The sequence below is a fragment of the Podarcis erhardii genome, assembly GCF_964252035.2.
Source record: "Podarcis erhardii genome assembly, chromosome: 3".
Classification (NCBI taxonomy): Eukaryota; Metazoa; Chordata; class Lepidosauria; order Squamata; family Lacertidae; genus Podarcis; species Podarcis erhardii.
The window spans coordinates 116,830,853-116,975,031 of NC_138507.1; the positions used below are offsets into that span (position 1 = coordinate 116,830,853).

General features: G+C 43.1%; 6 long non-coding RNA genes across 8 annotated transcripts; 4 read left to right on the top strand and 2 right to left on the bottom strand.

Annotated features, from left to right (window-relative positions):
* The first annotated feature begins 27,798 nt into the window (after positions 1 to 27,798).
* On the top strand, positions 27,799 to 35,512 carry LOC309338132. The gene is made up of 4 exons (XR_014154746.1): positions 27,799 to 27,874; positions 28,913 to 28,993; positions 33,237 to 33,366; positions 35,328 to 35,512. It is a non-coding gene; the product is annotated as an uncharacterized lncRNA (long non-coding RNA).
* A 4,674-nt stretch (positions 35,513 to 40,186) lies between these two features.
* On the top strand, positions 40,187 to 53,366 carry LOC309338127. Of its 3 annotated transcripts, none has more exons than XR_014154737.1 (5): positions 40,187 to 40,325; positions 41,929 to 42,027; positions 44,245 to 44,368; positions 52,746 to 52,818; positions 53,240 to 53,366. It is a non-coding gene; the product is annotated as an uncharacterized lncRNA (long non-coding RNA). The 3 variants fall into 3 exon arrangements; XR_014154739.1 differs by lacking the exon at positions 40,187 to 40,325 and adding an exon at positions 40,714 to 40,813; XR_014154738.1 differs by lacking the exons at positions 52,746 to 52,818; positions 53,240 to 53,366 and adding an exon at positions 45,982 to 46,041.
* A 3,902-nt stretch (positions 53,367 to 57,268) lies between these two features.
* On the bottom strand, positions 57,269 to 67,919 carry LOC309337546. The gene is made up of 4 exons (XR_014154406.1): positions 67,845 to 67,919; positions 67,359 to 67,440; positions 59,770 to 59,896; positions 57,269 to 57,433 (listed from the first exon to the last, which is right to left on the bottom strand). It is a non-coding gene; the product is annotated as an uncharacterized lncRNA (long non-coding RNA).
* Positions 67,920 to 75,261: 7,342 nt separating this feature from the next.
* Positions 75,262 to 88,617, top strand: LOC309338064. Its single transcript, XR_014154658.1, has 4 exons — positions 75,262 to 75,354; positions 80,326 to 80,476; positions 86,032 to 86,142; positions 88,511 to 88,617. It is a non-coding gene; the product is annotated as an uncharacterized lncRNA (long non-coding RNA).
* A 31,719-nt stretch (positions 88,618 to 120,336) lies between these two features.
* Positions 120,337 to 122,707, bottom strand: LOC309338843. The gene is made up of 2 exons (XR_014155079.1): positions 122,653 to 122,707; positions 120,337 to 121,536 (listed from the first exon to the last, which is right to left on the bottom strand). It is a non-coding gene; the product is annotated as an uncharacterized lncRNA (long non-coding RNA).
* A 6,112-nt stretch (positions 122,708 to 128,819) lies between these two features.
* On the top strand, positions 128,820 to 130,917 carry LOC309337634. The gene is made up of 2 exons (XR_014154458.1): positions 128,820 to 128,914; positions 130,136 to 130,917. It is a non-coding gene; the product is annotated as an uncharacterized lncRNA (long non-coding RNA).
* Positions 130,918 to 144,179: the final 13,262 nt, after the last annotated feature.

Here is a 144,179-nt window from a genome sequence, read left to right on the forward strand (position 1 = left end):
GCAGCTGGCTCACGCAACGTAAAAGCCACTTCTGGGTGTGGCTTTTCCATTGTGTGGATGATGTGATGTCGATTAGCCAAATGGCGGAAATGTGTGATATGTGGAATGAAGGAGTTGGCAAAATGGCAAGGGTTCTTTAAAAGCCCATTCATGGATGGGATAATTGGCCCAGGCACCAGTCACTCATATTTGACTTTGTTTCAGCGGTGCCTGTTCTTGCATCGCTCCTCCCAGCTCTTTCCAGGGCTTGAAAGGGCAGAAGCTTTGAATACAACCCACACTGTCAGTGATGTGGTGAGTCCTTTCTATTCCAACCTTCTGGCCATGCCCTCCAGCTCCCATCAGATCCAGCCAGTATGATCAATAATCAGGAATGATGGGAGTTCCAGCCCAACAACATCTGGAGGCATGATGTTGGCTAATCTTGGGTTAGAGGGACACAGAGTTCTATTGCCGGGGTGCAATCCAGACTCTGTGGACCACTCTTTGAGGTTCAGTTCCCATGAGGGTAAACCGCAAGGCTCTAAACTGTGCTACAGACAATGAAACAACCTTGCCCCCTCCTTCAAAAACAGAAGGAATCACGGTTAACCAGTTGCTCAGTGACAATGCTTTTATTGAAGAGAACAGCTTTAAAGCAAACAAAGTCAAGATGTTTCTGTGGGGTTCATGAAAAACTCACAAGAAGGAGGAAGAAGAAGAAGAAGAAGAAGAAGAAGAAGAAGAAGAAGAAGAAGAAGAGTTTGGATTTGATATCCCTCCTTTCACTCCCTTTAAGGAGTCTCAAAGCGGCTAACATTCTCCTTTCCCTTCCTCCCCCACAACAAACACTCTGTGAGGTGAGTGGGGCTGAGAGACTTCAAAGAAGTGTGACTGGCCCAAGGTCACCCAGCAGCTGCATGTGGAGGAGCGGAGACGCGAACCCGGTTCCCCAGATTATGAGACTACCGCTCTTAACCACTACACCACACTGTCTTCCAGGCTGCCATGGTAGCTGGAGGTGATGGTTTTCCAAGCAAAGCTGCGTGGGACATCTTCCTTCAGTCGTTGACTCTTAAAAGCAAGAAAATGTGGGACTGCTGATTAATCACCAGAAAGGAAATCGTTACAGATCCAGTCCTGATTTCAAACCTCTAATCTCCACTGGTGGCGCTGTGGGTTGAACCACAGAGCCTAGGACTTGCCAATCGGAAGGTCGGCGGTTCAAATCCCCGCAACGGGGTGAGCTCCCGTTGCTCGGTCCCTGCTCCTGCCAACCTAGCAGTTCGAAAGCACATCAAAGTGCAAGTAGATAAATAGCTACCGCTCCGGCAGGAAGGTAAACAGCGTTTCCGTGCGCTGCTCTGGTTCGCCAGAAGCGGCTTAGTTATGCTGGCCACATGACCCGGAAGTTGTACGCTGGCTCCCTCGCCCAATAAAGCAAGATGAGCGCCGCAACCCCAGAGTCGGCCACGACTGGACCTAACAGTCAGGAGTCCCCTTACCTTTTACCTTAATCTGCATAGCCCCGATTAAACATACATAGAATAATAGAATGGCAGAGTTGAAAGGGACCCCACTCCAACCCCCTGCAATGCAACATCTCAACCCTTTCCGCTCTTTTCTAAAAATACTAATTGAGACATTTATATAATGACTTAAACATCCACATTTCTAATCACTGTTTTTATACACATTACCTCTCTTCTGATGCATAAAGTCTAGCTCTCATCTCTACTGCTCTTTCATACTAAAACAACTTCTCCATCTCCATTTGTCCAGTTGCTTACCTGTCCTAACTGAATATGAGGATTTAGTCCTACACGTTGCCTGCATGTAGAGCATTCACATATTTAATTTAAATCAGGATCACCCTTTATGTTTTATGCCCCCTATCCCAATTTACATCATGCCCCCTGTCTCCAATGGCTGCATGTCACTGGAGAAATGACACTGGAGAAATTCCTGCAGAGGGATCCTAACACTCAAGTAGTTTAATCTCCCTGAGGCTAACTCCTTCAGCCAAGCCTTCTCACAATCACCCAAAGGGCCTTCTCATACACAGAAATCGTTTGACTGCTTTACCCCCTCTGATGGTCACAGCTCAGACTACAGCCACATTCACCTCTATGACGAAGCCATATGATACACTTCAAACAGTCACGACTTTCCCCAAAGAATTCTGGGCACTGTAGATTATTAAGGGTGCTGAGAGTTGTTAGGAGACCCCTATTCCCCTTCCAGAGCTGTAACCCTAGGTACCACTGTACTGTCTTAACAATAATTGTAAAAGACCACTAAGATTGGCCAGTACTGAATTTATTGTTGGAGAGAGGGTGGTGGCGGAGAAAACCTGTCTCCATCATGTGCTGAATGAATTGTAACTCCTTACAAACTCATTGGGAAATGTGATAAGAACACCCTTTGCTGCAAAAAGAAAGTTACTTATATGGCAAGTATACATTTCCTTCTTAATAATAATAATAATAATAATAATAATAATAATAATATATTAAAATACAGTAATCCATTAAACATTAAAAGCTTCCCTAAACAAGGCTGCCTTCAGATGTCTTCTAAAAGTCTCCCACTTCGGTGGGAGATGATGGCTGGCAACTATCAACAGATAAAAGCTTGCCTCCATCATGGACTGTGTGTGAGATCCCTCTGCTAAACCCCAGTCCTGTGCCTCAGAGGACTAAAGTGGGCTCTGCTGACAAGGAGGAACATAAGGAGAGCCTGCTGAGTCAGGCCAATGGCCCATCTAGACTAGCATCCTGTTCTCATAGTTGCCAGCCTGTGGGAAACCTGAAAGCAGGACCTCATTGCAACAGCACTCTCTCTTCCCATGGTTTCCTGCAATGCCAAGCAGAGCATAGGGACCGTGGCTAGTAGCCACTGATAACTTTCTCTGAGAATTTGTGCAATCCTCTTCTAAAGTCATCTAGGTTGATTGCTATCATTGCCTCCATAGTTTGACTATGTGCTGTGTGAAGAAATGTTGAAGGCATGCTGTCCATTGGGACACCATGTTTTCTCTGTATTGTTATCAATCTTGATTGTGATTTTTCTTCAAGGAACCACTTTGAGGTTTTTTTTTAAAAAAACTGATGTTAAGAGAAGATTTTTTCAAGTTCCAGTTACAGATAGGTAGCCGTGTTGGTCTGCCATAGTCAAAACAAAACAAATTCCTTCCAGTAGCACCTTAAAGACCAACTAAGTCAGTTCTTGGTATGAGCTTTCGTGTGCATGTATCTGAAGAAGTGTGCATGCACACGAAAGCTCATACCAAGAACTGACTTAGTTGGTCTTTAAGGTGCTACTGGAAGGAATTTTTTCAAGTGTAATTGTTATCTGATAAGGGGTGGTGGTGGATCTTTGTGGACACTGCAGCTAGGGAAGATAGGGTTAATACCCCTCCACAGCTGCAAAAATCCTCTCCCAGTAAGATCTTTCTCTCTCTCACACACAAATGAAATCTGATGAAATCCCTGTGCATACCGACTGATATATCACAAAATGGAGCAAATCCAGTTGCTCCACAGATGCCTTTCCACTGCATGCCTCGGGTAAGTTCTCTGAAAAGTGGTTTGTTGAAAAGTCTTGCTCCAATAATGACCGCTCCCCGCCTAAAACGGGGGGGGGGTGCCCTTTGCGTGGATGCGTGCAGCCCCTAGATCTGGAGCGGCTCCAACAGCATAGGCTTGGCTTTGCCTTCCCTCAGGTGGGATACCTGGAGGTCTCCGCCTACCTCAGTCAGTTGTCCAATCCCACCTGGGGGAAGTGTTGCCAAGGAGACCAGGCCAGGTAGGGGAGGGATTACCTGCCCACACAATAGAGGGAGGATCTTACCTGGGAATCCTCACTTGGCTCCAGAGCTTCTCCCACCCTACCCACCCTCAGTTAATGTCTTATTTTGCAGGTTAACTTTTCTTCACAGGTTTTGCAGGTTAACTTTTCTTCACAGGTATGCGGGCGCTGCTACGTTAAGGTCACTGTTAAAGGGCCAGAAAGGAATTTCCCTGCATTGGCAGGTTTCGCCTTTCCCGTAGCAAAATGTCACAACTTTGGCGGTATCAGGCCTTGGGAGGAATCCTTTTGTCCATCTTCCTCTTTGCGGCGGCGATACCAGGGTTCCCCGTTAAAGGGGTTTCTGAATGGAGGCTTTGACCGTACGCCGAAAGGTTGTCATTGCTCTCCCCTGCGGCGGCGGCATAACGGGGGAGGCTATCTCTGCTTGAACATATGTTCTCCAGAGCCGGCCCATCCCCCCCCCACTGGATAACCCAGTTGCTCCCTAGGTCCCTGGCTGGGGACTGGGGAGGGAGAACGCCCAATGCCTGAGCCAAGGTCTACCCACATTTGAAATTTAATAAAGTTGTGGCCAATTTAATCCCATAGCACATTGTCTTGAGTCGTTATTCTACATGATGGGGGCGGGGACCACTTGGGATCTGGGGACTCCGCCTGTCCACGCAAAATGAATTTTCTGGGACATTCCCACATCTCATGGACAGCTGTTGGTTGTCATGCAACTTACCTGGTGTAATGAGGAGAACCAAAAGGGAAAACACGAAGAGAGTGGAAGAGGTCTTCATGGTTTTAAGTCGTCTCGTGTCTTAAAATCATGTAGAGATAATAAAACAGCATAGCCTGAGAACAAGTCCGGTATTTATAGGTGCTTGTGAGATTGTGGAATGGTAGATTGTGCAATAGCATACATGGAGGGCGTATATGTGTTGGTCAGAGATTTGACAAAGCTGCACCAGATTAGCTGAGTGAAGCTATTTTTGCAGGGCGTTGTGTGATTTCATGAAAATGTTAACCCACAGACCTGTTTTTCCTTTTCATAAATAGTTAACATATTCCATATCATTCTAAAGATAATTTCCATAGTTTCATTATCTGGCCGCAGTTTTTCAAAATGACATCTATGTGTGTGTAAATCAATCAGAACTGTGACATTCAAGATGACTCAGAATTCCTCTCTCTTTCCCCCCTCTAAAGTTCAGTTAAAGACCTCTCCAAGAAAACAGACAACAGGTTCACAGCCCATTATTGTACTGATAGTTTTGCTTTTTCATTTGGTAAAATGACAAACAATTTAATGTTAGGAGCAAAACCAGAGTATTTAGGACAATAAAACTTTGGCTGGTTGAACATGTTGCAATAGTTACAAAAAATAAATAAATCACCCCTCAACAGATGAAAATAAATATTTTAATATATATTAACGTTATTCTTGTCTTTGAAGTTCTGAGGTTCTTTGGATTGGTTGGCATCCATCTGTCTCTTGGGAGACAATGGAGAAGTGCGCCTTTGTGTGTGAAGTCAGCTCTGCCTCCAGTTCCTCCCAAAGTCCTCACAATGATAGCCCTCCAAAAAAAAATTCCCATTGCATAGTTGCAATGTGTTGCCTCCTGCAGCTTTGCTTTTCAGATGGGCCATAGATTTGGTTTCATGGCCAGATATTTGCCCAATAGATGCAAGTTCTTGTGCGACTTGGGGTTTTTTGTTTTTAGGTTTAAAATATTTAAGTTATAGATGTGTGTGTGTGTGTGTGTGTGTGTGTGTGTGTGTGTGTGATATCAGAAGGTTGGGAGTTTGAATCTGCACAACGGGTTGAGCTCCTGTTGCTCTGCCCCAGCCCCTGCCTACCTAGCAGTTTGAAAGCACGCCAGTGCAAGTAGATAAATAGGTACCGCTGTGGCGGGAAGGTAAACGGAATTTCTGTGCACTCTGGTTTCCATCACAGTGTCCTGTTGCACCAGAAGTGGTTTAGTCCTGCTGGCCACACGACCCGGAAAGCTGTCTGTGGACCAACGCCAGCTCCCTTGGCCTGAGAGTAAGATGAGTGCCGCAACCCCACAGTTGCCTTTGACTGGACTTAACTGTCCAGGAGTCTTTTACCTTTTACCTTATAGGTTTAAAAGTCTAAACCAATACTTTGAATTGACCCTGGAAACAGCTTGGTAACCACTGGAGTTCTGCAGTGACTGATGGGATACAATCAGTTGTAAAAACTGATCTACCTGGTAACAACATTCTATGCTAATTGAAGTTTCCAAACACCTTTTCGAGGCTGGCCCATCTATAGCATTTTGGAGCGGCCTAATCTGGCCCGAGATCAAGAATTCAGAAGCCATGATGGTTATTCTCTGCCTCCATGGTTGAAGGAAGTAATGCTTCTGCTACCACAGAAGGGGAGAGTGATCTTGTTCATGAATCCTATTTGTGGGTTTCCCTTTGAAGCATTTGCCACTGAGAGAACAGGGTGCTGGAGTATATGGGCCTTTGGCCTTTGGCCAGACCCAGCAGAAACAATCATAATCATCTCTAACCAGCTTTTTGGGGAGAATGAAGGGGAAACTGCATTTAGACTTGTAGTTCCCTTCCATCTCCTCAAACAGATGGTGGTGTATTTATTGAGAGCTTAAATGTTCACAGCCAGGTTTCAGGATGCTCTTGTAGAATATGCTGAATTAGGTAGTCTTTCAGAAAAGATTAAAGACAAGCCAAAACATGAGTTCATTGATAACTGGGAACCTCTAAAGAGCTATTTAAAAAATAAGTGTTGCAATTTGAATTCGGTTGTAGCATTTGAGTAATCTCTGTAAATAATTAAGGATATAAGGATAAAAATAGACACATAGACACAGATGTATATTATTAGTTTATTATTAATACGTTAATATCTTAAGGTAATAGGTTTACTAGAGTGAAAAGATGTTGAAAAGTATGGCAAGTCAAAACTACGTTCTAAATTTATGATCTGAAGACTTACAGTTTTCTGTTTGAATTTTATTTTGATAACTTTGATATATAGATAGTGATATGTCTTGGATGTATGGATGCAATTATGGATAATAAAGTGTTGGGGGGAAGAGATTTTTAACCTTTTACAGCTTAAAAAAATTAAATGAATGAAACTCCCCCCCCCTCTTTACGATGCCTATCTGTTTCCAGCAGTAAAAGAATTAGAACTGTTTATTGCATTCCTTATTTGTGCAAGCAAAGAACTGGCCGATAACAGCAAGGGACCACCCAGGCATCATATTTGAAATTCATGGCCTCCTGCTTATCTGCTTTGCAGATGGACCAGAGATTTGGGCCATGAGTGACCTGCTCATCTTTTTGCCTAATAAAAGAAAGTTGTCTTGCAACTTTGTTTCTGAAAGTATGATAATATGGAGGCGATGGTTCATAACAAGTTGGCCACAATGCAAAAATCCCACATTCTATTATTCATTTATTTATTGCATTTATTTCCCATCTCTTTTTCCAAGTCCTCAAAGTGATGTACATCATTCTTCCCCTCCTCAATTAATCCCCACAACAACCCTGTGATGTAGGTTAGACTGAGAGGCAGGGGCAGGCCCAAGGTCACCCATTGAGCTCCATGGCTGCATGGTGATTGGAAGGTTGGGTTGCCTGGATAAATTGACATTGTCAAAGAGAAAGTTAGGCACTAAAATAAATGATATGTCTAGGTTGTGTCAACAGACCTACAATGTCTAGATCAGGGGCCAGCAAGCTTTTTCAGCAGGGGCCGGTCCACTGTCCCTCATATCTTGTAGGGGGCCAGACTATATTTTGGGAAAGAAAAAATAGAGAATGAATTCCTATGTCCCACAAATAAGTTCCATGCAATTCTGGTGTTCATAAGTCTTTGCTCTTTTCTACACCTGTCTCAGTACTCATCTGGCCAAGCTCATGGAGTTCATCTCTGGATATGGCTGAACCCTCTCAGACCAGATCAAGGGTTCTCTTTGATCCAGCTGTGTCACTGGGGATATAAATTACATCAGGTGGTTGGTGACAATCTTTCAGCCATGGTCTTGTATGGATCACTGGCCATGATCATTCACACTCTCTTAGTCTCCAAATGGACTAAAGTCGTATGTTTCTCAGAGTTGCCTTTGAAAACTATTTTGCTAAGACAGCTAATCCAAAATGCAGTTGGGAGCCTCTTGAACACAGCAATAGTCACCTGGATTTTGAGAAAGTTCAAACCTGAACAGGAAACATCAGGAACATTCTATAATGTAATTGGGATGGAGTCGTATCTTGCAACACAAATTTTAAAAATAACTTTCACACCTGCATTTTTTTTACATGTTTTTATTGAGTGGAATACACTGCTTTATCTGTGTTGAGCTGAAAGAAGCTTTCTTGGCTTCCCCGACCGAAGATCCATTTCTTCTTTTCAGGTAGTCAAGGTTAAGAAACATGTACTGGCCGGGAGCTGCACATCATTTTTACGTGCAGCACACTTGACCACCGGGACAGTCGCTTTTGATGATGTGTTTTTCTTTGGGGCAATTTCCATTCTTAGAAATGCAACTGCCTCCATAGCGTTCACAAAACCTTCCATTAATTCCTGTAAGAGGGGGAAATGGAACGAAATTTAGACAAATAAATAAGGAGAATGCGATTCAGACTTGCAAGGCAGTCTGATCAAAGAAAGAGAGAATGGGTGACTGAAAGACAGAATATGAACAGAGTGAGATAGCATAGAGAGATTTATTGCTGTAATTGTTTTCCTTATTTTCCACATTTATTTTAAATTGGCTGTCACCAAATTGGACCCTGCTGCCTGGTGCATTGGTGTCGCCTATTCTTAGTTGACTAAAGTATTTTCCTTATTTTTCCATATTTACTTTAATTAGGATTGTCACCCAATTGAAGAAATATAATTCACTGAATTGAAGAATTGATTGAATTTCAATAAATTTGCTTGTAAGCAAATTCAGAGTCAGCATGCATCCACTAACTGTATATGATGTACTTATGTATATCGTCTTAGAGGAAACATCCTCAAGGGTGAAAACGTGGTTCTTCCCATCCACAGTTTTTAATGAAACATTATACCAAATTAAAAAATGCTGCCTGTTTAATTATTCTTATATGATTAAAAATAGTTAACTGATTCAATTAGGTTAGGAATGGTCAGTGCTGCTTTTCCAGGAAAAGAGTTGCTAGAACTCACCACAAATGCCTCCCTTGTTCTCTTATAAGTTATAACAGCAATGGTGCCCACCTGAGAGGTTCTGGACCTGAGTTCTGGTGGGTTCAAGCTGAAAAAGGCTCTGGAGATGGGAAAATATGGGGCCTAGCTCCAGATGTTGTTGCCACCCACAGTCAGCAAAGCCCATGAAGGGAAACATCTCAAGGTCCACAGGTTTCCCATCCCCTGATCTATGCACATTACAGACAGGTTTCCCATCCCCTGATCTATGCACATTACAGACCATATTTTATATTTTGCATTTATGATTAAATATCCAGGGAGAGCAATTAAGAATTGATTGACAAGATAGAAAGGTTAATTATCAAGTACTTAGGAATCAACAAAATATTACTGAACTGTCAAAAAAATATACATACATTTTATAGATAAAAAAAAAGCTAATGGAAAAGAGCTGGAAGGAGAAATAAAATTCCTCAATGTAGTAAAGTATAATGTTAGGCCCAACATTTGTAAGGTTCAGAAAAACAATTTATCAACTTTCTTAAGAACTGAGATCAGGCAAAAGGGCAAAAAGAAGAACGACCCATTGCTGTTGGATCTCGTGATCCACACTGTTTACATTCCATACTTCTGGAAGAAAGAGAATGGAAGCTTAGACACTGAACTTCCTGTTAGGAAATTCCGTTCCACCTTAAAAACAGTTGTGTGGATTGTTGTATGTCACATGTCTGTTTACACTCCAGCACAGCTTGCTGGGAACTTCCGTTTTGTGTATAGCAATTGCTTATGCCGCTTGCTTGGACATGAAGGGGAGAAGACATGTTTTTTCTTTTGCCTTGATGTATGCTGGGACGCAGGTGGCGCTGTGGGTTAAACCACAGAGCCTAGGACTTGCCGATCAGAAGGTCGGTGGTTTGAATCCCCGCGACGGGGTGAGCTCCCATTGCTCGGTCCCAGCTCCTGCCAACCTAGCAGTTCGAAAGCACGTCAAAGTGCAAGTAGATAAATAGGTACCGCTCCGGCGGGAAGGTAAACGGCGTTTCCGTGCGCTGCTCTGTTCGCCAGAAGCGGCTTAGTCATGCTGGCCACATGATCCGGAAGCTGTACGCCGGCTCCCTCAGCCAGTAAAGCGAGATGAGCGCTGCAACCCCAGAGTCGGTCACGACTGGACCTAATGGGCAGGGGTCCCTTTACTTTATGCTGAATAAATTGCTTGTAAATATGCTCATCACAGCCTCTCCCTGCCACTTCTGTTGCGTAGAGTTTACTCTGCTGATTAGAGCGTGTTCCAGCTTCTAAAGCTGGGGTCACTGACACTGAACCAAGGACTGGAGATTGCCTGGCACATCGGCTGGTGGGCTGGCGCCAGCTGGGGGCTTGCAAATTGTCCCCGTTTCCTTGGCTGCATCCCAACACTTCCATACTATGTGCTTTTGTTTTTGGGCTCTTTGTTCTGTCTCCTGGACAGACAGGATGTTTGTGTGAGCTTCTGCTCACAATGTTGTTATTTTCTTTACTATGATGTGCATTAATTTGGTTTGATTTGATGTACAGCAATAAAATTAGTGATACTACATACTTCCACAGCCAAGCTTTCATTTACTCTGCTCTTTGCGTGCGCATATGAGCAGATATGAGTCGTTGAGAGAAGGACTGTTGCCGAACTCTTCTGTTACCGGAGGGAGAGGCTCCAATAGAGCCCCTCAGTTTACCACACATAATAAGGAAGGGCCATAGCTCAGTGCCAGAGCATTGGGGTGTGGATTTCTAATGAACAAACTTCTCTCTTTAAGGTTCAACGTCCCAGGTTCAATATAACCATTGCATAATGGCAGCCCAAGATATTCGGAATAATTTTTATACTGATGTTACAGGTATTTATAATACAGTGGTACCTCGGGTTAAGTACTTAATTTATTCTGGAGGTCCGTTCTTAACCTGAAGCACCACTTTAGCTAATGGGGTCTCCCACTGCCACTGCGTGACTTCTGTTCTCATCCTGAAGCAAAGTTCTTAACCCACAGTACTATTTCAGGGCTAGCGGAGTCTGTAACTTGAATCGTCTGTAACCTGAAGTGTATTTAACCTGAGGTACCACTGTCTATGTCTATGTACAGGGGCGGCCCATACTGTTTCACCACCTGAGGCAAAAAGGGAAGATGGCTTCCCGTGCTGTCCGTCCCCACCAAAGCCTAGGTAACCTGGGTTGTGCAGTTGTGGCTTCCATAAGCCAGTGAGATCTCAAGGGGCTCCCATGAGATCTCTATGGAAACCAGAAGCCTCCTCAGCCATTTGTGCTCGCTTCTCCATTGGCACAGGAGGCAACTGTGGAGGTGCCCACAGAGGGGCCCCTTGAATTAGGCCACCTGAGGCACCTACCTCAGCCTGCCTCATGGAGGGGACCAGGAGTAGTACATGCTTCCAGCCCTATTTTTTTCCTTTTGTTATTTATGTCCAAATGCTTTTAATTTCAATAAATGTTTTACCTGCGGAAAATGTGATCATCCCAGAGAACAGAAGGGCAACCATGAAGAGCCAGCGCAATTGCATTGTTGAAGCTTGACTTGGATCTCAAGTTGAGCAGCAAGAGCAGAATCTTGAAGCAGAATGTTCTGGTGAGAGTTCTGTGTCTTCTGAATGCCCAGCTATTCATAGGGGTTCGTGATATACTGACACGGAAGCCCTCTGCATGGATGAACTGGCATGAAACATGTGATGACAAAATCTATTCAGCAAGAAGAACCCAAAAAAGTTAATTACCATATATGTTGCACATTATTCTTCAGAATGCCATAACATTCAAAGATCAGAAAGTAAAATTCATGTCGTTGAGCATGATGTGCACTCATAGCTTAGTGGTCCTCTGTCGTCCCCTTCTCCTTGTGCCCTCTATCTTCCCCAAAATCAGGGTTTTTTCCAGGGAGTCTTCTCTTCTCATGAGGTGGCCAAAGTATTGGAGTCTCAGCTTCAGGATCTGTCCTTCCAGTGAGCACTCAGGGCTGATTTCACAGAACCAAATGCCTTGAATGCAAAAGTGCTCAGTTTGCATAGGAGACTGTAGGAAAGATGTTGTTTTGGTGCTCTGAGAGCATCCACAATATGGTTGAATGCAACTGGGGGAGATTTCATAACAAGAAGAAACTACATTGCATTTAGTCAAATCATTATTTCCTTGCTTTGGTACACTGTGTCTCCTTGAGGGGTACAAGGCATGGACTGCAATGCCTGAAGCAGAAAATAACATATAGGCAGAAACTTTTTAAACAATAGATGCTATTGAACCCCAGAACCCTGAATAAATATAATGGATAATGCAATGGACTTTACTGTCTGCTCCTTGAACATTATGGCTTCCCAATGAATAAAATACAGAATATATGGTGATTAACTCTTTTTGGTCTCCTTGATTAAGTTTATGTCATCACGAGCAGTACATTTGAATCATCCATTCATAGGGCTTAGATGTCAGTGCGTTAGAAAACCCCGCCAATAGATCAGCATTCAGCCTTCCAGAAGACGCAGAACATTAATCAAAGTATTCTGCCTCAATAGTGAACTTCTGCACCCAGGGCATGTGGGCCTGTATATGACAGCAGCCTCCCTAATTATTCCACTCAGTTGCCAAGCAAAGGCTCTGAAATGGAATTTACAGCCCACAGAATGCTGAATGTTAATGCACTGATCAGCAGTTCCCTGATTTGGTACTGTATACTGTGTCTCTTTGAGCAGTAGTAGACATGGACCACATCACTTATATAATCCGAAATTGAGCAGCAAGAGCAGATTAGTGAAACAGAATGCTCTGGTGAGAGTTCTGTGTCTTCTGAATGCCCAACTATTTATAGGGATTCGTGATATACTGACACATAAGCCCTCTGCATGGATGAACTGGCATGAAAGACATGATGGCAAAATCTATTCACCAAGAGGAACCCAAAAAAGTTAAAACAAAACAAATTCCTTCCAGTAGCACCTTAAAGACCAACTAAGTCAGTTCTTGGTATGAGCTTTCGTGTGCATGCACACTTCTTCAGTTAAAGTCTTTTAACTGAATGACTGAAGTGTGCATGCACACTTCTTCAATTAAAAAAGTTAATTACCATATATGTTGCACATTATTCTTCAGAAAGCCATAATATTCAAAGATCAGAAAGTAAAATTCATGTCATTGAGCATGATGTGCACTCATAGCTCAGTGGTTTTATAGCACTTATTGTTTTGAAAGTTTCTGTCTATATATTATTTCCTGCTTTGGGTATTGTGGTCCATGACTGCAACCACTCACGAAGACACATTGTACCAAAGCAAGGAAATACCGAACAGTGCATTAACCTCATGAAATCTTCGGGGTTCAGTGGGCTGTCTGGAGGAGGTCAACGGCTTTGGAGGAGCCAGCCACTGAAGTGGAGCCATGCGGTATGTTCATTAAGGTTTGAACTTGAGAAAAGACTTCATTCGGTGCAAAAGACGGTGTGGGGGGAGGGGAGCCTATGGTTTCTTTATAGAAAGTTTTCTTCTCTACATTTATGATTTGCCAACCCTCCCTTTGAATATTACTTCAAAATTATGTTTCTACAGGTGAGGAGGGAAGAATTTGGATTACTGATATGGAATATGACATTAAACAGAACTATGTGTGTAAAAAACAGAAAAATTGAGGGAAGCTCTATATTGACAGAGGTTTACGGTGGAAACTTAGAGCTGACTCTTCCCCATCCTTTATATTATTCATGGAGTGAACTGAATAATGTTGAAAGGACTTTGAATTTCATTTAATTGGAAGTATAATACAGTGGTACCTCGGGACGCGAACGGGATCCGTTCCGGAGCCCTGTTCGCATCCTGAACATAACATAAGATGTGACAGAGCATCTGCCCGTGCTTGGGTTGCATTTCACTGCTTCTGCGCATGCACATTTTGCCACTTCCGCACGTGCGCGAGTGACGTCATTTTGACCATCTGCTCATGCACGAGCACGAAACCCGGAAGTTTGGGACGCTTTATTCACTTTTGTATGGTTTAAGGTATCCAAATGTTTCTTGTACCTATGTAGAAAATATAATCCACTCAACAGAAGGCGCAGCCACACCTAGTAAAGCCCCTCCCCCCCCGCGGTGCGGTTAAGTCCAGTGAGAGGCGACTATGGGGTTTTGGCGCTCAGCTTGCTTTCAGGCTAAGGGAGCCTTTGTTTGTCCACAGGGAGCTTTCTGGGTCATGTGGCCAGCATGACTAAACTGCTTCTGGTGCAACAGGGCACCGTGAAGCGTGCCAGAGTGCACAGAAATGCCATTTACCTTCCCGCCGCAGTGGCACCTATTTATCTATTTGCATTGGTGTGCTTTTAAACTGCAGAAGCTGGGACAGAGCAATGGGAGCGCACCCCGTTGCATGGATTCAAACTGCCGACCTTCCGATTGGCAAGTCCAAGAAACTCAGTGGTTTAGACCACAGCGCTACCCGCTCCATTCCTGAATGGGGGCCTAAATAGCTGGATTAGATACAAAGTCCCCCTGCGATTAATCCAGTCTTCATTCTCAGGCATGAATGTGGATATGCATAGCTGTATTGTGCCTTTGAAATGGGGGCACCTGCCATTATAAAGTTTGGTTATAAATTGTGTCATGAAGAATAATGCATTCTCCTCCCACCTCCTTTTAACCCAAAGAGAAACGTGATCTATTGTTTAGATGACTGCAATGCTTTTATTGAGCAAAGAGCACTAAAGCAAACAAAGTCCAATTATCTTATCATTCTTTTACTGACAAGAAGTTCAGCAGGTCAGGAGACATTTCTTTTAGCAGAACTGAGGCATCAATTAGATCCGCTCCAATCAGTTATTTCCTGGTGAGAGAAGGAATATGATAATCTGGGTTAGTGTCCACAAACACAATTTGACAATTCAATTGTCCTGCCATTGTTCCAAAGCTCTGTACACTTGGTGATAGACATATCATCCCAGTTCATCTCCACACATCTATTAACAAAATCATTTACTGCAAACTTCAGGTCTCTGCTATTCCATTGAGTTAAAACCACCTGGCCATCAGTATTCACCAAGCTGCTCAGTTGCCCACATTCAATTCCATCCATGAGTTCATGGACATGTTGAACCTGCACAATCATGTCTGATGTGGTTACATCCAAGGCTACCTAATTTGGCCTTCACATGTCACCCCGCAGGTCCAAACTTTAGAGAAGCAATGCAAAATCTAAAAAGGAAGCATTGTGCTCCAGTGAAGTAAACATGGTATCATACAGCCTTGGGGTGGGGGCTTATTTGAGTTACACAGTTCGGAACATAATGCTCCTTCTGTATGGGCACTTGGGACAGAAGCTTTGCAGACATAATGGTAATACAGTAGACATTCATTTACATGAGCATCACATACTTATGGGTGATCAAACAGGTTTTGCGGGGGGCTTCTGGAGCACCACAAAAGCCTGTTGCACCTAAGAGGAGCTCTACTGGACGAGGCCGATGGCCCATCAAGTCCAGCATCCTGTTCTCACAGTTGCCAACCAGATGCCTGGGGGAAGGTCACACGCAAGATTTGAGCACAAGAACAATCTCCCCTCCTGTGGTTTTCAGCAACTGCTATTCAGAAGCATTGCTGCCTCAAAGTGTCATGGTGTCACGTTGTGGCGTGTGCATACTGCTTACTCTCCCTCTACCATCACCACTCTTTGGCACCACAGAGGACTTGGACCCATCCAAGGCTCAACTTCAAGGCTTCCACCAAGGCCCAGTGCAGATACAGGTGTACCCCGGAAGCACGTCTGTGGCCAGAGTGTGCTCCAACATAGGCCCCTTGGCAGAGGCCCAGTCACCACTGTGGTGCTGGAGAGCAAGAAGGAAAGCAGTGGCTGGCAGCAGCGGCCGGCAGCTGGGAACCTACAGGGAAAATTTGGTGGGTGCTCGGGCCTCCAAGGGCCCCTGGAAATGGCTCCAGTGTTCCAACTTATACATTGATTTCTGGGTTCTGTGCTCTCCCCCTTGCTTTTTAACATCTACATGCAGTCGCTGGGAGAGATTATCAGGGGGGTTGGGCTGGGTGTCCATCAATATGCGGATGATACCCAGCTCTACTTCTCTTTCAGATCAGAACAAGTGAAGGCGGTGAAGGTCTTGTGTGAGTGTCTGGAGGTGGTTGGAGGATGGATGGTGGCTAACGGATTGAATCCTGACAAGACAGAAGTATTCTTTTTGAGGGACAGGATGTGGGTGGGTGTGGAGGACTCACTGGTCCTGAATGGGGAAACTGTGCTCCTGAAGAACCAGGTGCGCAGCCTGGGACTCACAGATCAATTCTGTGTCCAGGGCAGCTGCTTACCAGCTCCATCTGGTATGCAGGCTGAGACCCTATCTGCGTGCGGACTGTCTCACCAGACTGGTACATGCTCTAGTTATCCCTTGCTTGGATTACTACAATGCGCTCTACGTGGGGCTACCTTTGAAGGTGACCTGGAAACTACAACTAATCCAGAATGTGGCAGCTAGACTGGTGACTGGGAGCAGCCGCCGAGACCACATAACACAGGGTCTTGAAAGATTTACATTGGCTCCCAGTACGTTTCTGAGCACAATTCCAAGTGTTGGTGCTGACCTTTAAAGCCCTAGACGGCCTTGGTCCAGTATACCTGAAGGAGCGTCTCCACCCTCCTTGTTCTGCCTGGACACTGAAGTCCAGTGCCGAGGGCCTTCCCTCACTGCGAGAAGACAAGTTACAGGGAACCAGGCAGAGGGCCTTCTTGGTAGTGGCACCCGCCCTGTGGAACGCCCTCTCACCAGATGTAAAAGAGAAGAACAACTACCAGCTTTTTAGAAGCCATCTGAAGGCAGCCCTCTTTAGGGAAGCTTTTAATGTTTAACAGACCACTGTATTTCAAAACTTTGTTGGAGGCCGCCCAGAGTGGCTGGGGAAACCCAGCCAGATGGGCGGGGTATAAATAATAAATTATTATTATTATTATTATTATTATTATTATTATTATTATTATTATTATTATTATTATTTAGAAGGAAATGTATACTTGCCATTTAAGTAGTTCACTTTTTGCAACAATGGGTGTTCTTATCACATTTCCCAATGGGTTTGTAAGGTGATAGACATTGTTTAAAACGCATGCAGCTCCCCTTTTTTTTTGAACACTGCCAACCGTTTTCTATTTTTTGAGAGGATGCTGCATACAGACAAAACAAAAGGAAGAAGAACTGGTCAGGTAACAGCGTTGTCAACATTGCCATTAACCAACATATCTAATTCCTTTAGAGTTAGCTAAGTGTAATGTACTTCTTAAAATTTATATTCCATATGATTGTAAAAACAAACAAACCCTCAAAGCTGTTTACAAAACGGCCCCAGTAAAACTAAGAAAAAAATATGACCGTACTTTAAGACATACGTACGTTAAAGCGCTAACAGAAATTAAAATTACTTCAACTTTCTAAGCATTTGTGCAGGCTAGTCAAAACAAGAATGTTTTTAGCAGGCACTGAAAGAGGGACTGCTTGGTTTCAATAGGAAGTGAGTTTCAAAATGCAGGTTCTTCCCCACTAAACAATTGATTTGATTGATTGCAAGGCAATCTCGCAAGTAAGTGGCCCCAAGCTGTTAAGAGCTTTATATGCTAAGCAGAGCAATATTGTCCCTCATACCAGGCCTTTGACTCACCTGGAGAAATGAAGAGTAGAAGGAGAGAAAGCAGGAAGAGGCTGCAGAAGGCCTTCATGGTTTCCACAAACTGTCTTGTGTGCCTTAAGATCTTCCCAAAGGAGATGACAGGAGGTGAGACTGGAGAAATCTGCAGTCACTCTGTATTTATTGGAGAGTTTGTCAATAGTAGACGATGTGACGTTTGAGATGCTTGAGAAACCTGTCAGTAAAATATTTCATGAAGCTGATTGCAGCAAGGGACTGCTAGGGGTTTTTCCAAATAAAAAAATCTTCATACTTTGCATAGTGTGAGCTATATTCACCAAGGCTTTAAGATAGACCAAGTTCTCATTTTATTTTACAAGAAGAGAACTGAGGGTTGGAGAAAAGCAATGTGCTGAAAGAAACCCCCACCAACAATGGAATATTTATTAAAACTAGTATTATTTAGGCTATTTACCTCACTTGAGTCTCCTAGGTATTCAAAGGAGCTCAGCACGGGTCAATCTTTTTCACTCCTCACCATCAATCTAATCTTCCTTGGGGGGTATTATGAGGTGAATGATGTGAAAAATCATAAAGAAATGGGAGCCCTGAAAGTACTGTAAAAATAGTGACAAGTCACATTTCTTAGGCACACAAAATTCAGATACACTGGTACCCCTAGTTGCAGACACAATCCGTTCCAGGGTGTCATTAGCACCCCAAAAAGTCCACAACTAGAGTGGCACTTCTGCGCAAGCGTGGAGTGTGATAGAGCGCTTCTGCGCACGTGTGAAGCGTGCAGAACTCCTGCACATGTGAATGTGGCGAACCCCAGAAGTAAACACTTCAGGGTTTGCAGCGTTCGCAAGCCGAAAAGACGCAACATGAACCTAACACAACACGAGGTATGACTGTACAGGTTTTCATTCTCCGCCTCCCAAGGTAGTGGGCTTTTCTGTAGCTAGATTGACAACTCTAAAGATGCTTTGTGGTGCGGTCTTAAATGGAACCATTGTCCAGAATGACCTGGCAGTTACAATGAACCTCTCCCCCTGCCCTCTGTGGTGTAATTTCTTATACACTAAGGTTAGCCATAGTACTTTCATTTTTAGCAAATGCTTGTCTATAGCAGAGTATTGATGTCTGGGTAGCCAAGGCTACCCGGAACACTTCAAAGACTCATGCTGCCTGGTACAAATCCCACTTCACCTCCTGACAAACCCCAAATCCCCCTCAGGCACCTCACTTGAGCTTGGGATTCAAGATCCATCCAGCGCTGATGAACATTCTCAAGTGGGGAATGCACAACATTATCTATCTAAATGGAGAAATTGTGTGAATATGTGGAACGAAGAACAAGACTGCTGTATTAAGTGCATTCTATTTATGCTACACATACTTATACTGAGCAAAACGTGATCATTGTTGTCTGTGAGTAATGCTTTGAATTGTACCATTCACCTTCCCTATCCCAGGAATGGCACCCTTGACTTCCCAATTCTTTGTGCCCTTTGTTAATACTTCTTGCTTGAGGTAAATTGATGTCCAGTCATGTTGGGGGGGGGAATGGAACCATTGTCAAACGCTACTGCACTCTATTTGTTGTTGTTTAGTCATTTAGTCGTGTCCGACTCTTCGTGACGCCATGGACCAGAGCACTTCTGTCTTCACCTTCATGGATCACTGCCCCTTCATGGATCATTGCCTTGCCGTGGTGAAGGGGCTTGAATAACTCAGAGAAGCTATGAGCTATGCCGTGCAGGGCCACCCAAGATGGACAGGTCATAGTGGAGAGTTTTGACCAAACGTGATCCACCTGGAGCAGGAACCGGCAAGCCACTCCAGTATCCCTGCCAAGAAAACTCCACGGACAAAGACAACAGGCACTCTACTTAATTCCCCCCAATATAATTTGCCAAAATTAAGTACAGTGGTACCTCGGGTTACATATGCTTCAGGTTACAGACTCCGCTAACCCAGAAATATTACCTCGGGTTAAGAACTTTGCTTCAGGATGAGAACAGAAATCGTGCTCCGGCGGCGCAGCAGCAGCAGGAGGCCCCATAGGCTAAAGTGGTGCTTCAGGTTAAGAACAGTTTCAGGTTAAGAACGGACCTCCGGAACGAATTAAGTACTTAACCCAAGGTACCACTGTAATGATCACTGATGAATGCAGCAAGCCATAGAATGGACTCCCTCGGGAGGTTGTGGACTCTCCTTCCTTGGAGGTTTTTAAGCAGTCATGGATGCTTTAGCTGAGATTCCTGCTTTGCAGAGGGTTGGACTAGATGACCCTTGGGTTCCTTCCAACTCTACAATTTTATGATGGAAATTGAAGACCATGGTATCATGATGTATGGTGTGAATGTAGCCCAGGCCTGCTGCTACCTGCCTTGAGGTTGCTATGAGTTTGTTGAATAGTATTAATCATGTTGATGAATGATTTCTGACACTTTCTGATCCTTTGAATGACTATGATTTTATTGAATCGCATTAATCATTTTGCTGAATTTATTATTTGCCTCATTTATGTGCCGTTGTGTTTGATCGTGTTGTGATTGCAATGTTTGTTGTTTTTTTAATGCTTCTGTGAATGTTGTGAGCTGCTTTGAGCTTGGCATTTGTCGCTGGAAAAGCAGGACACAAATATTAAATCAAATCAAATATCCCGAGGCCCAAAATTTGAATTAAAATGAAGAAATGCACCCTTCTTCCACTGTGAAGTTGGGGAAGTGTTATTTCAAATACACATGGACTCAGTGAGGCTCAGTAGACTTTGCCCACACAAAACGAGTGTTTGGCCCAGAAATACGAAGCTAGACAAGGCCTGCTTTCTCAAAACATAGTGCTGCGCCTCTCAACAAAAACAAATATCGCAGTGCATTTTTCAGTGAAAGAAATAAATTGACCCATGACTCTCATCCACCTAAGCAGCATATTTGAAATTCATTGCCCCCTGCTTCTTTGCTTTTCAGATTTGGGTTGTAAATTTAAAGTCACCAGGTCAGCTTTGAGGTCTATAAAACCAATTTCTCGTGCAGCTTTGGTTTTGAAATATAGGTGTGCACAGGGCAATGAGAAGATTCTGGTTCTACAGGTTCATCTGTATTTTAGATAAATATTAGTTCTCAGTTGGATGTGGGATGCAGAGTGCATCGTGTATATAGGACATTTTTTAAAAAAAGGTTTAGCTTTTTTATAATTTTATAATAGGCAAAAATAAAGATGGATAAATCTTAATCTCAGGGTTGTGGGTTTGAGCCCCATGTTGGGCAAAAGATTCCTGCATTGTGGGGGGGGTGGACTAGATGACCCTTGCGGTCCTTTTAAACTCTATGATTCTATGATTATTTGGGCTTATTTCTAACTTTACAATTCTGATTATTTGGGTTTCCTTTCTGCACACGAATTATTCGGCCAGCAAATGTCAACATAAAACATGTTCAAACTATTGCAATTGTCTGTGCTGCTTATCAATCTGGCATAAGTGTTGAATTTGCTGAAAGATAAATATTATTGGGGCCGTCCAATGCAGGATTCAGAACAGACAAAAGAAAAGCATCTCAGCACATACATAAAAAATGGGAATCGCTCCTATAAGATGTGGAGACGGCTGCCAACTTGAAATGGTTTCAAAGAGTATAAAGAATATAAAGGGTTTCAAAGAGTGTAAATCCTAGTCTCCAAAAACAGATTTAGAGGCAAAGTGCTGCTAAGATATCTACAAGAACAGAATGAATCTACAGAACACTTTGAATTGTGCTCAGAAATGTAATGGGAGCCAATGTAGGTCTTTCAGGACCAGTGTTATATGGTCTTGGTGGCCACTCCCAATCACCAGTCTAGCTGCTGCATTCTGGATTAGTTGCAGTTTCCAGGTCACCTTCAAAGGTAGCCCCACGTAGAGTGTGTTGCAGTAGTCCAAGTTGGAGATAACCAGAGCATGCACCTCTCTGGCGAGACAGTCCGCGGGCAGGTAGGGTCTCAGCCTGCGTACCAGATGGAGCTGGTAGACAGGTGCCCTGGACATCAAATTGACCTGTGCCTCCATGGACAGCTGTGAGTCCAAAATGACTCCCAGGCTGCGCACCTGGTCCTTCAGGGGCACAGTGACCCCATTCAGGACCAGGGAGTCCTCCACACCCACCCTGCCCCATTCCCCCCAAAACAGTAAACAGTACTTCTGTCTTATCAGGATTCAACCTCAAACTGTTAGCCACCATCCATCCTCCAACCGCCTCCAGGCACTCACACAGAACCTTCACCACCTTCACTGGTTCCGATTTTAAAGACAGATAGAGCTGGGTATCATCCGCATACTGATGAACACCCAGCCCAAATCTGCTGATGATCTCTCCCAGTGGCTTCATATAGATGTTAAAAATCATGGGGGAGAGGATGGAACCCTGAGGTACCCCACAAGTGAGAGCACTCCACTGTTGGAGACAATATGGCTCTGAATGCTTGTCCGAAATCGCAAATGGAGAGAGTGCTGTCACACTTGTGAACTTCCCTTAGGTTGACCATTGCAAGAACAGGGTGCTGCAGTAGATGAGCATTGTCCAACATGACTTTTCTTATGTTCAAATCCCCCCCCCCCTTATTTTCATGTTCCAAAGACTCTGCATTTTATCTGAGTACTTTATTTACACCTGCCAATGTAGCATTTCAATTAACCCGCCATTTACATTGTGGTTTTTATTTCTGCATTGTTACCAGCTGGTTATGAACAATAGCCGCAATTTGTTTCAGAAATGAAGTTGCTTTCCTTTCGGGGGGGGGGGGGCAAAAAGATGAGTTCACTCACAGAGCAAATCTCTGATCCATCTGCAAAGTAAATGAGCAGGAGGAAATGAATGTAAAACATTCTGCTCACGTGGGGTTTTCCTTGGTGAGTTAATTTTTTCCATATATAAGGAATGCAATGAAATCTTTATCTTCGGCTGAAGATGATAACAGACCATCGTAAAGGGAGAAAATACTTCTCTTAACATTTTAAAACTTGCAAAACACTGGTTAAAATGTAAGTGTAATAAATCAGGCCAGTTCAGCTGGAAGAGCAAACTGGATATGTGTGTTTAGGCCTCATCAGAAGATGCGCCACCTTAGAGCAGGAAGAAAAAGGAAATTATCTATCTATCCAGGCTCCTCTGAACTCTCCCAAAATGACATTGTGACATTGACAGTTTTTTATTTTCCATTCCTTCCAAATGATATCTAGCATGGAATTTTCCTTTTTCACAGCTGCTGAACACCGGGTTGAAATCCCCAAGTTCTCGTTCCTGAGCAATCACTGCCAGTTCAAACTCCATGAGTGTATATGCGAAATTAATATTATTTTAAAAAGCCAGCATAACTTGTCCTCCTCGAGTTGCATGTGCCATTTTACTCCCCATTCGCTCAGTATGCAGAGCTCCTTTTGCAGCTCTTCACAATCTCTTTTTGCGTTATACGTAGAGCTGCCTCTGAAGACGGTTCGGAAACTTCAGCTGGTGCAGAATTCAGCGGCCAGGTTGCTCACTGGAACAAGACGGTCTGAGCATATTACACCTATCCTGGTCTGACTGCACTGGCTACCAATGAGTTTCCGGGCCCAATTCAAAGTGCTTGTTTTAGACCTATAAACCTTAATCGGCTCAGGATCACAATACCTCAAGGCCCGCCTCTTTCCATATGAACCAACCCAGACCCTGAGATCACCTTCTGCGGCCCTCCTTCGTGTGCCTCCTCCTTGAGAGGTCCAAATGGTGGCAACACGAGAACAGGGCCTTCTCTGCAGTGGCTCCCCATCTGTGGCATGTTCTCCCCAGGGAAGTTCATCTGGCACATTCATCACGCACCTTTAGGCACCAGGCAAAAACGTTCCTTTTTAACCAGGCCTTTGGTTGATGTGTTTGACATCCTGTACCCTTTTAAAATATGGTTGTTTTCTGGAGGGGTGTTATTGGGTTGTTGTTTATATTCTAATTATATATGTTGTGATCTTTTCTGTGAACTGCCCTGAAACTCTGGGTATAGGGTGGTAAATAAACTCAGTAAACAACAACAACAACAACTTATTACCAAAACTCAGTAAATAACAACAAGAAGAATTTATTACCAGCAATCTTGACCACTTTACTGTTTACTCAAGATCATTTATGAACAAGTTTAAAAGCACAGGCCCCAATACTGATCCTTGAAGGACTCCATTTTCTACACCTGTCTATTGATAGAATTATCTGTTTGTTTCTAGTCTCTGCTTCCTGCTGCCGATCCAGTTTATGATGCACAAAAGGCCCTCTCCTCTTACTCCATGACTGCTAACCTTACTCAGAGTCTGTGATGAGATACCTTGCTGAAAGTTTTTTGGAAGCCCAAGTACACTATGCCAACCAGATCATCTCACAATATATATACTTGTCAATCTATATTTTCAGGTAGGGCTGGGAATGTTCCCTGCCTGAAACCCAGGAGAGCTGCTGCCAGCCAGTGTGGACAATACTGAACCAGATGGGCCAATGGTCTCTCACCTTATGAAGCAGTTTCCTGTCCTTCTGAAAGTCATATTCCCACAGTGATTCAGCATGGTCCATTGGTCTAATCTTGCAATCCATGAAATAATGTTTATTTGATTTTACAAATATAGAATTATAACAATACAAAATACCTATCCATATTTAGAGGTTTCTCTGAATCACTTCCCACCTTCCCCTCTGTGGATCCTATTGTCAACCTTTTCAACTGCATATTATTTCATAATCCATATTTTATGTCTCTCCAATTTGGTCCATAATACTTGCTATATTACAAGTGTTATTGCAATCCTGCTAATGTTCTCATCTGTTTACGGTGGTCTCCCAGATAAATTGTAATTTTTTCCTATTCTTTATTGAAGTTTTGGTCTTCTGGGTTCCTGAGCTTTCTAGTCAATTTTGCCATTTTGGCATAATCCAACAGCTTAGTGTCTTCTTTCCATCTCTGGGCTAGTAACATCTGTGTGACTGATGTCGCCTACATAAAAAGTATTTCCTGCTCCTTTTGAATATTGGTGCCTACAATTCCTGGATGCGGGTGGCGCTGTGGGTAAAACCACAGTGCCCAGGACTTGCTGATCGTAAGGTCGGCGGTTCGAATCCCCGTGACGGGGTGAGCTCCCGTTGCTCAGTCCCTGCTCCTGCCAACCTAGCAGTTCGAAAGCACCCCAAAGTGCAAGTAGATAAATAGGGACCGCTCTCCAGCAGGAAGGTAAACGGCGTTTCCGTGTGCTGCGCTGGTTCACCAGAAGCGGCTTAGTCACGCTGGCCACGTGACCCGGAAGCTGTCTGCGGACAAGCACCAGCTCCCGGCCTCTTGAGCGAGATGAGCGCGCAACCCTAGAGTCAGTCACAACTGGACCTGTTGGTCAGGGGTACCTTTACCTTTACCTTTACCTACAATTCCTAGTAAAAAATCTTCTGGTTTTGTTTTGTTTTATGTTATTTTAAACATCCCCCCCCCAATTCATTATATATCATTTTCCAGAACGCTTTTATCACCTTACACATCCACCATATATAGTAGAAGGTGCCTTCTTTTTCTTTACATTTCCAGCAGATATCTGTACTTGCTTTATACATTTTTGCTAACTTAATAGGAGTCAAATACCAACGGAACATCATTTTCATATAATTTTCTTTCAGCATACAACATGCTGAGAATTTCAAATCAGTTTTCCATAACCCTTCCCAATCTGAAAGTTGTATATTGTGTATATTATATTAATCAGTTTGGGCTCAAGTGCTGGTCTGATATAGATTACAATTCCTTTCTTTTTTGTATCATTGGATGAGATAAATTCTAAACTTAATTTCTTATTTTTAGGAACTCTTTGGTGTTTTTTTGCTATATGGGTTTCTTGAAGACAAATTATATCTAAATTCTGTTTTTCAATCACATGCTGTACTCTGTTCCTCTTGGTGTTTTAGTTTAATCCGTTCACATTCCAGCTCAAGATCTTTAAATTAGCCATTAGTGTCATCTAGTAGGATAGGTGAGCCCACTGAAGCTTTTTCAAATTCCTCCTTTAGTTTCTCCATTACCAACTTTTGCTGCCCCAGTGGGCTATTCCCATACCTATCTGATTGACCTCTCTGTAAGTCTTTGCCTTCTTTCTCTAAGAATTTGTATGCTTGGGCGTCTGTCACAATTTTGAATCTTCTCGCCAAAAACATGAAGAAGAGGCCTTCAGGGTACTCCCATTTGCTTTTATCAGTGTTGTTATTAGAGCTCTATATCTCTGTCTCTGAATTCTAATTTTATATGGAATCTCCCTGAAGACCTTGTCCCTACCACCAAGCCATCATTAAACCATCTCTGTACAACAATATCTTTTACTCTTTTGGTAAGAAAGGTCTCCTGGGCAAGACTTCTCCCTTCCTTTTTTGTTCTTCACACGGAAACAACTCTATATTACTTAATTTACCCATCTAATCATCATCATCAAACCTTTATTGGCATCACTTACAAACATTCAGAATAAATAAGCCAGTGTGATCTCATCGCCATTTCAACAGTACAGTCATTTGCCAAAGGGAAGAAGAGGCGAGCAATCTATTTCATCTCTGTGGGTCTCCAGCAAGGGCAAGATCCTGTAGCGTACTTCGGCAACAAAAAATCACACAGAGGAACTTAGCTACTATCTAATCCAGAATGTGGCAGCTAGACTGGTGACTGGGAGCGGCCGCCGAGACCACATAACACCGGTCTTGAAAGATCTGCATTGGCTCCCAGTACGTTTCCGAGCACAATTCAAAGTGTTGGTGCTGACCTTTAAAGCCCTAAATGGCCTCGGTCCAGTATACCTGAAGGAGTGTCTCCACACCCATCGTTCTGCCCAGACACTGAGGTCCAGCGCCGAGGGCCTTCTGGCAGTTCCCTCACTGTGAGAAGCCAAGTTATAGGGAACCAGGCAGAGGGCCTTCTCAGGCACCTGCCCTGTGGAATGCTCTCCCACCAGATGTCAAAGAGAAGAACAACTACCAGACTTTTAGAAGACTTCTGAAGGCAGCCCTGTTTAGGGAAGCTTTTCATGTTTAACAGACCACTGTACTTTAATATTTTGTTGGAAGCCACCCAGAGTGGCTGGGGAAACCCAGCCAGATGGGCGGGGTATAAATAATAAATTATTATTATTATTATCTTTCATCTTCCCCTAAGCTTTCTGCCAATATTTTTGATAAGTATTTTTCAAGGTTAATATTTTGCTCCTGCTCCTGCTCCGGTATGTTCCTAAATCTCACCGTCCTCTCTGATTTTTTTTAGTTGCATCATCAAAACAGCATCACTCAAACTGTTCACTGTATCCAAAACCCATCCCACTGCTCCCTTAGATTCCTCATGCTCCTGTTTCAACTTTGTCACCTCCTCGGATAGCTTTTCAAAAGAATTTGTTTTTGATTCTAGCTCTCTTATTTTGGTGTCCAAGTTGGTGATTTGCCAAGACAGGGTATCTTTACTGTCTGAGATTTTATGAAACTGATTCTTATATATTTCTTCATCTGATAACCCAGTTCTTTTCGCTGTTGAGCAAATTGTATAATCAAAAATTCAGTTATATCAGGCTTCCCTCCCTCCCTCTGGGCCTTCTACTTTCTCCAAATCATCTTGTTTCGAACCCTTTCTTGCTTCTGTCTTCCCTATTTTTTTTCCTTTGCGCCTGTATCAGTCATTCTCAAAACAAAGTTTTACAAAGTTTCACACTCAAGGTTACGGTACAATATGCAGCTGTTACTAGAGTTTTTCTCTTTTCCCTCTCCCCCTCCCTCTTTCCCAAAGATATTCTAAATAATGTAACAAAAAGAAAAGACAATTTAATTGGTACGTGGGAAGAGAGTAGAAGATAGGAAAAAATGTCTAAGATATAGATTCAAGATATTACAAGATTTGGTGGGTCTTTATGTTGCAATGTAATCCAATATGTCCCAGGTCTTTCCAAACTAGATTTAAATTCAAATATAGAGGCAAATATTGTATCCAAATTGTAATCCAAAACTTCCAATAAATCCAATTGTTGTATTCTGTAAATACGGAACTAAATTTCAACTCTGTCTCTTTTCACATCAGATGCTATGATGGGACTATGCTGAGAATCCTGGCTCCAATCACAGAAGGGCTTAGACATTTTGTTCGAAGGAGGAGTCAGTGTTTTGTTCTAATTGCCCATGGGCTGAACGTACTGAAACAGATTTGTCTTCTTGTTTGTCCAGTCCAAATGCAACTCGGACCGAGAACAAAGGCAGTCAATAGAAACAGCTTTCCACAAAGGTAAAAATGTTCCTCATAGTTTCAACTTGTCTGGTATTGGAATATCTTACAAGCAGAGGCGACAGCAAAACTTAACTTTACCAGGAGAGGCTCATAAATAATCAGGTTATGGCGATTGCAACATGCCCTGGTCATCGCAGGAATGTTCTGGGATACATTGATTTCCTAACAGCCATTGCAATTCGTTATTCTAGTGAAGGGAATTGAAATATACTCTGAGTCGAGAGTGGATTTCATGCTCTTTATTCAGCTCATAGTGGTGAGGAGGAATGGAAGTTCCCCCAGAATGTCTGCTTTATATACATTATTTACACAGTGGGCTCCACATGATTGGCTAATTCCGGGATTCTCCTGTAGGCCAATCAGGTTGTGGATTCACTTCCACCTGGAGCTGGATTGGGTGGCTCCTGCGGACCAATCATACTGCTGCATTCTGGGTTCTATTGTTCTAGGATCAATCAGACTGCTGCATTTTGGATCCTATTCAACTCAGTACATAACAGCAATAATGGTTATTGAAACAACCCTGTAAGATGGGCCACTTTATTCGCTTTTTTAAATGAATGGAGCTTAAAGATGAGGTTGCAGTCATGGGCCATCGGGGTGGCCACTTTAGTGCTGCTAACACAGTGGTGGTTGGAATTAACCCCCAGAGGCACACTCCATTGTCTTTCAAGACAGATGGATGTCAGCCACAATGTCACTGCACGATTTAATTTGTATGCCCGTCCTTTTTAAATAACTGCTAAGGCTGTGTGCCGCCCCATTACAGGGCCTGATCCACGCCCCCATAGCATGCCATTCTGCCACAGACCACCCAAAGGACCACCAGAATGGGACAGAAGGACCCACAAATGTAGGGTTGTTTTTTGGGGAGCTACATTTGGAAGTGGGAGTTAATACACGCAGGGCCATCTAAAGTGGGAAGGTGCATTAAAGCCATTAAGCTCAGAGAAAGTTTGTTTTATTGCACAAGAGTGTAAAAAAGGAGACTTTGTTCCACTTGTTCTCTTTTGTCTCCCCCATTTCTCTTCTAAGGGTGTTGAGAAACAATATAAGTTTCAGCTATGAGGCCTTTCTTCTGCACCCTCATTTTTTTGGTACTCCTGACTATTACAGGTATGCTGGTCCCGTTCCCACCCCACCCCCCAGTTTTTATCTTTGCAGAAATGTGCTGTTACTTCTCTTTGTGGGAGGCAGTCCAACCCGTGGATTGTTAAGTCACTCTCAGAATTTCCCGGTAGGACTAGGAAAGGCCTCTGTCTGAAACACTGGGTTCGTTAATAGAGATGGAGGAGAAATTCAGTTTGGTCCACATTGCAATGTGGAGCTCCCTAACTCTCACTTTCCGAATCAATGCTTGAACCAAAACACATCTCTCTTTTGAAATTTGAAGATTTCCAAGCAAATAATATGCATAGAAATGAATATATTAGCAAAAATATCTTAAGATATTGTAATGCTAATGCAAAACTGCATAACAGCAAGGGAAATAACTTGCAAAATATGTATATTATATACTACTAGTAGTACTAATACATTTAGGGACGTGGGTGGCGCTGTGGTCTAAACCACTGAACCTCTTTGGGCTTGCTGATCGGAAGGTTGGCGCTTCGAATCCCCACCACGGAGTGAGCTCCTGTTGCTCTGTCCCAACTCCTGCCAACCTGGAGTTCAAAAGCATATCAGCACAAGTAGATAAATAGGTACCGCTGCAGCGTGAAGGTAAACGGCATTTCCGTGTGCTCTTGCTTCTGTCATGGTGTTTCATTGTGCCACAAGCAGTTTAGCCATGCTGGTCACATGGCCCGGAAAGCTGTCTGCAGACAAATGCCAGTTCCCTTGGCCTGAAAGTGAGATGAGTGTCGTAACCCCATAGTTGCCTTTGACTGGACTTAACCGTCCAGGGGTCATAGAATCATAGAATCATAGAATCATAGAGTTGGAAGAGACCACAAGGGCCATCGAGTCCAACCCCCTGCCAAGCAGGAAACACCATCAGAGCACTCCTGACATATGGTTGTCAAGCCTCTGCTTAAAGACCTCCAAAGAAGGAGACTCCACCACACTCCTTGGCAGCAAATTCTACTGTCGAACAGCTCTTACTGTCAGGAAGTTCTTCCTAATGTTTAGGTGGAATCTTCTTTCTTGTAGTTTGGATCCATTGCTCCGTGTCCGCTTCTCTGGAGCAGCAGAAAACAACCTTTCTCCCTCCTCTATGGGACATCCTTTTATATATTTGAACATGGCTATCATATCACCCCTTAACCTCCTCTTCTCCAGGCTAAACATGCCCAGCTCCCTTAGCCGTTCTTCATAAGGCATCGTTTCCAGGCCTTTGACCATTTTGGTTGCCCTCCTCTGGACACGTTCCAGTTTGTCAGTGTCCTTCTTGAACTGTGGTGCCCAGAACTGGACACAGTACTCCAGGTGAGGTCTGACCAGAGCAGAATACAGTGGCACTATTACTTCCCTTGATCTAGATGCTATACTCCTATTGATGCAGCCCAGAATTGCATTGGCTTTTTTAGCTGCCATGTCACACTGTTGGCTCATGTCAAGTTTGTGGTCAACCAAGACTCCTAGATCCTTTTAACATGTACTGCTCTCAAGCCAGGTGTCACCCATCTTGTATTTGTGCCTCTCATTTTTTTTGCCCAAGTGCAATACTTTACATTTCTCCCTATTAAAATTCATCTTGTTTGTTTTGGCCCAGTTCTCTAATCTGTCAAGGTCATTTTGAAGTGTGATCCTGTCCTCTGGGGTGTTAGCCACCCCTCCCAGTTTGGTGTCATCTGCAAATTTGATCAGGATGCCCTTGAGTCCATCATCCAAGTCATTGATAAAGATGTTGAATAAGACGGGGCCCAAGACAGAACCCTGTGGCACCCCACTAGTCACTCTTCTCCAGGATGAAGAGGAACCATTGATGAGCACCCTTTGGGTTCGGTCAGCCAGCCAGTTACAAATCCACTGAGTGGTAGCATAGTCAAGTCCGCATTTTACCAGCTTCTTTACAAGAATATCATGGGGCACCTTGTCAAATGCCTTGCTGAAATCAAGGTAGGCTACATCCACTGCGTTCCCTTCATCTACCAGGCTTGTAATTCTGTCAAAAAACGAGATCAGGTTAGTCTGACATGACTTATTTTTCAGAAATCCATGCTGACTATTGGTGATCACAGCAATCCTTTCTAGGTGCTCACAGACTGTTTGCTTAATGATCTGCTCCAGAATCTTCCCTGGTATTGATGTCAGACTGACTGGGAGGTAATTATTTGGGTCCTCTCTTTCTGACTTTGTGTCTACACGTGCTGGCTATTTGTTTGAATTCCTCTTTGGTGGTTTCCCCCCTTTTCCTTTTTTTTTGTACACATCCTTTTTTAATCTTAACTCAGTTAAAAGTTCTTTAGATAGCCACCCTGGCTTCTTTAGGCACCTTCCATGTTTCCGTCTCATTGGTATTGCCTGAAGTTGTGCTTTTACTATGAAGTCGGCCTTCTTAAAGTCAAGAAATTGAGTCCTAGTATGCTTGGCTGCTCCTTTCCGCTGTATCGTAAACTTCAGAAGAGCATGATCACTCGCGCCTAATTCCACTTCTACCCCACTAACCAGGTCATCAACATTGGTTAGGACCAGATCTAAAATGGCTGTTCCTCTTGTTGCTTCTCCCACTTTCTGGACAACGAAGTTGTCTGCAAGACCAGTGAGGAATCAGTTTGACCTTATGCTCTTGGCTGAGTTTGACATCCAGCAAATATCCGGGTAATTGAAGTCCCCCATTACTACTATCTCCCTTCCTTTTGCATGCTTGGCCATCTGTTCCAGGAAGGCATCTATGTCCTCCGTTTGGCTTGGGGATCTATAGTAAACTCCCACAATGAGGTCCCTGTTATTCATCTCTCCCTTAATTTTGACCCAAATGCTCTCACTTTGGCTTTGAGGTTCTAAATCTTGGATCTCTTCACAGGTATACACATCCCTGACATATAACGCCACTCCTCCTCCTTTCTTGTCTGGTCTGTTTCTCTGAAATAGATTGTATCCCTCCATTATTACATTCCAGTCGTGGGACTTATCCCACCAGGTTTCAGTGATGCCTATTATGTCATATTTAGTTTGCTGTACCAAGAGCTCAAGCTCATCTTGTTTATTACCCATGCTTTGCGCATTAGTGTACAGACATTGAAGTCCATTAATCATTCCCCCGTGTCTCTTATTTAAGGATTTTTTCCTCCCACCACTAGGTCTGCATGCTGTTTGCTCCATTTGGTCTATGACATTTGGATGATCATCTTCATCAATTGATAGACTCCTACCTTCAGGAGCACTGTCTCCCTCCCCCACATTAGTCAGTTTAAAGCCCTCCTGATGAGGTTTCTGAGATTTTTGGCAAAAACATTCCTCCCAACCGTTGTGAGGTGCAGCCCATCGCTTGCCAGAAGTCCATCTTCAAGAAACTGCAGTCCGTGATCTAAGAATCCAAACCGTTCCTGTTTACACCATTTGCGAAGCCAGCTGTTCACTTCCACTATTTTTCCCTCTCTCCCTGGGCCACGTCGTTCAACTGGGAGGACAGATGAGATGACAATTTGTGCATTTAATTGCTTCAATTTCCTGCCCAGAGCCTCATAGTCTCTTTTGATCTTCTGGAGGCTATTGCTTGAAGTGTCATTGGTTCCCACATGAACCAAGAGGAAGGGGTATTTGTTAGTGGGTTTTATGATTCCTTGCAGTCGTTCAGTTACATCTTGGATCTTAGCCCCGGGGAGACAGCACACTTCCTGAGACATCTTGTCAGGCCCACAGATCACTGCTTCTGTTCCCCTCAGTAGGGAATCCCCTATCACCACTACACGCCTCCTCTTAGGTTTGGTCGGGGTTCTTCCGTGATCTGTCCGTTCCAAGGTCGCCTGCACATTCCCTGAGGACTGACTTTGCTGCTCGTCTTCATATACCTGATCGACTGTAACGAGGGAGAGATCCTCAAATGGAGTCTGCTCTTCGTCTTCCATTCTAGGGGAGAGGACCTCAAAGCGATTGTGTATTTCTAAACAATCAGAGCGAACCCTGGGCTTCCTACTTCTTTGAGTCACGTTTCTCCATATATCTGGCTCTTTACCTTTTTCACCTTACTAATACATTTATTTATACCCCTCCTTTCTCCCAGACAGGGACTCAAGGCTGCTCATAGATAAAATAAGAACAGTTAAAAGCATAATGGAAAAACCAAATCATTACAAAAACAATTAAACATTAATATAATTAATCCTGGGCTGAGAAAGGTCCCCCAAACCTGACAGAAGACTTTATAGCTGGGCTGAAAACCCTCTGACATTCTTTTTCTTCTTTGCTTGCACAGGATTGTGTACTGACATTCGGAAGGCGAAGGATTGCAAAAAGGCTCACGGTAAATGCAGGCATGCCATGTGTTTGCATGACCCCTGGCAGCGGATTGGGAAGTGCGACTTCAAACGTTTTTGCTGTGTCAAGTAAGCTCGAAAGCCCAAGAGACAACAGGAGCATATTGGCAGTCAATGCATTTTAAAATGCGGGATTGGGGTGGGGGAGGGGTGTGTGCTTATTTGTGATCTGAACTGACCCTTCCCTGCAAAATTTAGAGGTTTTGCATTTTGTGCAAGCTGCATTCCTGCGCAACCGCAGGAAGGGAGAGTGCAATTGTATTTGAATCCCGCTTGCGGGTTTCCCACAGGCATCTGGTTGGCTGCTGTAAGAGTCTAGGTGGGTCACTGGCCTGATTCAGCAGGATCTTCTTATGATCTTAGTCCCCCACCCCCCAAAATCTGGCGATTTCTGTGTGACTGAGGATGATCTTGGCTGCCACCTATGAAACATTTATGATGGAGTGCTTAAAACCAACTGAAAGTATTGGGAAGAAGAAGAGGAGGAGGAGGAGGAGGAGGAGGAGGAGGAGGAGTTTGGATTTGATATCCCGCTTTATCACTACCCGAAGGAGTCTCAAAGCGGCTAACATTCTCCTTTCCCTTCCTCCCCCACAACAAACACTCTGTGAGGTGAGTGGGGCTGAGAGACTTCAAAGAAGTGTGACTGGCCCAAGGTCACCCAGCAGCTGCATGTGGAGGAGCGGAGACGCGAACCCGGTTCCCCAGATTACGAGTCTACCGCTCTTAACCACTACACCACACTGGCTCACATTGGAAGACCACCTCTTCATTTCTGATCTGAGCAATATTTCGCAGTAGGGGCGGCCGAATCCTTTTTGGTCCCCTTAATATTTTTGGGGTAGCGGCTGCCCCCCAATGTCCCATGAGTGTGGAGGTGAAGCTCAAAGCCCAGTGTGGTGTGGCCCCATGGCCGGCTCCTTCTCTCCACCTCGTCCTGCCATGGAGGGGCAGGAGGGTCGAAGCAGCCTCCTTATGATGGCAGCACCAGGAGGACGTGGAGGAGGAGCCACGGGTCATTGAAGCTGCACTGCTGCTGGATATATCTCTGCCCCTTGCTCCTCCCAACATCCTGACATCATGCCCTGGACATCAGGATGTCATTTGATGTCATGTGTGTGACGTTGTTCCTCCCAATCGCCCTCGCAAGCTGGCGCCCCTGGTTTGCAGATACTGGTGGGAGACAGGGAGCGAAGGAAATTGACTAGTCAGGAGAAATGACACTAAGGATTTTAAATTAAGTACTACCAGCTTCATTGAGTAGGTGGTTGAGATCTTCCTGGCAGCAGTGGACATGTTCCCCCTGCCTGTTGGCTTTTCAGAAATGCTGAGCAGAACAACACACTGTTTGGATGCCAAATAAGAGGTCCAATAATGGAGCAGCAGTTCTGACTGACTGCTGGATCCATGTATTGATGGGAGTGACCACATCTGGAAGGCCACTATGATTTTATAGGGTTGAAGCCAATGTTACCCAATGCTCAGATTGGACCCCTTGAAAATAGAAGACGTTCCTCTTTTCTTTTGGCTGTTCTGAACCTTCCAACATTCAATTTCATTGGATGGACCTGAGTTCCAGTATTAGGAGGAAGTAGATGTTTCTCCATCTACTTTTATTCCAAACCCCTTAGTTGTATTTTCTCTAAACTAAAAAGCCCCTAATGTTGGAACCTTTCCTTATAGCGGAGGTGCACTATTGTCTTGAAAATTTGGGTTGCCTTTTTCATGCTGCATGCATGAACACTTTTATAAGGGGGTAGGAATAAACAAATGATGAAGATACGTTACGCTGTAGTAATCTCTCTCTGTTTAATCCTGGAGGAATCGTGTACTTGTCGTAACCTGGACAAGTAATTTCAGTGGAAAGACAGTACTTATAAACATTTGATTATCTCCTGGAATCCATGCTCTTAATATCCTCTCAGTCACCTTCCATGTGGGGATGCCTCAGCACAGTAAGCCTTGGGTTGATGGTAACAGAATTGTTTTCCCAAAACAGTGAACTCTCACAGTCTCTCTTGTCTTTGTAGGAAAACAACCAAGTAGCCTCCTGAATCATAACTTGCCGTGGATCATATCTCTTGCTTGAAATGTTTAAGATCTGCTTAAGCACTCTGGCCTCTGAGCAAATGTTGGCGGTGAGAGAAGATGGAGAAATCAATGCTCAAGGAATGCATTCTCTAAATATCCTCTATAATAAAGCTGCTGTGCAATTTGTGTGTGTCTAAATGTCTGGGTGAAGGAAGCTTGTCTTAGTCCCTCTTGCATCTTTATTGGAATCGTTTTATTTTTACTTGGGTTGTAAATTGCTTCTGGACTTAGGAAGCTACCTTAGACTCTCATTCTTCCTGGTCACAGGGGAGCTGTCATGCAGTGAAAATTGCAGTGGGTTAAGAGCAGTTACTTTTTACCCAATATCTCCAATATATGTTGTCTGCAGAGCACTGAAGAGGTCTGGGTTTTGTTCCACGTGATTTTTTTTTAAAAAAACAACAGTTTACTTTAAGTTTTTAGAAAAATTCTACAAGGCACTGCTTTAGCATAATGAACTCAGGGCTCCTCAGAGCTCCTTGGATAGCAGTTTAGACAGCCTCATGTCATTTAGCCTATTAGAAGTCTACCTCAGAGGACACAAATAAACACATGTTGTGGGAATACACAAGTTAACTATTGTTCTAAATTTTACTGTGAACTTGACATGTACTAATATATTTTCACCAAAGACTGGCTGCAAAAGGGGGAAAAAGTTTATGTCTAATGTGATATATTGCTGTACAGTGGTACCTCAGGTTACATACACTTCAGGTTACATACACTTCAGGTTACAGACTCTGCTAACCCAGAAATAGTATCTCGGGTTAAGAACTTTGCTTCAGGATGAGAACAGAAATCATGTTCTGGTGGCGCGGCGGCAGCAGGAGGCCCCATTAGCTAAAGTGGTGTTTCAGGTTAAGAACAGTTTCAGGTTAAGAATGGACCTCCAGAACGAATTACCGTATTTTTTGCTCTATAAGACACACTTTCCCCCTCCTATAAAGTAAGGGGAAATGTGTGTGCATCTTATGGAGCAAATGCAGGCTGTGCAGCAGAAAAGCAAGAGGCTATCCCAGAAGCCAGATCCCTCTTGCTATTCTGGCTTCTGGGATTCAGAATATTTTTTTTTCTTGTTTTCCTCCTCCAAAAACTAGGCGCATCTTATCGTCTGGTGCGTCTTAAAGAGCAAAAAATATGGTAAGTACTTAACCCAAGGTACCACTGTAATTCTTTTAGTAAAATCGCTCACTAGCTTTTGTTGACCCATCCAGTTGGGATGTACTTAAGGTAGGGCAAGCAGAAATTCTAACAAGGGTCAAACCAAGGTTTGCAACTGGTCACCTTTACATTTTGGCAATAAATACTCTTGAAAAGTGTCTGGTCTAAAGTATAAATAATGGAAGAATAGAAGTTTTCAGTTTTGTTAATTGTTGTTTTTGTGTGTGTGTGCTGGCAGCTCTGATTTCACCCCCCCCCCAAAAAAAAGATTAAGAACTTCTCAGGTGATCACCCCCAAATAACTCAACAACTTTTTACCTCTTGAAATATGGCAACCCTAATGATGATGATGGGAGATCCAATTTGTGAAACCCTGCCCTAGAGAATGCACTGCTTGCAGTTATGCTTCACCTTGTCCCAAATGGTTTCCTGGGAATTAACTTTCTTATGTGGACACTAGGGTACTAGGGATTTGTGTGCAAGTCATTGCCTTGTGCACTTTTTGGTACATTGTATTTGTGTTTTTACTTGGATATAGGATAAATCTTGCTCTGGAGGGCTGGGGAGATCACTAAAAATTGTTTCCTTTTTTGGTGCCAGGAGCCTTTTCAGCAGATGAATATTGCTATGGTAATAGTGGTGGGTGAATCTGTTGCTTCTGGTTAGTCTCAGTTTCTCATTTTTCCAATCTTAAGTTTGGTTCTCCATATTTCCACATCATTCTGAATTTTTTTTTATTTAATAATTATTCATGTTCCCCCCCCCCTAATGTACACATTTTCCCAGGCAATTTGCACTGTCCTGCTCAAAGTGAACCCCACTAATATAATGCATTTTTTAGTTATTTTAACAACAACAACAACAACAATATTTATACATGGCCCATCTGGCTGGGTTTCCCCAGCCACTCTGGGTGGTTTCCAACAAAATATTAAAAATACATTAAAACATCAGTCATTAAAAACCTCCCTAACAGGGCTGCCTTCAGATTTCTTCTAAAAGTTAGATAGTTGTTTATTTCCTTGACATCTGATGGGAGGGTGTTCCACAGGGTGGGTGCCACTACTGAGAAGCCCCTCTGCCTTGTTCTCTGTGTACATTTTTATGCACACTTTACCCAAACACATGCAATTTTTTTGCACACATAACTTAGTTGGAAAACTGCATTTCAAAATTCAGAGGAGTTAAAATGCTAGCTGTGTTTTGGTTGGCCCAAATAGTGTTTCAGAATCTTCAGATTAGATAGGTTCACCATTAAATGCAAATGGAATCAAATTTCTCCCTCATCCCTTGAATAGAATCAAGGGATTAAGAAATGTTCCAGGGCATTCAAGCCAATAATTACTTTAGTAATGAGACTGAGTTTTCATTTTGTACACTGTGAACTCAGTAGGTCTTTGAATGATAGCAAGTGTACTCTGTGTGATCAGGGATAAAATATACAGTAATCATTCTTCTTATCTTCTTCCATCATAAAAAGCTACCCCTGCCCGTACGGGCCAGTCGTGTCCGACTCTAGGGTTGTGCGCCCATCTCACTTAAGAGGCCGAGGGCCAGCGCTGTCTGGAGACACTTCCGAGTCACGTGGCCAGCGTGACAAAGCTGCTCTGGTGAGCCAGCACCAGCACAGCACACGGAAACGCCGTTTACCTTCCCGCTATAAAGCGGTACCTATTTATCTACTTGCACTTAGGGGTGCTTTCGAACTGCTAGGTGGGCAGGAGTTGGGACCAAAAGCTCACCCAGCCGTGAGGATTCGAACTGCTGACCATGCGATTGGCAAGCCCTAGGCGCTGAGGTTTTACACACAGCGCCACCTGCATCCCTTTTTCTTCAATCATACCTTTCATCTAAGAAGCTGAAGGCGGTACATGCACTTTTTCCCCTCCCTATTTTTGCTCACAAGAACCCTGCGAGGTATGTTTTGCTGAGAGATGGCAACTGACCCAAGATAACCCTGTTGCATAACATAGGCACTCCTTTTCACATTTCCTGCAGGGACAGAGGCTACACAGCAGTATTGGTGGTGGAGTCAGAAGCACATTGCCTGTGACCTCTGTGAAGGTATCTTCAGAGATGGTTCAAGACCTTGATTACACTTTCTCTACTTCTGAATTTTATAAGGATCAAGTCAAAATATAAACATCATCATTTTTGCAAAATCTGCCCCCATGTTTGTTGTTGTTTAGTCGTTTAGTCGTGTCCGACTCTTTGTGACCCCATGGACCAAAGCACGCCAGGCACTTCTGTCTTCCCCTGCCTCCTGCAGTTTAGCCAAACTCATGCTGGTAGCTTTGAGAACACTGTCCAACCATCTCGTCCTCTGTCGTCCCCTTCTCCTTGTGCCCTCCATCTTTCCCAACATCAGGGTCTTTTCCAAGGAGTCTTCTCTTCTCATGAGGTGGCCAAAGTATTGGAGCCTCAGCTTCAGAATCTGTCCTTCCAGTGAGCACTCCAGGCTGATTTCCTTAACAATGGAGAGGTTTGATCTTCTTGCAGTCCACGGGACTCTCAAGAGTCTCCTCCAGCACCATAATTCAAAAGCATCAATTCTCCAGCGATCAGCCTTCTTTATGGTCCCCATGTTTAGGTAGGCCTAACCAAGCTGGTGCATTTAGAAATAGGGTCAACACTGGGTAACGACTTAGCTAGTGTTTCCCGCCTTTCTAAAACAGGGAAAGTTGCAAAAGCCTTCCCTTAGGAATGCCCCATGACCATTCATAAAAGGTCTTGGAGGGCCCCGTTCTTATTTTGTTCTGATCCCTCCCCTCCTCTTGTTGGGAGGGATATAACCAGGGCTTTTTTCTAGCCCAAACTCGCTGGAACTCAAGCACCTCTCACGTGGGCGCCATTGCCATTATAAGAGTACAAGGGAGGCATTCATGGTGAGTTCCAGCACCTCTTTTTCTAGAAAAATAGCACTCAGTCAAAAAAAACATCTGCTTTGTATGCATGTAGGACACCACAACTTCTGTTGATGGCATCTCTAGGTAGGAGAAACCCTGGAGAGTTGCTTCCAGCTGGTTACACAATACTGAGCTAGATGGATGAACGGTATGATAAGGCAGCTTCCTACATCACTAACACTCTTCTCTAATGATTGTATTATTCCTTTTCTTTCATTGGTTTCTTTGGGGGAAAGGTTGGCTGGGAATTGAGTAGTACTTTGGAAAGCAAAACAACGAAACCTCAACTGAGATGCATGGAAACAATAAATGGTTTTTGGTGTGAGCTGGTGGAAGCTCATTAACCACAACCAGAAAGACAGGTAAGAAGTAAAGACAGTCACATGTCGAAGAAAAGACAGAGACACAGCTTTCTGGGGTTTTAGGAAAGAGCCATTCCCAGTCACACCTGGAAACACCTGGGATTGAACCTGGTCTGATGCTCTGTAATGGCAGAGCAGTTTCCATAACAGCCTTCCCAGTTTGGGGGAAACAAGGCTTCACCAGTCATAGTTTATGAAAGGGAAGGAGACTGGCTGAGCCTTGCTCATGCATTTCCATTTGCAGAGCAACTCACAACAGTATTTTCCAAGCACAATGTGTGTGTGAGGGGGGTGGGGGAAGTGTTCTCCCACAGGAAGGAATGTTAAGCACTCTCATAGTCGGTAATATTTAAATCAGCTGATCTACCTGCTTCATTAGAACTGGAAGTGCACATTGGCATTCATATCTTATAATCTCTCTTTCTCTTTTTCTCTCAGCATTGAGGTGCCATGAGGAACTCTTACCTTGCTCCGATACTTCTTTTTGGGGATCTCTTTCTTGCTGCAGGTAAGTCATACACAGACATACAGTGGTACCTTGGGTTAAGAACTTAATTTGTTCTGGAGGTCGATTCTGAACCTGAAACTGTTCTTAACCTGAGGTACCACTTTAGCTAATGCTGCCACCGCGCTGCCAGAGCATGATTTCTGTTCTCATCCTGAAGCAAAGTTCTTAACCCGAGGTAGTATTTCTGGGTTAGCGGAGTCTGTAACCTGAAGCGTCTGTAACCTGAGGTACCACTATACAAGCTTCATAAACAATAAGTATGATAGGGATAAAGAACTGGAGACTAGTGGTGCTGGCGAGGCTAATCTCATGTTTCAAGGCTTCCCTTCTCAATCCCATCATAGAACCGAACCCTTCTCCCCTGCTAAGCACCTCTTATTTTGTTCTCCTGTGCTTTATGAAAGCAAAGACACAGTCCCCGGTTCAAAACTCATTGCCTGTTGGGAGGGCTATATGAAAGTATGGCTGCTCACCCTATGGAAAAGAAGGTAAGAGAAATCTTTTTGCCTGGGACTTGGTTCAGGAGTGAGCCTGTGGGTGCGGTAAGTTGTATTCCTTCTTCATGGGGACAAAATTCTGCTTAGAATTAGCTGCAGACCAGGAGTTTGGGACGCTGTGGAGAAATTCTCCGGCACAACATCACCCAGGAGAGCAATTGCATCACCCATGTCAGCAATTGCTTGTAGGATGCCGGTGATGTTCAATGTCATTTATTTTGCACTGGGGGTGGTGGTATTGTTTAATCATAAGGCGTGGGCTTTAGGTACGGACACATATTTAAAACAGGAGATTCTGTGAACTGAATTAGCAGCTTTTTACTCATGCAAGCCATAGACAATTTTTACCATTGAAATTATCTGAAGAACATGAAGGTGTGATTCACCTTGTTTGTTCTGCATTGTCCTTTTTGCACACACTAATACCATCATTCCCATTGTCTGCCAAAGATTGTGTGCATGTGTGAACCAGCCCCAAGTGGAATATTTGAGTCGGCACTACTGAACTTATTTACAAGTGAAAATCAGGACTTTACTGACAAACCTTTAACTGGATTTCTTCTCGTGGTAGCATATATGATCATCAAGATCTTCTGGAAAGTTCTTAAAAGGGCTACTTTATTATTATTATTTTTTGTATTGATGAGTATGGCATACAGCCCTCACGGAAAAGCTCACACACATTATGATTGGCAAGATGAATAAAATACAAGGACACTTTTGCTGAAGGTTAGTGAAAGTCTACTGTCTTTATAAATATGCCACCAAGTGGAAGACATGCGGATTTCATGATAACCAAATAACAGTAGTAGTTTTATATTTCCTATTTATAGAAATCTTTGCCATTATTCTGCGGGAACTATTATTATCGCAAGGGTGAAGTTATCTCCAGAGTATGGAGTTGTAGTTTTTTTGTTTGTTGATAACAAGTTGGATTATGTAGCACAACTGCGGAATGACAATAAAAGGTTAGCCCCCCCCCCCAAAAAAAAGGAGAGTGAAATTTTTGGGTTCTACTTATTAACGTATGCTTGAAGTAGCCCTGATTAGTTACGCAAAAAGGCTTAATTTTAACTTGTTTTCTCTTTTCTTTTGCTGTTCCGCAGGACTCACAATTGATAGGAACCTCATAAAGAAGGAATGCATTTGGACAAGGCATTATGTTGGAAGCAGTCTAAGTGGTTTATATTGCTGCTATGAAACAGGTGAATATTACTGAACTTGCTTTTTTGTTACATTGCAAGTGTGGTTAAAATCCTGCTAATGTTTTCATCTGTTTATAATGGTCTCCTAAAATTATTATAAATTTTCCTCATTCTTTTCTGAAGTTCTTGTCCTTTTTGTTTCTGAGCTTCCCATTTAATTTTGCCATTTCAGCCTAGTCCATCAACTTTGTTTGCCATTCTTCCTTGGTTGGAATTGTTTCTCCTTTCTATCTCTGAGCTAGCAACATCTGTGCGGCTGTTGTCACGTACATAAAAATTATTTGCTGGTCCCTTGGAATCTTGGTACCTGTTGTTGTTCAGTCGTTTAGTCATGCCCGACTCTTCGTGACCCCCTGGACCAGAGCACGCCAGGCACTCCTGTCTTCCACTGACTCCCGCAGTTTGGTCAAACTCATGTTAGTAGCTTCGAGAACACTGTCCAACCATCTTGTCCTCTGTCGTCCCCTTCTCCTTGTGCCCCCCATCTTTCCCAACATCAGGGTCTTTTCCAGGGAGTCTTCTCTTCTCATGAGGTGACCAAAGTATTGGAGCCTCAGCTTCAGGATTTGTCCTTCCAGTGAGCACTCAGGGCTGATTTCCTTCAGAATGGATAGGTTTGAGCTTCTTGCAGTCCATGGGACTCTCAAGACTCTCCTCCAGCACCGTAATTCAAAAGTATCAATTCTTTGGTGATCAGCCTTCCTTATGGTCCAGCTCTCACTTCCATACATCACTACTGGGAAAACCATAGGTTTAACTATACGGACCTTTGTTGGCAAGGTGATGTATCTGCTTTTTAAGATGCTGTCTAGGTTTGTCATCACTTTTCTCCCAAGAAGCAGGCGTCTTTTAATTTTGTGACTGCTGCCAGCATCTGCAGTGATCATGGAGCCCAAGAAAGTAAAATCTCTCACTGCCTCCATTTCTTCCCCTTTTATTTGCCAGGAGGTGATGGGACTAGTGGCCATTATCTTAGTTTTTTTGCTAAGCTTCAGATCATATTTTGCGCTCTCCTCTTTCACCCTCATTAAAAGTTTCTGTAATTCCTCCTCACTTTCAGCCATTAAAGTTGTGTCATCTGCATATCTGAGGCTGTTGATATTTGGTACCTATAATTCATAATAAAAAAGCTTCTGGTTTTTAAAGAAAGGTTATTTTAAACATCTTTTTCATTTCATTATATATCAGTTTCCAAAAGGTTTTGATTACCTTACACTCCCACCACATTACCAAACTTACTTATAAACCAAAATCAGGACCTTTAATTGAATTTCTTCTGGTAGCAGCATATACGGTTGTCAAGAACTTCTGGAAAGTTCTTAAAAGGGCTACTTTAAAATCTTGGTATAGATTAGTATGGTATACAGGCCTCACTGAAAAGCTAACACACATGTTGCAACTGGCCGGTAGAATAAAGCACATGAAGGGCAGTGGGGCTTTATTGTCCTTACAAATATGCCAGAAAGTTGAAGACATGGATTTCATAGTATCATAGTATCTTAGAATTGGGAGGGACCCAAGGGTCATCTAGTCCAATCCCCTGCAATGCAGGAATCTTAGCTAAAGACAAATGGCCACTCTACCTTTGCTTAAAAACCTCCAAGGAAGGAGAGTCCACAAGCTCCCGAGGGAGTTCGTTCCACTGCTGAACACTTACTTTCAGAAAGATTTTCCTGCTGTGTATTCGAAACTCCTTTCTTGTAACTTGAAGCCTTTGGTTCAATTCCTACCATCCAGAGCAGGAGAAAACAAGCTTTCCCCCTCTACCATGTGACGGCCCTTGAATCATTTGAAGATGGTTAACATATCTCCTCTAGGTCTTCTCTTCTCCAAGCTAAACATACCCAGCTCCCTTGATCATCTTGGTTGCCCTACCCCACACGTTTCAGATGATACTCAAATAATATTAATAATTTTGTATTTCCTCTTTATAGAAATGTTCACCATTTTTGTGTGGGAAGTGTTATTATCACAAGGGTGAAGTTATCTCCAGAGTGGAGAGTTGTAATTTTTTTGCTTGTTGAATATGATTTTGCTTATGTAACACAACTGCAAAATGGGTATAAAAACTTAGGGGGAGAGAGAGAGAGAGAGAGAGAGAGAGAGAGAGAGAGAGAAAAGAGATTTGGGTTTTACTTATAATGTATGCTTTAAGTAGACCTAATCAGGTATACAAAATGGCCTTAAAATAAATAAATTCATTTTGCTGTTCCACAGGACCCAAAACTCAGACCAACTCTGTATGCAATAATTATGGTTGCAGCTCCATAAAGATGATGTGTTTTTGGACAAGGGAGTTTGTCCGAAGCAATTTGAACGGTGTATATTGCTGCAGAAAAGTGTAAGTCCAAATATTGTGGAAAACTCCATAAGATCAGAAACCTAACAATGCAGTCAATGATGATGATGATGATGCTTCTACCTGTATTCTACTGACCATAATTTGAAGCTCTGTTCAGGACTCCAAACTAAATGCATGCAAGCTTTCTATGCAGACAGTGATCTAGGTTGCAGGAATTGAATGTGTGACCTCACTATTCTTTTCACACATTTGCTTCAAAGGCCTGAAGAAGACTAAATAATTTTGGAGAGGCTATCATTTCCTCTTTTTGGTTGATATAATTATTAGCAAATCTTTGGGGTTAGAACCAATAGTTTCTTTCTTTTCTTTTCTTTCTTTCTTTCTTTCTTTCTTTCTTTCTTTCTTTCTTTCTCTTTCTTTCGTTCTTTCTTTCTTTCTTTCCATCCATCATCTATATCATCTCTCTCTCTCTCTCTCTCTCTCTCTCTCTCTCTCTCTCTCTCTCATCTATCTATCTATCATCTATCTATCTATATCTATCATCTATCTATCTAATAATAATCCAGAGTTATATGTTACACCTAAGGTCTGTTTCTCAGGTGTCAAAGGTCAGGATAAAGAGGTGCATCTTTAGCTTGGGTCACATGTTTATTTTCCATTTCAGAATGGAAATAGTATAACCTCCTCATCCAGTGTCTCCTTGGTCAATATGTCCTCAGCTAGAACCTCCTCGGCCAAAACTTCCCCAGCCAATACCTCCTCCCATAGTAGACTTTCATCCTGTGAAAACAATTACAGAGTTACCATGGCCATATTACAAGTTTTTGTTAACTCCGCTTTCATGTTTTAAAACATTAAAACAACTTGCATGTTTTCATGTGGGAGTGGGTGAATGTTCAAGGATGCAGAAGCAAACCCATTCACCAGGGTCCCAATTCCACATGCACTAAGCTGACTTTGCAACATTAAACAAAAAGTTCATAAAGGGGCTTCTAAGCATGTTCAGAAGAGTGCACTTAGAAACTTCCACATCATCCGGAACCCTGATAATGCTGGGTTCCTGCCTACATGGAGGTTTCTATCTGTATATAATCTGAAGCGCCATTCAAGCTTTTACACTATGAAAGTCTGTTTTGTGGGCTGGGATACCATGGTCGGGCTTTTATGTGCAAACCCTCTGCTCTCTTCACACATTCTCTCTGAAAGCCAAAAACTCTTAACATTCAGACAGACAATTTTGCAATTGCGTGGTCTTCTGTTGTTCCGCATGATATTTTACAGGAAATATCTTGGGTTCCACCTTTAATAGCTCTACAGATATCAGTGGTGCCTCTTGCAATGTTCTGGTATTATTATTTTACTTACTTAGAATTTCAAAAGAAATTTAAAGTTCACTCCACATTGTTACTCACAGGCCCTCCAAGTGTCCTTATTTTCCTGGGATGTCCCTGATTTAGAGAAGCTACACCGGTTTCTTTTTTATTATATATATATATATATATATAATTTTTATTTATTTTCCATTTAATATTATGCATTCACATCACCATTATCCACTTTACTGCCCTTGACTTCCTTCCCTCCTGCCTCATGACTTTTGAAATTAAACATTATATCATTGCAATTTATACGTTTTCCAATTCTAATTACAGAATGGCTCAAAATTTAAATAAACAGAAGCAGCCGCAGCCGCAGAAGAAGAAGAAGATGCACAATCCTAAGACTATATAATAAAACTGTAATTAGAAACAGAAATGGCTATGAAATTATGGACATGGAATGTTAATGGACTAAATAATAAAGTTAAAAGAAATAAAAATTGAACGAATTTTATTGAAGAGAAAATTGAACATTATTTGTTTACAAGAAACATGTGGCAAGGAAGCACAGAAAAAAAATTAACAAAAAAATAGGAAATGAATTTATATCTTGAGATAAAAGTAAAAAAAGAGGTGTGGTTTTGTGTATTAGAGATAGATATGAAGCATGGCAGATCTTCAAGGATGAGGAGGGATGGCAAAAAATTAATAATAGTTGGAATTTATGCACCAAATGGCTCAAAGCCTGAATTTAATAAATCATTGAACAAGAAACTTTTAGATTATATGGATTAAAAAAAATCATAATGGGGGACTTAAATGGGGTGGTTTCATTGGAAATGGACAGATCAAAAAGAAAAGCAGAATCTAAAGAGGAGAAACTACCTAAGACTTTCTTCTCTTTGGTAGAAAGCTGCAATCTAATAGACATTTGGAGATTAAGACACCCATTGGACAAGCAATTCCCGTTCTTCTCAGAGCCTAATCAATCAGCTGGAAGGACAAACTACTTTTGGATATCCAGCGAATTAGCAATAAGGATTACAAAAGTAGAAATTCAACCAAAAACTTTATTGGAGCATAATTCATTTTTTTTATTATTAAGAGGAATAGATAAATCAACTTTTCGATGGAGATTGAATGGTAGATTGAATGGTAGATCAGGAAATAAATGAAAAGGCACAAAAAACCTTAAAAGACTATTTCAAAATTAATCTGAATGAAGAGACAAAAAATTAGTACAAAGGTGTAATGAGAGGTTTTTCCATACAGCAAAATAGTTTTTTGTATTCTTGTTCAATTAGTTATTTCAGCAAATCCTTTCCATTTTTGCTTTTATCTTAATAATTTATCTTAATATATTATAACTTTACATTATCACCTGTTAACAATCCATCTTTAAGTACTCCTTTATAACATTACTGCTAAAACCACATAACTTCATTCCAACATCCTTCTAACATTCCTTAATTTTACAATATTTCTGTAGATAGTCTTTAAATTTCTTCCAATCTTCTTCTACTGACTCTTCTCCCAGGTCTCGGATTCTGCCAGTTATTTCCGCCAGCTCCATGTACTCCATTCATTCAGCTCCATGTACTCCATCACCTTCATTCAGCCAAGAGCATAAGGTCAAACAGATTCCTCACTGGCCTTGCAGACAACTTCATTGTCCAGAAAGTGGGAGAAGCAACAAGAGGAACAGCCATTTTAGATCTGGTCCTAACCAATGTTGATGACCTGGTTAGTGGGGTAGAAGTGGAATTAGGCGCGAGTGATCATGCTCTTCTGAAGTTTACTATACAGCGGAAAGGAGCAGCCAAGCATACTAGGACTCAATTTCTTGACTTTAAGAAAGCCGACTTCATAAAACTTAGGGAAGTGCTGGGTGAGATCCCATGGACAGTAATACTAAAAGGAAAGGGAGTTCATGATGGCTGGGAGTTTGTTAAGAGGGAGATAGTAAAAGCACAACTTCAGGCAATACCAATGAGATGGAAGGTGCCTAAAGAAGCCAGGGTGGCTATCTAAAGAACTTTTAACTGAGTTAAGATTAAAAAAGGATGTGTACAAAAAATGGAATATGGGGGGAACCACCAAAGAGGAATTCAAACAAATAGCCAGCACCTGTAGACACAAAGTCAGTAAAGCTAAAGCACAGAATGAACTCAGGCTTGCTAGAGAGGTTAAAAGCAACAAAAAAGGCTTTTATGGGTATGTTCGTAGCAAAAGGAAGAACAAAGAAACAGTGGGGTCACTCAGAGGAGAAGATGGTGAAATGCAAACAGGGGACACAGAATGGGCTGAACTCCTCAATGCCTTCTTTGCCTCAGTCTTCTCCGATAAAGAAAACAATGCCCAACCTGAAGAATTTGGAGCAAATGATTAAGCAGAGGAAACACAGCCCAGAATAACTAAGGAGATAGTACAAGAATACTTGGCTAGTTTAGATGTATTCAAGTCTCCAGGGCCAGATGAACTGCATCCAAGAGTATTAAAAGAACTGGCAGATGTGATCTCAGAACCACTGGCAGTCATCTTCGAGAATTCCTGGAGAACAGGTGAAGTCCCGGCAGACTGGAGGAGGGCAAATGTTGTCCCTATTTTCAAAAAGGGGAAAAGAGAGGACCCAAATAATTACCGCCCAGTCAGTCTGACATCAATACCAGGGAAGATTCTGGAGCAGATCATTAAGCAAACAGTCCGTGAGCACCTAGAAAGGAATGCTGTGATCACCAATAGTCAGCATGGATTTCTGAAAAATAAGTCATGTCAGACTAACCTGATCTCATTTTTTGACAGAATTACAAGCCTGGTAGATGAAGGGAACGCAGTGGATGTAGCCTACCTTGATTTCAGCAAGGCATTTGACAAGGTGCCCCATGATATTCTTGTAAAGAAGCTGGTAAAATGCGGTCTTGACTATGCTACCACTCAGTGGATTTGTAACTGGCTGACTGACCAAACCTAAAGGGTGCTCATCAATGGTTCCTCTTCATCCTGGAGAAGAGTGACTAGTGGTGTGCCACAGGGTTCTGTCTTGGGCCCGGTCTTATTCAACATCTTTATCAACGACGTGGATGATGGACTCAAGGGCATCCTGATCAAATTTGCAGATGACACCAAACTGGAAGGGGTGGCTAACACCCCAAAGGACAGGATCACACTTCAAAATGACCTTGACAGATTAGAGAACTGGGCCAAAACAAACAAGATGAATTTTAACAGGGAGAAATGTAAAGTATTGCACTTGGGCAAAAAAAATGAGAGGCACAAATACAAGATGGGTGACACCTGGCTTGAGAGCAGTACGTGTGAAAAGGATCTAGGAGTCTTGGTTGACCACAAACTTGACATAAGCCAACAGTGTGACGCGGCAGCTAAAAAAGCCAATGCAATTCTGGGCTGCATCGATAGGAGTATAGCATCTAGATCAAGGGAAGTAATAGTGCCACTGTATTCTGCTCTGGTCAGACCTCACCTGGAGTACTGTGTCCAGTTCTGGGCACCACAGTTCAAGAAGGACACTGACAAACTGGAACGTGTCCAGAGGAGGGCAACCAAAATGGTCAAAGGCCTGGAAACGATGCCTTATGAGGAACGGCTAAGGGAGCTGGGCATGTTTAGCCTGGAGAAGAGGAGGTTAAGGGGTGATATGATAGCCATGTTCAAATATATAAAAGGATGTCACATAGAGGAGGGAGAAAGGTTGTTTTCTGCTGCTCCAGAGAAGTGAACACGGAGCAATGGATCCAAACTACAAGAAAGAAGATTCCACCTAAACATTAGGAAGAACTTCCTGACAGTAAGAGCTGTTCGACAGTGGAATTTGCTGCCAAGGAGTGTGGTGGAGTCTCCTTCTTTGGAGGTCTTTAAGCAGAGGCTTGACAACCATATGTCAGGAGTGCTCTGATGGTGTTTCCTGCTTGGCAGGGGGTTGGACTCGATGGCCCTTGTGGTCTCTTCCAACTCTATGATTCTATGATTCTATGATCTGCCATTCTTCCCGGGTGGGTAGATCTTGTGTCTTCCAATACTTTGCGATGAGTATTCTTGCTGCTGTTGTGGCATACATAAAAAAAATTCTATCCTTCTTTGACACCAATTGGCCGACCATGCCCAGGAGAAAGGCCTCTGGTTTCTTCAGGAAGGTATATTTAAATACCTTTTTCATTTCATTATAGATATCTCCCAGAAAGCCTTAATCCTTGGGCACGTCCACCAAAGGTGAAAGAATGTACCTTCAGTCTCTTTACATTTCCAACATTTATTATCGGGCAAATGATATATTTTTGCAAGCTTGACTGGTGTCATGTACCACCTGTATATCATTTTCATAATATTCTCTCTTAAGGCATTACATGCTGTAAACTTCATACCTGTGGTCCATAACTGTTCCCAGTCAGCCAGCATAATGTTGTGTCCCACATCTTGTGCCCATTTTATCATAGCAGATTTCACCATTTCATCCTGAGTGTTCCAATTCAACAGCAAGTTATACATTCTTGACAGAGTCTTAGTTTTGGGATCTAACAGTTCTGTTTCCAATTTTGATTTTTCCACCTGGAAGCCAATTTTCTTGTCCAATTTGTATGCCTCCATTATTTGATAATAGTGAAGCCAATCTCGCACTTTGTCTTTTAGTTTTTCAAAGCTCTGCAATTTCAATTTATCTCCCTCTTGTTCCAAACAGAGCCTGTATTTCCCAGCTCAATCACTGAGAGCACTGGCTTCAAATAAAAGTATTTAGTGTCACCAGTCCTGTTCTGTGGAACACTTCCGAGGGTAGATTTCGCAGGCATCCTTGCTATTGACTTTCAGGCATCTCCTGAGAAGCTTTTTATGTCAACAAGCCTCTGCAACTCTTTAAATTTTCTTAATTGGCCATAGTCACCTTCAATGATCATGTCACATTGTTATTAATTGTCTTTTGTTTCATTGTGCACATATTTTATGAGATGGTGGCATATAAATACTTCTAAAAATAAATGCATTTCCAAGAAACTCCACAAAATTCTGCAATAAACTGTCAGAACATTTCAATCACCCTGCAAGTACATACAACAATTAATCGTTTGATCTAAATTGCTGAGACCATAAAGTCCAAACACAAGAGGAGGGGAGAGACCTAAATGTAATTGAGCTTCTCCTTGATTTAAAATGTCTGAGACCATAAAATCCTAAAATGAAAAATGAGACAGAAATGTAATTTCAGATCATTTCTAATTTAAGTGTTGCCTGTAGCTACTAACCCAATCCAGGCAGACCCTGTTACTCTCCAGTTCAGTTCCCCTTCTTATATCCTTCCATCATAATAAAGCTGTATGACCTTTTTCTGTGACATGGTTTATGATAATGTGACAAACTTACTGGCTTTTCTGTACGGTTCCTGGATGTGCTTCTCTAACGCAGCAGCCAATAACACCCACATCCAATTTGAGGCCATTGCATCCCTGTGGGAGTTGTTATCATTCATGGTTCTGAAACAATCCTCCAACTCAGTTACTCTACGCTTTCCTTGATGAGATAAAAGAAACTTTTCCTACCCCCTTAAAAAGAGGAGTTAAATAAAGTAGATCTATTTATATATTTATATATATTTATATACAAGCTCTATTCATAATAATACAAGCTCTATTCATATAATCCAATGGAATAAAATGGCCACATAACCCACACGTTAAACCAAGGGTGGTGAAACTTTTTCAGTCCAAGGACTACATTTCCTCGGAAACCAACTTTCTGTTGGAAACCAACTTTTCAGGGGACACCTGCTAGTAGTGTTTGAGAACAGAAGCAAAAATGGGTGTAGCAGGGGATGTTGATTTAGTATCATATTATTTATTCCCCATCTAGATAAGCTAAAAGCATTATCATAATTCTAGAACACGTTTTAGCCAAGCAAAAGCACTACGGTAAAGGTAAAGGACCCCTGGATGGTAAAGTCCAGTCAAAGGCGACTACAGGATTGTGGCGCTCATCTCGCTTTCATGCTGAGGGATCCAGAATTTGTCCACAGAAAGCTTTCTGGGTCATGTGGCCAGCATGACTAAACCACTTCTGGCACAATGGGATACTGTGATGGAAACCAGAGCACACGGAAGCACCGTTTACCTTCCCGTCGCAGCGGTACCTATTTATCTACTTGCACTGGTGTGCTTTTGAACTGCTAGGTGTCTAAACAACTCATTTATCATTCACAAGGCTGTGGTTATGGAAGAAACCTCCATCAGGTTATATATGTGTGTAAATAAACCATATATCATAAAGACACCAGTCTCTGCTATGCCTCATTTCCCAGAACGAAACATGGGTAATGCGCCTGGAACTCCCTGGAAAACTGAACTGCTCTGAGATTAGAGGTGGTGTGTAAAATTATCCTGGATATAAGTTGTCCAGGGCTTTGTATAGCAACACACAAGCTTTGAAGCTAGCCTAGTAGCATATAGGCAGGCAGTGCAGGTTGTCACATGCTGTTGGCTGTCTGCCCCCACCAGCAGTCCAGCTGCTACATTCTGTAATTAAGCATCTCACGATGCTGTTCTATTGAGTTCTGTAGGACTCAGCCTGCAATGTTTTGGTAGCTTGCTTGTGAATCAGTCCCACTTAATGCAAAGGTATTTGCTTCGGAATATATGCATAGGGCTGTGTTATTAGGCAGCAATTCTAGAAACACTTACTTAGGAGAAGGTTACAGATAGGTAGCCATGTTGGTCTGCCATAGTCAGAACAAAATAAAAAAATTCCTTCCAGTAGCACCTTAAAGACCAACTAAGTTAGTTCTTGGTATGAGCTTTCGTGTGCATGCAGATATCTGAAGAAGTGTGCATGCACACGAAAGCTCATACCAAGAACTAATTTAGTTGGTCTTTAAGGTGCTACTGGAAGGAATTTTTTTTATTTTGGGAGAAGGTATTCGGGAGTTCCACATACCCCTACATGATCTCCATGCATGTTTATTATTCATTCATTTAGCAAGCTATATAAACTGCTCAAAGAGCTTTAAGTGGTGTCCATAATGGAATTATTATTGACTGAAGGTGAAAAATAAGAGTGTGTGTCTCACTTTGGCTTCTTGTTCCCTCTTCCCTTTTAAGATACAACATCCTGCCATGAAGATCTTGTCTATTCTTTCTGTTGTTTTCATCCTGTCATTTCTGGTTGCTCCAGGTAAGTTGTATTTAAACTTGCAAAGGGATTCTTTTGTGGCAAGGCAGATGACTCCACAATGAACTGAAGAGATTTGAGATTCCTACTGTTCTTCTTCCTACCTGGAAACTATTTTAAAACTGACCTCTAACATCTCTGAAAAATCAGGAAAATTCTGCATGGATCCATGACCTTTTGCACCTTGCCCTGGTGAATATTCCAAATATTATGTAGATTAAATTGCTTGTGAGATGACAGCATAGTTAAATTTAGCAGTTAACAAATGGAGTATTTTCCTCTCTCTCTGTCTGTTTTTTTAAGTAGTCAGAGTGAGAGTGAGAATGAGAGTGAGAGAAGGAGAGACCAGTAGTCCAGAACTCCAAGATCTGGGGTGAAATTTGCATGTATCTCTAATTCTGACCAACTCTTTCTTTCTATACAGGATTCACACACATAGGAATTACCAGTCGCGAACAATGTGAATATTTTTAAGGCAAATGCCTTCTATTCCAGTGTGAAGAAAACTGGAGAAAAGTTGGGAAATGTGCTGCAGATGTGTATTGTTGCGTTCAAGAATAAGTGCAAAAAATCAAGATTCCCCGTTATTAATGCAGCTTTGTTTACTCCACTAGCAACTTGGGGGGCCATAGACTCCCATTTCTGGCTCACACTAAAAGATGTTTGATCTTGAGATATAAATAGATGCTGCATGTGCTCAGTGACTGACTCTGCCAGGAATAGAGAGAATGGTGTTTGCCTTGTCTTAAGCAGCTTTTCCATAGACCAGAGGGAACTTCACCTCCCAGCATTACTGACCTCACTCATTTTGGTCCCCATGTTCTTCTTCCCACAGCCCTAGTATTCCAGAAATGAAAGAAGAAAGCCTGATTTGCATTTTAAATAATATTTATTAAAGTTTCCAAGAAAAAGGAGAAAAAAGAAGAAAAAAATTACATAGTCCAAAAAATAGAGAAAAAAGTACAAAATACAGAAAAAAGAGAAAAGGAAAAATAAGAACAAGTTAAAAACAAATCCCTCTTTCTCTGTCTTATAATTCATTTACTTATTTCCATGACTTCCCCACACTTCCCTCCTTTGTATTCCAATTCAAATAATTCATTCAGCAAATTTTTCCCTCTTGTTTTATCTTAGTTCTTTATCTTAAACATATTATATGATTCTATTTTTCATCTAATTATCAAGCCATTTTTTGCACATTCCTTTTTAACCTTATTGTTAGAAATCACTTCGTTTCATTCCTACTTCATTTTGACATCCATTGATTTTACACTGTTTCTGAAATAGTCCTTAAATTTCTTCCCATAAAGTTTCAAAATTTAAACCATATTTATACCTAACTTCTTCAAACCTTTCTACTAATGCCAATTATTTCCTTTCCAACAAATTCCCTGTTATTTCATTAATATCAAACTAATTCCAAAAACAAATAAAAGTTCTCCTCAAATTTTTATCCAACGTCCCTTCTTCCTGGTTTCAGGTTATGTCAGTCCTTTCAAGTCTCACGTCCAGTCCATCAATCTGGTGTTCTGATATCCGAGGCTCTTAAGTCTCTTCCATGCCCCGAAGAAAGCCTGATTTGCCAGCAAGATCCGCCAGTGAATGAATGCACTGTTGATGCCCTTGCGGCTGCTAAGCCCATCACTTCCACCAAATATGACCCAAACACTTCAGCAGTTCAGCTTTCCTTCTTTTCTTCTTCATGTGTTGTGTGAATTTTAGTAATAAAAATGGATGCAACAGCTTCTTGGATTTTATATTTTCAAACACAAGGGACTTGTCATTCTGTGTTTCCCAGCATTGCTCTCACACACCTGAAAGAAAGAGTTGGGACACAAGTACTTGGATAATTAACACTATAATTCAGTGCTCCCCCCCCCCAAAAAAAGTTTAGGGGTGTTGGGCTGGCTGATAGCAGCACCTCCTCCGACCCTCAGAAGACCCCTCCGGTAATGGGAACACCAAACACAGCATTCTTGAGGAGCGGGTCCTGGTGCTATGGACTCACGGCTGCTCATGTGAGCACCCAAACTCAGCAGAGTAAAACAGAAGTGGAGCTGTGGAGGTTTTGCAGCCTACCTAATTTATTTCTACTAATTAGCCAAATTAAAGAGCATAACAAACATGTACGAGAGGAGCAGCTCTCATACAGACATCCTGTCTCTTCGCAAGACAGAACAAAGAGTACAAAACACACACACACAGTAATGGAAGTCTCACAGACTGGCTTCCGTCTCTTCCTTTCCCACAGAACAGAAAGTAAACAATAGGATCATGTGATCCTTGCAATGGGAAGAATGAAAATACTGACAAGGGGTACTCTCATTTTCCTACTCCTATTGAAATACTGCCCCTCAATGAGGCCAAACTTTGACTCACAAAATGTTTAGGGGTATGCATACCCCAGGGAGAAAAAGAAGCACTGCTATAACTGTAATCCTCTTTTAAAGCAATCCAAGTTGGTCTCCATGACTACCTCTTACGGCAACTAATGTCGTAGTTTAATTATGAGTTGTGCAGGGGTGCCAACTTGAATAAAATATTCTGGGGGCCCCACATAATCAATCACATGATTCAGTGCACACATACCATTTGAATGGGAATGACCATCAACTTTGGGGGGCCCAGCCCCCTCAAATATTTTACTGTGGGGGCCGAAGCCCTCACAGCCCCTAGAAGTTGACTCCTATGGAGCTGTGTGAGGAAGTACTTTGTTGTGTATGTCCTGAATCTTCCAATGTTCAGCTTCAATGGACATCCTTGACTTTTGGTATTATGAGGGAGAAAAACTCTTTTCCACAACTTGAACTATTTTATAAACCTCTGTCATCAAGACCTCTCTAATTCCTCTTTTCTCTAAACAAAAAAGCCTCAGATGTTGCAACATTTCCTCATGAGGGACTTGATCCTATTGCATATATTAATATTGTGCAGCTTGAAGCAGCTGGATGCATAAAAACTGACTGCTTTTGGAATAAAACATTGTCCAGACCCATAAGTTTAATTCAAAGCTTTAGTTGCAGAAGTTTTTTTCAGAACAGAACAAAAAACACTAATTGATACATCCAAACAGTTCTGTAAGACCTAGTGCATGTCCAGCACTGGCTCAACATTGTATAAGGAATTACTGTTCTTGTTCCAGAAATCAAAACTCTTTCTTTCTCCTATTCCAGCCTGCAATAGCCCACATCCTGCTGAGGGCTATGCAGTTCCCTGGAAAGCTTCATTATCACATCTTACTGGCTGGGAACTAAAGAACCAAATGATGATTTGCAAATGAATACCAGAATCACCTGATCTAAGATTAAACCCCACATGTTAGCTAGCAGAGAACAATAACAGTTAATTTATCAACACATCTAGATGCTCAGAAAGCTCTTCTTGATCTTCTTTAGCTTCAAGGGAATCTTCCAGTTAAACCCTTTCAGCAATACATGCCAGCATTCTCTATGGCGCTGTGGGTTAAACCACAGAGCCTAGGACTTGCTGATCAGAAGGTCGGTGGTTTGAATCCCCGCGACGGGGTGAACTCCTGTTGCTCGGTCCCTGCTCCTGCCAACCTAGCAGTTCAAAAGGACGTCAAAGTACAAGGAGATAAATAGCTACCGCTCCAGCAGGAAGGTAAACGGCGTTTCCGTGCGCTGCTCTGGTTCGCCAGAAGTGGCTTAGTCATGTTGGCCACATGATCCAGAAGCTGTACACCAGCTCCCTCGGCCCATAGAGCGAGATGAGCGCTGCAACCCCAGAGTCAGTCATGACTGGACCTAATGGTCAGGGGTACCTTTACCTTTAATACTAAATTATATGTAACAGCTCCACCCCTTGATCATTCTGGTTGCCATTTTCCGAACATTTCCCATCTCTACAATATCCTTTTTGAGGTGAAGAACTGTACACTGTATTCCAATTGTGGTCTCACTATAGATTTGTATGCCAGCATTATGATATTGGCGGCTTTCTTTTCAGACCCTTTCCTAATGATCCCTGGCATGGAAATCTCTCTCTGCCCAGCTTCCATACATCTTCACTGAGCTACAAACTGGGTAACCAACTTCCCACTTCCTCCCACAATTTCCATTAAATGGGAAGCCTACCTTTCAAGTATTAAATCCCAGCTTTGCACCTGCAACTGCCCCCCCCCCATATATACATTGGGAGAAGTAAAGTATCCCCATGTGGGAGTATCCCTGCACCTATTGTTGGCAGGTTTCGTCCCCTCAGAAACCATTTTTGGCACAAAATTAGAGACTTTGCCTTCTCCTCCTTGGTTAATCTCCACAAATACCCTGTGAGGTCAGTTAGGATGAGAGACAGTGACAGGCCCAAGATCACCCAGTGAGTGTGATGGCCAAGAGAGGCCATCAATCCTTGTCACCCAGGTCCCAGTCCAATTCTCGAACCACTACATGAAACCAGCTCATATTTATTTATTTATTTATTTATTTACATCTTTAGTAACAGGGATGGTGGAAAATGCTGCAGCAATGGAGGAAACTAACAGTGATCACAAGGGAGAGGAGGAGTCTGTAAGGGCTTAGTGATGAGTCTCATTCTTATTCTTGTCTCAGAAGAAAGTGTCCAGAGCTTCAGGAAATCACAGTGGTCCTTTTATCTGTAACTGACAGATGGAAACAGACATTAGCGAGCTCAACAAAACCCAGGGAACTATGGTAGGAATGGCCTGGAGGTGGAGATGACTGTATTCCTTTAACATTTCCTTCCTTGTTAGAGTCCAAGGTAATGACTACTGTGAAAGGAGTTCAGCTCTCTCTTTGTACCTGAAGCAATGACTGTGGTGAGAATACACCTGTCAGGAGGCTGTCTGTGGCTTCTGGCTGGTTGCCCAGGAAATTATAAAGACAAGGAAAAGTTTCTTACCGTCCTTTTTTATTTCAGTCTTTACAGAGAGGCTATAGAACCCTGCCTCTTGCATAATGCCATTGTCCCAAGTGAATCTCCACCCCATCTCTCCCACTTCCTCATTCATCACTCTCATCATCTCTCCTATGGGTGCTGCTACATGCCCTCTGCCTTTGAGCTTTTTGCTCTCCTACTTTTAAGGCTTGCCAGGTTCTGGGAAATGGAGGGTCTGGAATGCTTTCTAGTGACAACGTGTCAGCCAGGTGTTGCTCTGGCGGTCCCATGATTTCCCAACTTTCCCCCTCACCTTCCTCTGAGTGGCGACCTCCCTCAAACCCCTGTTGTAAATCTATACTATCTTCCTCTTCCTCCTCCCTGGAAGGGTCAGGCTGGGGAGGCAGCCTCCACCATTCCTCCTCTGCCCAGTCCCTGACAATACTATAGGGTAGTAGAAGAAGAAGAGTTTGGATTTGATATCCCTCTTTATCACTACCCTAAGGAGTCTCAAAGCAGCTAACATTCTCCTTTCCCTTCCTCCCCCACAACAAACACTCTGTGAGGTGAGCGAGACTGAGAGACTTCAGAGAAGTGTGACTAGCCCAAGGTCACTCCACTGCATGTGGAGCAGCAGGGACGCGAACCCGGTTCACCAGATTACGAGTTCACTGTTCTTAACCACTACACCACACTGGCTCCTGTGTGAACATATTTGACCACCACTTACAGATAGGTAGCCGTGTTGGTCTGTCATGGTCAAAACAAAATAAAAAAATTCCTTCCAGTAGCACCTTAAAGACCAACTGAGTTAGTTCTAGGTATGAGCTTTCGTGTGCATGCACACTTCTTCAGATACACAGAAGGCTCATACCTAGAACTAACTCAGTTGGTCTTTAAGGTGCTACTGGAAGGAATTTTTTTATTTTGTTTTGACCACCACTGTTGGCTTATAAAGATTCGGATCGCTAATGTTTTTGTGTGGCTGCAGCATGTCCTCAAAGTGTCTTGGTTGTTGGGATGGGGAACAGAAATGGGGTGGTGTGATCGTGTGTAGGTAGTGAGAGAAAGTAAAAAATGCATTCACTGTTCTGCCCACTTTTGCCTTTGGCATCACCCAATACTGGTTTGTCTCCCTAGGATGGTTGCCCAGAAGGAAAGGTTGGTTTTGGACTGAGGAAGCTTCCCCAGCCCTGACCTTATGGTCAGGCCAGCTCTAGATGATCATCACCCCCTCCCCCCCCCCACAGATATATCATTTTGGAGAAATGAGGGAGCGAAAGATCACTTCCCTGCAAAAAAAGAAAGGGCTAACATTTGCATGGTGCTCTCCGCCTCCGGAGATTGAAGGTAGCTAGAGGGAAATATCTTTATGGGTAGTGAAGGGTAGTGAAATATCTTTATGGGTAGTGATAGGTAGTGAAGGGTAGTGAAATATCTTTATGGGTAGTGATAGGTAGTGAAGGGTCTGGGGATTATTCTAATCACCCAGTATTTTTTTCCCCAAGGGCAATGTTTTCACTCTATACATGGTAAACAGAAAGGGGATGGTAAAGGTAAAGGGACCCCTGACCATTAGGTCCAGTCATGGCCGACTCTGGGGTTGCGGCGCTCATCTCACTTTATTCGCAGAGGGAGCTTCTGGGTCATATGGCCAGCATAACTAAGCCGCTTCTGGTGAACCAGAGCAGCGCATGGAAATGCCATTTACCTTCCCACCAGAGTGGTACCTATTTATCTACTTGCACTTTGACGTGCTTTTGAACTGCTAGGTTGGCAGGAGCAGGGACCGAACAATGGGAGCTCACCCCATCGCGGGGATTTGAACCACTGACCTTCTGATTGGCAAGCCCTAGGCTCTGTGGTCTAACCCACAGCACCACCCACGTCCCTGAAAAGGGATGAAGCAGGGGCAAATAATAGGGTAGGTGGGTGTGCATTTGATCCCAAGAATTCCCTACCCTTGTTTCAAGTGAAAAACATCATTGCTGAATCTAGTTTAAGTGTTTCAGAGCCATCTTCTTTCTGCTTCACCAGTTTGCAAGCAGCCTTAGCAAAGCATTCAAGTCAAGGGACAAACTTCCTTATTTCATTACATACTCTTTGCAGCAGTAAGTGTCCAGTAAACAGTGGCCGATCTTTTTGCCATAGGGCTGACAAGGCAAATGTCTGCATATCCCCCGAGCGACCATACACTCTGTGTCACCATGAAGATACCTGGTGAATCCTGCACAACCAGAAGAGGACAATAACTGATCAGTCTGAAAAAGAAAGAGGCACTTCAAACAGGAACTAGTTATAGAATCATAGAATTGTAGAGTTGGAAAGGATCCCAAGGGTCATCTAGTCCAACCCCCTACAATGCACGAATCTCAGCTGAAGCATCCCTGACAGATAGCCATCCAAACTCTGCTTAGAAACCTCCAAGGAAGGAGAGTTCACATCCTCCCGAGGGGGTCTGTTGAACTGTCAAACAGTTCTTCACAATGTTTAGTGGGAAGCTCCAGAGCAAGAAAAAAGCTTGTTTCCTCTTCCATCATTTCCCTAGTCCATCATTTCTCTAGCAAACTTGCAAGGATTTCATTCTCTTCTCCCCTAGCCTGCCTGGGGAATAAAGGGTGGAAAAGTAAATGTTGTCCTCCACTGGGCCTCTCTGTTCAAGTTCTTTATGTTTCTGGCTACCTGTATTGGATTTAATTTATAGTCCAATATGACTCCCCTCAGCTCCAGAAAGCACAATCAATGGTGAGGGGTGATGAGAGCCACAGCTCAGCAACCTTTGGTTCCCCACACCTGCTGTAGAGCACAGTGTGATGGACACCAATATTAAACAAAACAAATATTTTATTGACTCTACTCCCTATCACATGGGGTTATTGTCTGTTCCTTTGCACACCATGGAGAATGCTCAGAAATATCCAGCAGCCTGTAAATCTTATCAACAGCACAGGATCTATGACATCTTTAAAGGTAAAGGTAAAGGGATCCCTGACCATTAGGTCCAGTCGTGACCGACTCTGGGGTTGCGGCGCTCATCTCGCTTTACTGGCCGAGGGAGCTGGCGTACAGCTCCCGGGTCATGTGGCCAGCATGAATAAGTTGCTTCTGATGAACCAGAGCAGTACACGGAAACGCCATTTACCTTCCCGCTGGAGCGGCACCTATTTATCTACTTGCACTTGGACGTGCTTTTGAACTGCTAGGTTGGCAGGAGCGAGCAACGGGAGCTCACCCCGCCGCAGGGATTCGAACCACCGACCTTCTGATCGGCAAGTCCTAGGCTCTGTTGTTTAACCCATGTCCCATGACATCTTTACTCTCCCACAAACATTATTCTAATTTGTTTCCATTAAGTTTCCACATGGCCTACCTGGAGCAACCCAGAAAGCAATGTATAAGTTGGAACACTGGAGCCATTTCCAGGGGCCCTTGGGGGCCCAAGCACCCACCAAATTTTCCCTGTGGGTTCCCAGCTGCTGGCCGCTGCTGCCAGCCACTGCCTTCCTTCTGGCTCTCCAGCACCACAGTGGTGACTGGGCCTCTGCCACGGGGCCTATGTTGGAGCACACTCTGGCCACAGACGTGCTTCCGGGGTACGCCTGTGTCCACGCTGGGCCTTGATGGAAGCCTCGAAGCTGAGCCTTAGACGGGTCCAAGGCCTCTGTCACAACATGACACCATGACAGTTTGAGGCAGCAATGCTTCTGAACAGCAGTTGCTGAAAACCACAGGAGGGGAGATTGTTCTTGTGCTCAAATCTTGCATGTGTGAACTTCCCCCAGGCATCTGGTTGGCCACTGTGAGAACAGGATGCTGGACTTGATGGGCCATCGGCCTCATCCAGTAGAGCTCCTCTTAGGTGCAACAGGCTTTTGTGGTGCTCCAGAAGCCCCCCGCAAAACCTGTTTGATCACCCATAAGTATGTGATGCTCATGTAAATGAATGTCTACTGTATTGCCATTATCTCTGCAGAGCTTCTGTCCCAAGTGCCCATACAGAAGGAGCATTATGTTCCGAACTGTGTAACTCAAATAAGCCCCCACCCCAAGGCTGTATGATACCATGTTTACATCACTGGAGTACAATGCTTCCTTTTTAGATTTTGCATTGCTTCTCTAAAGTTTGGACCTGGGGGGTGACATGTGAAGGCCAAATTAGGTAGCCTTGGATGTAACCACATCAGACATGATTGTGCAGGTTCAACATGTCCATGAACTCATGGATGGAATTGAATGTGGGCAACTGAGCAACTTGGTGAATACTGATGGCCAGGTGGTTTTAACTCAATGGAATAGCAGAGACCTGAAGTTTGCAAGAAAAGGGTTTTGTTAATAGATGTGTGGAGATGAACTGGGATGATATGTCTATCACCAAGTGTACAGAGCTTTGGAACAATGGCAGGACAATTGAATTGTCAAATTGTGTTTGTGGAAACTAACCCAGATTATCATATTCCTTCTCTCACCAGGAAATAACTGATTGCAGCGGATCTAATCGATGCCTCAGTTCTGCTAAAAGAATCACCTACTGACCTGCTGAATTTCTTGCCAGCAAAATAATAAGATAATTGGACTTTGTTTGCTTTAGTGCTCTTTGCTCAATAAAAGCATTGCAGTCATCTAAACAATTGATCACGTTTCTCTTTGGGTTAAAAGGAGGTGGGAGGAGAATGCATTATTCTTCATGACACAATTTATAACCAAACTTTATAATGGCAGGTGCCCCCATTTCAAAGGCACAATACAGCTATGCATATCCACATTCATGCATGAGAATGAAGATTGGATTAATCGCAGGGGGACTTTGCATCTAATCCAGCTATTTAGGCCCCCATTCAGCAAGGGAGCGGGTAGCGCTGTGGTCTAAACCACTGAGTTTCTTGGACTTGCCAATCAGAAGGTCTGCAGTTTGAATCCGTGCAATGGGGTGAGCTCCCATTGCTCTGTCCCAGCTTCTGCAGTTTAAAAGCACACCAGTGCAAATAGATAAATAGGTGCCACTGCGGCAGGAAGGTAAATGGCGTTTCTGTGCACTCTGGCACGCTTCACGGTGCCCTGTTGCACCAGAAGCAGTTTAGTCATGCTGGCCACATGACCCAGAAAGCTCCCTGTGGACAAACAAAGGCTCCCTTAGCCTGAAAGCAAGCTGAGCGCCAAAACCCCATAGTCGCCTCTCACTGGACTTAACCGCACCGCAGGGGGGGGAGGGGCTTTACTAGGTGTGGCTGCGCCTTCTGTTGAGTGGATTATATTTTCTACATAGGTACAAGAAACATTTGGATACCTTAAACCATACAAAAGTGAATAAAGCGTCCCAAACTTCCGGGTTTTGTGCTCGTGCATGAGCAGATGGTCAAAATGACATCACTCGCGCACGTGCGGAAGTGGCAAAATGTGCATGCGCAGAAGCAGTGAAATGCAACCCGAGCACGGGCAGATGCTCTGTCACATCTTATGTTATGTTCAGGATGTGAACAGGGCTCCGGAACGGATCCCGTTCGCGTCCCGAGGTACCACTGTATTATACTTCCAATTAAATGAAATTCAAAGTCCTTTCAGCATTATTCAGTTCACTCCATGAATAATATAAAGGATGGGGAAGAGTCAGCTCTAAGTTTCTACCGTAAACCTTTGGCAATATAGAGCTTCCCTCAATTTTTCTGTTTTTTACACACACAGTTCTGTTTAATGTCATATTCCATATCAGTAATCCAAATTCTTCCCTCCCCACCTGTAGAAATATAATTCTGAAGTAATATTCAAAGGGAGGGTTGGCAAATCATAAATGTAGAGAAGAAAACTTTCTATAAAGAGACCATAGGCTCCCCTCCCCCCACACCGTCCTTTGCACTGAATGAAGTCTTTTCTCAAGTTCAAACCTTAATGAACATACCGCATGGCTCCACTTCAGTGGCTGGCTCCTCCAAAGCCGTTGACCTCCTCCAGACAGCCCACTGAATCCCGAAGATTTCATGAGGTTAATGCACTGTTCGGTATTTCCTTGCTTTGGTACAATCACGAATCCCTATAAATAGTTGGGCATTCAGAAGACACAGAACTCTCACCAGAGCATTCTGTTTCACTAATCTGCTCTTGCTGCTCAACTTTGGATTATATAAGTGATGTGGTCCATGTCTACTACTGCTCAAGGAGACACAGTATACAGTACCAAATCAGGGAACTGCTGATCAGTGCATTAACATTCAGCATTCTGTGGGCTGTAAATTCCATTTCAGAGCCTTTGCTTGGCAACTGAGTGGAATAATTAGGGAGGCTGCTGTCATATACAGGCCCACATGCCCTGGGTGCAGAAGTTCACTACTGAGGCAGAATACTTTGATTAATGTTCTGTGTCTTCTGGAAGGCTGAATGCTGATCTATTGGCGGGGTTTTCTAACGTACTGACATCTAAGCCCTATGAATGGATGATTCAAATGTACTGCTCGTGATGACATAAACTTAATCAAGGAGACCAAAAAAGAGTTAATCGCCATATATTCTGTATTTTATTAATTCGAAGCCATAATGTTCAAGGAGCAGACAGTAAAGTCCATGGCATTATTCATTATATTTATTCAGGGTTCTGGGGTTCAATAGCATCTATTGTTTAAAAGGTTTTTGCCTATATGTTATTTTCTGCTTCAGGCATTGCAGTCCATGCCGAGTACCCCTCAAGGAGACACAGTGTACCAAAGCAAGGAAATAATGATTTGACTAAATGCAATGTAGTTTCTTCTTGTTATGAAATCTCCCCCAGTTGCATTCAACCATATTGTGGATGCTCTCAGAGCACCAAAACAAGATCTTTCCTACAGTCTCCTATGCAAACTGAGCACTTTTGCATTCAAGGCATTTGGTTCTGTGAAATCAGCCCTGAGTGCTCACTGGAAGGACAGATCCTGAAGCTGAGACTCCAATACTTTGCCCACCTCATGAGAAGAGAAGACTCCCTGGAAAAGACCCTGATGTTGGGAAAGATTGAGGGCACAAGGAGAAGGGGACGACAGAGGACGATATGGTTTGACGGTGTTCTCGAAGCTACAAACATGAGTCTGACTAAACTGCAGGAGGCAGTGGAAGACAGGAGTGCCTGGTGTGCTCTGGTCCATGGGGTCATGAAGAGTCGGACACGACTAAGCAACTAAACAACAACAACAATCACAACAGTTTTCTCAGAAAATAATAATAATAATAATAATAATAATAATAATAATAATAATAATGTTATCATATATATGTTGCTCTTTTGGCTCTAGTTCCCCGGCCACTCTGGGTGGCCGCCAGCAGAATAGCAATAGTGCTCTTAGTGTTCCACTCAGCTGTCATCTAAAGGGTTATAAAATCAAATTTACAATGCACCGACTCCAGAAAACTTCCTTAAGTTTATGCACACTGTTCAGTATTTCCTTGCTTTGGTACTCCATGTTTCCTTGAGGAGCAACAACCATGGACAACAATAATGAAAGCAGGAAACAGCAACTGTTAAAACAATAGATGCCATTGAATCCTTGAACTCTTAAAATATTTCATGGTTAATGTCATGAATTTCACTTTATGTTCCTCTTTTGTATCCTTGATGAATAGTTCCTGTCATCATGTGCATCACATCCGGATTACCAATGCACAGAGCTTACGTGTCAGTATATCACAAAACCCTACAAATAGGTGGCTATTAAGCGGTCCAGGAGGCACAGAACGATCACCAGAGTATTCTGCCTCAGTAGTCTGCTCTTGCTGCTCAACTTGAGATCTGAGTAAAGCTTCAGCAATGCATTTGAGCTGGCTTTTCGTGGTTGCCCTTCTGTTTTCTGAGATGCTTCTGTTTTCTGCAGGTAAGACATTTATTGAAATTAAAAGCATTTGGACATAAATGACAAAAGAAAAAAATGGGGCTGGAAGCATGTACTACTCCTGGTCCACTCCAGTGTGGTGTAGTGGTTAAGAGTGGTAGTCTCGTAATCTGGGGAACCGGGTTCGCGTCTCCGCTCCTCCCCCTGCAGCTGCTGGGTGACCTTGGGCTAGTCACACTTCTCTGAAGTCTCTCAGCCCCACTCACCTCACAGAGAGTTTTTTTTTGTGGGGGAGGAAGGGAAAGGAGAATGTTAGCCGCTTTGAGACTCCTTAAAGGGAGTAAAAGGCGGGATATCAAATCCAAACTCTTCTTCTTCTCTTCTGATGTAGGTGGCCTAATTCAAGGGGCCCCTCTGTGGGCACCTCCACAGTTGCCTCCTGTGCCAATGGAGAAGTGAGCACAAATGGCTGAGGAGGCTTCTGGTTTCCATAGAGATCTCATGGGAGCCCCTTGAGATCTCACTGGTTTATGGAAGCCACAACTGCACAACCCAGGTTACCTAGGCTTTGGTGGGGACGGACAGCACGGGAAGCCATCTTCCCTTTTCGCCTCAGGTGGTGAAACAGTATGGGCCGCCCCTGTACATAGACATAGACAGTGGTACCTCAGGTTAAATACCCTTCAGGTTACAGATGATTCAGGTTACAGACTCCGCTAGCCCAGAAATAGTACTGTGGGTTAAGAACTTTACTTCAGGATGAGAACAGAAATCGCACAGTGGCAGCCGGAGGCTCCATTAGCTAAAGTGGTGCTTCAGGTTAAGAAGAGTTTCAGGTTAAGAACGGACCTCCAGAATGAATTGAATATTTAACCCGAGGTACCCCTGTATTATAAATTCCTGTAACATCAGTTTAAAAGTTATTCTGAATATCTTGCGCTGCCATTATGCAATGGTTATATTGAACCTGGGACGTTGAACCTTAAAGAGAGAAGTTTGTTCATTAGAAATCCACACCCTAATGCTCTGGCACTGAGCTATGGCCCTTCCTTATTATGTGTGGTAAACTGAGGGGCTCTATTGGAGCCTCTCCCTCCAGTAACAGAAGAGTTCGGCAACAGTCCTTCTCTCAACGACTCATATCTGCTCATATGCGCACGCAAACAGCAGAGTAAACGAAAGCTTGGCTGTGGAAGTATGTAGTATCACTAATTTTATTGCTGTACATCAAATCAAACCAAATTAATGCACATCATAGTAAAGAAAATAACAACATTGTGAGCAGAAGCTCACACAAACATCCTGTCTGTCCAGGAGACAGAACAAAGAGCCCAAAAACAAAAGCATAGTATGGAAGTGTTAGGATGCAGCCAAGGAAACGGGGGCAATTTGCAAGCCCCCAGCTGGCGCCAGCCCACTCTACGCAACAGAAGTGGCAGGGAGAGGCTGTGATGAGCATATTTACAAGCAGTTTATTCCGCATAAAGTAAAGGGACCCCTGACCATTAGGTCCAGTCGTGACCGACTCTGGGGTTGCAGCGCTCATCTCGCTTTATTGGCTGAGGGAGCCGGCGTACAGCTTCCGGGTCATGTGGCCAGCATGACTAAGCCGCTTCTGGAAAACCAGAGCAGCGCACGGAAACTCCGTTTACCTTCCTGCCGGAGCGGCACCTATTTATCTACTTGCACTTTGATGTGCTTTTGAACTGCTAGGTTGGCAGGAGCAGGGACCGAACAATGGGAGCTCACCCCGTTGCGGGGATTCGAACTGCCGACCTTCTGATCGGCAAGTCCTAGGCTCTGTGGTTTAACCCACAGTGCCACCCGCGTCCCATGACATCTTTACTCTCCCACAAACATTATTTTAATTTGTTTCCATTAAGTTTCCACATGGCCTACCTGGAGCAACCATGAGTGCTATAAACAGCATCAAGGAGAAGGCAGAAAAAATCTTCATGGCAAAGTGCTGACTCTGGTATCACTATGAGAAAAGAGACAGCAATGGCATGAAGGGGTTAATACAACCTGGTTGATTGTAAGCATGCTGGGCTTTGAGCTAAGTTATAGACCAGGATAGAAAGCCTGTGGCTGGATTGCAACTCCTATCAGCCCTGACCATTGTAGTGGATATAGATAAGTCTTTTCCAGGAATACCTGCAGTTGCTTCACAACCTTAAATCAATAAATCCATACATAAATGTATCTTAATCCCTGGCAGATGTTCATATATAGTTAACTTCCATCAGAATTCTAGAATTACACCATTAAAGGACTCTTATCCCTACAACATTGATGGAGTTGTTAAGAACATCTATCAGTTCCAAACTAACAAGGACATGGAGAAAAAGATGGTTAAAGATAAAATATGATTCTACAGGTACTTACCAAGATGTTTGAACACTATGTCACCTTCCAGCCCAGATGGCTCGCTTATATTCTTTGTCTTCACTTATATTCACATGTCCAATTAGACACATCCTACCCTTTCAGGACAGATTGATCAACTTAGGTTAATAAATTGGGGATTTAACTTTGTGGAGGGATGGAGAGGTAATGTTTATCCATGTTCCTGGACCAGCTTGTACCCATGTCCTTCCTGCTCTTCTGCTCGATGTGTCCTGTGTACACAAGGTACCAAGAGTGAGAGGGGAAATGAAACAATTGCTACCACTTGCATGCCAAGCCCCCATGCCCTGTTGATTAAAAGCACACAGACATGAGTATTTAGGATTATGGGCTAAAACAGGCCACAACTTTATTGGTTACAGATGGGAGTAGTTTGGTTTAGGCATTGGAACCAGGCTATATATTGACTCCCACCCGTCTGCAGGGAGTTGAACTAAGGGTAAAATACCAGAAGGGGAAGCCCTGTGACTTACATCAAATAGGGGCACCCTGAGAGGTCCCCATTGGGGTCATGGCATGGCCCTAGCTTAGAAACAGTACAACCCAATGGCACAGGGAAATAAAAAGGGAAGAAGCAACAGGCATCAAAGAGCAGAGTAACTGATTATATAGGACAAAGAAAACCCAGACCAGGCAGCCGCAAGCAGCAAGCAAGGATCAGTGGATCACCCAAGCCAGATCACTGTGAGGGCATGGATGCCCAGCTACGACACTGCCCACTGCGAAAGGTGAATGGTCTTGTCTCCACCTACACACGTCAGGCACTATAAAGCTTCTACAGAAGGTTTATATGTGTCCTTAATACTTGTTTCCTGCCTTATTGTGAATCCCCCTTACTAGAAACATCCTGTTTTCACAGTGGACAACCAGATGCCCATGGGAAGCCCACAACTCAGACTTTAGCACAGCAGCACTATCCCCCTTGTGGTTTCCAGGTGTATACTGACTCTGATCATGGAGGCAGAATATAGCCATCGTGATTAGTAGCTACTGACATCCATATACCTTCATGAGATTGTCTAATTCAATATGAGCTGAAGAAATTAACAGATTGAAGAATGGGGCTCCAGCTAACAGAATGATTTACAATAGGGAGGTTCTCCACTTAGGCAGGAAGAACCATTGTACACTGAAACCATAGTGTCATTCTTGTGGCTCTTACGATCATACAGCTGCAACCCCTCTCTTATACAGTGGTACCTCGGGTTCCATACGCTTCAGGTTACAGACTCCACTAACCCAGTTATAGTACCTAGGGTTAAGAACTTTGCTCCAGGATGAGAACAGAAATCGTGCTCCAGCGGCACAGCAGCAGCAGGAGGCCTCATTAGCTAAAGTGGTACCTCAGGTTAAGAACACTTTCACGTTAAGAGCAGACCTCCGGAACGAATTAAGTTCTTAACCCGAGGTACCACTGTATATTTAAACAATTTTTATAGCACTTAACTACAATCTTCTTAGCTGTTTAGACTGTCCCACTCAACAGCCTTTTTGCACCAGCAGCGCTTTGCACCACATGGAGATCTGTGATAGATAGCATGCTTGGCATGGATTTTCAGTTGGCAGTTTAATGTACTGTACAGAATTTCCTCTCTTTTGCCCACTGTGTCTTATCAAGCAGCAACACACAAACAGTTCTGGTTGTCATGCTAACTGCACCAGGACTGTTAGAACGCAGGGCTTACGTGTCCTTGTATCACCAAGCAGGGAAAGAGCAGTGCAGTCTTTCATAACACAGAGTACCTTCACAGTGCTCTGCCTCAGTTTTGTCCAGCTTGATCTCCTGGTCAGGCTTCAGCCATGAAGAAGGCCTGCCTTTTAGCTGTTGTTATTTCACGGGTGCTTTTGTGTTCTGCGGATAAGGCATGCATCGAAAACTGAAAAAATCATTTTAAAATGATATAACTATAGCATGCTAAGAAGAAGCTGGAGGCCATTTAGAAGAGAGATGTCAATGTGTCATCTATGTACAGGATGCATCCTCTAAATTGATGTCACCTAGCTTTTTGCAGTGTTGCAAAATATAACAACAACAACAACAACAAGTGATAAAACATTAAACATTAAAAGCTTCCCTAAACGGGGCTGCATTCAGGTATCTTCTAAAAGTCAGATAGTTGTTTATTTCCTTGACATCTGATGGAGGGGTGTTCCATAGGGCGGGCGCCACTACCAAGAAGGCTCTCTGCCTGGTTCCCTGTAGCATCACTTCTCGCAGTGAAGGAACCGCCAGAAGGCTGGGGAAACCCAGCCAGATCACTCCTGGCTGAGTAAATTTGTCTTCCATAAACACAGTTTTAACAATGAGTCCATAAATGACTGTGGGGGCCAATTCTGGATCCACACGTCCTTCCACAGTAGGGACATTGGTTTGGTTTCCGAGTGGGAGTTGATCATGGTGTGGATCTGCCAAGCGTGCCTTCCTCTTAGCATATTTTTCCCTTGTGTCCTGAGTTCGAGTGTCTTCAAAGCCCATGACACCTTTGGTAAAGGCTGTTCTCCAGTTGGAGCACTCACAGGCCAGTGTTTCCCAATTGTTGGTGTTTATTCTACATTTTTAAAGATTTGCCTTGAGAGTCTTTGATCCTCTTTTGTTGACCACCAGCATTACACTTTCCATTTTTAAGTTTGGAATAGAGTAGTTGGCTTGGAAGACAATAACCAGGCATTCAAACAACATGACCAGTCCAATGAAGCTGACGTTGAAGAATAATTGCTTCAACACTGGTGATCTTTGCTACTTCTAGTACCCTGGTATTAGTTCGCCTGTCTTCCCAAGTGATGTGTAAAAATTTTCGGAGACACCGTTGATGGAATCTTTCGAGGAGTCGGAGATGGCTTTTATATATATATATATATATATATATTTAAAGAATATTTATTAGGGTTTCCAAAATTAATACAAAAACAAGAAGAAAAAAAAGACAAAAAATAACAAAAATACAAAAATACAAAATTAAAAAAACGATTAAAACAAATACAATTTCCATTACTTATTTCCATTAACTTATTTCTCAGACCTCCTCTCACCTCCCCTTCTTGTATTCCAATTTAAATAATTAATTCAGCAAATCCTTATTATCCAAATTTAAACATCAAATACATAAACATCATTGCTCATTCTTCAACATTTTTCCTAAAGTCGACCAAAATTTCCCTTCCACGGCTTTCCCCAGTTCCAAACAAATAACAGAACAGAATAAAAATAAAACAAGTTATAGTTATATACCCTTTGGATTCCCAGACTCCACCCACCCCTTTCCCGGTTTCAGTCCCCAACAAGTGTTCATCAATTCAATATCTTGTCTAGCCTGGAGATCTCACGCCCGAGGCTTTTAAATCTCTTTCAGTTCCTCTCTGCCGGCCTTTTTGATAGTCCTTAATGTTAAACCCCAGATTTCGGAAAGGCTTCGGCCCAACAGGATCCATATTTTTTCCAGCCAGCCCTCCATACTTGAAAAAAGCGCCTATAGGGTACCCCGACATACTCCTTTCAAGTCGAAATGTCCCCAAAGCTCTGATTTCCACCTTGATCAAATTTGTAATCCTTCGGTCTTCAGATCTCCACAAAAGGGGATCTCTCAGTTTTAGGCTCACCAATTCAGGCCAGGCTTTCCACATCAGATTGTTATTCTCCTCCCGGACACTCCCGGGTCCGGGGGGGGGGGGGTGTGAAACTTTGTCTGGCAGGGCAAAAAGCCCAGAATTAAGTTTAAGATATTAACAGATGCGAAGGAAAGAGGGGGCTTTGCCCTGCCAGACTTAAAGTTGTACTATGAAGCCGCAGCTTTCTGCTGGCTAAAAGACTGGCTACTTCTCGAAGACACTGACGTACTGGACCTGGAAGGTTTTAACAATGCTTTTGGTTGGCATGCATACTTATGGTATGACAAAGTTAAGATCAATAAGGCCTTTAAGAACCATATTGTCAGGAAAGCAGTGTTTAATGTCTGGATAAAATATAAAGACTTATTGGAAAATAAAACTCCAAGGTGGCTTTCACCTCTGGAGGCTAAGGCCCGAAAAAGACCCAATATGGAGGCCAAATGGCCAAAATATTGGGAAGTATTAGAAAAAGATGGAGACAATTGGAAATTGCAGAGTTTGGAGAAAATGAAGGATAAGGTGCGAGACTGGTTACATTATGCTCAGATTAAAGAAGTTTTTAAAAATGACAAAAAGTTAGGGTTCCAGGTGGAGAAATCGAAGTTAGAAACAGAATTGTTAGAACCAAAGACCAAGGTACTATCTAGAATGTATAACTTGCTGCTAAAATGGAATACACAAGATGAAACGGTTAAATCGGCTATGATAAAATGGGCACAGGACATTGGGCATAACATTATGTTTGAGGACTGGGAAAGGTTGTGGACCACTGGGCTGAACTTCACCGCATGTAATGCTCTGAAGGAAAATGTAATGAAAATGATATATAGATGGTACATGACCCCAGTTAAACTTGCCAAAATATACCATTCGTCTGATAATAAATGTTGGAAATGTAAAGAAAATGAAGGAACATTCTTTCACCTCTGGTGGACATGCCCTAATGTGAAGGTCTTCTGGGAAATGATATATAATGAGCTGAAAAAGGTATTTAAGTATACCTTCACAAAGAAACCAGAGGCCTTCCTTCTGGGTATTGTTGGCCAGAAGGTGTTAAAGAAGGATCGAACATTTTTTATGTATGCAACAACGGCAGCAAGGATTCTCATCGCAAAAAACTGGAAAACTCAAGATCTACCCACACTGGAAGAGTGGCAGATGCAGCTGATGGACTATATGCAACTGGCCGAGATGACTGGCAGAATCCGTGATCTGGGAGAAGAGAAGATGGAGGAAGACTGGGAGAAATTCAAGATGTATCTACAAAAACATTGTAATTTGGTTGAATGTTAAGAAGGATGCTAGATTATAAAAAACTGGCCACCACTAAACTAGATTTTAATTTTGATGATAAGTGAGACTAAAGAAAATATAAATTTTTTTGGAAGAAGTGCTAGATTATATTTGAATGAGTGGACATGAGATTGTAAACAAGTTGATAATTTGTTTGGAAAAAAATTTTAACGATGTAAATGGGAGCGGGAGACGTGAGGGAGTCCAAAGAAGTGATGAAATTGTTGTGATAGAAGTAAGATCGTTTATTATTTGTGCATTTATATTTAAAAACTTTAATAAATATTTATTAAAAAAAAAAAAGAAAGAAACTTCAGCTCCCACAATTAATCTTTTATCTTCTGGTAAAATTTCTTATAGTATCAAACCATGAGGGTTAAAGTCTTTTAATAAAAGAAAAAAAGGTCCTCTCGACCTTAGATGGCAAGTTCTTTGCTTTAAATTATCTACAAAGGGGGGGGGGCGGACTTCCTTTTTAACTCTTCCCCGCTCGTTCCTAATTCAGGAAAAAAAATTCTTTAAATTCTGAATTCCATATTACTCACGGGTTTATACTTTAAAGTCCAATTGTTCCAAGGAAAAAGTCAGCGCTCTCCGTCAATGGCTTGCGGCTTCACTCCGCAGAAGGAGCAATGTACTCACAGCACCGCGCCGCACCCCGTCCCCGTTCCGAAGCCTTTAAAAAGGCTCCTTCGTGGTTTGGGGGGCGCAGATGGTGCCTGCCGAGTCACCAGGTTCACAGGCATCCGTGCCTGTGATTTTTAAGGGTCCCCGCGTCGCCGCCGCGGACAAGACCCGATCCTGCGGAGCCGATTCCCTCCGAAGCTTGGAGGGAATCCGCCATTAAATGATGGCGCTAACCCGGAAGTCCCCCGGAGATGGCTTTTATAAGTGGTCCATGTTTCACATGCATACCGTAAGGTTAGTATTATGATAGCTCTGTAAACAAGCATTTTGGTTTCCCTGCGAATATTGACCCATTGATCCCAGCCTTTCATAGGATGAATCAATCATTAATTTACAGAGCTATATTAAGGCTCTCCAGAAGTCAGAGGTAGAACCGAGTGTTCCAGGAAATATTGCAAATTGGTACAATCATATCTGTGTTCGAAGGAGCATAACTAAATGGGGGGGGGGGAGCCAACATAAGAAGTTATTCCAGATTCGAAGGTGAGCTTTCACTGATTCTTTGTAAGGAGGTAAGTTAAATCAAGTCTCTTCAGGCTTTGTCAGCAGCTTGGACTTTTGATGGTATATTCGGAACTTGTATTGTAAAGAATTACAGATCAGAATACAAATGATCTGTATGAGGACCTGTACGTAAATGCATTGTAACAGGCACAGTTGTGTGGGTGGTATTCAATGCTAGTCCTACTCAGGAGTAGACCCATTGTAGTCAATGGACATGACTAACTTAGGTTTGTTAACATAAACAAGTCTACTTTGAGTAGGATTTAGCTGAATACAACCCTCAATATTTTATGACAAAAATATGTGTAGATTTATCTCAATGCACACATTTCTAAACAGATGTTATCATAAAATATGCATTTTGCTTCATTTATTGAGCAAAATACAAATCATGTATGTATGTATGTAACCAACATAGTTTGTACATCACTTAATCATAAAACCCCCTCTAAGTAGTTAAAATTATTGAAACTAGAGTTAAAACAAGCTAAGCTTTCTCTCTATGTAAAATAAGCAGTTAAATAAATGTACATATTGAAATAAATGTCAATGTGATACATATTAGGCTGGAGTATATTAATTTGGACAGTTCATTTAAAAATATGGATCAAAACAAATTAATGTCCCTTTCCAAGAAACAATGAGCAACTGCTATTGCTGTTTTTCCTTTTGTTCCCCCTGTGTACAATGCCATGGCCTTTGGCTAGTGCAATAAAGTTTATGAATGAATGAACAAAAATATATATAATAGAGTTTAGAAAATTGTTTGAGATTGCAATCCTCTTCCGATTTATTTGGGTGTAAGGCTCACTGCACACACTGGAAATTTTATCCAGTGTAGATAATGAGAGAATTGCTCTAAGTCAACACTGGTCTGCTTACATTGGCAAACTTCTAAAAAGAAATTTCCATTGTTTTGATGGAAAGGTTGTGCCTCTACAGATCTAACTTTAATATACTAAACACACACACACCCAAACATCATATCCATGCATACAAACATGCAATTTCCATGGAGTTCAACGGAACTTGCTCTCAAGTGTTTGGCATGAGAGGTGTGAATTGTTTGGATCTGTACTAGTTTGTGATTTACATGTCTTGGAGCCATATTCAATTAACTCAACACGTTAGCAGAAGCCAAATTCCTGCTAGAGCTATGGGTCTTCCCCACCACTCCTCACCCCTTCTTGGGAGGGTTGGGAGAACCTCCAGAACAGCACATGGAGCTAGAAGAAGGGAGATTATTCGGCTGGGCAAGCAGAAAAGCTATGTGTTGAATACAACTCTTGGTACCCTTTCTCTCTTTCAGTGACTTCAAGATATCAGACAACTTTTGCCATGGAAAAAGCTCACGGCCACCTTTTTGTTCTTCTCTGCTTGGGAACCCTGAGAGAGTCAAGTAAGATCTGTTTAAAGATGTCAGCAGAATGATGTGGGAGAAAACTCCCTTGGGAAGTTTAGTATGGAGGCTTAAACTAATTCCCAGTTAGACTGTTAATTCAGTAATGCATTCAAAGACAGATTCCAAGAGAGTCTATGAGATGAAAGGACACATTATGAGACACTCTGGACCATTCCATCATATAGCCAAACACTTCTGCTACTTTCTGTCATCCTAGCAGCTCACTGTCTCTTCCTCCAAGCAAAGACCTTAGAAACAGTTATTCAACCTATGGTTTTTTGTTTTTTTTTTTGCTGTGTGTAGAGGCCTCCTTGCATCTTATATGGAGCTATTCTTCTTTCCAGCACACAGTGTTGGGCTCCTCCTAAAACTTGTTCTTACTAGTTGTGGTGGAGTCTCCTTCTTTGGAGGTCTTTAAGCAGAGGCTTGACAACCATATGTCAGGAGTGCTCTGATGGTGTTTCCTGCTTGGCAGGGGGTTGGACTCGATGGCCCTTGTGGTCTCTTCCAACTCTATGATTCTATGATTCTATGATTCTAGTTTTGTTGTCCGGTGCTGGCCTTAGGATTTTGAGACTATCTACCTCAATGTAAAGTTCTGCACCTTAGCTGTTCGTTTTGCCTTCATGCTCCACCTGTTGCCTTAATAATACAGTGGTACCTCGGGTTACAGACGCTTCAGGTTACAGATGCTTCAGGTTACAGACTCCGCTAATGCAGAAGTAGTACCTCGGGTTAAGAACTTTACTTCAGGATGAGAACAGAAATTGTGTACTGGCGTTGCGGCAGCAGCAGGAGGCCCCATTAGCTAAAGTGGCACCTCAGGTTAAGAACAGTGGACCTCCGGAATGAATTAAGTTCATAACCAGAGGTACCACTGCAATAATAATAAATTTTTATTTGTATCCCGCCCTCGCCAGCTGAGGCTGGGCTCAGAGGGGCTAACATCATAAAAACAACACAATATACATAAAAACAGACATCAGTTAACTAAAATACATCTTAAAATTAATTCAGACAAATTAAAATCTGGGCAGGTGGCAATTATCAGGTTGGAATTGAGAGCGGTTAATACTTGCCAGGACCAATTGTTTCCACTGATCATACAAGGACCTGTGAGTGGGTTGGGGGTCTCCTTCAGGCTTGTTTTATACAATGGAAAGTAAGTCAAACTGCATTCTGCCCAAAGGCCTGGCGGAACAGCTCTGTCTTGCAGGCCCTGCAGAAAGATGTCAAATCCCACAGGGTCCTGGTCTCTTGTGGGAGAGTGTTCCACCAGGCTGGGGCCAGGGCCCAAAAGGCCCTGGCTCTAGTCGAGGCCAGTCTAATTTCCCTGGGGCCTGGGATCTTCAAAGTGTTGTTGCTAGCAGACCATAAGGTCTTCTGTGGGGCTTACCAGAAGAGGTGTTCCCACAGGTACGAGGGTCCTAGGCCATATAGGGCTTTAAAGGTTAAAACCAGCACCTTAAACCTGATTCTGTATTGCACTGGGAGCCAGTGCAGCTGGTATAGCACTGGGTGAATGTGATCCTGTGGTGGGGATCCCGTAAGGAGTCTCGCTGCAGCATTCTGCACCTGCTGGAGTTTCTGGGTCAGTTTCAAGGGCAGCCCCACGTAGAGTGAACCTTGCAACAATCAACTATCTGCCACTGCTGAAAACAGAATGCTGAACCAGACTTTGTCTGATCTATGCTCTCATGAACTACCATTCACATATTTAAAGAGGCTGCCACATGACACCTGCCTCCCCTGAAGAAAAAAATCATGCAAGTTAGGTCTCATTCACAGCATATATTAAAAGAAACACGATACTACTTTAAGGTCATGACTTCCCCCAAAGCATTCTGGGAGCTGCATTACGTCAAATGAGTGAAGAGTTGCTAGGAGATCCCCTATTCCCCTCACAGAGCTACCATTGTAGTACAGCCTCAGAGAAGCCCCAAGAAACCATAACTGATGAAAAGGTTATATTTATTCAAATATGACAACACGGAGGATTTGCAAACAACCAATATCGACATAATTAGCAAAATCAAAATATATCTGATGCAGAGAAGTTCTTTAAGGTGAGATTGGGTCCCTCCCTACTTCTTTGCATGTTTACAGGTTCCACTTGTGGTCCTGCAAGAAAAGATCCAAACAAGTTCTTCCTCATTGGTATTGGAACTTCGAGTATGTGAAACTGATAAGCACACTGTGGCCACACTAGGTTGGCATTCACCCCAGTGTGCTTGCCAAGTCTATAGCAGCACATAGGAGTACAAAAAAGGGGAAAAAAGAAAAAAGAAATTGATTTCAGGATTCATTTTTTCTTGGGAGGTGTCATCTTCTGTATATCATGCTGGATACCCTTCACCTTGAAACGATCCCACAAAATCCACTTAGGACCTAAAAGCCAGACAGTGTTGGATGACAGAGTTCCCTAAATCCAGTTATGCCACAGGTATATATACTAGAAGGGATGTGGGTGGCACTGTGGTCTAAACCTTGGCCTAGGGCTTGCCGATCAGAAGGTCGGCGGTTCAAATCCCCACGATGGGGTGATCTCCAATTGCTCAGTCCCAGCTCCTGCCCACCTAGCAGTTTGAAAGCACTTCAAAGTGCAAGTAAATAGGTACCGCTCCGGCCGGAAGGTAAATGGTGTTTCCGTGTGCCGCTCTGGTTTTTCCAGAAGCGGCTTAGTCATGCTGGCCACATGACCTGGAAAAACTGTCAGCGGCTCCCTCAGCCAGTAATGCGAGATGAGCGTGCAACCCCAGAGTCGTCCACTACTGGACCTAATGGTGAGGGGTACCTTTACCTTTATATATACTAGAGAGGTTCATAAAAAACTTTTTTTTGGAAAATGTCTGCTCCAAAGGTCTTCTCTTACCACACTAGGGATTATATAGCTATAACTGAAATTTCATGTATATCAGTTAATATCTTGACCCTCCTCCATGAAAATAGCTGTCTACTTGACCGTTTTCCTATGTTTTGAAGGCTGAAATTTCAATTCAGTGGAGCAGGGTCAAGATATTAACTGATATGCATAAAATTTCAGATATAGCTACATAATCCCTAGTTTAGTAAGATAAGACCTTTGGAGCAGGCATTTTCAAAACGTTTTTTATGAACTGCCCTAATATACACCCCACTTGACTTTCCTGCCAATACTGAAAGCCAAACAAGCAAATTAAAAACACCACTTCAAAAATGGGACTCCCAGCAGTAGGGAGTAGGTGAAAAAGAGGAGGGGCTCCTTAGGGCTCCCCCCAAAAAATATCCTACTCATCCCCCAAACATGCAAGTAGCAAAGTCCATGCCACAAAGGAAGGGAAGGAATCACAAAGAGAAGAGTAAAGTGTTTGGGACGAAGCCATCTTATAAAGCCTGGCTTCTTCCCCATCCTGATTGGCCTGTCAGCTCACCTGACCCTTCCCCAACTCCTCCGCAGGGCTAAACCATTTTGAGTCTTCTTCCCAGGGGAGTTGAGATGTGGCAAATCCACTTGCGCTCAAGGGTGGGAGTGGCACTCCCAGAGCGGCTTAGCAGTCAGTTCCTCTTTCCAAGAAACTCTGGTAATGGTAGCTCTGTGGGGGGGGGGGTAGGTATGTGGGTGGCACACAATTGAAATCCTCCCCCCAATTAATTTTTATTGATTCTCAAAAAAATTAACAAATTAATGCCTAGTTAATTCGAATTTAACATAAAATCCTGTTGTTTAGTTGTTTAGTTGTGTCCGACTCTTCGTGACCCCATGTACCAGAGCATGCCAGGCACTCCTGTCTTCCACTGCCTCCCGCAGTTTGGTCAGACTTATGCTGGTAGCTTCGAGAACACTGTCCCACCATCTCGTCCTCTGTCGTCCCCTTCTCCTTGTGCCCTCAATCTTTCCCAGCATCAGGGTCTTTTCCAGGGAGTCTTCTCTTCTCATGAGGCGGCCAAAGTATTGGAGCCTCAGCTTCAGGATCTGTCCTTCCAGTGAGCTCTCAGGGCTGATTTCCTTCAGAATGGATAGGTTTGATCTTCTTGCAGTCCATGGGACTCTCAAGAGTCTCCTCCAGCACCAGAATTCAAAAGCATCAATTCTTAGGCGATTAGCCTTCTTTATGGTCCAGCTCTCACTTCCATACATCACTACTGGGAAAACCATAGCTTTAACTATATGGGCCTTTGTCAGCAAGGTGATGTCTCTGCTTTTTAAGATGCTGTCTAGGTTTGTCATTGCTTTTCTCCCAAGAAGCAGGCGTCTTTTAATTTCATGACTGCTGTCACCATCTGCAGTGAATAAAATCCTATGCAGGTGTCTTCAACAGTAAGCCCCACCATGTTCTCTTATAAAGGGACGGGAATCTGACATTGCTCTAAACACTGGCAGAGGAATAGGGCTGCAGAGGGAGCGGACCACCCCCGGCACCACTATTCAGGTAGGGTACCATCGCGGTGGCCCCTCCGGACACGCGCCATGCACACGTACACAAGCTGGGCGCCACACACCCGCAGGGGGCGCACCACACCCCCAGAACACACTCCATGCCCCCCAGGGTGCATGCCATTCCCCTGCCTGCTCTCCGCCACCGATAGCGGAGCATACAGCTTTGCCACTGGCTCTACAAAAAAGAAGAAGAAAGGTGCTCAGTTCCATCACCTCCCCCAACCCTGGCAAGCAGGGAGCATTTTAATAGGCAACTTTCAATCCACCCTAAATAAAACCAAGGAGTAGCTGAACTATAAGCCTCATGTTTATATTTTAATGCAGACCTCCAGTTCAGAAACAAGTCTTAGAAAATTCATCAGCTTTTTTGAGGTATTATTTGCTCCTCTCAGATTTCCTCAAATGTCCAACCTGTTTGGGAAACTCAGCATTTGTTTAAAAAAGGTAAAAAAATAATAAAAATAAACAGTAGCCGTTGTAGGAGATTCAAGAGGAATTGAATGAGAAAGTGTCCAGTTATTTGATTCTGATATATTATGTTTCTTGAACAGGTTTCGTGTACAGTTATGTAAAGCCTACACGCATCAATTACAAACAATGTTTAAAAAAGGGTGGCCGATGCTTCGCAAGAACTAGCTGTGAAGAACAGTTTGTTTTCTATGGACACTGTCAGAATGGAAGCAGAGGCATATGCTGTAAAAGGTAAATCCATAATATTGCAGGTTAACGTGGCAGAGTGGAGAGTATTATGGAGGTGAAATCAAAAATTTGGTGTTGTTTAGCCATTTAGTCATGTCTGACTCTTCGTGACCCCATGGACCAGAGCACGCCAGGCATTCCTGTCTTCCACTGCCTCCCTCAGTTTGGTCACACTCATGCTCGTAGCTTCGAGAACACTGTCACACCATCTCGTCCTCTGTCGTCCCTTTCTCCTTGTACCCTCAATCTTTCCCAACATCAGGGTCTTTTCCAGGGAGTTTTCTCTTCTCATGAGGTGGCCAAAGTATTGGAGCCTCAGCTTCAGGATCTGTCCTTCCAATGAGCACTCAGGGCTGATTTCCTTCAGAATGGATACGTTTGATCTTCTTGCAGTCCATGGGACTCTCAAGAGTCTCCTCCACCACCAGAATTCAAAAGCATCAATTCTTCAGCGATCAGCCTTCTTTATGGTCCTGCTCTCACTTCCATACATCACTACGAGGAAAACCATAGCTTTAACTATATGGACCTTTGTCGGCCAGGTGATGTCTCTGCTTTTTAAGATGCTTTCTAGGTTTGTCATTGCTTTTCTCCCAAGAAACAGGTGTCTTTTTATTTTCGTGACTGCTGTCACCATCTGCAGTGATAATGGAACCCAAGAAAGTAAAATCTCTCACTGCCTCCATTTCTTCCCCTTCTATTTGCCAGGAGGTGATGGCCCCAGTGGCCATGATCTTCGGGGTTTTTTTTTAATGTTGAGTTTCAGACCATATTTTGCGCTCTCCTCTTTCACCCTCATTAATCCCCCCTCACTTTCTGCCTTTAAGGTTGTTTCATCTGCATATCTGAGGTTGTTGATATTTCTTCCGGCGATCTTAATTCCAGCTTGGGATTCATCCAGCCCAGCCTTTCGCATGATGAATTCTGCATATAAGTTAAATAAGCAGGGGGACAATATACAGCCTTGCCGTACTCCTTTCCCAATTTTGAACCAATCAGTTGTTCCATATCCAGTTCTAACTGTAGCTTCTTGCCCCACATAGAGATTTCTCAGGAGACAGATGAGGTGATCAGGCACTCCCATTTCTTTAAGAACTTGCCATAGTTTGCTGTGGTCAACACAGTCCAATTAAAATTAAACGTGTGTATTAACGTGTGCTGGCAGGATCGTAGGAGAATACATGTCAATGAAGGAAAGGAGCGTGAATAATGTATCCCTGCAGCATGGTGACATGCTTGGGCTGGCTTTCCTGAATTCAGAAATCACTTAAGAAACACGTGGATTTACAGAAACACGTGGATTTACAGGATATTACAAAGGTGCTGGTTCTGTGGTGATTTTAAAGGGAATGAAAAGGGAGTAGGGAGCTTTGATCAGGAAGATCCAGGTGTGTTGGGATGGAGAAATTTCTAAGACCTAGCAACTCAACAAATTCCTGAGCCCAGTGCTTCCCAGCCTGATGCATTTCAGATGCTTTGGACTAGAAGTTCTATAAGCCCCAGACAGCATGGCCGATAGCCAGAGATGGTGGGAATTGTAGTTCAAAACATCTGGAGCAAACTGGGTCGGGAAAGGCTTCCTTAAAACTTTCAGAAGAGGGAACCCAATTACTCTAGCAAGATGGGCTCCTGCTATATAATTGTCATGTCTTGTGCTGAGGTGAGGCAAGGTAGAAGCTAAGCTGGGTGCAAAGGGTGGTACCAGGCAGGTTGAGGGACTAAGCACATAAAGGTCGTCAAAACAGGGGCACAGAGGTTTCTTCGGTAGGGAACATGTTGAGCCACAGTGCTATGCACAATAGTGAGGCCCACTCAAAGTGAAAGGTCTTAACTTTGCATACAGCCTTCTCCATTAGTCTCTCACTGCAATGGAGAGGGGAGAATGGTTGCACTGATTCCCCCATGGAATGTCATATCTTCTGATTGAAGGGCCAATCGTCCTTCAGGCTAATAGGGTGGCAATGTTTCTGAGATGTGCCCTTCCCTTTCTGTTTTTGTACTCCTTCATCCCCCTAGACCTGAGTTTTGCTATAAAGCAGATTCATAAGTAGTAGTGGTAGTGGTGGTAGTAGTAGTAGTAGTAGTAGTAGTAATAATAATAATTTATTTATACCCCACCCTCGGCTGGGCTTCCCCAGCCACTCTGGGCAATTCCCATCAGAATTAAAAGAACAATAGAGCACCAAACATTAAAAACATTCCCTAAACAGGGCTGCCTTCAGATGTCTTCTAAAAGTCAGATAGTTGTTTATTTCCTTGACATCTGATGGGAGGGCATTCCACAGGGCGGGTGCCACTACTGAGAAGGCCCTCTGCCTGGTTCCCTGTAATTTGGCTTCTCACAGTGAGGGAGCCGCCAGAAGGCCCTCGGAGCTGGATCTCAGTGTCCGGGCTGAATGATGGGGGTGGAGTATACCTTCAGGTATACTGGGCCGAGGCCATTTAGGGATTTAAAGGTCAGCACCAGCACTTTGAATTGTGCTTGGAAAAGTACTGGGAGCCAATGTAGGTCTTTCAGGACCGGTGTTATATGGTCTCAGCAGCCACTCCCAGTCACCAGTCTAGCTGCCGCATTCTGGATTAGCTGTAGTTTCTGGGTCACCTTCAAAGGTAGCCCCATATGGAGCGCATTGCGGTAGTCCAAGCAGGAGATAACTAGAGCATGCACCATTCTAGCGAGACAGTCTGTGGTCAGGTAGGGTCTCAGCCTGCGTACCAAACAGAGCTGATAGACAGGTGCCCTGGAGACAGAATTGACCTGCATCTCCATGGACAGCTGTGAGTCAGGGGTACAGTTGCCCCATTCAGGACCAGGGAGTCCTCTACACCTGCCCACCCCCTGTCCCCCCCAAACAATACTTCTGTCTTGCCAGGATTCAACCTCAATCTGTTAGCCACCATCAATCCTCCAACTGCCTCCAGACACTCACACAGGACTTTCACCACCTTCACTGGTTCTTATTTAAAAGAGAGGTAGAGCTGGGTTTCCTCAGCATACAACCAGCCAAAACCCCCTGCTGATCTCTCCCAGCGGTTTCATATAGATGTTAAAAAGCATGGGGGAGACGATGGAACCCTGAGGCACCCCACAAGTGAGAGCCCAGGGGTCTGAATACTTATCCTCCCCACACCACTTTCTGGACACAGCCCAGGAGGAAGGAGTGGAACTATTGTATAACAGTGCTCCCAGCTCCTCTAAATGGTCCAGAAGGATGTCATGGTCGATGGTATCAAAGGCTGCTGAGAGATCCAGCAGAACTAGGAAATAGATTTCACCTTTGTCCCTATCCCGCTGGAGATCATTGACCAGGGTGACCAAGGCAGTTTCAGTTCCATGTTGATGCCTGAATCCTAATTGGAAGGGATCCAAATGGTCCTCATCCTCCAGGCATGCCTGGAGTTGTTCAGTGACCACCTGCTCAATCACCTGACCCAAGAATGGAAGATTTGAGACTGGGTGATAGTTGGTGAAATTGGCCGGATCTGGGAAGGCTCCCTCACAGAGAGAAGCATTCACCACCGTGCAGAGCCCATCACCCAGCCCTTCTTGGTTCACTTTTATGAGCCAGGATGGGCAAGGATCAAGGAGACAGGTGGTCAGTTTCATTCATCCAAGCAGCCTGTCCATATCCTTGGAGGTTAACAGATTGGAATTGATTCCACGCACCTTGACTAGACAGGGCTCTTGCACTCTCCCACCCTGCCCCTGCTCCCATGGTGGAGTCTACCTCTTTCTGAATCTGAGTGACTTTATCTGCAAAAAAGACTTTGCAAAATCGTTGCAAGAGATCCTGGGGCCCTTACCAGGCCCCGATAGCACTGGTGGTTCTGTTAAATTGTGAACCACCTGAAAGAGTCTCCTGCTGCTGTTTTCTGCAGATGAAATAGAGGCGGCGAAGAAGGTCCTCTTCGCTATTGCTACCACCACTTGGTAGGCTCGACATTGAGCATTAACTCATGTCCAGTCAGATTCAGAATGAGTTTTTCACCACTGCCACTCTAGCCATCTCAGTGTTTGTTTCATTGCCCTCAGCTCCAGGGGAAACCACAGTGCTATCTGGGCTCCAAGGAATCAAAGAGGGCATATCAGAGCGATGGTCAATAGCCCTGGTTAACTCTGGAGTCTGGAGACCAAAGCTTATTGAGAGAGTTCGGTATGTTTAGGCTGGAGAAGAGGAGAATGAGAGTAGATAGCCATCTTCAAATATCTTAGGGGCTTTTACATGGAAGATGGAGCAAGCTTGCTTTTTCCTGCTCCAGAGGGTAGGACCTGATCCAATGGATTAAACTTACAAGAAAGGAGATTCCAACTCAACATCTGGAAGAACCTTATGATGATAAGAGCTGTTCAACAGTGGAATGGACTCCCTCAGAAGGTGGCGGATTCTCCTCCATTGGAGGTCTTTTGAAGCAGAGGTTGGATGGCCATCTTCCTTCATTGCAGGGGGTTGGACTAGATGACCCTTGAAGTAACTTCTAACTCAACAATTCTATGATTCTGTGACTAGCTGTGAGATCATATACAGTGGATGCTCGGGTTGTGAATGTGATCAGTGCGGGATGCATGTTCGCAACCCGCAGCGTTCGCAACCCGTGTCTGCGCACGCGCGGCTTGCAAGTTGACGCACCTGCCCAAAGCGTGATTTAGCGCTTCTGCACATGGGCGACTGCCGAAACCCAGAAATAACCCGTTCCAGTACTTTCGGGTTTCGGCGGTCCGCAACCTGAAAAAACACAACCTGAAGCGGCTGTAACCCGAGGTATGACTGTATATCTGGCCTGTACCTGTATATTGGGATGTACCTGGTCGATCCTGGTTGATTGCGGCATCCTCCCCCCTCCCCCCAAAAGCTCAACAACTTTGGCTCATCCTCCCCCCAAAAAAGCTCAACAACTTTGATGAAGCTTTCCCCCCAAATAGCACAGCAACTCTGGTCAATCCAATGGGTAGATCACGGCCAGTTTCTTTTTTTTAATAATGGGAGTAGATTGCAGTCTCTTGGAAGTTGGTCGTACCTGATATATATGTTTTAAATAGGTTTTGGATATATTCAATCATTTTTCTTGTGTTGTGTCTGTAGCCCTGGGTCCCTCTGAGCGGAAGAACTATCAATAATTTATCAAATAAATAAATAAATACTACACCTTTTTAGGGATGCGGGTGGCGCTGTGGGTAAAACCTCAGTGCCTAGGACTTGCCGATCGCATGGTCGGCGGTTCGAATCCCCGCGGCGGGGTGCACTCCCGTCGTTCGGTCCCAGCGCCTGCCAACCTAGCAGTTCGAAAGCACCCCGGGTACAAGTAGATAAATAGGGACCGCTTACCAGCGGAAAGGTAAACGGCGTTCCGTGTGCTGCGCTGGCTCACCAGATGCAGCTTCATCACACTGGCCACGTGACCCGGAAGTGTCTGCGGACAGCGCTGGCTCCCGGCCTATAGAGTGAGATGAGCGCACAACCCTAGAGTCTGTCAAGACTGGCCTGTACGGGCAGGGGTACCTTTACCTTTACCTTTACCTTTACCACCTTTTCACTTAATGTTTTTTTCTTCCTCTGCAGAGACCCAAAAGAGTACTGCAAATGGCGGGGAGGTGAATGCACTAAAAATAAATGTCCTCCAGATAGTTCTTCCCTTCACAAGTGCGCTAAAAGGTTTTTGTGCTGCAGAAAGTGAGTTGCAAAGCTTGACAGATAAAGTGCAAAAAGGAAAGAAGAAGAAAAATTGTCCAGATGACTGCATATCTTTAGTGGGGTATCTTTAGCAAAGGGTAAATTGCATAGCAGGAGGGGGTTGTAGGAGATACACTGTAAATGATTGGCTGAGGAAATAGGTTCAGCTGCAATCTACACATCTATTAAACCAATATCCTTGAAATGCTGTTTACCTGGTCTCAATGGTTGGGTTATCTCTTTATTTACATGAGCAGCGAGTCATAAGAAGAACCTGCAGGATGATGATGATAATAATAATAATAATAATAATAATAATAATAATAATAATTTATTATTTGTACCCCGCCCATCTGGCTGGGTTTCCCCAGCCACTCTCGGCGGCTTCCATAAAAACCAAAAATACACTAAAATATCACAGATTAAAGGATGAGGCCAATGGCTCTCCTGGCCCAGCATCGTGTTCCCACAGTGGCCAGCCAGATGGCCCAGAACATCAGCGCAACAGCACTCTGAACATTTGCCATTCCCAGCAGCTGGCATTCAGAGGCATACTGCCTATGAAGTGGAAGCAGAACATAGCCACTGTGACTAGTAGCCATTTATACCTTTATCCTCCATTCATTTGTCTAAGCCTCATTTAAAGCCATTCAAGCTGGCGGTCGTCACTGCCTCTTGTGTAAATCAGACCGTTGCTGGGATTGAATGCCACAGAGGACCATCAGAGCTCAAGTGCCAGACCAGTGAGAGTGAGCTAAAATATGGGAGCAGATGTATGGAGACCACCAAGCCCTTTACCAAGGGCTACATTAAAGCTTTCCCCCCAGCTGTGTGTGAGGCCAGAGGTAAAATTTCACAGAGGAATGGATGCAATTTTTACTTAATCACAGTGTTACATTTCACATCCAATAAACACACAAGACGTAACCGGATGTACATTTGAAAAAATAATATATGCTATTCATTGGATTGGACGCGGGTGGAGCTGTGGGTTAAACTACAGAGCCTAGGACTTGCTGATCAGAAGGTCGGTGGTTCGAATCCCCGCAATGGGGTGAGCTCCCATTGTTCGGTCCCAGCTCCTGCCAACCTAGCAGTCCGAAAGCACCTCAAAGTGCAAGTAGATAAATAGGTACTGCTCCAGAGGGAAGGTAAACGGCGTTTCCGTGCACTGCTCTGGTTCACCAGAAGCAGCTTAGTCATGCTGGCCACATGACCCGGAAGCTGTACGCCGGCTCCCTTGGCCAATAAAGCGAGATGAGCGCCGCAACCCCAGAGTCAGCCACGACTGGACCTAATGGTCAGGGGTCCCTTTACCTTTACCTTTTATTCATTGTATTGAATTGTAGATTTCAACAGCTCATAAAGTTCAACGAAAAAAGTAGAAGACCCGGTGGATCAGTTCATTCTCTAATCAGTTTATGCATAAGGTCCATATATGTGAAAGTGTCTATTCCACCTGTCTGTTCATAGAGTTCAGCAATCCACACGAAAAGTTGTTGCAGTTCCACAGAATCCTTTCACAGAGTCTAAGACAAGGATTTCTGGAATATTAGCCTTGTTTCGCCATCCTGGGCTTCATCAGTAGTACAAACTCATATATGATATCACAGGACAGTGGATCTTATAGCATAGTAGTTGAACATTATGAGCTACTTCTGTTGAAATCTACAATTCAATACAATGAATAGTATGTATTATTTTTTCAAATGTACAGCCAGTTACCTCGTGTGTTTATTGAATATGTTTCACGTAACCAGAGGTTTGTTGTTGTTTTGCACATTTCACATCCATGCAAAGGCTTGAGGTTGCCGCAAATCTCCTTTCCCACCCATTTGTCTGAAATTTGGTGGACTAGCCCCTCGCAAAAAGGGGCTACTGCATTTGGGCACATTTCATCAAATTCATCCAAACAACTTTAAAAAACAACAACCACAAACCCACCAATGAGTATTTATTAATTATTCCATTATGGTCAATAGGGGAGACATCTGAGGCTTCAGAAGTTTAGGCAAGACAAGCTCTACTTCATATTTAAGGTGTGAAACCTGATGTTAGCCCAGGTAACTGAATCAAGATCTGCTGTCTGAATGAAGGGACCCCTCCCCCCCCCACCATGTGCTTAGTTTTTCTATGTATAATCGTGACAATATGCAGTAAATTGGTATGGTCTGATGATACATGGCTAATGAGCCATGTTTGATTAGGTGGCAGCTTTTTCAGAGCCAGGTCAAAGTTACCAGTTATTTGAGAGCAGTAGGTTTATAAGGTTTTCCTCAGTGTTTTCTGGAGTCACAAACTTCCCTGTTTACTCTTTCAGGCATCCGAAATAAAAACCAAAGCATTACTAACTCTGGCTGTATTCCAGCAAACATCCTTGAGAGCTGCAGAAGCAAGGAAATCAACAACTGTGTCTTCAAAGGGTCCACACAACCATCAAATATGTCGCTGTGGAATAAATACAAGAAACATTTAGCCATCTGTTTGCCTTATCCCTATCCTCACCTTTCTACACTGTTTGATATGAACGTTGATATGAACGTTTAGATGATTTCTCTTGGGTCTCCAAGCTGTCATCACAGCAGATGTCTTGTAATAATGATTGCCAGTGTTTAGTACTTCACAATCAATTGAAAACTATGTTTCTTATTGAATTTCTGCAATCTGCTTTGTAGGAGCCAATGTTTTATTATTACTATTATTATTATTATTATTATTATTATTATTACTAAGTCTTGCTGCACCATTCAGACATCAATTTCAGCCTTTGGCAGTCTTGCCTTTTGACAGGAGTGGCCCTGCCATTTATTTATTTTTGGCCAATTATTTTTATTGATTTTCCTAATTATTACAAATCTTGCCAAATTAGATTAATTAATACAATTTCCCAAAACTGGCTTCCCACTCTCCTTATAAGGTATGTCCAAGATGAACCCGTGTTTCTGCTCATATTCTCAATTAATCTCTAGATAACACCCCCCCCCCAGTATTTACCAATATTATTATCCATCAGCTGCCACTCTACATCCCTGCGTACAGCAAAAAATAAAGTAATCCCCCCTTCTTCTCTTTCTCTCTCTCTAATCAATAATAGCAAGTGTAGCTTGTTTTTCAAATTCAAATCCCCCCACCCCCCATTTTAGCTGTAACTCTTGCTCACTCTGCCCAAGATCACATTGATGGCCAGCACTACCCTTTTGCATGAAGTTCCTACCAGGAATTTTCAGAGTTGCGTGTCAAGGTCCCCAAGCCACCCCCCAAATAACTCACAACGCACACTTAATTTTTGTTTAAGGTTTTTGGCATAATTTTGGCCACAACTTTATTTAAATGCAAAACTGTGAGTGGTTGTTTAGGCACTGGTTAAGACTATCTGTCCCCCCGCCTGGGGACAGAACTGACTTCCGGGCATCACCGAAAGGCAGTGCGGGGGAAAGCAAGTCGGGGAGAAATGGAGCTGGGTCACAGACCCTCAATTCTCATCCGCATGCTCCCCGAAGGCTTGCCGGCCCTAGTCCCATTCCAGGGATTGGACGAAAAGATGGCAAGCCCCAGGATTCCTTTAACGGAATTCCCTTTCCGCAGCAACCATGGAGGGGCAGGCCCAGCCTATCCTAACCCCTCCTCCACCAATTTATAACCAATGCCTAACCGCCAATCGAGCCCTTTACGCTCGCCGCCAACCACTCACAATCCCAACCCAACCTTCAACCTTGCAGTTACCGCATCCAACCAAACATCATTTCCCAGTACAGAGAGATGTACCCCATCATTGCGGTAAAGGGCCAGAGCCTTGAAGGTAACATCCGGGCGGGAAATAACCAACCCACCCAAATCCGCCACCTTCTTACACACTGCGGAATTAATGCGCTTCCTGGCCCTTTCAGCAGCCTCAGGTCGAGAAATGCCGTGCCAATTGCGCCTTTGCAGCAATTGTGACCAAAATATTTTAACTGTGGGTATTAAGGTCACCAATTCCCCCAAGTCTCTCTGAATCGTGGAGCGCAAAGTAAAGCAATCATAAGTTGCTACATCGTTCTCCCCCAGCTGAACCACAATTGCCATGGGGGGGGGGCATCCGAAAGCACCCTCTGCTTAATTAGCGGGATGAATTCGCTCCACTGCATTCTGCGCCTGGACATCCACAACACCTGCACATGCTGCGGGAGGCCAAGACCCAGTCCCCTTCCAGACTGCCTAGCTCTGATGCCAGCCCAGTAAACAATGCTGTGCCCCACAATCCAGATGCGGACTGGAGCTAGAAACATGGGCAGGAAGGCCAAGATGGCGCCCCCAGTCCAGACTCGTCAGGGTGCTTGCCAGCTCAGTGCATGATGCTGTGGCCGGCAATCCAAATGCGCACAGCTGCTCCTATGAAAAAAGGAATAACAGACAGGCATCATTGGCGATGCTTCCTGACATAACCTTTGTCAGCATCAGACTTCCAATGACCCGTATTCACAATCCTGTCTACTAACAGGCCCCAGTGCGCGGCCTTTGCAGCAGCACCTATTTGGAAGGAATGAGGCGTGTTCAGCGGTAGGCAAGCCGCAGGCTGCAATAACTGGCGCACGACGTGAGCAATTAGATGCCTGTCGAACTGGAACCCATTTCTGTGCACTAGGATCGAGCCAGCCCCCAGGGGAATGAAAAGCCAAATGGGCAAGGGCCCACCTCACCTGTGACTGGAAGCCTGATGATGGCAACCCTGCTCACTAGGTCTGACTTAGAGCTCCAGACACTTATGACAAGCTCCAAAGCAGATAAGGAAAAGTCCTGAAGCAATAAGCCTCCCAACTCTCAGCCCCGTGCTGGCTCCAACACAATTTCCCCAACCCTCAGTACACCAAAATTACAATAGAATACTGAAATAAGTCTCGTCTTGATCTTGAACCAGCCGACAAGTCTTAACTTGTTGCGGATACTGCATAGGTCAAAGATTGACCGCCTTCCTGCCTGCTGTCCTGTGAAGGTTGGAGCCTATTCCAACCTTCCGAGACCCTGCGCACGACACACTTTTAGAAGGGTCTCTGAAAAGTTAAAGCTTTACTCTAGCAGACATTGCAGCGGACTGAATTCTGATAGTTTTAACACTGCATCCGATCTGCAGCAGGTGGGCGAATTACTGCAGGTCCTGCTCAGAGAATGGAGGCAGGTTCCTCTGAATGGCCGAGGACTGCCAGCTAAATTTTAAGAAATCAGTCCAGGCCTTCTCATAAGACCTGAAAGAGGATGGGGAAATGTAAGCTACTCCTCATAATTATTAATTGTTGCCAAGTGCCACAGGAGCTCCAGAAAAATCCGGCTATAGCTGGGCGTCCAGAGCCCAGGATCTGAAGCTCTCCAACTGAAAAAACGGGATAGAGCAACAGCAAAAACATTAGATGATCCCGAAATAAAGTGAGCAGAAACGAAATATTAAACCTTAAGCAGTGCGAAGACTCTGCCAGAGCATGAGCACCGTTTTGCCAGGACTCTCACACTGCCTGGTTATCAGACCAAGACAGACCCGACGGTCCCTAAACTCCTCAGTCCAGATGTGCGCTGACACTACAATGGGGAAAACTCGAGAAAAGTTAGGTTACATGTGATTGCCTTGCCCTGCCAGGCTCAAGGCCACTGTACATGATGATGAAGGAACCCCGGGCCATGAGACCACCTAGCCAAGCAGGAATGGAAGGGGCAGCCTGGAGCAACCACCCTGCATGCAAAATTTAACTGACCTAGGAATGATAGGATCTGACAAAGCAACACTTGCTTCAGAGGAAGCATTACAAGAATAACATCCTTCAAGGCAAACAGCTTTTCCACAGGCAAGCAGATGTTTGAGCAACGGTATCCAGCTAGCCCCCAAATACGTTAAAAGGGGCAGTAGGACCCACTGTCCTCCACTGCCAACAGAACACCCAGCTCCTCAGGGAATAAAGGGGCATCTAGTAAGCTAAGCAGAGGCTGGTGTCACATGAACCAGCCAGTAAAATAATCCACATAACGATACCCCCAGTTAAACGAGTCTTGACTCGCAATGTTCAATCCAGAAAGGCGCTAAAGGACTCAAGTGCTGCACAGCCTATTGAGCAACCCACTGGCATCGCCTTATCAATGTAAGGACCATCCAATTAAAGCCTAACTACTTAAAATCTTGAGGGTGAACCGGCAGTAGCCTAACAGCTGATTCAATATCGCATAATGCCAACAAGGCACCTCCTCCAATTTGTTGGTAAGCTCAACTGCCTGATTCAAAGATGCATATTTCACGAAACAATTCCGGAGGGATAGCATCATTCACTGAGGTGCCTTTGGGATGCGATAAATATGGATCAGATGGAATTATATGGGGCTTTCTTAGGGACGATCCCCAATGGGGATAAATGAAAATCGGGACTAGAAGGAGAATCAAGGGGATCCCACCATACGTCCCAATGCAAGCTGCTTCCTAACCTTCTTTCTGGCTACCACAGGTAGCTCTCTAACTGGCTTTTGAGTTGCTGTATTCTGAGCCACTGGCTGAAAAGCCAGAGGAATCCCAAACCTTGGGAAAAACCCTTCCCACAAGCACAAAGCTACTGACCCATCTAGATAACCTTTTAGCCAGGCTTTCAAGGGAGATATTTTTATGGAAATATGGGCGAGAGGTATTGAGTTATTGCTTGCCAGCCCCCGCTTGGGCAAGATGCCCTGCCTTGTGTTGCCACCATGATGTGTAAATTTACAGGGCCAACACTGGCCAGAAACCCTAAAGAAGTCCCAACAAAGCTGCCACCGGGCCAGCTTCCTGCATACCAGCTTCCGGTTCTATTGCTCAGGGAATTTCCATTTGAAATGTGGAGCTGCGCAAATGGTCCACATGTCCCCGTCCCTGCGATCCTAGCGAGCTAAGGGGATGATGGCAGCCCTGCGTCTAACATTCCCATCATAGTGAATTACCACTTATAGAATAGTGGGGTTGGAAGGGACTCCGAGTATCATCTAGTCCACTCCCACAATATAATAACAACAACAACAACAACAACAACAATAATAATAATCTAGTCCACTCCCACAAAATCATCATCATCATCATCATCATCATCATCATCATCATCTATTTGTACCCCGCCCATCTGGCTGGGCTTCCCCAGCCACTCTGGGCAGCTTCCAACAAAATATTAAAATACAGTAATGCATCAAACAGTAAAAGCTTCCCTAAACAGGGCTATTTTAGATGTCTTCTAAAAGTCTGGTAGTAGACATCTGGTGGGAGGGTGTACCACAGGGCAGGTGCCACTTCCGAGAAGGCCCTCCACCTGGTTCCCTGTAACTTGGCTTCTCACAGTGAGGGAACCACCAGAAAGGCCCTCGGTGCTGGACCTCAGTGTCCGGGTAGAGTGATGAGGGAGCATGCAGCTGTCCCATACAGGGACCAGTCCTGCAACCTAGGCATTACCGGCACCATACGCTGACCAGCTGAGCTATCCAGGATAATCCCTAAAGACCTGGAACAGCCTCACCCTGACCCCTGGAGAGGTCCAAGGTGATGTCTGAGTCATCATCATAACCCAGTGATGATTTACCTGCAAGGAGGTGTAAGCATCATCCCTGCTCCGCTTTTTCCTGCCTCTGAAGACGCTTCCTTCTGGAAGAAGGCACCTGGGGCATCAACAAGTCATCCTCTGCAGGAGAGGCAAGCTCTGGAGGCATCTGCAAAGGCCCTGTCATAGTCTGCAAAAAGAAAAAACCTAACCAATGTGAGGAACAGGTGAAACCAATGCTTTGTGCACCACATGGGGACGCTATTCAGGCCAGAAACGCTGCCAGAGGCCATCAAATTCTAGGGCCAAGCGGGCCAAGCCCTAGGATCACCTGCCAGGCCAGACATAAATGTTTCCAATGAGATAACAAACTCGAGGCAGCCCACTGCCTGTCCAGGTACCCCTGCTTGCCCTTTAGAGGGAAGCACCCCCTCAAGAAACCCAAAGTTCTTTTTGGGAGCAATATCACAAATGGGCCAAACTACCCAGCAACAAAATAGTCCAAAAGGAGCAGCTTGTTTTGCTTTGTTATAACAATGGCTAAGTGGGGGATATGAACCCTGTCTCTCAGGTCCTAGTCCTGCACGCTGGCCACTGAGCCACAATGGCTCGTCTCTAAAACGGCAGTCGCCACTATCAGGGAAAAACAAACTTGAAGAAAATAAACTTGTTCAGAAACAGCATAGTTAAAGAGCATACAAAGAGTGCTCATTGGAGGCACAGAGAGCCTCTGGCTCCACTCTGTCTGCCTAAGATATACATTAGCAACAAGTGAGCCTGCAAACAAACAGATACATTCTGAGAGAGAGAATGAGTCACATGTCACAAAAACTTAACAATTTACTGTACTGCTAACTGTAGCAGGCTTAGGCTTGAATGATATGTGCAGGCCGTGAAAGCCTCCCTGCTTCTACTCTCTGCCTTTTTGTCTCATTGCAATATTAAAGGAACTCACAATAGTGCTCCCGCCCAAGGCTAGATTAAAATTTGGCCAACAGCACAGCAATCACCCAAAATAAAGCCAACCTATGGGGATACTATACAGTGGTGCCCCGCAAGACGAACGCCTCGCAAGACGGAAAACCCGCTAGACGAAAGAGTTTTCCGTTTTGGAGGCGCTTCGCAAAACGAATTTCCCAATGGGCTTGCTTCGCAAGACGAAAATGTCTTGCGAGTTCCTGCGGGGTTTTTCCCCTTTCCCCCCCCTTTTCCTAAGCCCTAAGCCGCTTATCAGCTGATCCGCTGATAAGCCGCTTAACAGCTGATCGCTAAAAGCCGCTAAACCGCTAATAGCGCTAATCCGCTAATCCGTCAATGGGCTTGCTTCGCAAGACGAAAAAACCGCTATACGAAGAGAATCGCGGAACGGATTCTTTTCGTCTTGCGAGGCACCACTGTAAATGAAATTGATTCCAGGTAAGCTGGGAAAAGCCCTGACTAGCCCCACAATTAAACAGGCGAAAATGGGGGGAACCTTTTTGCAAAAGAAAGCCCCTAATGGGGTCTCTCTCCCTATTGGGAAAGGCAAGCCAAGGAGGATTATGCACAGGCAGTGCTCACAGGTACAGGGAGAATCTTCCCACAGGGCAGGGTAAGGGGTGGGGTGGGAAATCAAACAGGAAAAAAAGGGGGGAATTAAATTAATTAAGGGACTAGAGAAGATTAAAAAGAAGGGGAAAATAAAGAAATGTAACCAGACAATGAGACAATGAGAAGATCGCTCTACTGTCCTCCAGACGGTCCAAGTGCTCCAGGTGATCCGTTGCACGCAGCAAAGAGAAAGCTCCAGGCTGCGTGCAGAGTATTTAAACATTTTACCCCTCCCACCAAAATTGCAACATAACTATTACCCCAGTGAACCCAGTGAACGAATCACTGCCCCAGGCCATCTTTAGAGACCCTGCCTGGTAACAGAGGGGTGGCTCAGCAGACCCCACTGCAACATGTGCTCTCCATGAAGGAGAACACGCTTTGTGTCTACCTAATGATTAAAAAAAAACCGGGATGCAGGTCGTGCTGTGGTCTAAACCACTGAGCCTAGGGCTTGCCGTTCGGAAGGTTGGTGGTTCGAATCCCCATGACGGGATGAGCTCCCGTTGCTCGGTCCCAGCACCTGCCAATCTAGCAGTTTGAAAGCACATCAAAGTGCAAGTAGATAAATAGGTACTGCTCCGGCGGGAAGGTAGACTGTGTTCCATGCATTGCTTTGATTTCGCCAGAAGCAGCTTAGTCATGCTGGCCACATGACCCGGAAAAACTGTCTGCTGACAAACGTTGGCTCCCTCGGCCAGTAAAGCGAGATGAGCGCTGCAACCCCAAAGTCGTTCGTGACTGGACTTAACTGTCAGGGGTCCTTTACCTTTAGCTTTAATGAAAAAAAAAATGTGGGGAGGGGCACCAGGAAACAAAGCAATGATAATCACATTTATTCACAAAAAAGACTACTTTTAATAGCCTGTTTACATGATATACTCTTGCTTTCCAGGCCCTCCCAGTATCCCTATTTTCCAGGGACATCCCTGGAAGCTTTGGAGAAGCTGTCCCAGTTTCTGATTTGATCCTGGGAATGTCCCATTTTTCATTTGGATGTCCCTATTTTCAATGGATAAATGTTGGAAGGTATATTAGGATGTCCCTATTCTTACTGGAGGGTATGGAGTTATCCGACCCCCAAGCCGTCTGAAGGCAATCCTGTATAGGGAAGGGTGTTTTTTTAAAAACATGTTTAATGTTTTATTATGTTTTTAGGCTTGCTGGAAGCTGCCCAGAGTGGCTGGGGCACCCAGTAAGATGTGTGGGGTAAAAATAGTAAAATTATGATTATGGAATTGGATGTCCCTATTTTCATTGGAGAAATATTGGAGGGTTTGGGTTCCAAAGAAGGTGACATGGGTGATAATGGCCATTACCATTTTAAAGAATTAGCTGGCATGTTTTGGAAGACCTTTCAAATGCCTTTTGGGCTTCTGACCTTTAACCTTGGAAGGACTGAGCGATGAAACTTATCCCTTTGGTGTCTGACACCCAAAGCACTTTTATTTTTTCATCTCTCCTTCCATTACTTAGATAGAATTGTGACCTTTGGGAAATGGGAACAAGTAGAACTATAGAAACTCAAATAACCAATGGCCCTTAACAGGCCAGGATATAAAATAAATACTTGGTAACTTCCTGCATAATTTTGCATTTCATATGCTAATGATCTGATTACAGGTGACTCATACATTAACCTATTTTGAACATTTCCTTTGGGGAAAGTGAAGTGTAGGTGGGTTCCCACAAGGCAAGACACAGTGATAACAACAAGAACTTTTATTGAACTAACAGAACTGGACAACAGGGACAAAGCAACTGCTTATATACATTTCTGAAGGCCTGGGCCAATCCCACTCCCAATGTGATTGGCTGTTTAAACTTCCAAGCTGCGAATCATGACTGAGAGTTTAAGGGCCAATGGCAGAAGTCCAAAACCTGAAATGTTCTGTGATTGGATATTATGTATTGAATCAGAACACAGGAACTCTGAATCTTTAGTCCAGACTTAAGCTCAGGCAAACACAGACCACTGAATACATAACCGAAAGGGCTTATCTTTCTGATCTATAACCCTTTGACCTCTGTCACACAGATTCCAACTTCCATCTTTGTCCTAAAGTGCCCTGGGAAAAGGACCTAGGAGAACTTTTGAAAGATATTGAATGGGATAAGAATTGGGTTAAGGTCTCTTTTAAATTTGCTTCAGTAGAGACCTGGGGGCAGAGGCAGATTTAGGGCAGTGTGACCGGTTCTGCCACACTGGGTGCCGAGCCTAGGGGGTGCCCCAACTATGACCTAGTGAATTGAGCAGAATGGAAGGCGAGAGGCTGGTGGGTGCCAAGTTTTGATCTTGCACAGGCGCTGTTGAAATCTGAAAGACCTAAAATCTGCCCCTGCTGGGAGAACGCTCTAGAGACGTTGCACACTGTTGGTGTATACACACCCACTTAAACTAAATAACTTCAGCACTTTGCTGGAGGAATTGGAATAATCCCAGCTTTTTTTTATTCATATGTGGTGGTTCTTTCCTTGGGTGCTTTCTTTCTGGGGGAAACGAAAAGCTGTTTCAGGAGGCTTGTTTGATTATGAAGCAAGATATTTCTCTGGACCCTAAGTTTTCATGATTGACATATTACAGAGAGGATGCCAATGGTATCTTGCGCAGAGACCTCACGGCACACTTAATGACAACAGCAAAGCTTGCCTTCACCAAATAAATATATAAATGTGCCACTATTTAAGATCTGGCTCCCACAACTTTCGGATATGACACTAATGGGCAAACAACCAGCATGTGCACATGAGAAAAGAACAGGCAAAAAGCTCAGAACTTTTCACTTCACCTGGTACAACTTTTTTACTTATGCAATAGCCAATGAACAGCAGCCTAGACCCTCAGCAACATATGGGTACCTTTGGAATGACAGTTTTGTTTAACATGGAGAATAACATTCTGTAATCAAAACCCCACTGTCTCCAGTCTCAGCGCTTTGCATGGGAAGTAGAGTGATATAAGGCTGGTTGGTTCACATTGTATGTCTTCCTCCCCCCCCCCCTCCTGTATTACTATCAGAATTTTTTAAAAAATCTTTTTAAACACGGAAAATCTGCCTGCTTCTGCTCACTTCATTTTCCATCCCTTATTTACTCAAATTAAAGGAGCTTCCACAGTCAGAAATTCAGTCAGACTCCAACTTCCCAGTCCTTTACCGACAAGTCCTAAGCATTAAGGCAATTTCATTATATACACTATGTACAGGCTTCCATTAGAGCCCTAGTAGAAAGTGCAGGTTTCAAATGCAAAGCAAGTACAACTCACAGCAGACATGCAGCACAGAGTTCAGTATAAATCTGGCAGAGCTTCTTCAGAGCAAAGCTAGAAGGCAATGCACAGCCTTCTAATTAATATACCCAAGAATGACCACACCCTTGGCTGGCTGCCAGATCACAGTGACCTTCAAACACTAATCATAAGACCTGCAGGTGCAAAGGAAGGGAAGCATGTGCAACAGATGTTCCTTAACAGCAATGAAAGGTACCTCAACACTTTACACTCTCCCAGCCTTTGACATTGCATCACCCACAGTTACTTTGGCCTCACAGGAGAAGAGCCAACTACATCTTTATTTATTAAAAAGGGGGAGGAGAGGGTGGCGCTGTGGTCTAAACCACTGGGCCTCTCAGCAGCCAGTTGAACGCAAAACTATCTATCTACCATCTATCTACCATCTATCTATCTATCTATCTATCTATCTATCTATCTATCTATCTATCTATCATCTATCTATCTATCTATCTATCTCTATCTCTATATCTATATCTATCTATCATCTATCTATCTATCTATCTATCTATCTATCATCTATCTATCTATCTATCTATCTATCTATATCATCTATCTATCTATCTATCTATCTATCTATCTATCTATCTATCTATCTATCTATCATCTATCTATCTATCTATCATCTATCTATCTATCTATCTATCTATCTATCTATCTATCTATCTATCTCTATCATCTATCCATCTATCTATCATCTATCTATCTATCTATCTATCTATCTATCTATCTATCTATCTATCATCTATCTATCTATCTATCTAATCTATCTATCATCTATCATCTATCTATCTATCTATCATCTATCATCTATCTATATCTATCTATCTATCTATCTATCTATCTATCTATCTATCTATCTATCTATCTAATCTATCATCTATCATCTACACCTATCACCTATCATTTTCTATTAAAAATACACAAAACAAGAAAAACATCATAGCCCCAGCTCTTTACTTAAAAACATTTCCTATAGGCCTTCTGGAATAAAAAGGTCCTTGCTTGTCAGGAGAAGGACAAGGAGGGAGCCAGTCTAACTTCTCAAGGAAGAAATGTCACTGAATATTATTATTATTATTATTATTATTATTATTATTATTATTATTACCCCATCCATTTGGCTGGGTTTCCCAGCCACTTTGGGTAGCTCCCAACAGAATATTAAAAACATGATAAAACACCAAACATTAAAAACATCTCTAAACAGGGCTGTCTTCAGATGTTTTCTAAAAGTCAGATAGTTTATTTTCTTGACATCTGATGGGAGGGCATTCTGCAGGGCGGGCACCACTACTGAGAAGGCCCTCTGCCTGGTTCCCTGTGACTTTGCTTCTTGCAGTGAGGGAACTGCTAGAAGGCCCTCGGCGCTGGACCTCAGTGTCTGGGCTGGACGATGGGGGTGGAGACACTACTTCAGGTATACTGGGCCGAGGCCGTTTAGGGATTTAAAGGTCAGCACCAACACTTTGAATTGTGCTTGGAAACATCCTGGGAGCCAATGTAGGTCTTTCAGGACCAGTGTTATATGGTCCTGGCGGCCACTTCCAGTCACCAGTCTAGCTGCCACATTCTGGATTAGTTGTAGTTTCCAGGTCACCTTCAAAGGTAGCCCCACGTAGAGCACATTGCAGTAGTCCAAGCGGGAGATAACTAGAGCATGCACCACTCTGGCAAGACAGTCCACGGGTATATAGGGTCTCAGCCTGTGTACCAGATGGAGCTGATAGACAGCTGCCCTCGACACAGAATTGACCTGCGCCTCCATGGACAACTGTGAGTCCAAAATAACTTCCAGGCTGAGCACCTGGCCCTGAAGTAATTATAGCTGTGTCCAGTTAAAAGAAAATTGGTGGGTGGGTGGTGGAACAGTGCAATCAAATGAACAATGAAGTATATAAAAAGAAAACCTGAGCGGATGCAACAGAAGCTGCGAGGTACCATTTTGGTAAACAGCTGCAGACACGTATCTTGACCATCTGAAGCATCCTTCTTTTTCATTTTGGGATTGTGAGTATGCTCTCTCAAGTTTCACCACAGATGAAACAATTGTACTGGTATCCAGGTTCTTTCTGGGCTTACCACTGAAACCCTGCATGGCTTCATGCCTCATCTGAACAAGTAACTGCCCTGTCTGTAAGTCCTCTCTGCAGGCCACTCTTCAAGAGCCTCCACCATTTCAGGTGAGGTGGGTGCTAACTAGGGTGCAGACCTTCTCCGAGCTTCCCCTCCCGGCATTTATGGAATGACTTCCTTTGGACACTTGTCTGTCACTTCTTTGTGGAACTAAGCAAATACCTTTTTTATTTTTCATAACTTCTAATTAAACTGTGACATTTATTCTGCTGTTTAATTTGTTGTTATTGTTTAGTCGTGTCTGACTCTTCGTGACCCCATGGACCAGAGCACGTAAGGCACTCCTGTCTTCCACTGTCTCCCGCAGTTTAGTCAAACTCATGCTGGTAGCTTCGAGAACACTATCCAACCATCTTGTCCTCTGTCGTTCCCTTCTCCTTCTGCCCTCAATCTTTCCCAACATCAGGGTCTTTTCCAGGGAGTCTTCTCTTCTCATGAGGTGGCCAAAGTATTGGAGTCTCAGCTTCAGGATCTGTCCTTCCAGTGAACACTCAGGGCTGATTTCCTTCAGAATGGATTGGTTTGATCTTCTTGCAGTCCATGGGGCTCTCAAGAGTCTCCTCCAGCACTATAATTCAAAAGCATCAATTCTTTGGCATTCAGCCTTCTTTATGGTCCAGCTCCCACTTCCATACATCACTACTGGGAAAATCATAGCTTTAACTATATGGACCTTTGTTGTCAAGGTGATGTCTCTGCTTTTTAAGGTGCTGTCTAGGTTTGTTTAATTACAGTGGCTCTATTTCCTTCTGTGTAGTTTGTGTAAGGTGTCCTTGAAGAGGAACAGCAGATTCTGAAAGACCATGTGTCTCCTACCTGGCTGCGGTCTCCACATCACCACTTTTGTGTTCCTCCTTGTAATGTTGTCTGTTGTTGATGCCACTGCAGAAACATCTACTGTCATAAACTTGGCTGCTTTCCTCAAACAAAAGGCTACTGAATGGGACCAAGAGCTGTGTGCTGCGGAAGGTGCCTGTAAGCCTCGCACAGATTTTCAGCCTGAATTTAATATCCACATTCCAAAGATCGGTAAAGAAGACAAATGCTCTCCCGACGATGGATTTGAAAAGGAAACCTGCCTGAGAGGGCTTTCAAGTGGACTTTATCAATTTCGAGTGTTTTTGGAATATCTACAAGAATCACTAAGTATCAATGAGACACAACCAGTTAAATATATTTGGCCAACAACAGAGAACCTGGCAAGTAGTTTGATGTCAATGATGCAGAATTCTAAGACTGTGACCCCTCTCGATCCAGATAACGCAGACTTTTACTCTAAAAAGCTAGCAAGCTATAGCAACTGGCAAAAAATACTTATTCAGCATGTCATACTTCAAAAATATATTTCATTTATGGAGAAAATTGAAGGTGCGTTTAGATACATGTAGTTCTCGTATCAACACAATGTAAATAAATTACACCATTTGCCACTTAAAATTAGGGCTGCAAACAAGGGGTTAAAAGGGGTACAAACAAATCAGTCTCTAAGCTATAAGGGGCACTTACCTATAAATTTATTTTAAAAGAAAGCCAATTAGTGAAGGAAGGTATGAACTGTTGTAAATGAATAAATACATAAAACAAATGCCTTAAAAATGGGATCTCTTGCTTTTTATATGTCCTCTGATATCTAACTCTACACATTCCCAAACCACAGAGTTGCCATATTTCAAAAAGTAAAAGTCCTAACACAAGTTGAGCAAAACCTCAAAACAACAACAACGGGCAGAATACGAGATCAGGGAGAAGAGTTGTTGGAAGAAGATTGGAAGAAATTTAAAACCTACTTACAAAAATACTGTAAAATTTCTGAATGTTGATGACATTGAAATGAAATGAATGGGTTCTAGTAAAAAAGGTAAAATATAAATATGAAAGAAGGGATAGATATTAGATAAAAATTAGGAACAAACAATATGAGAAGAAAGATAATTAAGGATAAAATCAACAAGAAGGAATTTGCTAATTAATTTTAAATTGGAATACAAGAAAGGGGGGTGCGAGGAAGTCAAGAAAATAGGTTTATGAATGGTAAGAAATTAAAGAGAGGGATTTTCTTTTTTAATTTTTTGAATTTTCTTTTAGTGTTTTAATTTTTTCTTTTTTTTCTTTTCTCGTGTTTTAATTGTTGGTTTTATTGTATTCTGATGTTTTTTGTATGTTTATATATTTTGTGTTTTTCTTCATGTAACCTTTTTCTTTGATAAAACTTAATAAAATATCATAAAAAACCCCTCAAAACAACAAGACTTTCTGAAGAATTAGATTTAACTGTCGTCAAAGTCAGCAAGGACTTTTTTGAATTTAAAAATACTTGCTTTGTCATGGAGTGAAGCCATAGAAGCAGATGGCAGACACACAACAAAGATAATTATGTGCTTCATTTCACTGACATCATCAGGAGATTGTAGTGAAAAAAGGTGTGATATAATGACCACAGGGAAGCATTTTTACAAGATCTCAGCTTTCAATCTATATTCAGAACAGAAATTCCTAGCCTGTCCTCCAAAAGTGCAGCTTTCAAAACTTTATGCCTGATTTAGGACTTCCGGAGGCGGCGCAAAACGGCAATGGCGGTCCTCTTTACCCTGTGAAGAGGGGCTCCGCGAAAAAGGGTCGTCCGCTGCGGCAAAGCGGAGACCCGTCAAGAAAAACCACAGGCAGAGCGAGCCTGTGGCCGTGGGACTCGGCGGGCTCCCAAAGCCCCCCCAGAAACGTAGAAGGAACCCCGTAAGGGGCTCCGGAACGGGAAAGGGGGAGCGGCGCTGTGAGTTCATCGCTCTTTTCGTGGATGCAAAGCCGCGCTGCTGCTGCCGATGAGCGCTGACCTTTCTTCTTGAAAACATCGAATTTGACAGCTACATACCCGTGAGTAAGGGGTACTAAATTTTGGACTAATTTTATGGATTTGGACTGAAAACGGGAGGCAAGTAACAGGAAGTCCGTCTTCCGATCCTGCTAACTAGATCAAAGCAAGGGCTGAAGTGCGCTGTAGCGCCCAAAAAGGATCGTAAAAATAGAACAAAGGTGCATTGACAGACTTTGTTTCTAGAAGTTAAAAGGGAAACTTTTGTGAAGCTTGTGGACTTAATTTTTGGAATTTTCTTCCTATTTTTGAGATATACGGAGTTAAAAGGGATAACCTAGTCGTCGGGCTGCCAGAGTGCAACAGAGAACTGTCAAACTGCTGATACTGTTGCTGAAGTTCAAACTGTTACATAGACTGAGATACTAACGTTTAAACATTGTTTCTGGGACCATTCTTGACACCTTGTGGCTTTTAATCAAGAAATAGAAAGCTTTGGGAACCTTCCTTTTGTATTCAGGAATTACAAAGACTTAATACGGGATTATAGGAACTTCAATGGCGGAAAAGAGTTCTTTCCTTTCTTGAAATTTTGAAATACTCCCCCTAGAGGATTGTGGAGACATAGAGGCCTGGGAACTGTACTTTATTGAGACTTCTTGTGGTTTAATTGTTTATATTTTGAACTTGTCTTTCTCATGGAATAAAAGACAATTTGACCTTGAACTGAGGCAGGTGTGGAATGAGTGGCCCAGGGAAAACAAGAGCAGCCAAAGCTAAAGAAAAAGAAAAAGAAAAGAAGCCTGTGCAACTTGTTCAAACAACTTTAACTCATCAACGCAGATCATCTGTCCCAACTGTGCTAACAGCACAGGAGGTGGAAATTGAGCAGCCTGCTACAGAAGATATGGCAACTGGAGGATCTGAATCAGTCCTGAAACAAATTTTGGAGCAACTGGCAATTTTAAATCAAAAGGTGGACAATCAATCAACAAAAATTGACCAAGCCACATCCTCTATTGGTAAATTAACTGAGCAGGTTTCCCAGCATACTCAGGCAATTGACAATTTGCAAGGAGCTACGGCTGAAAATTATAAATTAGCTGTGGAAGCCAATCAAAAAGCAGAGCAGGCAAACCGAAAAGTTGATGAGATTAAAGGGGAAGTTAGACCTTTGAAAAGACAAGTAGGGGAACAACAAGCCTACCTGTCACTGGTTGAATTGAAAAGCAAGGAAAATAACCTCAGGTTAAGGGCCATCCCAGAATTGGAGGCAGGCAACTTAGAGGGATTTCTGACACTCCTATTTTCTAAATTCTGGGGAAATGAGGAAGATAAAGACTTTAAAATCGTGACGGCCTTTAGACTGGGAAGATCGGTAAAGAAAGATAAGGCCAGAGACTGTTTGGTTATTTTGAGATCAAGAGAGGAAAGAGATAAGATATTAGGCCTACATTTCAAAAAATCCTTGGAGATAGAAGGTAAAAAGGCTGAAATCTACAGAGATATTCCCAAACATCTATTGGATCTTAGGACCACCTACACAGACCTGACCAAATTGCTAAGACATAACGCAATTCCTTATAGGTGGGAGTTTCCACAAGGACTATCATTTACTTATAAAGAAAGGAAAGTAAGAATTAAATCACCTGAGGATCAGCAGAAGTTCCTACACGACCACGAGGAGGATCTTCAAAAAGGAGCTGCAGCTTCTTGGCCACCACCACCACCGGGACCACCACCAAAACCTACACCGTCTGGATCTGGACCAGCACCACTACCTCCGGGACCGGAGGAAAACCTAGACACCCCATTGTAAGACCCACCAACTAAACCAGGATGTCTCTGCAGCTTCTTAGCTGGAATATAAATGGCGGAAACTCTCCGGAAAAAAGAAGAAAAGTATTTCATATTTTGAAAAAAGAACAATTGGACATTATTTGCCTGCAAGAAACACATGTGACAAGGCTCCATAGAAAAGTGTTAATTAATAAAAGATTAGGCCAAGAATTTATTTCTTCGGATAAAGTTAAGAAAAGAGGAGTGGTGATTTATGCAAAGGAGAGCCTGTCACCGAAATTTCTATTTAAAGATGAACACGGCAGAATTTTGGCGATTGAAATTCAGACGCAAGGAGAAAAATTTTTGATATTAGGAATATATGCTCCAAATGAAGGAAAATCGGAATTCTTCAGGAAGCTGCATGAGATTATGCTGGACTACTTAGACTACAACAACATTATTATGTTGGGCGATATGAATGGGGTCGTATCTGTAAACATGGATAAGTCGCAAAGTGCTAACATAACGAAAGATGGCAGACTACCTAAAACTTTCTTTGAAATGACTGACAATATGGACTTAATTGACATATGGAGGGTTAAGAACCCCTTAGGAAAAGAAGGAACTTTCTTTTCTGAAGCTCATCTGACATGGACACGAATCGACCAAATATGGACAACTAGAGGACTGGTACCTAAGACTAGAAAAGTGGAAATCTGCCCAAAAACTTGCTCCGACCATAATGCTTTGAAAGTGGAACTGAGACTTAACATAACCGGATCCTTTAGATGGAAAATGAATGACACCTTATTAAGGGACCAGGAGATTGTTAAGAAGGCCCAAAAAACTTTAAAGGAATATTTTGAAATAAATCTAAACACCACTGTGGAAAAAAGAACAATCTGGGACGCAAGTAAAGCAGTTATGAGAGGGTTTCTTTTTTTTTTTAAAATAATATTTATTATCATTTTTGAAAAATACAAATAACAGAGGTGCATACATAACGAGAAATTAAAAAAAAAAGGAAAGAAAAGAAAAAGAAAAGAGAAAGAAGAAAGAAAAGATAAAAATTCCACCTTTTAAATCCCATTTTCAATAACTTCTTTTCTGGACTTCCCCACGCCTCCCCTTCTTGTATTCCATTTCCCATATTTGTTCAGCAAGTTTTAACCTTAATATCATCACTTGTTTTAACCATTATTTCAATATTGTATTTGCTTTAATCTAATCAAAGACACTTAAACTATATATCTTGTTCATATATAAACAGGATAGAAGAGCAGAGAGAATAGAAAATAAAAATAAAAATATTTTTCCTAAGGTTGTCCCTGGTTCCCGTCCACGAATTCCCCATTTTATTACTAAAGAGTGAGATAAAAAAAAAAGAAAAAAGGATTTTTACACTGCATAGTGAAAATCAGGTCCCCTTCGGGCTCCAAACCCTCCTTTTCCATCCCCAGTTTCCACCCCAAACCTAGGTCCATGAGTCTGTCTTTTTAACCCGGTGCCCTAACGTCCGAGGCTCTCAAGTCCCCTTCAGTCCCTCTCAGCCGGCTTTTTTGGAAATCTTTTATATTAAATACCCAAACTCGAAAAAGTACTTTCCCAATACTGTCAATGATTTTTTCAACCAAGTCAAGTTGTATAAGTGTGAAACTCTGTCTTTGTTTCTTAAGTTCATACATCCCAGCTAGTCCAGCTTTCACTCTGGTCGGGTTTGAAGTCATCTTGATAGGTCCTCGGCTCTCATTTGTCTTCTGTATCACTTCGGCCGTCCCTTGTTTGACAAATGTCTTTTCCTCCTCTTCTTTCTTTAGTTTCCTTTCTTGTCCAGCTGCCGGTGTTTTGAGTATCAGGCCCTTTTCCATCTCAGTGATTATATTTTCTTTTGGTTTCAGCTTTGAAGGGCTTGTAGACCAAACATGACCTTGTTCGTACGTCTCTTGCAGCTTTCTCATGAGAACAACCAGCTCTTGCAGCTCTGCTCGTATTTCCCGACATATTTCCATCTTGTAATGTCCGTGGATCCCCTCTAGAGGGATTCTTGTTACTTAGTATTCCTTTCACTTCCGACCCAAAAGTCAATGTTATTTCTATCAATTTTCCTTTGCTTTAAATTACTTTATATCCAGATAATCGGCTAAAAGTTAAAACTTTCAGTTATTTCCAGACCTTGACAGCTAATCTGACAGCTGTCAAAGGCTTGTAAGTCCACCGCAGGCTCTTTCACAAGTTACTCCCAGTCTTTAGAAAAGTGGTACTTAATCCAAATATCTAAGCTCTTGCCCTCCAGCACGATAACTTAATCTTTTAAAATCCGTGGAGTTAATATCTTTTATCCGATCACTAAAAAATAAGCAACGACTCTTCTCACAACCATAGTTGACAGATCCTTGCTGTTAAGCTGTTTACAATGGGGGTGAGGCGGACTTCCTCTTTTCACCTACCCCCGCTCGTACCAAATCTATATGTAAATAATTTCAAAAGTTCGGTTCCAGATTACTCACGGGTTGTTGCTCTTAAATTTAAGTCCGAATTTTAGACGGAAGAAGTCAGCGCTGTCCGGCAAATGGCATGCGGCTTCACTCAGCGGGGGAAGCAGAGGACTCACAGCACCACGCCGCTCCCCGGCACCCGTTCCGTAGCCTTTAAAAAGGCTCCTTCGCAGGTCGGGAGGGCGCTAGCGGTGCCCGCCGAGTCACCACGTCCCCGGTCATTTGCGCCCGAGGTTTTTAAGGGTCCCCGTGTCGCCGGCACGGCAAGACCCAGCCCCCGCTGAGCAGATTCCCTCCGGAGCTCGGAGGGAATCCGCCATTAGCCGATCGCGCTAACCCGGAAGTCTATGAGAGGGTTTCTAATACAACAAAATACGATTAAGAAAAAGTTCTGGAATGAAAAGAAGGAGAAGATATTGGAGAAAATAAGAGAAGGAGAGAAAAAATTAAGATCTAGGCCCAAGTCGAAGGAAGTGCTGAGAGAGGTGAAATTTTTCCAGGCACAATACTCGAAATTGATAAATCAAGAGGTGGAATGGAAAATTAAACAAATGAAACAAAGATCCTTTGAATCAGCAAACAAGTGTGGGAAACTGCTAGCATGGCAGTTGAAAAAGAGACAAAAACTTAACACAGTTACAAATCTAGAGATTGAAGGGAGAATGGTTCAGAAACCCGAGGAAATTAGAAAGTGTTTCCAGAGATATTTTAAAGAACTTTATTCACAAGGGCCACAGAAAGACTTTGAGATGGATCAATTCCTTAAAACTAATGGATTACAAAAAATAACTCAGGAAATGAGAACTACCCTGAATAGTAATATCACCCAGCAAGAAATTGAAAGTGCCATTCAGAACCTTCAACTAGGCAAATCTCCAGGCCCTGATGGACTTACCTCCAAATATTATAAGGTTTTGAAGGACGATTTGATACAACCTCTGTTGGAGGTCTGCAATCAGATTATGGAGGGGAGGAAGGCACCGGAGACGTGGAAAGAAGCTTTCATCACATTGATACCTAAACAAGAAACTGAAAAGACCCAGCTTAAGAACTACCGCCCCATCTCACTCCTAAACGTGGATTACAAAATTTTTGCGGATATTTTAGCAAGTAGTTTTAAAAAAGTACTTAATGAAGTGATCCATAAGGACCAGGCTGGCTTTCTCCCCGGTAGGCATTTGTTTGATAATACAAGAAACATTATTGACATTTTGGAACTTCTACAAACAAACCTTAACACTAGAGCGGTTCTAATCTTTATTGATGCGGAGAAAGCCTTTGACAACATTTCTTGGATGTTTATGAAGAAAAATTTGGAAGGGATGGGAGTCGGGCGGGGGTTTGAAAATGGAATAGAAGCAATTTACTCAGAGCAAAAAGCTAAATTGATTGTTAACAATGTGGTGACAGAGGAGTTTAAAATTGAAAAAGGGACACGACAGGGGTGCCCCCTATCCCCCCTATTGTTTATTTCAGTCCTGGAGGTGCTATTGAACATGATTAGAAAGGACCGGTCTGTACAAGGAATTGAGGTCGGAGTGAAACAATATAAACTGAAAGCTTTTGCAGATGACTTGGTATTAACATTACAGGAGCCAGTCTCTAGCACTAAAAGAGTGTTAGAATTAATTTCTGATTTTGGTCGGGTGGCGGGATTTAAGCTGAACAAGCAAAAAACTAAGGTTCTAGCAAAAAATTTGACAACTACAGAAACAGATGAGTTCCTGAAAGAAACAGAATTAAATGTGGTTAAAAAAGTAAAATATCTAGGGGTGTACTTGACCTCCAAAAATTTGAATTTGTTTAAAGACAATTATGAGAAATGTTGGTCAGAAATCAAAAGAGATTTGGAAATATGGTCAAGATTGAAACTTTCCTTGTTGGGCCGGATAGCAGCTATAAAGATGAATGTATTGCCGATAATGTTATTTCTGTTTCAGGCCCTACAGATCGTGGACAAAGTGGAATGTTTTGGAAAGTGGCAGAAGGATATTTCCAAGTTTGTTTGGCAGGGCAAAAAGCCCCGGATAAAGTTTAAAATACTAACTGATGCGAAAGAAAGAGGGGGATTTGCCCTGCCAGACTTGAGATTATATTATGAATCTGCAGCCTTCTGTTGGTTGAAAGATTGGATCTTATTGGAAAACACTGATGTCCTAGATCTGGAAGGGTTTGACAATGCTTTTGGGTGGCATGCATATTTGTGGTATGACAAGGTTAAAGTTCACAAATTGTTTAAAAACCATATTGTCAGAAGAGCAATTTTGATGGTCTGGACAAAATATAAGGACTTATTGGAGAGTAAGACTCCGAGGTGGCTCTCACCGGTGGAGGCACGTAAGAGACTTAACATGGAAGCCTACTGGCCTAAATATTGGGAAATAATTGAAAAAATTGGAGACAATTGGAGGCTGCTGAGCTTGGAAAAATTGAAAAACAAGGTGCGAGATTGGTTGCATTATGCTCAAATCCAGGAGGTTTTTAAAGTGGATAAAAAGGTTGGATTCCAGGTGGAAAAATCGAAACTAGAGACAGAACTGTTAGAGCCAAAAAATAAATTACTTTCGAGAATGTATAATTTGCTGCTTAAATGGAATACACAGGACGAGACAGTCAAATCCGCCATGATAAAATGGGCACAGGACTTGGGGCACAACATTATGTTTGAAGACTGGGAAAGGTTATGGAACACCGGAATGAAATTTACGGCATGTAGTGCCTTGAAGGAAAATATTATGAAAATGATATACCGGTGGTACATGACCCCAGTCAAACTTGCTAAGATATATCACCTGTCTGATAACAAATGTTGGAAATGTAAAGAGGCGGAAGGGACATTCTTTCACCTCTGGTGGACTTGCCCGAAAGTGAAGGCCTTTTGGGAGATGATTCATAATGAACTAAAAAAGGTACTTAGATATACCTTACCTAAGAAACCGGAGGCCTTTCTTCTGGGCATTGTGGACCAGAGAGTACTTAAGAAAGATAGAACTTTTTTTATGTATGCTACCACAGCAGCAAGGATCCTGATTGCTAAGCATTGGAAGACACAAGATTTACCCACGCTGGAGGAATGGCAGACGCAGTTGATGGACTATATGGAACTGGCTGAAATGACTGGCAGAATCCGAGACTTGGGAGAAGAAACAATCGAGGAGGACTGGGAAAAATTTAAAGACTATTTGAAAAAACATTACAAGTTGTATGAATGTTAAAAAATGCTCTTTTTAGAAATTCTTGCTTCAGCATTGGTAAATTAATGAAATGGAAATTAAGGTACAAGAAGTTAAAGGTGGAATAATGAAATAACTTTATTATGTTTAAGTTAAAACATATAAGATTTGGGTTACAATAGTTTTGAAATTAGGCAACATGATAAAATGAAAGATACAATAATGTCTGGAAATAAGTTAACAAATTGCTGATATTTTGTACTACAGAGAATGCAGGGCTTGGAGGATGTGGGGAAGTCCAATAGATGTGTTGGAAAAAAGGATTATGGAAATTTGTAATTTCTCTACTGTATTTTTCTATCTATGTCTTTATTTCTTTTTTCTGTACTTCATAAACTTAATAAAAATATTATAAAAAAACAAAAAACAAAACTTTATGCCTGATTTAAACAGAGGACATGCCTCAAGGAAAGTGGGGAGCTTGAGATCAAGTGTTGGTGTAGGCGATAAGGTAATTAAGCGTGTTCTGAAAGGGCCTCCAAGGTGTAGGCTGTCAGGAATGTAAGAAGGAACATTGCTCCTTGTGTCCTTAACTTTGCTCTGCCAAAAACAGAAATAGTCGCAAAATGGCCAGTGTAGGGGCGTGGCGATTTAGGGAATCATTGCTGTGGGAAGCACAGGCATTCACAAAATGGCTTCCCTTGGTGATGTGTTCAGTAATAAAAATTGCTGCTGCGACAAGCCACCCACTTCACTAAAGGCAACATGAAGAGGCAGTGACCCCTTATGTCTGGTGTTTCCTTAAAAGTTGCTCACAGAAAGGGATATTTAAAGAAACATTTTTTAACCACCCCAAAAGTGAAGTCGGTCCTTACAGAAATATGCGTCTGACATTTGGCAGGATTCTTCTCTTCCAAAGAGGTTGTACAAAATTGGAAACTTTATACGCCAAACCCACACCAATGACCAGGCTTCAAGAGCCTTACCCCTTTCAAATTATTGTTGAACTCTGCCAAAAAGATGGAACAAGGTGTAGTGTCTGGACCAGCCTTACTCAACCTTGGGACCCCTGATGTTGGCCATCATCCCTAGCTAGCAGGACCAGGGATGATGGGAGCTCTAGTCCAACAACATCTGTGGACTCAAGGAAGACTGAGAAAGGTTGGTCTATATTAATAGATATGGGTAGAGCTGACAGTCTAAAGCAGATGTGTGATGTGAGAAGTCAATTGAGAGATTACTATCAATGAATCTCCTATTTACCCAGCTGTTCTTGTCATTCATTTGCGGAGAAAGATGGGCTCCTAACTTTTTCCTTGGGTGAGTCCATAAAGGTGGAGAGGACAAGGTGTGGTGTGAACACAATGGATAACAAGGTCCTTCTAACAATGGGGTGGACTTACATACCCCATGGCAGGATCAGGGACATGACCCCCCCCCCTTTTTATTTAGGGCTGATGGATCTCATCTTCCTGTTCAGGGATGTGAAATAAGATCTGCAGAGAGCCCTGGGTTCCTTTTGGAGAAAAGGCAGGATATAAATTGAGCAAATGAATAAACAAAACACTGAGCAAAACAATGAATAAACAAAACAAAACATTCCCTGTCCCCCGTGGAATGAGGTGAACAAGCTGGAAGTTAGGAATATAAGCATTAGGAACATGAACTGTGGTTAAGGGCATAGTTTAGGAACTAACCATTGCCTTCTGCATGGTGGGTCCTAGAGAGGCGCTCCCTTTATTTTATTTTGAAATAAATATTTATTTGATTTTCAAGAATAAAAACATACAAGAAAACCAATTCTGAATCCAAATAACAAGATTACTCTGAATCTCCAGACTTCTCCCATCTCTTCCATGGGTCCTATTGTTCCTATTTCCCACTGCATATCAATAGTTCTCCAATTTTTTTTCATCTTTCTAAATTATCCGTACATTCTGTTACATTACAAGTGTGTTTAAAATCCTGCCAATGTTTTAACCTGCTTGCAATAATATTGCATATAAATTACAAACTTTTCCCATTTTTTTTTTTAAAGTTCTTGTCTTCTTGGTTCCTGAGCTTCCCAGGTAATTTTGCCATTTCGGCATAGTCCATCAACTTGGTTTGCCATTGTCTGGTCGGGGTTGTCGCTTCCTTCCATCTCTGAGAGGGGCTCCCTTTAGACCTGACACACACAGTTCACTGAACAATGGAGTCTAGGTGTCTGTTGAGCTCACATACCCAAGGACCACTTAGCAAGGGCTTGGAAATTTTCTCCAAATCCTTAGCTAGGGGGTCACAGACTACAGCTTTTAACATGTCTAGAGGTACTGAGGGGAAGGCTTCCCTACCAGAGTTTGACAAAACAGTCTCCAACCTGTCCTTTCTGAATTTGGTTAATATGGATTGCAGATGTTCTCTTTGGTGTATTGATAAATATAACCCTATTAGCCAGGTTGCTCACCGAGGCAAGACGGTTTCAGCATGGCTCCCATTTGTACATCATGATCCATGATGTTTGGAGGAGGGAACACTTACGAAATATATGAAGTGTGCTAAATCAGGAAGACATAGGGTTGAGATGTTCCTGAAATAATTAAAGTTGGATTCAGTTAAAAGAAAATGAATGATGAAGTATATAAAAAGGAAAGCCAAGAAAATGCAGCAAAAGCTTTGAGGGACCACTTTGGTAAAGATCTGCAGTCACTGATCTTGACCATCTGAAACATCCTAATCTTTCATTTGGGGATTGTGAGTATGCTCTCTAAAGTTGCACCGCATCTAGTCCAACCCCCTGCAATGCAGGAATCTCAGCTAAAGAATCCATGACAGATTCAGCTTCTGTTAAAAAACCTCCAAGAAAGGAGAGTTCCTCATCTCTTGTGGGAGTCTGTTCCACTGCCCAATGGCTCTTACTGTCAAAAAGCTCTTCTTGATATTGAATCAGAATCTCCTTTTTTGTAACTTGAAGCCATTGGTTTGAGTCCTACCCTCAAGAACAGGAGAAAACAAGGATGCTCCCTGCTCCATGTGACAACCCTGAAGATATTTGAAGATGGCTGTCATGCCTCCTCTCAGTCTCCTCTTTTCCAGGCTAAACATACCTAACTCCTTCAAGCGCTACTCATAAGGCTTAGTTTCGAGACCCTTTATCATCTTGGTTGCCCTCCTCTGCACACACTCTAGCTTGTCAACATCCTTCTTAAATTGTGGTGCCCAGAATTGGACACAGTATTCCAGGTGTGGTCTGAGCAAAGCAGAATAGAGTGGCACTATCTTCCCTTGATCTAGACACTAGACCTCTCTTGAGTTCCTTACCTCCTGTACCCAGCAGAGGAGGGGGTGTTGCTCTTCCCTGGGGTGGCAGAGGGCTTCACCACACCTTCCTGAGAAAGTGGAGGGCTTTAAAATGTAAGGAAGTAAACAAACTTCCATATAATATATTTTCAACTGATTTAAGAGTACAGTGGTGCCTCGCAAGACGAAATTAATCCGTTCCGCGAGTCTCTTCGTCTAGCGTTTTTTTCGTCTTGCGAAGCAAGCCCATTGACGCCTTAGCGGATTAGCGCTATTAGCGGCTTTTAGCGGCTTTTAGCGGCTTATCGGCTTAGCGGATAAGCAGATAAGCGGCTTAGCGACTTAGAAAAAGGGGGGGGAGGAAAAAAACCCCCGCAGGAACTCGCAAGCCCATAGGAAATTCGTTTTGCGAAGCACCTCCAAAACGGAAAACCCTTTCATCTAGCGGGTTTTCCGTCTTGTGAGGCATTCGTCTTGCGGGGCACCACTGTAGTTTAAGTGATTTACTAGCCAAGTTGCATCTGCTTCCCTACTCAGAGATCTAAGTGTAATCTATGCATGCATAAGCCCCAAGGAATTCAACTAAATTTACTTTTACTTTCCTGGGAGTAAGCCCTATTGAATTCAGTAGGGCTTGGTTGTGAGTAGACACGCATTTGCTTGCACTGCTTACCAACAAACACCCTCTCCATCATTCTCACACAGTACCCAACCTCCCATTTCAGCATAAGGCAGCCAGCTAAATGTTCTCCCCTCCATTTCCCCATGACACAGAAAGCACCCCCCAACCCCCCCCATCCCACCAATCTCTCCCTTTTTATCAAATGGAGAGAGGGCAAGCAAGCAAAGACTCGGTCTCCTAAAATAAATAAATAAACCTTCCCTTTTAATAAGGAGGGAAGCTATTTAGGGAGAACCAGCAATGTAAACACCACCATCAAATTAACATTTAAAAACTTCCCTCCCCCTTTTTTTCACTGGTGGGGGTGGGTGCGAGGGAAGGAAGAAGCCCTTTCCAGTTCTTCATTTAAGTTCTTTGTTTTCTTTTGCCACTGGATCCTTTGATTGTTTAGCCCTGCTGGGCGGTCCCTACTGGATTGTTAGCATGGTCAGTGTAATTTGCTGAGCTCTAAGTGGAAAAGGGACGCAGGTGGCGCTGTGGGTTAAACCACAGAGCCTAGGACTTGCCGATCAGAAGGTCGGCGGTTCGAATCCCTGCGATGGGGTGAGCTCCCGTTGCTCGGTCCCTGTTCCTGCCAACCTAGCAGTTCGGAAGCACGTCAAAGTGCAAGTAGATAAATAGGTACCGCTCCGGCGGGAATGTAAACGGTGTTTCCGTGCGCTGCTCTGGTTCACCAGAAGCGGCTTAGTCATGCTGGCCACATGACCTGGAACCTGTCTGCGGACAAACGCCGGCTCCCTTGGCCCATAGAGCTAGATGAGCGCCGCAACCCCAGAGTCGGTCACGACTGGACCTAATGGTCAGGGGTACCTTTACCTTTACTATACTTGCAGGTTTTGTTCTGCTGTTTATTTGCTGTTGTTGTCTCCCATAAGGGAATCCCAGGATTCAGTGCGTCATCCCCACAAGCAAGAAAGCAGAGAGAGAAAGAGCGAGAGAGGGAGGAAATCCCAAACAGAAGACAATGTGTATTGTACTTGGATGCGTTCTCCGCACTGCCTCCATCCTTATGCTGCTCCTTGCAACTTTGTCTATTGGTCAGCCTGACAAGCCCCAAGCCATGAATTTGGCTACTTGGCTCAAACATGTGGCTACTGAGTGGGATAAAGAACTGTGTGAGAAATCTGGTGGATGTGAGATGATCATCCTAATTTCCCCTTCAGCATTCCCAAGATCACCGCAGCAGACAGATGCCAGCCTAAACATGCATTTGACAAGGAAACCTGCCTGAGAGCGCTTGCAAGTGGGCTTTTTCACATGGAGGTATTTCTGAAATATCAAGAACAAACTCTAGTCTCTGAGCGGCCACCTACATTTGCGTGGATAACAGCAAAGCACCTAGCAAATACGCTGAAGTCCCTGATGGAAGACCCTGAGACTGTGACCTATCCGGCTGAACAGGTGAAGGACTCTTATTCTCAAATGCTAGCAAGCTATACTGACTTCAGAACTGTAGTCATCAAGCACCTCATTCTCCAAGGTTACATTTCGTTGCTGGAGAACGTTCAAAACCTGTATAAATACATGGAGGCCTAACAATCTACATGCCTCAAATGATGCCCACCAACTAGCACATATGATCAGGGTGGCCAGTGGGTGTACATAGATCAGTCCCCATGGATTTTAGTTATCATTTTATCTTAAAAAGTAAGCCAATAATTGAAATGCAGGTATGAAATGTTTTAAGTCTTGGGTAGGGAAACTAAGGCCTGGGGGCCGGATCCGGCCCAATTGCCCTCTCAATCCAGCCAGCGGACAGTCTGGGAATCAGTGTGTTTTCACATGATTAGAATGCATCCTTTTATTTAAAATGCATCTCTGGGTTATTTGTAGGGCATAGGAATTCGTTCATTCCCCCCTTCAAAATATAGTCTGCCCCCCACAAGGTCTAAGGGACAGCCCTGCTGAAAAAGTTTGCTGACCCCTATAAAATTTAAGGGAATAAATGCATGAGAAGAAACAGCTTTTAAATGAATGTGATCTCTTGCTTTTGTGTGTGTGTGTCCTCCAACATCTACCCATAAATATTTCCAAAAAATCACCTGCCCAAATGAATGTGTTCTTTTTATCACTTATACGGCAAGATGGGAGTGGGAGCCCATATTAAAAAGAAGAAATGGCAGGCATTAATTAATGGGGAAAGACTGGTATTAACTAATAGGGAAGGTCTGCTGACTGCCCATGGCGGAATTTCATTTGACTGTCAGAGACAGTAAGGATTTTTATTTATTTTTTTGAAGGAAAATGTGCTTTCTTTTTCACAGAGCGAGGCATCAGAAGCAGATGACAGGGACATAATAAATATTGTCATGGGTTTCATGTCACCAATATGATCAGGAGATTGTTGTGAGAAAAGGTTATTTACAACATTCCAGCTTTCTGCCTATATTTAGAACAGAAACACCTTCTTCACCACCACCTGCAAAACAGAAGACATGCCATGGAAAGTGAGAGTCGTAGGGTTAAATGTTGGGAACCGGTGTAGCCAATGCAGGTTATGAAGGTTCTTTAAGGGCCTGCAAGGTGTAGGCTGTAAGGAATGTAAGAAGGAACATTGCTACTCGTGTCCTTAACTTTGCTCTGTCAAAAACAGAAATACCATATTTTTTGCTCCATAAGACGCACCCGACCATAAGACGCACCCAATTTTTAGAGGAGGAAAACAATAAAAAAAAATTCTGAACGAAACAGTGGATGTATGATTTTTGTGGTTCATGCTGTGGCCACAGCCATGTGATCTGATGGTGAATTTGGGGTGACCCAATGCAAAAATCCTGAGGATCCATGGGCTTTTACCTCCCCCCTCCCAGGCAGCCTCCACTAGTGTACCTTATCTCTCTCCTGATCCCCCTGATCAGCTGCTTCCTTTTAACACTCCCTTCCCTCTTGTTTGCCTTAGTGTCTTTCCCTTAGCTGGAGCAGTTTTTTGCTCCTCCTTTTCTTTCAATTTCTCTCCTTATTGCTTTAGTCTTCCTGTTTCCCCCCTTTGCAAGTTTGCTGTCTTTACCTCCCCCCTCCCAGGCAGCCTCCTTTATCTCTAGCGTTCCTTATCTCTCTTCCCGATCGGCAAATGATCAGTGGCTTTGTTTCAAAAACAACAAAAAAAGCATGATCTGCTTTTTGCCCCTGGGCAATTCGGCTCCAGGGACCAGGCATGCGCTCCATAAGATGCACAGACATTTCCCCTTACTTTTTAGGAAGAAAAAAGTGCATCTTATGGAGCGAAAAATACGGTAGTCACAAAATGGCCACTGCAGGAGCAGGCATGCACAAAATGGCTGCCTTTGGTGATGTGTTCAGTTACTTCCATTGCAATGAAACACTCATCTCACTAAAAGGTGAAGTGGGGAGGCTGTGAAGGAAATAAATCAGGTGCTAGAAAATACCTGCCCATGAGCCATAAGCTGAATTTATGGAGAAAGTCATCCCACAGCCCCCTACTGTTGCTAACAGAGGTAGCACAAACACAGGAGCCATAGAAAGAAATATTTTTTTTATTCATTGAGCCCCAAATCTAACTTCCTCTTGGTCAAGGATAGCATCATTTCTACTTCTATGGGGTCAAAGGATGTGCAGGTGATAAAAAGGAAGGAGCATGGAAGACTGGACAAGCCTAATGGGGGAACAAGTCAGGCTGAGTGCCTTTCCCTTTCAGGTGAAGTCATTCTTTGCATCATCATCATCATTTATTATTTATACACCACCCATCTGGCTGGGTTTCCCCAGCCACTCTGGGCGGCTCCCAACAGAATATTAAAAATACAATGAAACACCAAATATTAAAAACTTCCCTAAACAGGGCTGCCTTCAGATGTCTTCTAAACATCAGATAGTTGTTTATTTCCTTGACATCTGATGGGAGGGCGTTCCACAGGGTGGGCGCCACTACCGAGAAGGCCCTCTTCTGCCTGGATTCCCTGTAACCTCACTTCTCGCAGCGAGGGAACCGCCAGAAGGCCCTCAGAAATGGACCTCAGTGTCTGGGCTGGACACTGGGGGTGGAGACACTCCTTCAGGTATAATGAGCCGAGGCCGTTTAGGGCTTGAAAGGTCAGCACCAACACTTTGAATTATGTCAGCAGCAGAATTAATTATATTTGTATATCAGCAGCAGAATTAATTATATTTGTATATCGCCCTTCATCTGAAGATCACAGCATTGAGAAGCCAAGTGAGAGAATTTCAGAAGACTGAACATTTCAAATTTGCTCTAACTTGGAAATTTTGCAATAAATCTTCATAGCACATACCGTATTTTTCGCCCTATAGGACACACATTTTCCCCTCCAAAAATGAAGGGGAAATGTGTGTGCGTCCTATGGGGCGAATGCAGGCTTTCGCTGAAGCCTGGAGAGCAAGAGGGGTCGGTGCGCACCGACCCCTCTCGCTCTCCAGGCTTCAGGAAGCTCTGCACAACCCTCAGGAGACCGGCTCCGAGGGTTGCGCAGAGCTGCCTGCAGTCCCGCCCAGCTCCCGATGGCTGCGCAGAGCTGCCTGCAGTCCCGGGCTCAGCGCAACTCTGCGCGGCCATCGGGAGCGGGGCGCAAAGTCCCGCCCGGCTCCCGATGGCTGCGCAGAGCTGCCTGCAGTCCCGGGCTCAGCACACTTCTCCCCATCGCCAGCCCCACAAGCTCGGGGGACAGCAGGGAGGCGGAGCGCGCCTTCCCGCTGTTTCCTGACCTTGTTCTTCCAGCCCCGCACCTGGGGGGGAAATAATTTTTTTCCCCTTTATTTCCCCCCCCCCAAAAAAAACTAGGTGCGTCCTATGGGCCGGTGCGTCCTATGGGGCGCAAAATACGGTACATTAAAGCAGGATAATGCATTCCATTAAGCTAAGGCAAGGATGGTCAACCTGTGGCAATTCAGATTTTCTTGGAACCTCAGAAGCACTGTGTGAGGTGCTTTGCAAGCAACCAAACAGCTGATTGTCATAGAATTGTAGAGTTGGAAGGGACCCTGAGGATCATCTAGTCCAACCCCCTGCAGTGCAGGAATAGGCAGCTGTCCCATACGGGGATCGAACCTGCAACCTTGCCATTATCAGCACCATGCTGTAACAAACTGAGCTATCCAGGCATCTTTTTCTTTCTGAAGGCAGGAGTTTGTAACTCAAAGCACTGGGACAAGTCTTATAAATGCAAACAGAATCCTGTGAAGTGTGTGTATGGGGGATGAATGTTCTAGTTTTGGGTGCCCATAAGGTTTTCTTCATGAACTCTCCATTTTTAGGAGGGGGTCTGAGATAAGGATGTAGTGAGCTGGCCAGATCCAGCCCCCACTCCTTTACGAAATTGGACCGAACTAGTGGATATACAACAAGAAACAGAAATGGAATACTGACTCAGTTTGTGATCTTAGTGGAGAGACTTTAATATGGACAAGGACAGAAGAATTTGGTATTATTCCACATGGAGTAACGGTGGTAGGAATTAATAGAGGTAAAGTGAAAAGTAACAATATGGATAACATTTATTAACAATAATAACTATTAGGGAAGCTATCTTGGACTTTTTTTGGAAAAAGAAATGAATGATTCTGATACACCTTGACTTAAAAGAAACATTGTTTAACAGAAAGTGGAAAAGATGTATGTATGCATGAACTGAAGGCTTTAAATAATCAGGTTTTCCTTTTTTATGTAACTGACAGATGGAAGATTGGAAGTTCTTCTTTCTTATCTTTTGTTAACGTTTCTTTTCCTCTTCCTCTTCCCTCTTTTCCCTCTCTTTATTTCTATTGTATTGTATCCGTCCCCTTTTCTGTTTCTATGCTTTGTTTCCTTTTCTTTTGTAGTTGTAATCTTATTGTGTTATGAGAAAATAATACTAATAGTAAAAGGAAAAGGAAAAGGGGGGGGGGAGAGAAATCCAGCCCCACCCTGCTCTTTTCGGCTACAGTGTGAATTCTCTATCATTTTCTTCTTGTAAATGGCATCCAGAGCACTGTGTCAGGAGCTTTTAATGTAGATATATGCCCTTACAGTTGCATCTAGAAACAACATGCACCTTTTAAATATGACATGCCTGATAAGTGTAGGTGTCGAGCTACTTTGCTCTGCTAGCAGTGCCTCCAAGTCTGGAGCCACAAACTCGACAGTCTCAGGATTTTTCATCAATGACTTCAAGTTACCTGCGAGGATCTTTATTGCTTTCCAATAATAATTGCTTTCGTGTGGCTCACTGGCAAATAAAGTTTCTTTTAAATATTTCAAAAACGTGCTATATACGAAAAGCCCACGTGAAAGGACCCCCAGGCATGTTTCCTTTTCGAAGTCAGGAGGGAAGCATTTCGCTTGGTGAGTCATTTGTGGTAGACCGAGAGGAATTTCCTCCCAACCCATCTGACATGTGTCTAGCTTCTGACATATTTCTTCATTCAGACTGCTAATCCTTCCCTTGAGCCAAAAAGCCAAGTTCATGGCTTGGGGTATTTCACCTAATTCTGTTGGAAAGGCACTATAAACAGGCCAAACTCCTGCAGTGATGAACAATGCGGCAACAGTGTAAAGGTGGAATCCAAAAAGGACATTCATTGCCTTCCTGTCTGGCTTTCCTCTTCTTCTATATACACTTAGTATCTTGAGGTGATGATTGGCCGGAAATGGGAACTCCTTACGGGGGAAGGATTTCTGCATATACTCCTCAATGGCACCTGACACAAACAACATGGATGAAAATACAGCAGTGAATAAAGACTTACTAGCAGTACATGTGAAAAAGATCTAGGGGTCTTAGTAGACCACAAGCTTAACAGGAGTCAACAATGTGATGCAGGAGCAAAAAAAAGCCAATGCTATTGTAGGCTGCATCAACAGAAGTCTAGTGTGTCCAGATCAAGGAAAGTAATAGCACAGTGGTACCTTGGATTACATATGCTTCAGGTTACACACTCTGCTAACCCAGAAATAGTGCTTCAGGTTAAGAACTTTGCTTCAGGATAAGAACAGAAATCATGCTCTGGTGGTGCAGCAGCAGTAGGAGGCCCCATTAGCTAAAGTGGTGCTTCAGGTTAAGAACAGTTTCAGCTTAAGAACGGACCTCCAGAACGAATTAAGTACTTAACTTGAGGTACCACTGTACTACTCTATTCTGCCTTGGTCAGACCACACCTGGAAGATTCTGTCCAGTTCTGGGCACCACAATTTAAGTTAAGATTCCTGCGTTGAGAGATTGCTACATTGGCTCCCAGTACATTTCCAAGTACAATTCAAAGTCTTGGTGCTGACATTTAAAGCCCTAAATGGCCTCTGCCCAGTATACCTGAAGGAGCATCTCCACCCCCATCATTCTGCCCAGACACTGAGGCCCAGCGCCAAGGGTCTTCTGGCGGTTCCCTTGCTCACTGCAAGAAGGGAGGTTACAGGGAATCAGGCAGAATCTCGGTGGTGGCACCCGCCCTGTGGAATGCCCTCCCATCAGATGTCAAAGAAATAAACAACTATCTGATGTTTAGAAGAAATCTGAAGGTAGCCCTGTTTAGAGAAGCTTTTAATATTTGATGAATTATTGTATTTTAATATTTTGCTGAAAGCCGCCCAGAGTGGTTGGGTAAACCGATCCAGATGGGTGGGGTATAAATAATATATTATTATTATTATTATTATTATTATTATTATTATTATTATTATTAGGCAAAATGACCCCCAGTGTCCCTTCCAATACAAAACATCACCACCAGCAACAACCTCTTTTTATTTGTTTCCTCCACCACATCTCATGCATGGATCATTCCCCTTCCATCAGTTCCCCTGTTGGAGAGCATACTCACAATCCCAAAGAGAAAGATGTCTCAACTGGTTGCCATAGGTGTCTATAGCTGTTCATCAAGAGGAATTTAGAAGGCTCTGTTGGGCTTCCTTTTTATATCCTCCATCACTCATTTTATTGCACACCCACCACTTTTCTTTTAACTATAGTCCAACTATAATCATTTCAGGAACATTCTATTCCTATACCGTTTTTTTTTTTTTTAATTTATATTTATTTATTTTTACAGAAAAAGAAGAAACATCAGAGAAATACAGAACAGCAAAAACAGTCACAGATATACATAAAAAATAAAAAATTAAAAATAAAAACTCCAATTTTTAAATTCATGTTTACAAAACTTTCTTTCTTGACTTCCTCATGCCTCCCTTTTATGTGTTCCTCTTTGTCCAATCAGGTACAGCAAATCCTTACCCTCTTTCAAAACTCATTTCTAATTATTAAAATCACTTCTATTATGTCTACGATCTTTCCTCCTTATGTTTAAACACCTTTAGCATATTGTTTACTTTTGACATAATATAACTTTAATCTTTCGCCCTTTTTCTATTACGTTTTTGCATACTTTTTAACACTGTATCACTAATGCCATATTATTTTTATATCCAACATCATTTTAGCATTCATAAACTTTGCAGTATTTCTGCAGATAGTTCTTAAACTTCTTCCAGTCCTCTTCCACTGCTTCTTCTCCCAGGTCTCGGATTCTGCCAGTCATTTCTGCCAATTCCATGTAGTCTATTACTTGCATCTGCCATTCTTCCAAGGTGGGCAAATCTTGTGTCTTCCAGTACTTTGCGATAAGTATTATTGCTGCTGTTGTCGCATACATAAAAAACGTTCTATCTTTCTTTAACACCAATTGGCTGACTATGCCCAAGAGGAAGGCCTCTGGTTTCTTAAGGAAGGTATATTTAAATACCTTTTTCAGTTCATTATATATCATCTCCCAGAAAGCCTTAATCTTCGGGCACGTCCACCAAAGGTGAAAGAATGTACCCTCAGTCTCATTACATTTCCAACATTTGTTATCAGGCAGGTGATAAATTTTAGCAAGCTTAACTGGGGTCATGTACCACCTATAAATCATTTTCATAATATTCTCTCTTAGGGCATTACATGCCGTAAATTTCATACCGGTGGTCCACAACCTATTCCTATACCGTTTTGACTTTTCCCTTGAGAATCATCATAAACATTTATACAAGCTACCTACCACAGACCTGATAAATCATGATGTATAAATAGGAACCCTGATATTCCATGTTTACTTAAATTATCTTGTGTCATTAACTTTGATCAGTGACTATTTCTGTTTCTAACAGATCAGAGCTAAGGGCACAAGGGCCAACATATGTTCCTTCTGATGTTCTTTGTGGCCCACGTTTTGGAGGCTTTTACAGAACTTACTTTAGTTATCAGATTGCCTACTCCAGTTCAAAACATTTGATTCCTCACTTCCCACTTTCCCTGGCACAACTTCTATTGGCTCTGTATACCTGAAGGAGCATCTCCACCCCCATCATTCAGCCTGGACACTGAGGTGCAGCTCCGAGGGTCTTCTAGCAGTTCCCTCTCTGCAAGAAGTGAGGTTATAGGGAACCAGGCAGAGGGCCTTCTTGGTAGTGGTGCCCACCCTGTGGAATGCCCTCCCATCAGATGTCAAGGAAATAAACAACAGTCTGACTTTTAGAAGACATCTGAAGGCAGCCCTGATTAGGGAAGTTTTTAATGCTTGATGTTTTATTGTGTTTTTAATATTCTGTTGGGAGCCTCCCAGGGTGGCTGGGGAAACCCAGCCAGATGGACGGGGTATAAATATAAATCTGCAGGCTCTCTATTGGCAGTGTGTTCCACAACACCGGAGTGCATACCCTCCAACCTTTCTTTGATGAAAGAGGGGCATGTCTCTGCTGAAAATAAGTATATCCTATTCCATACCCACCAACATTTCTCCAATGGAAATAGGGACATCCTAAGGAAAAGCGGGACATTCTGGGATCAAATCAGAAACCAGAACGGCTCCTGTAAATTCAGGACTGTCACTGGAAAATAGGGACACGTGGAGGTGTCTGGTGGTGATGACAGCAACTTGCAGAAGGAGTAATGACCCTGCTGACGATGATCTCAGTGATCGGACCAACATTATTCAAGGCTTTGTAGATTAATTCAAGGACCTCGAATTTGATTTGGTAGTAGATGTGACAGATGTTTTAACAATGGTATCCTATGTTCTTGGCTAGATGCCTCCATTAGCAGTCTGGCACTGATAGAGTTTCCAAGCCAGGCCCAAGGACAGCTCCACATAGACCACGTGGCGGTACTACAGTTTTGATGTTACCAGTACATGGAATACAGTGGTCAGGCTGTCCCTGTCCAGTGATGTCGGGCTTCGGGGAATCAGATCCCTCCCATGGTAGCAGTCAAGAAACAGAGAAACGATAACAATTCTTACCAAGCAATTTATTCAATAATTCACACAGAGCGATGAAGGAATGCAGTCTTCCCTAAATAAGGGCATTGCTCCAAGTATAGTCCCACCCCCTATGTCTCAAGAAACGAAAATAAAAATCTGTATGTTTTAACTTTATTCCCTTCTTTGAGGTTCTTATTGTTAAGGATATGTGATTCTTGTGACCAATTTGGCACCACAACGATGAAACTTACAAAGCTGGAATGTGCTGTAATGTGTGCCATTTAAACTTCTTTTTGTGACCATTGTATCTTCTTCCCTGAAAATTACTAACAGGTTACTAAAATCCTTGTGCTTCACAGGTCTAACATATCTGCTTCTGCACATTGTATAATGATCACTGCAGATGGTGACAGCAGTCATGAAATTAAAAGACGCCTGCTCCTTGGGAGAAAAGCGATGACAAACTTAGACAGCATCTTTAAAAGCAGAGACATCACCTTGCCAACAAAGGTCCGTATAGTTAAAGCTATGGTTTTCCTCGTAGTGATGTATGGAAGTGAGAGCTGGACCATAAAGAAGGCTGATTGCCGAAGAATTGATGCTTTTGAATTATGGTGCTGGAGGAGACTCTTGAGAGTCCCTTGGACTGCAAGAAGATCAAACGTATCCATTCTGAAGGAAATCAGCCCTGAGCGCTCACTGGAAGGACAGATCCTGAAGCTGAGGCTCCAATACTTTGGCCACCTCATGAGAAGAGAAGACTCCCTCGAAAAGACCCTGATGTTGGGAAAGATGGAGGGCATAAGGAGAAGGGGACGACAGAGGACAAGATGGTTGGACAGTGTTCTCGAAGCTACGAGCATGAGTGTGACCAAACTGCGGGAGACAGTGGAAGACAGGAGTGACTAAACAACACATTGTATAATAAAAAGCCTTGAAGCTGGTAAAAGTATTAAACATGATTATCATGGCTTGACCTGGGGAAAAAAGCATTGGATTGGATTTGAAAGACAGCAAGCTAATGAACAAGCAGGCAGTGGCTGCTACCAATACTTTTTGTCTATTGCTTCACCATTGTCAGGGCCAGAATGAAAGGCAACAAACTAGTAGTTTGCAATGGTGAAAGAGGACTAGAAGGTCTGGGCGTTCTGGTCAGTGTGTGGCATGGCTGTGAACCCTCAGCAGATTATTTTATTATTATTTACTCAATTTATAAACCACCCTATACCCGGAGGTCTCAGGGCGGTTCACAAACAAGTCCACCACATATAAAATCAAACCACAAACAATAACCTAATTAAAAAGAACCCCAAAGGAACCACATTCTAAAAGGGTGTAGGATGTCAGTAAGCCATGCTGATCCTTGATGCTCCCCTGATCTTAAGGTACTTGACCTGGACAAACTGGCTCTTCTACTGGAAACGAGAACTGAGCATCTCAGGAAGCTCTGGCCTTTTTACACCTGCTCTAGAAGGGTGGAGCCTGAGGCTGCTGAGGTATTGCTGGAGAGGGAGTTGAGCCAGCATGGTGTTTGAGAGTGGTAGACTTGTAATCTGGTGAACTGGGTTCGCGTTTTCAAAGGTGACGTTTTCACTCTATACATGAGAAACACTAAAGGGATGAAGCAGGGGCAAATAATAGGGTGTGCGGGTGTGCATTTGATCCCAAGAATTCCCTACCCTTGTTTCAAGGGTCACTGAGAGCCAATGTGGTATAGTGGTTAAGAGCAATAGACTTGTAATCTGGTGAACCGGGTTCACGTCTCTGCTCCTCCACATGCAGCTGCTGGGTGACCTTGGGCCAGTCACACTTCTTTCAAGTCTCTCAGCCCCACTCACCTCACAGAGTGTTTGTTGTGGGGGAAGATGGGAAAGGAGAATGTTAGCCGCTTTGAGACTCCTTCGGGTAGTGATAAAGCGGGATATCAAATCCAAACTCCTCCTCCTCCTCCTCCTCTTCTTGGTGCTGGGTTTTGTGGGGGGTTTTTTGTATCATTTGCTGTGATTTATGTGGAAATTGTTCAGTTTGGTTTTGTATTTTTGTATTTACTATTGATGGCTGATTTTGTTATGTTGTAGCTATGTATTGTTTTCATGATGTAAGCCACCTTGAGCATGGCTTGAACTGTGGAAGGGCGGCATACAAATAAAATTATGTACGTGTGTAATATCAGGAGAGCAATCTGAGGCCCAAGAAACTGGCACGAAGCAAGCGAGTGTAAATTAAGCTGGAGTAAGTTGCACCAGATCCAAATTAGGTTCAGCAGTGGGGCTGCTTCGCAGAGGGAAAACAAGGCTTTAAAATAGTTTTCTATGGCGGGTCTCTAGGTCACATGACTGAGCTGACGGGTATAAGATTCAGCCTAAGTCCCCCTCTCTAGTTCTGTCCCCTCCGCTTAACAAAGGAATAGTTTGATGTAAACTGGTGTTCAAATAGTATTAGCAACAACACAAAATATTATGGTGCTGGAGAGTCCCATGGACTGCAAGAAGATCAAAGCTATCCATTCTGAAGGAAATCAGCCCTGAGTGCTCACTGGAAGGACAGATCCTGAAGCTGAGGCTCCAATACTTTGGCCACCTCATGAGAAGAGAAGACTCCCTGGAAAAGACTCTGATGTTGGGAAAGATTGGGGGCACAAGGAGAAGGGGGTGACAGAGGACAAGATGGTTGGACAGTATTCTCGAAGCTACCAGCATGAGTTTGACCAAACTGCGGGAGGCAGTGGAAGACAGGAGTTCCTGGCGTTCTCTGGTCCATGGGGTCACGAAGAGTCGGACACGACTAAAGGACTAAACAACAACAAATTGTATTGTATTGATGTAGCCTAGAATAGCATTGGCCTTTTCTGCTGTTGAGTCATGCTAAGCTTGTGGTCCACCAAGACCCCGAGATCCTTTTCACATCTACTGCTAGCAAGCCAGGTGTCCCCCATCTTATATTTGTGCACCTGGTTCTTCCTGCCTAAGTGCAGAACCTTACATTGGTCCCTAGTGAAATTCATTTTTTTAGCTTGGATTTTTTACTTCTCCAATTTGATAATGGTCGTTTTGAATTCTGATTCCATCTCCCACAGCATTAGCTGCCCTTACCAGTAAGCTGATGACACACAACTCTAATTCTCCACAACACCTGAACCAGGAGGAGCTGTGAAGGCTCTGAATTTGTGTCTGAATGCAACAGAGGACTACATGAGAGTGAGTAAACTGTACTTGAATACTGGGAAGATGGAGGCTACTTGGGTGACTCCCTTATTCGGGAAATAGGCAAGTTCTCTGTTTGGGATAAGGTTGCACTCCTTCTGAAGTGTGTAGCTTGCAGGTACTCTTGGATATGGCTTTGTCGTTAGAAGTCATAGTGCCCTTTGTGGCTGGGATTGCATGCTACCAGCAGGCACCTTCTGTTTTTGAAAGCTGCACCACCTTGGGTGGGTGGATGGGCGACATCAGTCTGTTCCAAATATAGATAGAAAGCTGGTTGTGGGTGTGAGGGTAGAATTTGAACCGAACCCAATTAATGAGAGCTGATAATTTAAATGAAGTTGAAAGAGGATGGTTTCTGTGATCTGGTACATTGGTGGGAGATAGAGGCTATCAAAGAAGTGAGGTGTGTCAAGGAACAACAAGGCAAGAAACAACCCACAGGAGTGGAATGTTCCTGAAATTATTAAAGTTGGATTCAGTTAACAGAAAAATGGAGGGGGGTGTGTAGGATGAAATACTACAATTAAATGCACGAAGTAGCCTATAAAAAGGAAACCCAACAAAAGCTTCCAGAATTTTATTTGATAAAGCTGAAAACACCTTTTATGACCATCAGAGACATCTTTTCCTTTCTTTTTGGGATTGTGAGTATGCTAGATCAGGTTGGAAGTGAATATCCTTTCCCTTGAAGGGGGAAATAGAATCACAGAATGCTCCTTTCAGAAGTGCTTTTGTTCAGTCAGGACACAGAACAGGGAAAGGGGATTCAGCCTATGCTAGAGGGAATAATACTTCTCCTGAAGACACAGGTTCATGGTCTGGGCATGCTCCTGGCTGCAGCCCTGAACATGGCTGTCTAGGTTTCTGCCGTGGATAGGAGTGGATCTGCAGTTAAGGCTAGTGCGCCAATTCTGCCTGTTCCTTGAGATGACTGAGTTGCGCAAAGTGACACATGTCTTTCCTACATCCCATTTGGATTATTGTAATGTGCTGTATGTGGGAATGCCTTAGGAAGGTGCTCAGAAACTTCAACTGGTTCAAGGACCTGCAGTCAGACCGTTGACAGGGGATGGTTATGGGGAGCACGGCACTCCCTTGCTAGAACAGCTTCACCGGCTAGCAATCTGTTTCCAGGCAAAAGGAGACTTGCTGTTTCAAAAGTTATGGCTTAGACCTTGAATAAGTTCGTGGAGGCTAATATCTGTTTAACAATGTGAGTTCGATTTCACTAGGCTCGGTAGATTCTTTTGATGTAACTTTGGCTTTGAGGCAACTACTAGTCCCAAGTCCCAGGTGCGCAGAAGAATTTGTCATAAAAGATTTAGTGATAGCAATGGACAGGGATGGATTTAGAAAAAGATTAGACTTACTCACGGTGAATAAGTCAATAAATGATTAGAGGTGGCCCAAGGCATCGTACTGACCGAGACAAGCTAAACAGTGCCCCTTCTCAAATATGCTACCTGAGGCAGTTGCTTTATTTTATCTAATACAGTGGTACCTCGGGTTACAGATGCTTCAGGTTACATACGCTTCAGGTTACAGACTCTGCTAACCCAGAAATAGTACCTTGGGTTAAGAACTTTGCTTCAGGATGAGAACAGAAATCGCGCAGCAGCAGCGGGAGGCCCCATTAGCTGAAGTGGTACCTCAGGTTAAGAACAGTTTCAGGTTAAGAATGGACCTCCAGAACGAATTAAGTTCTTAACCCGAGGTACCACTGTAGTAGCTCCAACAATGGCCATGATGGCTGCATATGCCCTCCAGAGACAGAAAAACACCTTATTTATTCTCCTGCTTTTAGTTGTCATTTCTGTTCTGCTCTACATTCACTGTTGTATTTTTATCCATGCTATTTTTGTCAGGTGCCCTCGTAGGGTGAATACTGAAATCCTTGCCTCATAAGGAATTGCTACATCCAGCCAGCCAGCACCGTTAGACACAAAGCTACAAGAGAGAGATAAAGGGAAGAGTAAAGCCGGAAGAGAAGACAATGAATGTTTTTCTTTGCACTGCCACTGCTGCCATGCTTTTCATCATGGCTGAGGCTCAGACCGCTAGCATGCCTTTTGAGAAAGAATTAGGTGCCACTCCTGAAGCCTTGCCTTTGGCTATCTGGCTAATAAAAAAGACTACCAAGTTGTATAAAACGCTGTGTAATCTGCGAGGCACATGTGATACCGATTGGAGTCATCTGCCTCAGGAACATTTGCTTATCCCAGAGATCCATAACGAAAGTAAATGCTCCCCCTCTTCATTTGAAAAGGAAGGATGCCTGGAACTCCTTGCAGAGGGACTTTTTTCATTTAGGATATTTTTGGAATACCTGCAGGAAACTTTATTTCCCAAGAAACCGGAGCTAACTCAGTACTTGTGGCCAGCAACAAAGTTTCTGGCCAATAACTTGAAGTCACAGCTGAAGAATCCTGACGGCATGAAACCTATACCTGACGCCATTGACGATAATCTTGCTCATAAGCTAGCAATGCATACTGGTTGGACACCTGCAATTCTCAGGCACACCATACTTAGAAGGTACCTGAAGTTTATGGATACAGCTGCAAGTTCAATTCGGTCCATAAACACATGATAGATAACAGTAAATCATGTGCATCAACTGGCATTTAGAAGAGGACAACCATTTGGAGGGGGGGAAAATGACCTTGAGTTTACCAAGAAAAAAATGTTTGAGAAGCTGCACTGCAGCCCACAGCTGACCACATCCTAATCTCCCCAGTGGGCCAAGATTGAGAGGTGGAAAGGAGTATAGGTATAACAATCAATCAGATCATCAGTTAGAACCCATTTAAAGTCTCTGCAGCCATGAAACACACCTAAAAGTGAATAATTTGTGGAGAAAACCTTGAAGATGCCTAGAATACTTGCTCGACTGAAGAGAAAGCAGCAGGTGTTTAAAGTGCTTTGAATGCAAACTTCAGTCATTGGAAAGAAAGAAAAATAGAGGCTCGCAGAGGAAACTGGCAAAACCACTTTTCCAGTGCTTCCTAATGGAAGCACTTGACTAACTTTAAGTTAGCTTCAGAACCAAAAAAAATATAGAAATATTGTTATACTTGAGCTACAAATGGCAACTGCATGTTTATTTATTCTATGTCCCATTAAGTCATCAGAACCCCCAAGCAGGTTACATAAAACATCCATTGTGTACCAATAAAAAGAAATTAAAAAGAAGTTTTCAAAATGTTAAAACCAGCAGTTTCGAAAACAAGAAAGCACAGCATATTGTTCTACCTGGAACAAGTGATATTTAGCCAAGAGACGAAACAGCAGTCATTCATTTATTATGGTAGGTCCTATGGCCTGCCCATGCTGATTTCTATATTTAGAGAAACAACCAGCAAATAATTATTTCCTTCCTTTTTACAGTCTCAAGAGACAGGACTGATCCATTTTGTGATTCAAATCACTCTTGAAAAACTGGTATATATACTGCCTAGTTTCAAAAATCAGAGAAAAACTTATAAAAAATAGGAAATTATCAATGCACAACATGAAGATTATAAACAATTGCTTCTCCACAGAACCATGTCTCTCTCTCTTTTTTTTTTTAAAAAAATAATATTTATTAAAATTTTGGAAATTACAAAAAGAAAAAAGAAAAGTTAAACATAGAAAAACAGAAACAAAAACAAAAACAAAAACACTACATAAAACATTAAATTAACCAAACAAAACAAAAACAATTAAAAACACTTCCAATATTTTCGATCTTAACTTTCATACACTTGTTTCCTTGACTTCCTCAAAGCCTCCCTTTTTGTATTCCACTTCAATTAATGATTTCAGCAAGTCCTTTCCATCTTCATCTATTTTCTGTCTTATAGTTAATTTTAACACATTGTAACCTAGTTTTTCCCCCTTTTAATGCATTAACAATCTATCTATACCTAGTTCCTTCTAACATTTCTGCCAAAGCCATATAACTTTATTCCACCTTTTTTCTAAAGCTCCTTAATTTTACAGTATTTCTGTAAATAATCTTTAAATTTTTTCCAATCTTCCTCCACTGACTCTTCTCCCTGGTCTCGGATTCTGCCAGTCATTTCCGCCGATATTTTTTCCCAGTGAAAATTTAGCCCTTTACAAGTAGGCTTTCCAAGGATTCAGCTTACAGCTTCCTTGCTTCAGTCTATTTACAAAAGAGAGAAGGCGGACTTCCTGTGTTGAACCTCCCCCATTTTCGATGCCAAATTAAAACTTTTTGAAAATCCAATTCTCCTACTTCATTCTACTCACGGGTAGTTGCTTTAATGTCCGATTAACCACAGGAAAAGGTCAGCACTCTCTGGCAACGGCTATGCGGCTTCGCTCCATGGAAAAAGCAGTCGATTCAAAGCACCGCGCCGCTCACCCCACGTCGCTCCGGATCCCCGAAATCAGGTTTCCCCGCGAGTAGAGGAGGCGCAAAAGGTGCCAGCCGAATCCCCACGTTCACAGGCTTCAACGCCTGTGATTTTAAACGGGTCTCCGCCTTCGCCGTGGCGGCCAGACCCAAATTCCCACGGGGCAAATTCCTCTTGGTCAGAGGAATTCCACCATTACCGATGGCGCTAAACCTGGAAGTCTCCACAGAACCATGTCTCAAGATTTATGATGATTATGAATAACTTTTGTAGGTAAAAGAATAAGAGGGAGAGAAAAATAAGGTGAATTTGGATGAAGAGTGTCACAGGTATAGGCTTGTATGATAAGATTGTTATAATGTCTCCTAGGATATTATTGTGAAGGGCAGGAATGAAATGTTATTGATAATAAAAACAAACATTGAAATAAATTTCTTCAAAATCAATGTGATTTCTTGTTCTACTAATTCTCCCTTCCTTCCTTCCTTCCTTCCTTCCTTCCTTCCTTCCTTCCTTCCTTTGGTAATTGCTTTAAGGTTTAACTGTACACATTCTCAAACAATTAATCACCCAGATGCATGGATCATGTTAATCACTTACAAGCAAGATGAAAAAGCAGGATGTTAGAAACAAGAAACTACAGGTTTCATAAGGAAGAGCAGGCATTAATAAGTGGAAAGTCTGCTGATTGCATATGGCAGAATTCCCTCTAACATTTAGAACCAGCAAGAATTTCTAGGACAAAAGAATGCCTGTTTTGTCACTGGGCAGAATGTTACAAGCAGATGGTACTCACATAACAAAGATGACTTTGTTAATTGGCATTAATAGGTGCTTTCTGGGAGAAAGTATGGGATATAAAAGTTAAAGCTAAGTATATCTACAAGATTCCAGCTTCTTGCCTGTAGTTAGTTCAAAAACGTCTTCTCCAACCCACCTTCCAAAAGTACAGCTTTCAAAAACGAAATTTTATGCCTGACCAAAAACAAAGGGCAGAGGAGGGAAAGTGGAAAGCGCTGAATAAATGTAGGTTTTTGTAAGGGCCTCCAAAGTGTAGTCCATAAGGAACACACGAAGGTACATGGATCCTTTTGTCCATTATTCTGATTTGTAAAAACAAAAGATGCTGTCTAGGTTTGTCATTGCTTTTCTCCCAAGAAGCAGGCATCTTTTCATGACTGCAGCCACCATCTGCTTTTGAGTAAATGTAGCTCAAATATTGCCCAGTTAACCACATGGCTGAGTTAGGATTTTGAACCTGCTTCTCATGCCTAGCCTGCGACAGGGAAGTCGGGCATCTTGTAGCCTGTTCATGTCGCACGACATTCAGAACAGTAAATACATTTATGTCATTGTCCTTGCTCCCTCTGTTTTCAGTAACAAGGAGCTGAGAATATGTTTTCCTTCTCTACCTTCAGGTAATGGAGTCGCACGACAGTTGGCTGCTTTGAGGCTTTCTACAATCAAGCAGTATATGAATGTTATGCAATAAATACATTCAAAGACCCCTCCCAGATCTGTCCGAATTTCTTTAGTTCCCATATAAACTGCTCTTAGTTGTTTACTTCTACCATACCTCGTCATTTTATTATTGTTATTATTTGAGATTTTGCATGATACCTTCAAAATGTTTGAGACTACAGCTGCTATCTGCTGAGGGTCAGGCAAATATGTCCAGTTCCCATATATTTATTCAGTTCCCATATAAACTGCTCTTAGTTTTTTACTTCTAAGATACCTGGCATTCTCTGTAGCAGCTATAGGGTTGCCCTACATTCAGAATTCCCTGGACATGGCCAGAATACAGCAGCCGGAAGCATTGTCTTGCTGAAAATCACTGGAATATCCAGGAAAATCAAGGCACATGGCAACCCATGTCAGAAGTCTTAAAAATAGATTATTATTATTATTATTATTATAGGTTTTTCATGATACCTTCAAAATGTTTGAGACTGCAGCTGCCATCTGCTGAGGGTCAGGCAAATCTGTCTATATTGGTTCCTCATTTTTCCAGTCTTCAGTCTGGTCCTCTACATTTTTGCATCAATTTGACTTCTTTACACCCCCCCCCCCCCTGCGCGTAGATGTGCTCGGAAAGATCTCCCCCACAAACTACCTTCTTCAAAACAGACAGACAAGACTTCAAGAGTCTGGATGATGAAATGCATGGTTTTTAATGGACATAAGAGAAAGACAATTCAACATAAAATCAGCTACGCTAATGGCTCAAAGGCGTAATGTGTCAGGAGGAAGGGGCCGGCAGAGCAAAACCAGCTGGGTCAACAATACACTTAGTCCTTGGATGTAACCCTTTAATCTTGGGGCCGTGGGTTTGAGCCCCATGTTGGGTGAGAGATTCCTACATTGTAAAGGGCTGGACTAGATGACTCTTGTGGTCCCTTTTGGCTCTATAAATCTGTGATTCTATGACTCTGTAACCTTGAAACTATATGTTCTCCTATAGTTCCTTATTTTCCTAGATAGGGCCTGGAAATGAGGCAACATATGAACATATGGCTCTTCCTTATACATAACTCTAAACAGAGCTTTCTTCTGTCTATTTTGGTATTGTCTACTTTGACTGGTAATAACTGTCCACTTTTCCTACCTGGAGAGACACTGGGGACTGAACCTGAACCCCTCTTTTTATATATAGTTTTCTCACCATTTCCTTCTGAGAACTTAGGATCTGCTGTGTAATTCTGTGTGGTAACACAGTCATGTCGCCACAGGTGCCTGACTCGTTCTGCTTCCTGAAGTGATCACATACACAAACCCAAGGTGAAGCAACATTGAGGCTTCTCACATTCCCTGAATACGTCTTGCTCGTTATGGAGAGAATCCCTTGTGGGAATCTGAAGTAACTATTATTTATTTATTTATTTATTTATTTATTTATTTATTTATTTATTTCTACTCCACCTATCTGGCTGAGTTTCCCCAGCCAGTCTGGGCAGCTTCCAACAGAAGTTCAAAAATACATTAAATACATTTTTATCTGTCTCTAGCCCCCAGATTTTCATAGGATAATAGTGTTAGATTGCTTATTTGGGACATTTGATGCTTCCATTAAATCAAATAATGTGTTCCAAAAATTCATAGATTACAGGGAAATGTAGACAAAAATAGGAGGAGGAGGAGGAGGAGGAGGAGGAGGAGGAGGAGGAGGAGGAGGAGAATTTATTATTTATGCCCCACTCATGTGGCTGGCTAGTTTACTCAGACATTCTGGGCGACTTCCAAAACAAAGTAAAACATAATAAAACATCAAAAACTTCCCAATACAGGACTGCCTTTAGATGTCTTCTAAAAGTCAGATAGTTGTTCATTTCCTTGACAACTGATGGGAGGGCATTCCATAGGGCGGGCACCACTGCCGAGAAGGCCCTCTGCCTGGTTCTTATGACCAGGAAAAAAGAATCGAAGAGACAATAAATTAAGATGTTCATCCTTCCTAGTTTGGGGGCTTCCAGGTGTTGGGGACTCCAGCTTCCATCAACTCCAACCAGTATTGCCAAGAGTCAAGAATGATGGGAGTTGCCATCCAAAATACCTGCATTGCACCAGGCTGAGGAGGACTGTCTTGAGTAAGGTGTCATGATTGCAAAGCCTTAGCAATAGATGAAGCCAACATCTAATTCTTCAGTAATAGCTCTTGAGTGCTCACTGGAAAGACAGATTGTGAAGCTGAGGCTCCAATACTTTGGCCACCTCAGGAGAAGAGAAGACTCCCTGGAAAAGAACTTGATGTTGGGAAAGATTGAGGGCACAAGGAGAAGGGGATGAAAGAGGACGAGATGGTTGGACAGTGTTCTCGAAGCTACCAGCATGAGTTTGACCAAACTGCGGGAGGCAGTGGAAGACAGGAGTGCCTGGTGTGCTCTGGTCCAGGGGGTCATGAATAGTCGGACGCGACTAAATAACTAAACAACAACAACAACATGTGAAAGATAATGGAAGCCATTAAAAAAAATCAGAATGAGTTGATTTTTATCGACATTGCCAAGAGCAAAAGCATTAAGAATCTAGAAACATCATGTTTTCTTGTTGTTAACAAGCCCATTGCTCTTTTAAAGCTCACATACCATCTTAAATGTGAAGAACAGAGGTTATAAATACCAGTACAGGTCAGGATTTTATCAATTTTTAATAAAGAAACAACCAATTTCTCCGATTAAAAAGCCTGTGGTGGACTGTTACCAGTAAACAGTTAGCTGCATAATACTACACTTAAACAACAGTTAAAACACAAAAAAGTAAAAGATTTCTATACAATCACTGAAAGTACAAGGAAGTATACGACTTTTATTTGCAGGAGATGTGCTCTCTGTCGAAACTTTGCTAGCGTAAGAACTATGCCACGCAAAAATATGAAAACCAACATTCTCTTCAGTATTTAGACCAGGCCGCGGAGATATTCCTGCAGGGTGGGTGGTGTATATTAAGCAAGATCCCAAACAGAAAAATGCTGATATATTTTCACATGACTTTTTTTCCCCACGATGAAATGAAGAGCAAAATGAGAGCTTCCCTTCTCCTCGAATTTCCCACTCTCCGGAACCACAACAGCCACCCTCTTAGAAGCCAGTCCCAAACCTGATCCCTCTATTGCAACAGAATATGTACTCAGTGGGATGGGGAGGGAAGAGTCCATTGTAACTGACCTCTTTCTTTCTCCACACACAAAAACACACAGACACACATACAGACACAGAGACACAGACCCCGCACCCGTTGCTAAAACACAAAGCAAAATTTATGTCTGAGGCTGCCTAGTAACTGTAGCCTTGTATCTTTATCATAGGGACGTGGGTGGCGCCGTGGGGTTGCCGATCATAAGGCTGGTGGTTCGAATCCCCACAACAGGGTGAACTCCCATTGCTCTGTCCCATCTCCTGCCAACCTAGTCTTTTGAAAGCATGTCAGTGCAAGTAGAGAAATAGGAACCACTGCGGTGGGAAGGTAAATGGCGTTTCCGAACAATCTGGATTCCGTCACAGTGTCCTGTCTTGCCAGAAGTGGTCTTCTCATGCTGACCACATGACCCAGAAACCTGTCTGTGGAGAAACGCCGGCTCCCTCGGCTTGAAAGCGAGATGAGCCCCGCAACCCCATAGTCGTCTTTGACCTGACTTAACCGTCCAGGAGTCCCTTACTTTTTACCTTTACCTGTACAGTGGTGCCTCGCAAGACGAAATTAATCCATTCCGTGAGTCTCTTCATATAGATTTTTTTTCGTCTTGCGAAGCAAGCCCATTGATAGCTTAGCAGATTAGCGCTATTAGCGGTTTAGCGGCTTTTAGCGGCTTTTAGCGGCTTATCAGCTTAGCAGATCAGCTGATAAGCGGCTTAGCTGCTTAGAAAAAAGGGGGGAGGGGAAAAAACCCCGCAGAAACTCGCAAGACATTTTCGTCTTGCGAAGCAAGCCCATAGGGAAATTCGTTTTGCGAAGCACCTCCAAAAAGGAAAACCCTTTAGTCTAGCGGGTTTTCCGTCTTGCGAGGCGTTCGTCTTGCGGGGCACCACTGTATCTTTATGTGAATGAAAGCAACATTATGCCTGAGGTTTTCAGCAGCTGCAGCCTTGAGAGAAAAGGCGATTTTATCATTTCTTACAAGTATTGTCTTACTTGGACTAGTATCAACTCTCCAGATTTTCAAACGGGAGTCTCATCTGACCCCTACCTGCAGACACAGAGGTCGAACTTAGGACCTTTCCCTCATACAAACATTGTACTCAACCACTGAAGTGCAGCCTCGCTTAAAACTCATTTCAGCTTTACAGCCATTCACCACTATTCTACCCCAAGATGGTAAACAGGGCAGGCATGTTTTCTTCCCTGCAATTCCTGAAGGAATGGTGGCAGGTCATAATATATGCTCCCATTTGTCCATCTCATCAAGTGTTTCCCTTTCGAGCTGCTCTTACTGAGTGAGTGGCTCCCTTATTCTAGATATAGATGTAGATGTAGATATAGATATAGATATAGATATAGATATAGATATAGATATAGATATAGATATAGATATAGATATAGATATAGATGAAGAAGAAGAGTTTGGATTTGATATCCCGCCTTTCACCCCCCTTCAGGAGTCTCAAAGCGGCTAACATTCTCCTTTCCCTTCCTCCCCCACAGCAAACACTCTGTGAGGTGAGTGGGGCTGAGAGACTTCAGAGAAGTGTAACTAGCCCAAGGTCACCCAGCAGCTGCATGTGGAGGAGCGGAGATGCGAACCCGGTTCCCCAGATTAGGAGACTACCGCTCTTAACCACTACACCACACTGGCTCCCAGATATATTGTCATTGTCCCATGCAGGACAATGAAATTGCAAAACTACATAAAACTACATAAAAACTACATAAAACTACATAAAAACTACATAAAACTACATAAAAACTACACAAAACATTCAAAAACCCCTAAAAACTCTAAACCCCTATTTTAAAATACACTATACTGTAGAAACCCCTTATGCTGCATTTAGAACCAGAATTGCATTTGCATAGAAACTATTTGGGAGATAGGCAAGTTCCTTGTTTGGGAAAGGGTTGCTCTCCTTCTGAAGTGTGTATCTTACAGGTACTCTTGGATATGTCTTTGTCATTAGAGGCCATAGTGCCCTCTGTGGCAGGGAGTGCCTGCTACCAGCTCCATCTCATACACCAGCTGTTCCTGGACAAATCTAGCCTGACCACTGTTGTCCATGCACTGGTAGTCTTGACAAAACAAATTCCTTCCAGTAGCACCTTAAAGACCAACTAAGTCAGTTCTTGGTATGAGCTTTCGTGTGCATGCACACTTCTTCAGATACACGTGCATGCACACGAAAGCTCATACCAAGAACTGACTTAGTTGGTCTTTAAGGTGCTACTGGAAGGAATTTGTTTTGTTTTGACTATGGCAGACCAACACGGCTACCTATCTGTAACTGGTAGTCTTGAGGCTGCATTACTGCATTGAGCTCAGTGTGGAGCTGCCCTCAGGCCTAATTCAGAAGCTCCAGCTTGTGCAGAATGTGGAGGCCACATCGCAGGTGGGAGCATCTGCCCAAGAACATGTGATACCCCTGTTAAAACATCTGCAATGGCTGCCAAGGTGAATCAGGTTCAAGGTCCTTGTTTTAATCTACAAAGTCCTGAATGATGGTGGTCCAGAGTACTTCAAGGACTGCCTGAAAGCTTATAAAATGGTTTGGTCCCTGAGACTGTCATCAGTGTCAGGAGTCATTCCCCAAGTTGGTGATGGGTATTTGGCAGCAATAGGAGAGTGAGCCAGTACTGTGGGAAACTCTGTCAACAGAGATTCAGCAGGCGCCTCCTATCTCAACTGAAAACATTTGTTTTCTGTCAGATTTAGGTACGGAATTTAGAATACATCTTCCCAACACAATAGGCTCATTTCTGATTTAAGCATTTTCTCATGGTTTTATTGTATGATGTTACGTATAATTTTTGTAAACGGCCCTGATGTTCTTTAAAAATATATGAACAGTGGTATATACATATGTTCATAAATATACAAATAAACTTTCATCTGCGGAGTCAGAGCAAACACTTTCCCGCTAGGCCTGAGCCATCACAACCTAGGAGAGACATTTAATGCCATAAAATCTTAAGTGGAGCAGACAAAGGTGTGTGTGTTTGTGTGTCAAAACAAAATAAAAAAATTCCTTCCAGTAGCACCTTAAAGACCAACTGAGTTAGTTCTAGGTATGAGCTTTCGTGTGCATGCACACTTCTTCAGATACACTGAAACAGAAGTCACCGGACCTTTCTATATAGTTCTACCTAGAACTAACTCAGTTGGTCTTTAAGGTGCTACTGGAAGGAAATTTTTTTTTTTTTTTTTTTTTTGACCATGGCAGACCAACACGGCTACCTATCTGTAACTGTGTTTGTGTTTGTGTGTGTGTGTGTGTGTGTGTGTGTGTAATTTGAAACTTTTAAAAAACTTAAAACCAACGTCGGGGGGGGGGAATAAATAATAACACTCCCCTCCTATAAAAACATCACATTTAAAACACTTAGAACAAACAGACATTAAAATTATGATTGTGATGAGCAGACTGAAAATGACTGTAGCTTTGTAATATATTCTGTTTCTCGGGTAATTTACTTCACACACATCCTCACCAATTTGCCTTCAGGGAAATGACTGTCATGGCATTTTGTGATTGTCTTTTTTTTTTTTAATAATATTTATTAAAATTTTCCAGAATAAAAAGGAAAGATAGAAAGCAAAGACAAATGTAGTTTACACTTAATTTCAGTAACATCTTTCCCGGACTTCCCCCTCCACTCCCCCTCTTGTATTCCATTTCCCTTAAGTTGATTCCACAAATTCTTACCCCAAATTTTAAAGCCTTATTGTAATTTTAACAAACCCATTTATTCCAAATTAATTTATCTTATTTATCTTAATTAACCATTTCTCCTTATATTTTATATAATTCCCTAAGATCGACCCCATTTCCCTTCCACGAATTCCCCTATTTTTAAACAACAGACAAGAAAAAAAGAAAAGAAAGAAAAAATATGTAATTTTACAGCTTTTGGGTTCCAGATCTCCCCCCCCCCATTCCCCGGTTCCGATCCCCAAAGTTCATCCATTGTCTACTGCCAGCCTGGTGTATCCACGTCTATATCTCAGCTCCACTTTGCCGTCTTTTGATAGCTTTTAATTTCAGAAAGTCCAATCTCGGAGAAACTCTCAGAAAAGATCATTCTTCTTCCATCCAGACCTCTGTGTTTAAGAGTCTAACTCAAATTCTGTTTCTTGATCCTTTTAAAGTCTGGATGTTCCAAATGCTCCAACTTCGAATTTAGTCCAGCTCTTATTACTCAGGTTGCTTTTTCCTGTTCTGCCGCAGAAACCTTCTAATTCAGAAACTTCTTGTTCTCCACAGAGGCTTTTGTTATTCAGGAACATAAACTTGCGTCAAGTCCCTTCCTTTCTTCAATAGATAAATCCATTGTCTCCTTTAGTATAAAAACCTCTGTAGACAAAATAATGCTTCGTTTTTGCAGCTTTCCCAAGACATAACGAATCCTGCTCAAATTCATGGTATTTTTCCACTTGCTGCTACTGTTGCAATGTCCCGGCCTCCCTCTAGAGGGAATATGGTAACTTAATTTCTTTCCAGATCAGACCCAAAAGTCAAATAACTTGTTGCCTTTATTTCCAGTAATTTATGTCCAAACTGTAACAAATCTAACCAGCAAAGCCATCGTAACAAAGTTCTCTTTTATTTTCCTGCTTTGACAGCTACTTTGACAGCTGTCAAAGTTTCTGTGTCTCTTCGCCAGTCTCTCATAACGGATCGTTCCCGGTTCCCGGGGGGGGGTTGTACTTTAGCTCCCACAAACCAATCTTCTCCTCCAGCACAATTATTGTAATTTCCCTTCGTGAAGTTAATTTTTTTTTTCCAAATAAGCAAGTTCATCTCTCGATCTTAGTTGTCAAATCCTTGCGTTAAGCCATCTACAACAGGGGGGGCGGACTTCCTTTTTGCACCCCCCCCTCGCTCCAAATTCGTAGATCAAATTTCCCTTTTAAGTCCAATAAGTTTACTCACGGGTTGTTCTTTTTACTCCAAATCCGAAATTTCCAAAGAAGAAGTCGTTGCTCTCCACCGAATGGCATGCGGCTTCGCTGGGCAGGGGAAGCAGTGGACTCATAGCACCACACACCCCCGTCACCCGCTCCGCAGCCTTTAAAAAGGCTCCTTCACGGGTCGGGGGGGCGCAAACGGTGCCCGCCGAGTCTCCAAGTCCATGGGCATCTCCGCCCATGGTTTTTGAGGGTCCCCACGTCGCCGGCGCGGCAGGACCCGACCCCTACCCAGCAGACTCCCTCCGGAGCTCGGAGGGAGTCCGCCATTCGGCGATGGCGCCGACCCGGAAGTCCCATTTTGTGATTGTCTATGCCACCTGCAGCAACAGTAAACACTCAGGCATCCTACAGTGGTCATTTTGCAACTATTTCTGTTTTTAACCGATCTGTTAAGGACACAAAGATCAACGTCCTGTCTTAAGTTCATTCCGGCCTATAACTTGGAGGCAAGTACAGATCATAGCTATGTGCCTTATCACCTACCCTAATTCTGAATCTTTGATCCATGCCTCCCACTGCCCCTGGTATGTCTTCTGTTCTTGGTCAGACATAAGCTTCCATTTTTTGAAAGCTGCAGCACCTTGGGTGGGTGGGTGGGGGACATCAGTCTGTTCCAAATATAGATAGAAAGCTGGTTGTGGGTGTGAGGGTAGAATTTAAACCAAACCTAATTAATGAGAGCTGATAATTTACGGTAAATAAAGTTGAAAGAGGATGGTATCTACGATCTGGTACATTGGTGGGAGATAGAGGCTATCAAAGAAGTGAGGTGTGTCAAGGAACAACAAGGCAAGGAACAACCCACAGGAGTGGAATGTTCCTGAAATTATTAAAGCTGGATTCAGTTAAAAGAAGAATGGAGGTGTGTGTGTGGGATGAAATACTACAGTTAAATGCACGAAGTAGCATATAAAAAGGAAACTCCACAGAGGGTTGCAAGCTCCTCTTTGTGAAGGTGAAGACACCTATTATGACCACCTGAAATGTATTTGTCTTCCACTTGGGGATTGTGAGTATGCTCTCTCAGGTTGTATTAGCTGCAAGGAAAGAATTGTTTCCCTTGCAGGGGAAAAGGACTTCTACACAAGCCTCTTCTTTTTCTCTTTCTTGCTAGAGCCTTTTAGAGAGGAGGAGGAAGAGATGGGTATGATACTGAACCCTTTGTTGCTGGTTGTCCCAGTGCTTTGAGTGAACTGAATTCAACTTCATTGGTCTTGCAGTGTTAATATTATGTGCTTTGTTGCACACTATGTGCACTCGTAAGATACAATGGGTCAGAAATGGATAGGGAGAGGTTTTTCTCCCATTGCACAACACAAGGATCATCCAATGAAGCTAAATTTTGGAACTTAAAGCACAAGAACAGCTAAAAGGGAGCAGTAGCGGAACTTAGGCCCTCAAATTTCAGTGCCCTGTGCAATGCTAAAATTTGGGCGTCATCCCCCCCCCCACCTCTCGCACTCTGTTCTACATCATGATTGCAGCCCCCCCCCTCAGGGGACGCTGGCACCCAGTGGGGCTGAATTGGTTGTGTTACTTTAAAACCGCCTCTGAAGGCAGGGGTATTCCACAAACTGTATATTTTAACTAGAATCAGACACACAAAACTGTTCTGATATGAGGAATGACTTTCTGAGCTTAGTGTGAAATATGTCTAGTTACTAACAGTTTTACCAAGTCTTACCAAACAATAACTTAGTAGAAAAATCAGTGGCATATAGCAATTAGCTAAACCTAAGCACAATTGTGGCCCACCAGGGACTTCTGAGCAAAAAGCTTCAAGATAATATTGGTTGTTTACCTTTTATACCTATGAAAGATATAGCCAATAATAATACTTACTAATAAATAAATTGTGGTGCCCAGAACTTGACATCGTATTTCAGGTTTGGTCTGACCAAGACATAAGGGAGTACTACTATTACTTCC